The sequence below is a fragment of the Talpa europaea genome (assembly GCF_964194135.1).
Source record: "Talpa europaea genome assembly, chromosome: 8".
In the NCBI taxonomy this organism is placed as follows: Eukaryota; Metazoa; Chordata; class Mammalia; order Eulipotyphla; family Talpidae; genus Talpa; species Talpa europaea.
In genome coordinates this window covers 115,278,623-115,420,743 of record NC_140075.1, presented here as the reverse complement: position 1 = coordinate 115,420,743, position 142,121 = coordinate 115,278,623, and the positions used below count along the sequence as shown (strand labels likewise).

Genomic DNA, 142,121 nt, shown 5'->3' with positions numbered 1-142,121 from the left:
TCGTGCCATCTGTTTTTTGTTCCTTCTCCTCTCTTTTTATGCCATCTTTGGGGTTAATTGAATTTAGTATTCAATTTCATCAACCCAATAGGCTTATTAGATATACCTCTTTGATCCAATTTTATTAATTTCTTTAGAGTTTAGACTAACCTTGTTTAACCTATCACAGTCTACCTTCACAGCTAGATGGTATCATGTAACTTGACATGTAATATAAAAACCTTAAACACGGTTTTCCCACTTTCTTCCCCATATGCTCTATGCTATTGCTGTCCTATAGTTCACTCCTATATGTTGTAAATCCCATGTATACTGTTGCTATTTTTATAATCAATTGATTTGTCCTAAAAGTAAGGAAAAATCTTTCTATAAATCTATATATTTGACATTTGTGATCCTCTTTATTCTTTTCTGTAAATTTGAGTTTCCACATGCACTTCTATCTCTTTAGCCTGAAAAACTTGGTTTAACATTTATTGTAGTTAGTACAGGTCTGCTGGGGACAAATTTCTCAACATTTATGAGTCTGAAGTGTCTTTATTTCACCTTCATTTTTGCTGGATATAAAATTCTAGGTGGCTTGAGCTTTATGGGTTTTTTCTTCCTTTCAGTACATTAAAGCTGTCATTATAGTATCATCTAGCTTGCACTGTTTCTGAGAGAAACTAGAGGCCACTTTTTTTCTGTTGTCCTGTATGTGCCATGCCTTTTCCCTTCAGAAGCTTTGAGGATTTTTCTCCTTATCATTGGTTTTGATAAATTTGATTATAATGTATCATGATGTGGTTTTATTGTCTCTTGTTTGGAATTCATGATTATATGGTATCTTTTTTTATGAAATTTGGGCAAAATTTGGCAATCATTCCCAGTAACACTTTTCCTACATTTTATCCCTTCTCTTTCCTCAGATTCTGATTACACAGACTGTAGTCTATTGTGCCTAAGACATTGAAACTGTTCATTTTTCAGCATTTTATTTTCTGTTCTTCATTTTGGATATTTACTATAAAAGTACCTCCAATCTTTTTTCTGTGGTACCTAATTTTTTTAAGCAGATCCAATGATTTTCTGAATTCAAGGATGATACTGTTCAGTTCTAGAAAATCCATTTGCTGTCTCTTTAAATTTCCATTTTTCTTTTCATGTTATACTTATTTCCTTTAAATTCATTAACATATTTATAAATACTCTTAAATAGACCTTGCCAGGCAATTTCATCACCACTGTCATTTCGAATCTGTCTCTATTGATTTTTTCCCTCCAAGTTATGGATCACACTTTTTATTTTCACGTCTAGTAATTTTTTTACTAGATGCTGGGCATTGTCACTGTTACACTGCAGAGTGGCTGGATTTTGTTTTCTTTCACCAAAGAGTGCTGAGTTTTTTCTGACAGGCAGCTAATTTGTTTGCTGATCAGTAGAACCCATTGAACACATTAAAAAGCCTCCATTAAGTGGGTCTTCAGCTGATTTTGTACTATGGTTCATGTAACCCTACACATGGCCTTCTGGGGTCTCTACTGAATTTCCCAGCATTAAGAGGTCCCTCCACTTTGACCCATAAGAACATGAATGTTCACAACTCTATGTATGTTTTAATATATACTTTTATTTTTTACTTACTTCACAGTAATTTAAGCATTTTCCTTGCCAGTCTCATAGAGCCTCATTCTGTGCACATATAGATCCATATTTGATCAAAGACTAGTGGGTCTCTTGAAGATTTCTGAAGATCATTTTCTTTAGACCTACCTTTTCTCTGGTACTCTATTCCATAAATTCTAACCATTTCAGTCCCCCTGAAATTCTGATTCTTGTTGCTTTACCCCACCAGCTTTGTTTTGCTTGGCTTGACCCCCCTTTCCTGCATCAAGATCATAAAATTCCTTCAGGAAGAAAGCTGTGGTAATTAAAGATTGTTATTGTTTGTTTCACTTCTTTCAATGATCACAGCCCTGCTCTGCCTGTTGTCAAACATTTTTAAATGATGTTTTATGTGTTTTGTCTAATATTTTAGCTGTTTATTGTAGAAGAGCTAGTACAGTACCAATTAAACCTTCATGGAAAGATCAAATGATGAACCATTTGAGAACCAGCACAAGCAATGATACTAACAGATAATATCCATTAAATAAAATGAAATGCACGAGCCTTACTGTAAATTTTTAAAAATGATAAATAGGGAGAAAAGAGCTTTTCCTTAAAGTAGCATGCTAACTAACAGACATAGAAAGAATGATAGAATTAGAAAATCACCACTTGGCAACCATCATAATAATTAACTCAACCAAGAAACACCAGTAGATGATAAAACTTGCAATAAACAAATATCTGATGATGAGCAGATAGTTATATAGTTTCCACGTACCCCCCAAAAAAAATACTTGCTAATTACAAAGGAAGAAAGTGGAGCTTTACAGTGGAGAAACTGGACAGGCATCACCAGTGATAAATGTTTACAAAGCCAATAATGAGACGCTTTAAAATCATATGCCACCTAATAGGAGGTGTGACACACTGCTGGGTGAGTAATAGAGGCCAGGCAGGCAGTTAAGAGGCTATTGTGATAGTCTAGGGGACACATGTTGAAGGCGGGTGTTACAGATTGAATATTTGTGCCCCTCCAAAATATTTATACACTGAAGCCCTAGCTCCTATATTTGGAATCAGAGCCTGTAAGGAAATGATCAAAGTTAAATGAGATGATAAGGGTGGGGCCCAAAATCCATAGGGCTGGAGTTGTAAGGAGTCCTTGCTCCTTGAGAACACAGCGAGGAAGGGACCACCTACAAGCCAGAAAGTTCTACCACTGGGAACAGCAGGAGGCGGGTCCTTGGCTTTGGGCTTGAAGACTTCAGAACTGTGAGAAATGAATGGCTCCTGTTCAAGCCATTCAGTCTATGGCACTTTATTATGGTGGCCAAATAGACTAATACAATATGAAAATATCAACAAGGCCCTCATTCCCCCTTTACGCTCTCCATTCCTAATCTCAAGTACTATTCCTTTCTAAGACATTGCTAATCTTTCTGCAATATATATTATAAAATACATATTTATAACTTGGGGTGGCTGAGGATTATGGTCAAATGGGCTGTAGCGAGATGTTCTTCAATCTAATTTCCACATCCTCAGGACTCCATCGCTCAGCAGGTTTTGCGGTTAAGTCAGGACCTGATGTCTACCGCTCAACAACAGAGTGAGTGAGGTGATGTAAGGTGAGACTGCACATATGAGGGAAGGGTGTGCTGATGTTGGAGTGACAAGATGGCACCCACTCCTCGTCGTATGCTGGCGTCCCCCCAGTACTGCTTTAGGGAACCTCCTAATCACACTGTCAGCCATCTTGATAGGGCTGTCAATCAAAGCATCCTGCACTCACCTGACCAAAGCAGGACAGCTATGTAATTTATAAGCCCTCTCGTTCAAGCATTATTAAGAATTCCAACATGGGAACAGCATAAAACTATCATCAAATCAATTGTAGGCATCTTCCAAAGACGGGTCTGTAGAGACTGCCCAGGTGTGTGCTCACGCAGCCACCCAACCTAAGCCCATCAGACTCTCTCACCTCTAAATTTAAACCTTGACCACAACAGCATGGGTTTGGGAAAATCCTGGAACTAATTTTCTCTGAAGGGCACAATTGGTTTCGGCTACTTATATCTCCAGGGAATGCTTGTCTTTTCCAAATCTGATTCATTCGCTTCCTTTCAATCCTATCAGCCTCTACATCATTTCCTTCCAATTAAGACTTTGGCTTAATTTAACTCTGGTCAATTTCTGATGGTTACATCCAAGAACCCTAAATGAAAGAGTGATTCCACTTGAGTGTGCTGAACCTCAGTTTTCCATCTGCCCAACAGGAGCAACGCCTGGCTCCTGGGACTCCAATTAAAATCAGAACTAGATCAATGAACATGCAACTCCCGAGCCTACTAGGCGCCTTGTAAACAGGTTTTCTTTCGCCACCTCCAGCCCCTACCAGAAGCAATAAGATGCCAGACTCCTTGTTATTCAGACGGAAACATTATTATCTCAGACCTAGGTCTAGAAGTCATGTTTTTCAAATCCACTGGGTAAGAACCTTTCTGGGGTGGCCCAAGAAGGGGTCTGACTGGGACCCCACCATGCAGGTGGAAAGGCGGAAGAGCCAAGTGAGTGTAGGAGACCAGCGGTGTGTTGGGTTGCCCAGGATCTGGTTCCCACACCATCAGATTTCTTTGGGGGGCTCGCTCCTCCTTGGTGTTCTTCTGAAAAGACTGCAGCTCACCCTGGTCCTGGGGGAGCAGAGGGTGGACAATGGGGCCTGAGCCCCACCAGTCAAGCCTCCATGAGAGTGATATGAGGATGGAGGGTGGTGTCATGGCAGAGCAACAGCTACAGGAGTGCTCGGGGCCTGGCCTGGCCGCCCCAGCTGTGACACTGTAACTGTGCTTCCCGTGTCTTTAGTTCAGCCCATTCTCAGTCCCCTTCAGGAGCGCCTCTGTTCCCCCAACATACCAACACCCGTGACCCTTCCACCAAAGCCCCACTTGCTCAGGCTACAGAGTGCATCTCTATTTCTTGCAAGCAAGACCCTGAAATCACCAAAGGGAGTGCAAATCTATGTTCTCCAGAAGAGCCCAACTTTGGGAGCCAGAATTAGGCCGAGGCTCCATAATAATAAAGGGTAGAAAATGCAGTGGACCCAGGCTTGGCTGCTGAGGGGGGCTAGATCCGGCCCCGAGTAGAGGGAACCCACAGGCCCAACCAGGCTTGCCATGGACCCCACTGGGTGGATAGCATGACCCCCATTTTTCAGAAAAGGGAACTAGACCTCTCAGATGACATGACAGGCCAAACAGGAAAGCAGGGCTTGAACCCAAAACCCTCTAAGTTGTCATTATGACCATTTTTATAGCTGAAGCGCCCATATTTCAAAGGTAGTTCTTTTAGGTTTTTGAACCCACAGCCGAGTGCCAGTGTGCCCTGGCATGAAATCCAGTATCTCAAACTCACTTCTGTGCCAGTCGCTGGGATGTTGTTACATTCGGAAGGTACTGTTTAAACACAGGAGTATCCTGGGCCACCACCCCCTGAATAAGCTCACCTGGTTCTAAGTTCTTAGTCTCATTCTCCAAATAGGGGTGTAGCTGAGTTCCCGCCAGGCGTGTTGGAGGGGCTGGCAGTGTCACTTTGCTGCAGGATGCCTTTTATACTGAAGGATAAACAGGTCTGCACTGGGAGCTGAAAGAGATATTTGGATCCACCATAAATGCAACAATTGCTTGAAAACTTAGGCCAAGCAATAGATTCTTAGACAAGAATCTATTTCAGAAACGCGGACTTTCTCACCAACATGGTCTAGAAGTGCCAGGGCCGGGTGATCAGAAAAAGACCGCTCACTTGAGTCGGTTTTCCTTGTTTGTCTAGATGACCCGCCCCCACCGCCCCTGGTACCCCATCTCTACCCTGCACATATAGAAAGTGGGCTTTGGAGCAGCCGCGGGCACAGGAGGAGGCGGATTCGGTTCAGAGTCCTGCGCAGCCAGAGGGGACGAGCACCTGGCCAGGCGGTTGGCGGAAAGGTGTGGTCGCGCCCGACTCCCCTTCCTTCTGCCCTGGCTGCCCTGAGAGACACAAGCGGGAAGACAAAATCAGGGCCTTGCTCCGGGGCCGAGATACGCCCCCCCACCTACCCCGAGGAGCGGGTCCTGGTCTCCCCAGAAGGCGCGCTCCTTGGAAGGGGGTCGGGCTCAGAACACCGTGGGTGCAGAGCTGGGTTCCAGCCGGGCCTCTCCACGGTGTCATTCGAGGGTCCCCTAGCTGCTCCTGTGGGCACCCCGCTTCCGAGGTGGGGGGCAGATCATCCTGGGCGCAGGAGCGAGGCCGCCCACCCTGAGGCTCCCGCGTCCCGCCCACGCTGGTCCCGGGGCTTCGCACCGCGGTCTGGGGAACCGGCCGGAGTGGGGGGGGCAGGCCGCGGGGAGCACTGCCGACCACGCCGAGGGGTGTCTGGACACCAGGCGGCCCGCGCGCCAGATTGCAGGGAGCGCCGGCTGCAGGGCCCAGCGCCGCCTTGCGCGCTGTGTTTGTTTGGTTTGGGGCTTTTGTTGTTTTTTTTGTTTTGGGGGGTTTTCTCTTTTAACAAATTCAAATGTAGCTTTCTAGCTTCCCAAAGCCAGCCGATCCCTAGGAGTCAGGGCCTCGGAGGGGCGAAGCAGCGATGCTCCGGGGGGCCTTCTTCGAGCTGCGCAGTCTGGAGTGTCATCCTCGCGTTAGGTGGTCTTGGAAACAGCCCGGAGAGGCTGAGCAGCTCCCTCGGCTCACACAGCTGGCGGGAGGTGAGCCCCAGCTGGGAGCCAGATTACCTTCGCCTCCACCCTGGCTGCCCTCCTCAAAACGCAGTTTGTTTCCAGGCCTCTCTGTGACTTCCACACCACCTGGTCACTGGGGTGTAGGGCCTGCTTCCCTCCTCGTGCTGATGGAATCACCTTCCCTGTGAACCCCATAACCCGGACGCCGGGTCCTTGCAGGCAGGTCCTGGCTGCTATCTTCATTCCCTGCGACGGGGGTGCAGGGGCTGGTCACCCCACCACTCCAAGGCCCTGTTGTCCTAGGTCCAGGGAGACCCTGTAGAGCGGTGGTACCCGTGCCTAAGCCAGGCGTGCAGAGCTCCACCTGGGGGTGAACCACACCCTATGACATTGGGACGACGACCACAGCACCTCAGCATGTTTCTCAGGACAGACACTGCGGTGGCTGCAGCGTGGGTGTAATACCCGGCGCCTGGCCTGGGCTCCCTGGTCTGTAAAGCGACCGCCAGAACAGCTGCCCTTGGGGATGTGTGAGGCTTATTGTGAAGGAGAGCAGCAGCAGGTCCACCCCCTCACCCCACTGCCCCACCCCTCCCCCAGCTGCATCACCCTCCCATGCTCTGCTGGTCCTCGATACCAGAGTCCCAACGCTTGGTGGCAGATCCCCCAGGGTTAGGTTATAGACGAGGCTACCTTCTCCTCTACCACTGGGCACATAGTAGGTGTTCATGAAACCATGGTTGAAGAACAGAGTGCCCATTCCCTCTCCCTGCCCTCGGTCTCAGTTTCCCCACCTGTCCCAGGGCCCCCTGGCTCTGCAGTCCTGCCCAGCTCAGCGCCCTCTTTGGTCACCTCCTCCCTCCCTGCTGGAGCCCCCATGGCCTTGGAGCCAGACCAGGCCTGGAGGAGGCACTTTCTGCCACTCAGCGCTGGGTGCCAGGCAGGGGCCCTCCAGGGCAGCCCCCTGGGGAGGAGCGACCTATTAAGATGCGATTATCTCCCCACTGTTAAGTGGCTGCAGGAGAAACTGGGCTTGGAGAGCGGCAAGCAGGCTCCGCTGCTGGGGCACATGATAAACTCTTGCGATCAGCAGCAAGGGAACACACATCACTGTTATTATGTTCTCCGGCGCTCTGGCCCGGCGCAAGCTGCCTCCTTTCTTTAATTTTTTTTTTTTTTTTTTTTTGCAAGAAGAAAAAAAAGCTCTTTGGGAACTGAAGCAAAATAAAAATGCCAAGAATTAAAAATGCAAATTCATCCAAGATGTTTTCTGCCCAAGACGGCAATGGCCACATGGCTCGATAACATTTTAAATGTTAAAAAATGGGTAATTTTCAGTAAAAATCAAATTTGCCAGAGCCCGAGTTTAAACGAATCCCATATAGTGTTTGGGCAGCCGGCCAATATTCATGAACAACAAGTCCCTTCAGAAGCTTATGTACTATTAAAACGAGGAGAAAACACAAACTTCGCATATGTGGCGCTGGTCCTAGGAGTCCTGAAGACACCCGCCGGGTGCGGGTCCAGCCGCCTCGGCCTGGGGCAGCGACTTCCCTGCCTGTGCTTGGTTGCTGCCCGTCTACAAAATGGCCCTGAATAAAACCTACCTTTGGACTTTTATTAAAATGAGTGATAATGCTATAAAACCTCAATAAATGTTATTTTAAAAATAAACGTTGAACAAATATCTTGCCCATCAAGTATCTTGCTAAATGGAAACTTCTGAGGACTGACTCTGAGCCTGAAGGGCACTCCCCACCCTGCCCCGCACCCACACCCCCACACCCAGCTGAAGGCCCGGCTCTTCCGAAACGCTCAGCCTGCGCCTTGGCCTTGGCGGGCAGGAAGCGCTCTTGGGTGCCCACCCACACCAACCCTAGCCCTCGAGTTCAAGGAGGAACAGAGCCCCATCTGCCCAGAGGATCAGGGCTCAGCATGCTCAGAACAGAGGCGGCTTAGTCCCAGAAGTAACATCCTCCCTCACAGTGGCCGCTGCCCTAATGGGCGTTGACCCCTGCGCTGACCCAGCAGCGCCCGTGTAAACGATGGGGCACAGCACGTGCCAGGGTGCAGCCCTTTTGCTCTGCCCTGGTCAGGAGCCAGCAGGGCGCTCTGCTACTGTCCCCCACCCCGAACACACTCATCCTCTCCCTGCAAAGTCACACTGGCCTGCTCCTCCCCCTGAGAACCAGCCGTCACTCAACCCCTGGAAAACCAAACCCGCAGACCCTTGGCTTCATGGTCCTGGAGTGGCCCACCCTACAAGACATGCAGGGTCCCTCGTGTCCCTCCGGTGGCAGGGCAGAGGCGGGGTACAGCTCTTCCCGAAGATCTTTTCCCCCAAATCTCCGACTCCCCCAGCCCCCAGGCCCAGCTTGCACTCTCAATGCGAGTGGAGAGGTTTGCAAGCCCAGATCAATTTCCCTTTGAACATGAGGAGCTCTGAGCCTCGCTGGGGAGAGGGATGTCTGTTCGACCTTGATGCTTCCGTGGAAACTTCCAATTTAGCAACCTGTCACAGTTTTCTGCTGGTTGGTGTGCTTCTCTGGAAAAAAAAAATGTAGTTGATAAGAATATTTATGACATTAACAGACAGATGATGTGCCATGTTTCCCGAAGCGAGTAAAATAGGATGCTCTGGACATGTGGCTTGAACTGGAGCCCCGAAGATTCCAGCTGGTCTCCGGCTCTGAAGCCCCCCTTCCTGGGGGATCCAAGCAGCAGGTGCCACCTCACCCTCCCCCAACGCCTGCGTGGACGGAGGCCACATGGACGGCAGGCACTGCCAGGGCCCCGCCAGGCGGGGAAGACTCCGGTCTAAACAAAACCATGTACAGGTCCCATTGGCACCCTCACTTCACAGAGGGGGGCACTGGTAGTAGTATCACTACTCCTGGAGGCAGACAGACTGGCTCTGAACAAACAGTTTGGGGCCCCAGGGCCTGTGCTACCTGTCCTCGTCCACCTTTTGGCAGGGCCCCAGGACAAGAGGCCCCTGGAAGGAGATCCCTGTTTTATTACCAATGTCTCCAGGCCTGCCAGGCCCGAGAGGTCACCCCCTAGGGAGATGCTGCAGAGGACGGGGGTTGACCGGGGCCGAGCGCTGTGCTACTCCCTTTGACCCCGCTGAGGGCTCCCCACTCAGCCAGCCTCTGGGGCTCATCTGGGCCAGTCCCCGTGGGGACACAGGGGAGGACAGGGGTGGTACCGGCCTCGAGGAGCCACCACATTCTGGGCCAGCGACGCCCATTGTGGGGAAGGCCCTTACTGCCAGGACTGACGCGGCAAAGGGGAGGTCTGAGTTCCTGGGAGCTCCTGAGAGCTGGGGTTTGCCAGATGGAGAGGATGGAAAGAACCTTCCAGAAGGAAGCTGTGAGTCCAAACCTGTCCACCCACATCCCTTAAACAACAGAGGTAGGCAAACCCCCACATCTAGAGATTTAGCCTACAGTGGGCCCCCACTCCCAGGAAGTGCCCCAGCTCCACGCCACACCTGTGCTTGTTTCAATCTGAAAGCAGTGCTTGCAGTGCCTGGGGCTGGGCGTGAGGGCTGGGCTGGGCCGGCAGAGCCCCTTCTTTAGGCTAAGAGTGCAGAGCGAGGGAATGCGGAGGAATTACACGCACAGCAACAGCTCAGGGACAGGGCGTTCCACCACAGGGACAGACAAGGAGACGGGCAACGAGGAGGCGGGGGGCAGAGGGGGAGTTGGGGGGGCGGTCAGACAGAGGCTCTGCAAGTGGGTCTGGGAACCAGAGTCTGGGGTGTGGCTGGGAGGAGAAGGAAAGAGGGACACCACCAGCTGTCACGCCCAGGAAACCCTGACATCAGGATGGAGTCCCACTGCTTCTCACCCCTGTGCCCTGCCACCTCCCAGCTCTGCCTTCACTGCCAGAGGCCCTTCAGGACCTCCCCCCACTCATGCCCCTGGGCAATATCGGCTCTCACTGTGACGTGTCCCTCAGCCTCCCAGCACTTCTCAGACAGAAGTTTCACATTTCACTCTTGGGGTTTCTCAGTGGAGGTCTCCCCAACATGGTGGTACTGGCTCCTTGGCTGGCTGGTTGACTGGGTGGTTGGCTAGCTGGTGGGTGGTTGGTTGCTTGGCTGACTAGCTCGCTGGCTGAATGGTCAATTTCTCAGTTGGTAAGTTGATTAGTAAGTTGGTTGCGTGGGGGGTGTTAGGCTGGTTGGCAAACTGGTTGAACGGTTGCTTGGTTGCTAAGTTTATAGGCTCTCAGTTGGTAAGTTCGTTGGTTTTCTTTGAATCGCGCTCATTTAGCACCGTGCCAAGCACACAGTAAGCCCACAACAAGCACCTGCCGAGTCCTCTCACATGTAGATGAGCTCCTCTGATTCTTACACATCTCAGTGGGCCAGGCAGGAAGGACATGCACCCTCCACAGCAACATCTGCAGGCTGTGGTGTCGGCCAGTCCAGGCTGGGTTCAAAATCAGCAAGTCCAAGGCAGAGCCAGGCTCTGTGGAGGCCTAACTGTCTCAGGGCCCTGCCTTCTGATAAATGAGAGGAAACCCTCATAGCAATGTCAAGGAAAAAAATGAGGGGAAATAGCATGTTTGTTCCTTATTACTAATCGTGTGGCATCTGGGTTTTCTTAGTCTATAGTTTTGGTCTGCTGGTTTTACATAGGCACGTTACCCTCACACCACTCTGCAAACCCAGCCAGCCAGCCCTCTCCCTCGTCCTCACCACACACAGCTGCACCACCAAGGGCAACGGTGCTGAGCCTGTCCCCGTCGCAGGGGTGAGGACCCAGCCATTGGTCCCTCCTGCCATGAGGCGCATCCTCCACTGGCTGGCCTAGCTGCAGGCCTCCACCTTCCATGTACAGGACATAGAGCGAGGCCCAGATCCACTGACAACAGTCTCCCAGGGCCCGCAACCTGAAGGCTATGATTGTTCCCAGGCAAGATCCCACAAGAAAGGGAGATGTCCCCCCTCCCCCATGGAGGCCTCACTGGCTTTAGAGAACTTCAGTCCCTGCTCCTCCATCAACCAGCCACTGACTCCGTGATCTCTACAGGAATCTGCATGACGGGCCCTGCCCAGCCTCTGTGGACAAAGCCTGGAAGCGGCTTCACACAGAACCAGGAGCAGGGCAGCGTGAGAGCCAGCGCACATGAAGGCAGACCACCACCAGACCCTCTGCCCAGCCCTTGCCGACCAGCCGCCTCCGCCTTGTCCAGGGACACTTCCAGCACAGAGGAAACAGAGAAGCCAAATTAAGTCACTTGGCCAGGATTTCACAGCTGATGACTGAAGGGTCAGGCTGAAGTTTGTGGCCAAGGCGCCGACCCCAGAGACCCCGACCCAGCCATGTCATCACTGTGTGAGGTGTGAGCCCCGCGGGCGTGGCAGCGCCCAGCGTGCTGCTGCTGAGGGTCCGCTCCGGAGGACGCGTCCGGGCCATGTCTCCTTCAGCAGATGAGTCTCCTGGCACACCGCCTCGGAAGCACGATCGACAAATAAAAGGAAAAGAAACCTGAGCTTAGAGAATCAACCTTAAGAACACTGTTTCCCAAAGTGGAAACGATCAACAAAGACCTCAGTGATGTGTGGCCGCTGCTGGCGCTCCTGCCAAGCTCAGCCACCCAGCGAGCCAGGAACGAACAGCGGGCGCCCTGCTCCCTGCTGCGACTTGCCCTCAGCCCCCCCATGCAGGAGAGGAAGCTAATCCCTCACCCTTTCTCCCCAGCACGCGGGCTGGGAATGCCAGGGCTGCTCTAAGAGGGAGAATTTGCTGCCTTCGAGCAGAGCAGAGTCCAAGACAAACAGAAAACGCCTACCGCCCATCTCCCATGGCCGCGAAGAGGAGACAGCCTTCTTCCCATGCTGTGTGCACGCACATGTGTTCCCAGGTGTGTGTGCAAAGGTATGTGTGCATGTGTGCATTGTGTGGTGGGCACATTTGTGAGAGTGGGAGTGCATGTAAGTGTGCATTAGTATATGTGCATGAGTGTGGATATGAGTGTGCATTGGTGTACTGCATAAGTGTGGGAGTGAGTGTGCATTTGTGTACATGCGTGAGTGTGGATGTGAGTGTGATAGGCACTTTTTTGCCAAGGAGTCAGCAAAATTTAAGAAGACACTGTGGGCATCCGCCTAGGAAAGGGAGCGGGGTGTGCAGGCCCCTAGTGCCTGGGTGGGGGAAGGGCAGAGCTGATGTCCTCTGGCCTCAGGCTGCACAAGTTCATGAGTGAAAAAGCGGAAAGAAACAAAGAATATTATAACCATGTTTGAATAAGTGAGTAGCATAACAGGACCCTTTCAATTGTTATTGAAATGAATGATATAAAGAGCTTTTTTCAATTGTTATTTAAAAAAACTTGTATTTATTGTCAGTCACTGTCCAAAGCACAGAAAGTTTAAGTAACTTGCCCACAGACACACAGCAAGGGAGATGTGAGTCAATCACATGAAACTATAAAAGTACATAATACATATAAAGCAGGGGGCCTCCCTGGTGGCGCAGGGATTAAAGACAGGACTATGCAGTTGTTGCCGGCCACTGCAGCAGTCCCTCCACCTTTCTGGGCCCCATCCCCCCAGGACTGAAGGGACAGGCCTCAGAGCCTACAGAGACCACAGGTCAACATGAACTACAGGTGGAAGGACAGTCTCTGGCCTTTGGAGTCAGCAGAGGAAATTCTGACCTCAGGAGTGTCCAGTTCCACTGCACGAGGTATTAACTCTGGTGGGGGTGGGGGTCAGTCTCCCCAAAAGGGCCAGAAAGACTCTTCTCAATATGCCCGGAGCAGGCCTCTTCTCCTTGGTATAGCCCTGTGAGCCTCAGGAGTTTATTACCACTACCTAGAGAATATGGATTGTTCTGGGTTGAGAGCACTGAGGGCCCAGGTTAGGAGAAGCTTCTGTCCTTGCCTTAGAAAAAAATCTTGTCCTAAACATCTGTTCCCTCTTCCTAAGGGTCTAGAAAAATATAGCTTAGGGGTTTCATCCAGTTACAGGCTTATCCATGAACACGTCCTCTCTGTCTAAGAATCTCATCTTTATTCTCGGAGTCAGGACCAGGCCACCTTCTTGTCTGTCATGTCAACTCCCCGGACCTTGATGCCTCAAGTCCTTAAACACAGAATAAATATCCCTACTCTGCTCCATTACACTTTAGAATTTACAACCATATAAATTCTCCATATGAATGTTATTAAATTGATTTGCGTTTTTCTTTGCTAACTCATCTGATGCTGTTTTTGATCCTGGACAAAACTAAGGGGAACCCGGGGACCTCTAACTGGAAAGCAAAAAACTGATGTTGCCCATTCAGAGGATTCGTGCCCAGCCATACACATAAAAGGAACCAAACTCTACTGTGTGGAAGATTTTTAATTGGTGAAAGGAGCAGAGAGAGGGAAAAGAGAAGTAGGGGAGAGAAGGATTTCAAAATATGAACTCCCCAATGGATCTCTGAAATTAACCATCCCCTTGTGGGCATACACGAAGTCAAAGAGGTAGGGCCGGGGGCCCAAGCGCAGAGGCACCGCGGGAATCAACCCCAGACACCTCTGGTTAGGAAACAGCTGCAAGAGCCTGAGCAGGGCCCAAGGCGCTGGGAAAGAAGGCGAGAACCCAACTTCAAAATGCACCTCCCAGGCTGAATCCAACAACGGGCCAAGATGGCCGCCACCGCCCCTCCCACGGGAGAGCGCAGACTGCGCACGCGCTGTGCCTGACACCCAACATGGCCGCTCGGCTCCGGCTCTCGCCCCAGGAGGCCCTCCCCACGCGCTCAGGCAGTCAGTTCGCAGCATGCGGGGCCCCGAAGTTGTCATTCCGGGCGTCTGAGAGTTGGCGGCTCTGCGACAGGGTGGGGCGCGCGCAAGACATGGGGTGATGTTCCGAGCCCCCCTCCACCGTTGGGGCTATCTGTCCAGCCCGCGCTCACCATCCTCTGGTAACTTGAGTCCTTGTGTAATAGGACAGGGAGAGGGGCAGCCCAAACCCCGCAAACCTGCCTATTCTAAATGGGTTCTGCCATCCGCTGCATCAACACAAAACACATGAGACTTTAATGGGAAGGAACTTTAATACAACCAGGAAACAATACAGGAAAGGCAAAGAGTCTAGTTTCTAAGTGAAGCACCCAAAGTTACCCGTCCCCTCGTGGGTAAAAGTCCATCCAAATGGGATTGGCCCAGAGCAAGGCCCCAAAGCCTGCCATGAGTCTAAAGCACCTTCCAGTGGGGACCCACAGCAAAGGGTCAGAAACAATCAGACAAGCCCAGAAGGAAAAGAGCAAAATCAACATCAAGATAAAAGCTGCCATTGTCACCTCCCCACGGGTCTCACCCACATCTGTGTCACCCAGTCCACGACCAAAAGACAAGCGCAGTTTCTTCACATGTCTCTAGGCTCCATGCGCCTCCTCCAGGTCTCCTGGCTCCATCCTGCTTCCTTCCTCAGTCTCTTCTGCAGCTTCTCCTCTTCCTGCTCAGCTCCACCCTCCCTTGGGTGGGGCAGGGAACCTCCCCCTTTCCTGGGGACCACCCTGTTACACTTGTCCAGCCCCAGAGGAACCCAGAGGGAACAGGCGGAGTTCTCTTGCTCCCCGATGCCTCGGGCAGCGATCTCTTCTACCTTGAGAGGCCCCTGAACAGGACGAATTCCCTCCACCAGGAGAAGCAGGGCCCAGGGACGCTGTGTTACCCCAGGTGGTAGCAACCTCCATCTCACGCCTCCCGCCGTCTCCCCAGAGATGAAGGGGAACAGCCTGGCTGTGACTCAGACTCCCCTCTCATGCCCGTGGCAGGGCAGGGCCCCAGCACCTCTCCTATCCATGGCTCTGTAAACCCGGCTCTGAAGACTCAGGCACTCTGGGGGTCCCATGGTGGCCAGGAGACGCCTGGGACATTGTCTTCCCCCCTCCCCTGCCCTCCGTCAGAAATAAAAGTCCTTACTCAGAAATAAAAGTATCGTGAGAAAGTCGAGACAGGGAGTTACAGCTGGGAGGGGGTGGGGTTTCTTTGGGGGGGCAGGGGCCTTGAGATGTGACCCTAAGTATTTCCCTGGCTCCCTGGCTCCTCCCAAAGCAGCTCCTTGCTTGGGGAGCATCTGACTGTGATTGCGGCTCCATTTGCATGAGGAGCTCTTGGGAGGGAAGAAGAGCTTGTCACATTTCTCCCACAAGAGTGTGTTCACGCCAAGAACAAGGGAGATGCCAACCGTGGCCTTTGCCGTCCCCACAAGTGGCAGCTGAGTTGAAGAATCTCTTCCTCCGGACACGCGCCCCGTGTCCCTCTGCACGACTCTCTAGGGCAAGTGGGTCTCGCTGTCACCGGCGCGGCCACCCTGCCCGCCCGCCCGTTCATGTCCTGTCTCTGCTGCAGGCTTCCGAGGCCCTGTTTCCAGGATGACAGTCTCCTCTGGGGTGAGAACAGCAGAGCCGGGGCCAACTGTTACAAAACAGGCTTCTTGGAAGGAAGGCAACGGGGGTGGGGAGGAAGACCCACAGTCAAACTAGGACAGCGTTTCCCAAGAGGAGCCCAGCAAGACTGCACATGATCTCAGGCAGGGAAGGGCACGGCTCACGGCTGTCCACCTCCCAGCACCGCCAGAGGCAGCCAGATGTCTACCCCACGTCCGGGCGCCAGGTGCCCTGCCTCTTCCCAGGCCGGCCTCTCCTCGCCCCGGGGGCACACCTGAAATGAGCTCCAGCCCTCGCTGCTCGCCAAGGTCAGTCATCATTGCTCAGCCCAGCTCGGACATCAGTGATGAAACAGCACAGCCCGCAGCTGCTCCCGGGCGGCAGCTCCTGGGGGACGTTTCTGGGTGTTGCACAGGAAGTGGCATGGTGGCCCAGTTGGTCCTCAGTGGGGAAGTGTTTCCAGACGGAACTTCCAGCAGGAAATGGAAAGCCTCTTTCCATCAAGGCCAGGCTTTCGACGCAGCAGCCGGGCCAGGTTCTGGTGTGAAGGGGCAGGGAGCTGCAGCAGCACTCAGTCCCTCCCACTCTGGGCCAGGGGAGCCTGGGGGTGCAAACCTGAGCTCCAAGGACAGACCCAGGCCGCTGGGTCAAGGTCAAAACCTCAGAGCCAATCCCCAGAGGCCCCAGAGGTTTCTTCCCAGCCCTCGGGACAGTCGCTCCCCGGCTCTGGCAATGAGGACGGACAGGAGCCCTGGGCAGCAACCTGCTGGCGCTACAGCCCCCAAGTGGCCCCATACACTTAGGCTGGCTTGAGAGTGCTATCCACATGTACCTGGACCCAGTGGGTCCTGTTTGACTCAGGCACAGCGGGCAGCCCCCGGTGGAGAAGCCCAGCAGAAAGCATAGCCTCGGGGCGTGGCCTGGCTGTGCCCGTGCTGCTGCTGCTGCTCACAGAGGTGTGCCCGCCGCAGGGCCTTCCCCTCTGCCTCACATGGGCCACGGTGGGACGGCCCATTGAGGACCGCCTTGCCCATGCTGTCTGTACCTGGTCCAGGCAGCCTGGCTTCACTCAGGTGTGGAGTGAAGTCCAGAGATGACTCAAGTTTGGGGCAACATATAGGTTTGGCCCTTTATTGCAAATGCAAGGCAAAGTCCACTCTCTGGAAACACAAAACCTCCATCGTTTCCCACCTCCAGCTCCTCCGTCCTGGGCTGGACTGTAATCGCCCCTTTCTCCCTGGCTGCTCCCACTCTGCCTGCCATCCCTCGTCCATCAGCCCTCTACAGGGCCCATGTGGCCCCCTTTGTGTACAAAACCCACCAAGCCTCAAATTTTGAGGAGGAAGAGGCAGGAGCCAAGTGGAGCCTGGAACTTTCAGGCCAGCACCCTAGGCCTGGAGACCATGCATAGCTTCCAGAGGGGCACAGGTCCCACTTGTGCTGTGCCCACCTGCAGCTCTGGAGGGCTTGCTCCAAACGCTCGGTGTCTGGTGGCCCATAAAAGGCTAGACCCGAAGCAAAGGACAAGCAGGAGAAAGTTGGGAGTTGTTCATCCATGAGTCAGCCAGGGGTTCAGCATAACTCTGGAAGGTCTGCATAACTGGGCATACCTGGGCTCTCAAAAACTGACCCTGTGCACTTAGTCTCGGGCAAGGACAGCACACCAGGAAGTGTCAATGGCAGCCCTGCAAGAGGCACAGGGGTGCACCCAGGAAACGGCGGGCAGCCTGCTGTGATGGAGAGTGAGGAGAGGGGCTGGCAGGCCAAGAAATGGCAGGCTGCTGCTGGACCCCAGAGCTGGAGTGGCCAGCTCAGAGCCTGGCCCTCAATATGGCTTGGCGCAGGACAGTGCGGGCTCGAAGCCAGCTGGAAGCCACGCCAGTGCCCCTGTGGGCAGGGGTGCCCGACCCCATTTGGTTGATGAGAACGCTAAGGCATGGTGGGTGCAGACAGCTAGAGCAGTCCACGTGGGGTCCTGTGGCCACCTCGCAGGGGCCTCCTCTGTCCTCCAGGCACCCCGTCCTAGGGCCTGAGGGAAGCCCCTTGGGAACGCATCACTCTCAAAACCTGCTCGTCCAGCGGACTGTCGCCGCCACTCCTCACAGAGGTGGGCTTGCCTGACAGTGGACAGCGGCCCGCCCAGAGAGGAAGCTGGGTCCCTCCCTGACCCCGCTGGCCCCTCATCACCAGGGCCCCGAGGGTGGCAGGGATGCCAAGGGCCAGATGCCGTATCTCAGACCAAACCCAGGCCCCAAACCACAAGCCGGAAAATCAGTGCAGAGCCAGACAGATGAAGTCAAAGGTGGAGAGGTAGAAACCCTCTCTGAGCGCAGCCGATTTCCAGCACACAGAGGCTGGAAGCGCTGCTTTTTCCCCTCAGAAAATACAGCCCCATCAGTGACTGCAGAGTAATTACCCATTAGAGCAACAAAATGCCAGTGCCCTGCTCACCCCATGTGAAACCAGCAAACTTTTATGATTTGGAGGGAGGAATAAATTGCTTTAAGTATGACACGTACAAACAGCAGGCTCAGCCAGAATGCCCTTAAGAACCCATTTTAAATGAACACCTATAGGGTGCTTGAATGGGCTCTGAGGAAAGACCTCCTCCAAGGCATTAAAACCCAGCAGTCTGTGGGCTGCAAAGCTGCCTCTCCAGTCCCCACCCCTCCTCGCCCCGCCGCCCCCACACGGCCCACAGAGCCAGGCCTTGGAGAAGATTTTCCCTCCTTCTCTCCCACCTCGTCTCCAGGCCGGGTCTTCACGGCCCCCCCGCTGCAGGCTCCCCTTGGGTGCCAGCCTCCTCCTGGCACCCACAATGCAGTTGGCAACAAGAAAATCCAATCATTGGACTCCCAGGTCAGTCCACCCAGGCCTCCCAACTGCCTTCAAGATCAAGTGCAGGTAGCTGACCCCAGGCTGAGCATGTGGCTCTGGCCCCGCTGCTCCGGCCTCTGCCCTGAGGTCAGAGAACTGCTGCTTCTCAGTGCCTGCGGATGGTCCACAGGGCCTCGCAGTCATGTGGCCTCCTGCCCAAGCTGCCTGTTGCTCCTGCACAGTCCAGCCAGCCAGGACCCAACCAAGTGGGCACTCCAGGCCCCCCGAAGCGCCCCTGCCAGCTCTCACCCCCCATTCCCCTGCAGCCCACCTCCTCGAAAGCAGCCAGAGCAGATGCTAAGGGCAGGTTCTCAAGGTGGGAGGGGAGGGCAGCAGCATCGCCCGGCCTGGGCTGGGCTATACTCAGGCATGCGCAGATAGGGAAGCTTCCAACTGCTCTGGGCTCCTGGCCTTCTCCCTGTAGCAAAATGAGCTGATGGTTAGTCAGCATCTAAGGCTTATCTCTCTCAGGGAGCCCCATGGTCCTGCGGTGGCCGGTTGTTGGGGCTGGGCCTTTCAGGGGCTGGCTCGTGCACCTGATCAAGCAGGCCTTGGGGCACTTGTCCCACCTTGAATTTCGTCTCCTCCTCCTTCCTCCCACCCCACAACCTCCCCAGTGACGGTCATGCTCTTGATTACCCACTGCTCCCCAAGGCAACGTCAGCGGCTATTATAAATAAAACCACAAGGCTGTAATATAACTTTTATTCATAAAACTCAGAGGTTTGTCATCACAGAACCTCGCGCTCATCCAGGCAAGGGCTCCTGGTTGCCTCGGGTGCCTTTTCGAGATGGTGATTCAGAGACCGTGTTCCCTCCATCCCGAGTTTCTGCCGCCCTGGGCGCTGCTTACAGACGGAGGAAAAGAGCAGGCTCTGTTCCTGAGGGGCCCAGCTTCACCTCCAGCATCCCACCGATGGACCTGGAAGCCAGTCAAGTGGCTGCACCTGCATGCGGGGGCTCCTGGGAAATGCAGTTCTAGCATGCACTGCCTTGCCTGGACGGAAGGCCACAGGGCAGAGAGTGGGTGTGAGTTCTTTGGAGGACCGTGGCCACCTGGCCACCCTGTCTTCCCTGAGCACAAGGCCCATCCAGACCCTCCAACGAGCATAAGGGGCTCCCTGCCCAGGACTTGCTCCCACCTGCGGTCAGCCCTGTGTCCCCAGGAGGCTGAGAAGTCTTACAATGGCCTCCTCCTCGCCACACTGTGCCCTTCCCTCTGCTCTGCCAGGATGGAATCACTGACAGTGAAGAGCAGGACAGCACCCGGCCCCGCCACGCCCTGTCACAGTGGGGCACATCCAGGTTGTGGGCTGGACATTTCCACTCCTTACAAAACCAGAACCTCTGCCTGGAAGCAGACACGCTCGCCACCTCTGCTTGCCATCAGGGAACCAAAGCACAGGGTACGGGGGTTCAGTTCAGTATTCAAGTTGCACTGCGTGGTTCTGATGTGCTAGGCAGCGAGGAGGCCCTGCACCCCATATCCCTACTCCAGGGCCCCAATCCCAGGCCCTCTCACCCCAAGACCCTCTGCCACAGGTAGGTAAAATCCATCCTCCCCAACTAGCCGCCACGAGCTGGCTGGGGCCTCTCCCTCTACCTGAAATCCTGCAGGCCCAGGCTGCATCCTGAGGCCACGGGAAGGAGAGGCCTCCCATAGGTGGCCTGGGGAGAGTCAAATCAAATCAAATTCGGGAGGCCTCTTGAGGGGCTGAGGGAGAACTTTACATGAGAGCTTGAAGGACACGCAGGAATAACCCAAGGAAGGACGGGACAGGTGTTCTAAAGGGAAGGACAGGAGGAAGGCACACGGAGGGGCGGGCTGGGGGTGACAGGGTCTGAGGAGCCTGGAGCCGGGGGAAACCAGAGGGGGAGGCAGGGGAGGCACCCTCAGCCCCAGATCAGGAAGGACCTAGAGCAGGCTGCCGAGGGTCCCCTTCTCCGGCCGGCCACGGGGCTTTCGCCAGGGCACTGATGTGGTCACAAGCAAGAGAGCGCAAAAGAACAAGCGGGCGCAGCTGGCCCCAGAGCTCCCAGCCCGCCTGGCGCCGATCAAGTCCCAAACCCGGCCCCTCAGGAAGCCAGCCTGGGCTCGCCTGGAACAACCCCAAATCAATAATACATCTTAATCAAATAGTAGCAAATCTTTAATTGAAACCAATCACGGAGTTGCATTCTCCTCCCTTCCAAAGAGCTGTGCTTTTGATTAGGCAGACAGAAGACAGCATAATTTCCCACCCAGGGACTCGGGGTCCTGCCCAGACCCCCCTTCTTCGCCCCGCCGCTGCGGAAGATAAGCCCAGCGGGGAGGAGTGTGGGCTCCCAGACAGGCCCAGGGTCCCGGGCAGGCGGGGGCGCGGCTTTCCCTGTGTGGTCCCCAGAGCGTGGAAGGCTCTTGGGGGCGCCCAAGGCGGGGAGCAGCTGGACACCAGGCTGGCCACTGGGAGGCCCAGGGAGAGCCCAGAGCTCGGGGGAGGGATGGAGGAAGAACACCTGCGGGGCCCGGAGGCACGGGGAGAGCCTTGTCGCGGGTGTGGGAGGTGGGGAGCCAGGACACCAGGCTCTGGGCCTAAGGTCACTGTCCAGACACTGGCCTGTTGTCCCTCAGCCCTGGCCACCCACTTTGCCGGTCATCCTGTGAGAATAAGAAGACGTCCAGGCTGCTGCCCTTGGGAAGAGGCAGCGAGGCGGGTGGTGAGAGCCTCAGACCCCCACTCAGACAACAGCGCCCTGAGCCGGGACACCACAAGGACAGAGACACAACAGCATCCACCAAGGAACAGCGCGTTTGTTCCTTCTGGGTTCTGGGTTGGGGACCTGGGCCCTGTTCCAGTGGGGTGTGGGGCGACTCTCGGCATCTGCAGGGTGTCCAGAACTCAATTCAGCTCTGACACCACTCACCCGGCGGGTCAGAGGCAGGGGTGGGGAGGGTTCAGCACCCCCCACCGCCCTCTGTGCCAGCAGCCGGTCACAAGCCCAGGCTGTTGGGGGTTTGGACCCCCCAACTCCATCCTCAGGTTTGGTTGACTTGCTGGAAACCTGTTTACTCACTAGATCACCCATTCATTACAAAATAAATTCCCCCAAAAGACAGGAATCAATAGCCAGATGAAGGGATAACACAGGTCCCAACAGAGGGGCTCTGTCCTGCAGAGCTTGGGCCCAGAGGGAACCCCAGTCTAGAAGTTCTCTGCCTGTGGCCCTTCCTTCTGGGTTTCCGTGGAGGCCCCATTCCACAAGTATGATTGATTGACTCACAGGCCATTGCACTCAACCTCAGACTCCCCAGGGGTCTGAGAGCAGGACCGGAAGTTCCCACCCTCTAACCAAGTGGCTGGTTCCCCCAGCAATCAGCCCCCATTGTCAGGTGTCTCCCCAAAAGCCACCTCATCGAAACAAGAAACCCCTCTCGACAATTAGGAAATTCCAAGCTTTGGGGAGCAGGGAGCCGGGAGCAGTGGATAAAGGCAGATACATGTGAAAAATGGATTTCCCTGCGGTGAAGAGTAAGGACTGTTCCCTTGGCCTCTCTGTTGACTGAAATATATTGCTCGGCAGCAATGCTGCAGGTCCCATGTCAGCTTTCATGTTTTAAGAATAATAAACTTGTTTCGAGCTTAAAAACCTTTTAATGTGGTGACTCCGTCACGTCTCCACACGGTCGAGTGGGGTGAGCGCCCCGCTGTGGGGTGCCCCTCCACCCCGGGCAGCTGAGCGACTCCCCAGGAGAGAAAGTGAGTGGCGAAAGGCTGGGGGCTCCAGGGTGTGTAGAGCCGGGCAGCGCGAGGCCTCACCCCTGCTGGCTGCTGCCTCCCCACAGGCCCCGGTCTCCTCTCTTCAGGTCCCAGGAGCTGGGCCGCTTTGCCTGTCAGGGGACCACTCACCAACCTGGGGGGTTGTTTAGTTCTGCCCTCTACCCTGTGACCATCCTTCCCTCTACCTACGTGGTGGCCTCCTTCAAGGAGTTATTGGTTTCCGCCAGGTCGCAGGCCTAGGAGGCTGGCCGCCTTGTTTCAGCTCCTCAAGCCAGGGAGGAAAAGGCTGGAGCTGCAGAGTGCCCACGAGGGCCGGGCACGCTGCCAGGGCCATCTCATCCCGATGGCAGTCCCGAAGCCAGTGCCCCGGGGCCCTCTCAGGGCATGGAGGATGACGCACCCAGGCTGACCTGAATCACATGGCCTTGTCACATCATCGCAGAAGGACTCTTTTCTAAACACCCACCTCCCTCCGTGAAGCCCGAGGAGGCAGCCTTCCCTCCACAGGCTGGTTCCTGTACAAGCCGCTCCGGGTCCGCGATGCTAATGAGCCTATTTGGGAGCATGGACGAAGGGGTGCGTGGTGTTTGCAATTTCTCCCTTTTATCTTTTTATTTTTGTGTATTGCTCAGGTTTTAAAATAATGGATGTGCATCATTCATTGAACCAATAATTATTCTTAGAAGTTCACACACGCTGGGCTTTTCAGTGCATGGGAGACAGTAAGTCAGGGAAGGCCGGCCACGAGGTGTGAGCTATCACTGTGAAATCAGACTCTGGCCCAGCCCTCGGGGCTGCCCTTGTCATTGAAAGGAAGCCCATGGCATCTAGAACATTCCCTCCCACACACACATGACCTAGGCCAGGCCCACTGGGAGAGCCCCATCTGCCTGAGGGAGGGAGGGGTTCTGTGACTCCCAAGGGAAGTCCCGGGATGACCTCAGTCCCCAGGCTAAGGTCAACACCACAAAGAAGAATGTGAAGTTACAGGTGGCCACATGGGCAGAGCAGGCATTGATTAGTCATGCCTGCCTCATGGCAACAGGATGCTGGACATTTCATCAGTTTCCTGGTTCTCCAATTCAAGCCACTTAATCAAGACCTTTTTAGGTTAATTCCTTAAGATAATTAAAAGAACCTGGAAAGTTGCAGCGTGCCCTACTCCTCCCCAAGTCTCCATTTTTCCTGCTTTCTTGGGAACATCTGAAATTCAGTTGAGATATTCTTTTTGAAAAAAAATCAGTTTTAGTGAATTATAATTTATACACAGTAAAATTTATCAATTTTAAATGTACCTTAAATTCACCAATTTTAAGTTTGGTACCTTTTGACAGATGACTTCACCACCACTATATTTATGGTGGAACATTTCTGTCACCCCAAAAGTTCCCTGATTCCCCTGTAGAGATCAGTCCCCAACCCCCACCCTCTGACCTCCCATTCATTGCCTGCTTTCCCTTGCAGAAAACTGTTTTTTCCTAAAATTTTGCATAAAGGAAAACAACGCAAATTGATCCTGTGGCTTCTTTCCTTTAGCACCTTCCGGTGATGTCTCACCTGGCTGGTCCTGCTTTCTGTTCTGATGAGGTCTCATTGCCCCTTCATCAACTCAACTGCCCAGCAGTATCCCAGTGGTTTCCAGGTTTTTGGAGATTTTGTAAACCTAGGGGGAAGCCTGCGCTTTTATTTCTCTGAGTGAATGCCCGGGAATGCCACTGCCAGTTGGGACAGGCTCTCGGGAGTAAGAACTGCAGGGTGTTTCACAGCGTCCTGCGGTCCTGCCTCCCACCAGCAGCAGCGGAGCCTTCCAGCTGCCCTTCATCCTGGTCAGCACTCGTGTTATCACTTGTGTTTTAGAACATAACACTACATTACTTTAATACCAGCAATTGCAGCTAGCATGCCCTGGAATCTCATTGTGCTTTAATCTGCATTTCCCAACATCAGATGATGTGGGCATCTTTTCAGGTGCCTACTTAAAAGTCATGCATCTTCTTTGGCAGAACATTTGTTCAAATATTTCATCTATCTTTTTTTTCTCTTAATCAGGTTGCTTGTCTTTTTATTACCGAGTTGTAAGAGTTCTTTTTATATCTGCCTATCATGCTTTATAAAATATGTGCTTACAAATATTATCTCCCAATCTGCGGCTTGCCTTTTCATTTCTTTAATGGGGGTCTTTTGAAGAGTAAATGTTTCAAATTTGAAATCCACTGACTGTCTTTTTTATTTGTGTATTTTGTGTTTTATGTTTTAATATTTGCCTAATCAAAACAAGGGCACGGAGATTTCGCCTATGTTTTCTTTAGAAGTTGAATAATTTTACTCTTCTTTTTGAACATTTCATGTTGATCCATTTTCAGTTCTTTTTTTTTTAAGGTGGGAATTGGGGGTGAGGTTCATTTTTTGGCATATGGATGTTGCCTTAGGATCATAACTCAAAAGACTAGTGAATGATTCTGTTTCTGGACTCTACATTTTGCTCCAGTAATCTATAAATCTGCCTTTATGCCAATACCAACAATCTTGATTATTATAACTTTACAGTAATTCTTGAAATTAAGTCATGCGAGTTCCTCAATTTTTATTTACATTTTTTGTCTATTCCAAGGACTTTAGTTATTTCTATATAAACTTTAGAAGCAGTTTGTCAATGTCTATTTTAGAAATCTTGCTAGGATTGCAGATGGGATTGCTTTGCATGTATACAGAAATATAGGGAGACTTAATAATGAGGCTTGTGACCCATGAATACATTACCCCTCTTCCATTGCTTGAATCTTCTTTAATTTCTCTCATCAATGTTTTGCAGTGTTCAGGTTTTTTTGTTTTGTTTATCCCTTAAAATAACTTTTTGATAGGATTATAAATAGGATTGATTTTAGAAGTTAAAGGACAGCTATTCATTGATAATAATAGAAACGCAGTTGATTTTTACATAGTGACCTTAAATTTTACCTATCAACCTAATGTCCTGCAACTTGACTAAACTCATTTATCAGTTTTAGTAGGGTTTGTTTGTTTGTTTGTTTGAAAATTGTTTTCACAATTTCCTATGTAGAAGATAATGTCATATGGGAAGACAGCTTCACTTCTTCCTTTCCAACCATGCACTTTTTATGTCTCCTTCTTACCTTATGGCACTTTCCAGGACCTCACGGGTGATGGTGAATGACGGTGGTAAATGTAGACGTTACTGCTGTTTTCCTGGTCCAAGGGGAAACCATTCAGATTTTCACCATTAAATAGGATGTCAGCTATAAGCTTTTACAGGCTTAGAGAATTCCTTTCTATAATTAGTTTGCAAAGAGTTTTTAATGATTACTAGGTTTTAAATTTTGTCAAGTACATAACTTGTCTCCATGGCAGTGATCACATGTTTTCTTTTTCGTTTAAAACCATGAGATTGATATTGATATTTTAATTGATATTTTAAGTCTTAGAATACAACCCACTTGGTTATGATGTGTTATCATTTTATATATTACTAGATTCAGCTTACTAAAATTTTCTTAAGGGTTTTTATCCAAGAGGCATATTAGTCTGTATTCTTTTTTTCTTGTAAAAGCATTGTGTAGCTTGGGAATCATGCTAATTCCATGAAACAACTTGGATTACCCTCACCCCTTCCAAATACAGGTCAAATGGTATAAAATTAATAGTATTACATTTTAAATGAAAAATAAAATATACCTGTAAAGCCAGCTGAATGTGGATATTTTTGGGTTTGTTTTATTTTGTGGAAAGTGTTTAACTTTAATTACTTTAGCTGATAACTTTATCAAGTTATCTGGCCTGTTTCTTCTTGAATGAGCTTTGTATTTTGAGAGGCATGGCAATTCATGTACATTGTAAGATATATTGGTATACAGGTGTTCTTAGTATTATCTTAGTATTTTTAAATTCTGTAGGACATGTAATGATGGCTCCCTTTCATTATTTTTCCCTCTTCATTTCTTATTATTAAAATTTATATTGAGCCAAAATGGGCTTAAAACAAGTAAATTCCAAGTGATTATAATATAGGATCCACATACATCAAAACATGAAGCTGTACTCCTTCTCCGTCATCGATGTTGGCATTTTGTCTCTTCTCTTTTTCGATCTGTCCGGTTAGAGACTTACCAGTTTTACTGGTGTCTCATAGAACTTAACCTCAGCTTTATTCATTTTTGCTACAGTTTTTCTGGTTTCTATTTCAATGCTTTCTGCTGTAGTCTTTATTCTTTATTTCTGATTATTTTGTGTTTAGTTTGCTCTTTTTTTCTAGTTTCTTAATGTGGAAGATTAGAGGACTCATTTGAGAACTTCTTTTCTAATATCAACATTTAAGCACTGCTTAGCTTTATACCACAAATCTCAACATTTGTTTACATTTTCATTCAATTCAAAAATGTTCTTAATTTTCCTTGTGATTTTTTTCTTTCATGTATGAATCATTAAGAAGTGTGATATTTACTTTCCAAATATTTGGGGGATTTTCCGGATCTTTCTTGTTAGCAACTTTTTGTTATTAACTTTTTATAAGTCTGGTCTTATTGTGGTCAGAATATATTGTGAGACTTTTAACCACTTAAATTTGTCAAGAATTTATACTTATAGCTATTTATTTTTATACTGTAGCATGTCTTTTGTCTTGGCAAATGGTCCTTATGCTGTCAAAAGAAATGTGTACTTAGCTTTTGTGGATTGAAGTGTTCGATAAGAGTCAGTTAGGTCAAGTGAGTGGACTGTGTTGGTTGATAGTTATGTCTTCTACATTCTTATTCATTTTCTGTTTATTTGTTCTATCACGTATCAACACAGGAACACAGAAATCTCCAACTGTAATTGTGGATTTGTCTATTTCTTTTATACTATTTTATCAGTTTTGCTACAATAGAGCTTAAAGTCCTGTTATTAGGTACAAACACATTCAGTATTATTACATCCTCTTCATGAATTACATTGCTTATAGGTATGATGCTGCAGCTTCTCATGGTGCCTTTGATAAGTGATTATCTACTCTTTTGTCTGAGACCCACTTATGTGGAGCAAATGGTCATTATTCTACCCATCCCCATTTTCCAAAGCAATTACTAAGGAAACAAACAAACAAAATTACACCTGAAAGCTGTTCTACCAATATATTTACCAATGTGGCATGAGAAACAATTGAAAAACCACACAGATTCAAGACATTATTGATGATGCACAACAAAGTGTTTCCCCCAAAGTAAGGAAATATCAACTCTTTGCCCACATACTTGATAAAGAGGAATTTTTGCAATATTGGCAGGGATTCATACTTCCTGATAGAATGATAAAAATAAAGTCATAAGTAAATTCTACTGATGACTAAACTTAATTTATGAGAACTATATTTGGTACCTTCTAACAAGTTAATGCTAAATGGACATAAGCCATACATGGCAACAAAAATAAATGGGATGTGCACATTCACAGGCAACTGGACTCGAAGGTGCATTTCTGAACAGTCTGTGAGTGTCCAGGATTTCCTTAGGTTGCACCAAAGGACTGAGGCCCACACATTGAGAAACATGATTCCATATGAGGATTTTAAGAGGTTAGTGTGCCAGGAAACACTTTGCTTCCCCTGAGAGCTGAATATGATTCTTTCCACATTGATAACAATACTCATTTTACTCCTTTTCTCTTTGACAGCTGGGAAGCTCAGAGCCAAATTTGCAAGTTAAACTTTAGAACCCTGAGCCTTAAGTGCTTCCAGTCTCACTTCTTTACAAATCAGCATTTGCCCCAATCTTATTATTCATATTGTTTCAATTTATTAAACATATTTCTTACCGGCTTCCCCCCTGTTTTATTTTTTTCTTTCTCATGTGTATGTGGAACACGGCACTGGCATGAGTAAATAAATGCATGGCGTCTGTGGGTTGCTACAGATATTCCTGACCACAGCTTTGCACTGTTAGTACCTCCGGGCCTCTTCCAAGTGACTACAACTTAGGTCGCAAACTTACAAATCTGACTCTCTTCAGTTAGAGGAGAAACAAAGTCAGCTTCCTGCCAACCTCCCTGGTATAAGAATGCCCAGGGGTTTTGGATCCAGCCAGAGCCCCAGGGCATGAGGTGACGGAGGACTGAGCAGCCACCCTGACCACATCACCTCGCAGCAGCAGGGCGGCTGAGGGGTATTTTGTGCATGCTGCTAGAGCATTTACCAGGGGCTGAAGTCCCGAAACCTGACATTGTCATCCAGCTATGTTTTATTTATGGGGAGTGGTGGCACAGCCAGGGTGTGTTATCAAACAAAGATGATTGCTTCTGAGCCACTCTCTCGTCCTGAGGTAATTAACACAAAGTAATGCACCAGTTGGGGGATTCAAAGAGTCCACAACCTTTCCATCAGAAAATGATCTGTAACACCCAGGCCAAAAGGATGGAATCGGGAGAAACAAGGACACATTTTATCTTTGGTTAAAGATGCATCATTAAAAGGCACTGGCATAAATTATACTTCCTTTTTAAAAAATCCATATAACATTAAGAAAACTATGGCATATAAAATGTCAGGGGCAGAGATGTGTGCCTTTGTAGCTGTTAGCAAAGTGGGCCGGGGCTCCCGGTGTTGTTCAAATGGCATAAATTAAAAATATTGACTGCAACCAAAATAGCATTTGCAAGCAGCTCGGTGTTGCAATGTGTTATACAGACCATTTGCTTTTAAAAAAATTAAAATATGAATCAAACTTGGATGACAAAGAAGTTCAACTTCTCGGGAAAAATCAAATACATCATCAAAAGGTCACAATTCGTAGACAAATTGCTGTTAAAATTTATTACTTGTTTGCAAAATGTGCTGTTGATCATTGGTAACTGCTAAATGCTTGGGCGCCCCGACAAAATATATAAATAAATAAAGCACTCTGCATTCATTAAGGGAAAAAAAAAAAAAAAACATGAGAAAGTCCCAAGAATGCTACAACCTGGCTGGAGGAGTCTGGGGAAGGGCAGATGCCTGGCCAGGTGAAGCCGGTGAGGCAGGAGCCTGGAACTCAGCATCAAAAGAGAACTAAGCATCGGCAAAGCTGGCTCATTAAAGCTCCCTGAGAAGATCTGAGATGATCCATCATCTATAATGCACAAAAGTCACAACCTCTAAACATCAACCAGCAAGGTTCCTGGAGCCCAAGGGTTATGCCTGGAGAGACCGTGGAAGTGGCCAGCCATCCTGGGGGCCTGACACTGACCTTGGGGGTGAAGCTTTGGCCCTGCTAGTTTCAGGTGTTTTTCTCTACATGGCTCTGGATGCCATGGGACACCTCTGGCACCCGGCAGAGCACTAGACACTGAGTGGGACATTCTGGAAGGTTTTGGTGGTTGGCTCCCCAACCTTTTCCATCCTTCTCACATTGGACAGCAACCGTAGGTTGGAAAAGTGGGCTGTTGTGCTCCATTCCAACCCTAGGCCCTTCTGGCCAAGGAATTGATGCAAGAACAGCCACGTGGCCCATTTCAGGCCAGTGAGACATGACAGGAAGTTAGCTAGAGAGCCCCAGAAACCCAACAGCAGTCATCTGTCAGGACAAATCACACCAGCTGCTGTAACAAGCATTTGCAAAACCAGCAATATCAGGCCATCAAGGCTTATTTCTTGACCTCTGGGGTTCAGGGGGAAAGGCTGGGTGGGCATGGAAGGTGGACTAGAAGGCGGCGAAACGGGACAGGTATGTTGAGCCCAGTTGTGAAAGATCTGAGTGCCATGCTGAAGCTTCAGCAGCTTCTTCTGATGCTAGGTTGATGTTAGGTTAGGGCCATGCCTTCACTTTCTGGCCCAAGAGAAAGGGTTAAGGATGACCTTCACCACTCCCGGGTCTCAGCAGGATCCCTGTGGGTGTCCCTCCTTGTCTCCATAGCAATGGCTCATGTGGAGGCACCAGCTGAGATACTCCATCATCACTACACAGCAGAATTCTCTGCGATGATGGGATGGGCTGTCTGAGTGGGCCAAAGCGAGGGTCACCAGCCACGTGTGGCTATTGAGCACTGGCGATGTGGTCAGTGAACTGAAGAAACAAGTTCTTAATTTTTTATTGATTTTTAGAAAAAGAACTTGAATCTAGGAAGTTTCTGGCAGCTCCTGTGTTGGAACACGCAGTTCTAGACATGTTCCAACAAGATGGAAGGGGCAGAATCCTTGAATTACTTCAGAGACAGCTGCCCACATTCACTCTGTGGGCCATGACATTAGCAAGAAATAAGCCTTGATGACCTGGTATCTCCAGGGTTTTGCGCCTGCTTGTTACAGCAGCTGGTGTGACTTATCCTGACAGATGCCTGCTGCTTACTAAGTGCCGACTACAGCCCACTGAGGAGCCGGCATCCCTATCTTACATAAGCATCTCCGCAGCGGAAGGAGGCAGGTGCTATTAGCATCCACACTTCCAGGTGAGGAAAGTGAGGCACGGAATGGTCACTCATAGAGAAAGAGACTGAACAGGATCCCAAGCCAGGTAGGTCTGGCCTCGAGGGACCCAGCAGGGCTGTTCTCTTAGGCGCCTGGGTGAAGGCAGGCAGTGGCTAGACTGGAGAAGCACCCCCACAGTTTCCAAATCCAGGGGCCTCAGAGAAGGCAGGCCCCAGGGCAAAAGGGGTACCAGCCTCCCTTGTGCATCCTCAAGGCAAGTCCTTGGTTCTCTCATTTTCTGGCAAGAAATTCTTTCCTACATGCTGGTCCTCTTGTGCGAATAAGGGAACAACTGGCCTGCAGGGTCCTCACGCCCCCCAGGTAAGTGTTGCCGCCACAGCACTGCAGGATACTTCCTCCTTCCCATCATGCTAGAAGCCACAGGAGACTGCAGGGTAGGTGCACCCACAGGCGAGAAAGCACCACACACCCTGGTGGGGAAAGCCCAGGACAGGGCGCAGGATGTAACCTGAAGGGCTTGGATGGGAAGGGATGCATGTTCCTGAAGCGGGGTGAGAGTAGGGGGTGGGAGGCAAGCTGTCTGCAGCATCCCCTCCAGGTGAGGGGTGCTTAGTGGCAGATGAGGGGGACTGGGGACAATAGACATCACAAACCTCAACTCCTTGAAGCCTTTCCTCCTGTGTCACCCATCAATTCCCCCAGCCATGTTTGGGGGACAGTTCTCCGCCCAGACTGGCAGAGGAGGACACAGACTCAGAGGGCGGAGGCCTGTCCAGGGTGAGGCTGCAGGAGGGGTGTGGAGGGGAACTAGGAGGCAGAGCTGACATGCACAGACTGGAGGGAGGTGTGGGGCGGCCAGGGGGAGACAGACCCTGGGAAGGAGCTGTCATTAGACTCCCACTTGGCTTCTTGCACGTGGTCCAGAAACCCCCTGCATCAGAGTCTCCTAGGGGTTGAATTTCAAATGCATATTCCAGGTCCTGCCCCAGCCCTACTGCCTCCCCAGGGGCAATGCACTTAGGGTCCAGAGCTGGGGAGGGAGGAGCCCCAGAGAGGCTGAGCCATGCAGGAGCCTGAGGACAGACACAGAAATTGACCAGAGCACAAGTCAGAGACACACGCGGCAGGGCACACTCAGGGACAGAGACAGCACGAGACAGTGGAGCGAGTGAGACGAGACAGGGAGCAGGCAAGAGAGACTGGGAAACAGGGAGCACAATGACAGGAGCCGTGCCCATCTGCCAGGTCTCCCTCCCCCTCCCCGAAAGAGGGCAGGCCAGGCCAGATCAGCACCCCACCTCCGGAGCTGGGCCCCTCCCCACATGCCAGCCACCCCCTGCCCAGCTGCCAGGCACTCAGGGCTGTGCCAAGTGGGTGTCTCCGTGACTGCGCCAGGCAAGGCTCCCCGGAGGCGCACAAATGGTGGGGGGCGGATGGAGCGAGCCTTCGCTCAAGCCCAAGGCAGCAGCGGGCTGGAGGCAGGCTCAGGGCTGTGGGGGGTGGAGGAGGCAGGAAGGGAGGCTGGCACCGCGTGGGTGGGGTCGGGGACGACACCCGAGACCGATGGGGAAGCGAATGGAATAGTGCTGGGCACCTGCCCTGCCCTGGGTGCTGTCTGTGCCTCCCAACAGCTCCACGATGTTGATTCTTGCAGGTGAAGAAACTGAGGTGGACGGAGACAGGCCCCGGACGTGTGACGAGTAAGAGGCAGAGCAGAGATTCCTACTCAGCCTCAAGTGTGTCCAATTCGAAATTCCACCTCTAAATTACCAAGGCGTCCAAGTTCACAAGTTCATTAGAGGACAAAGAACACTACCCGTGATTTTTTAAACCAGGCAATTTAGCAAGCCAGAGCCATCATTCTGCAGCCACGACCCAGGGGCGTCTCGCACGGGGGCAGAGGTGTAACTGCAGGAGGGCAGAGGAGTGGGGCAGAGGTGCTGGATGTTTCATGGAGTGGAAGGGGTTATCGCCTCACTTAATTCTCTACACTATCTCTAAGAGCATTGAGAAAGTTACCAAAAGATCACATATATAAGAAGGTTGTCCAAATAAAAACAGTGTACAAGGAGAATTTAAAAAAAATCTTGAGCTACTACAGCTGCTTTGATTGAGCATTAAATTTAACACTGAGCTTCCTGGCAGTTGTGGCAAAAAGTGGAATGCAGCAAGTTACATGATTCAAATAAAGATGAAAAATACTTATCAAGAGAGACATTTATTTCCCAAAGCTAAGTCCAAAAAATTATAGGTAAGGCTTTCAGAGGAAAAAAGTCACCAACAGCTGCCTATCTTGTTACACACACACACACAACCACTCGTGGGACACAGATTTACACATCCTCTCTCAGCCAACTGAAGTCCCACATAAGCAGCACGAACATGCTCTAAAGGGTGATTTTCATAACCAGAATTCATCCGACTGACCTGGGGCGAGCCCATAAGAAGAGCTCATAATCTGAAATCACAGCTTCTTGAATCCTGAGAATCCTTGGGAAACAGATGCAAAAGAACTTGGAATCATGGGAGGAGCTGAGCAAGATATAAAACCGCTGGGTTCCGCTTTGTGATGCTGAGCCTGGGATAATGTAGAACTTGACAGTCAGAAAGAAGTAGATGGTTTCTTTACTGATGAATGTGGCCTCACTGGTGGGAACCTGAGCCAGGTCCTCTTTATGGAAGGGGACGGATTTTATATCCAGGTAGAGTTGCTCAGAATTTTCCAGGTGGCTTGTTCGCTGGAACCGAGGCAGATACAGATCTTCTAGGTCTTATGATGCAGCTACATCCTAATAAATCCATAGTAAGCTGAAAATACAAGTCAAACCATCGTAAGTAGGGGACCCTCTGCATCCACACACTGTTGGCCCCTCGCACCTTGTAGAGTGTCGGTTGTTTACCGCCATGATTGTGGGACTGGCTGAGAGCAGGGTTCATTCTGAGGCCCATCTCTGAGCTTGTGGGTAGCCGGGTCCACATGCAGCCTCTCCAAGTGCCCAGAGAGAGCAGGAGCCCAGCTCACAATACATAATAGACCTTTTAATGCCATACCCTGAAATGTGCTTGTTTTAAAACCAAACATTCGTCATGAACGTTACTCCAATGTCATTTCAATATAATTCTGATTGTATTGTTTTTGTGAGCTTATAAAGACACATAGGAATCAAAAAAAGCACTGGGAGGAAGTGCGTGAAAAGGATGACCATGGCTGATTCTGGATTGCATTTTAGCAGGACGCTTCCAGCTGCATGTGGAGGGCACCGTCATGCACCGGCGGTAAAGCTGGCGTTGGAGAAGGAGAGATGGTGGCTTGAACTCAATCAAAAGAGGTGGAGGTGGTGAGCAGAGGTAAGTTTCAAGATGTTTTCTGGAAATAGAGAAGAGCTCATAGGACATGCTGCTGGGCTGGGTGTGTCTGTTGCTGAGAGAGAGGCATCGAGGCGAGCAGTGAGCAACAGGGTGGCCCTCTACTGACTGAGGGGAAGGCTGGGGGTGATTGAGGGAGGTGAGGTAGGCGGAACGGGGCTCACGACCTCTCTCCTGATGCTTCTCATCTCTAGAGATGCTTCTAGTTAAGCCCGGATAATGCCTGTCTAACGAGGTTGCCATGGAGTTCAGAAATAAGTAACTGCAACTCAACAGCAAGACGTGGTGGGTCAGTCCAGGCTCTTGGATGATGCTTGTGTAATATTCTGCTTCTCAGATGTCCCAACATGCATTGAATCCCATGTTGTTAGGCACTGCTTGATTTTCACTTTCTGCTATTGCAAATACAACTACAGGGAACATCTTTGGAATCCTTGACTGAATGATAGCTTCTTTAGGATGGTTTTCTAGAAGAGAAATTATTTCAACAATTGATCCAAAAAGGAGATGGTTTCGATTGTGAGTAAGGCTAACTTATGGAATGTGGAAGCATTGTGTGTCATCCGGGGGGGGGATTCCATTCAGAGCCTGTATGTGCATTGGACCACCATTAGGTCAAATGTGAGTACCTGTCAAGCAGGTGTTGAGTATTTCCAGTTGCAAAGGAGATGGAAGGAAAGAAGAAGGGAGGGAGTGGTAAATGGGTGGATGGATAATGGCTGGCTGGCTGGCTGGCAGGATGGCTGGCTGGATGGATGGATGGGTAGATGGAGGATGGATGGATGGATGGGTGGATGGATGGATGGATGAGTAGATGGATGGATGATGGGTGATTGATAGGTGGATGGATGATGGATGGGTAGATGGATGCACACATGAATGGATGAATGAATAAGTGAAAGCATGGATGTGTCATTTTCATGTTTCAGAGAGAAGTCCTATGTTAGGTGGGTTATATTAGATAACTTTTAAGGATCCCCGCCATCTTTAAGATTCTGCTTCTCCAGGGCTTTTATGCTTTTCCAATATCCGTGCATTTTCCCATGTCATACCCTGTGCAAGACATGCCTTTTCTTCCCCATCTGTTCTTATCTTCCCAGTAAGGACCTTTCTTTCAAGGAGCAGCACCCTAATCTTCCCTCACCCCAACTTACTAGCTGCTCCCTCTTCAGGGCTCACGCCTCCTGTAGTTTCCTGTCCTAGCACGTTTCTCTCATTGAGAAAGGAACTCCCTGAGGGCAAAGACCAGGCCGGAGAACTCCTGACAGCAGCTCCATCTTTGCTTTGGGAATTAAATGGACCTGTGAGCTCAACCTGTTTTGGTTTCTTTAGAGCTTCCTGCATGGGTTATAATCAGAATCCTTGAAAATTATTGTGAGGGATTTATGCAGAACTGGCAAATTAGTGACTAAATCTTCATCTACACAGAAGAAAGTCAGAATCTTTACTCCTGGCCCCGCGGTGGTCTCTGAGCATGACTTTCTCAGAGGCGGAGGGAAGACTAGGCTGCAAGGGTGAATGGGGGGCCTCCCCGGATGTTGGCACACTTGGCCCTGGCGATCTGGGGACTGAGTCCAGGGTTTAGTCCCCAACACTAAGATGAGTCTCCCCGAATGAGCACATCCTGTGTATTCTAATCATAAAGCAACAGCATTTGGGGTTTGCTCTTTGTGCAGCTTTCTGGACAGGAAAGAAACACAAGGGCTCAGACGCCTGCTCTTTTAAGCCCGCTGAGACTTGGGGCGCGAGGCCCCAGGAGAAGAGAACTCCCCTCTAGGAGTCTTTTTCCTTAAGGTTTTAGAAGGCAGGGGAGGCCTAGCTGGTTCCCATCTACAGGTCAAATCCCACTTCCTTCACTCCAGCGATTCCACATGGTCCTGGGGCAATGGTGACTGTTGGGGTATGAAGAGGACCTGGTGGGACCGGCCTCCCTGGCCGCTGCCCTCCTGTCTGTGGGAAGACACCACAAAGCACCTGGGCTGGCATGCTTGGTGTTTCATGCTTTGCAGTCTCCTTGAGAAGGTTCTGGTGCTGCCTCACGTGGTGGCCTTCATAGGGACTTGAGTGGAATGTCCTCTGTGCCTTCAAACTCAGGCAACGGAGGCAGCGTGGTCAGGAGCCCATAGGTCCTGCACCCCTTGTCATCGGAGCTGGCCGCTGACTCATCGCATCGACAATGCCAAGGGGCCTTTGTGTCTAAGCAGCTGAAGCCCAACAGAACACGGTCACTTCTCCACCTTGTCAGTCACAGGCCCAGCACCGGGGAAAGCCAAGTGAAAGGCCACTTCCTTCTGAGGGGCCTGCTGCGCATACGAGGTCGCCTCCAAGAAACCCCCTCAAATCTGTTAACATCTAGGCCAGGATGTTATTAAAACCCACTGGTGGTCTGAGAAGTGACTTGTCCAGCGACCTCGAGGATGGGAAGTCCGGGGGACCTGACCAAGGGCACGGAGCCTCTTAGGGCCTGGGGGCAGAGTCTTCCTGACCCGTTCCCAACACCTCAGCTCACCCCACGGTGCTCACTCCGTATTCCGGAAGTGTGGGCCAAATGACACTAGACTCGAGTCTCCTGGTTCCCAGCCAAGCGCTCTTCCTGCTAAACCCCACTCTCACTCGGGGCCGGCTGTGAGGGTCTCCTGACCACTTTCACAGCACGACTGGGCTGGCCCCACCCGCAGAGATGTCCACAGGCGAGGCCAGGGGTGGAGCCTGGGCATCGAAATGACCCGAACTGGGGTTCCCGGAAACACTTCTCCCCGGGGGGGTAAAGAGAACTGGGGCCTCTCCTGCCGTTACCGCCTCTCCTCCCAGGGCTCGGCATCACGGTTTGGGTCGGAAAATGGAGAAAGACCTTCCATTCCCCCCCCCGCCCCCCGGGAAGTCAGCCGTCTGCCCCCACCCTTCAAAGACACAGAAAAGGACAAGGTGTGGAGATCAAGTTAAATGTCCAATTTATTTTTATAACTTGAAACCAGAACAAAGTTGGTTTTGAACAAGCGTACACATGAAATGGCAGACACATGCTGAACTCAACATCGCGACATGAAGGGAAAAAAGAGGCCCCGAATCTTGAGTAAAAGGAACAATAAATATTTTTACTAAGCCATATTGAAATGACCTCCTGTCATCTCAACATTTTATCCATAATAAAAAAAACGTGCCCGTTTCTTAAACAGAGCACAAATACCAAGCAATAATAAATAGTTTCAAACTTGTAGTAAAAGACAAAACCTCCAAGTAAACAACAAAAGCTCATACAATAAGTAATAGAAAAGGTAATAAAAATATTTCGCCTTGCCAGTACAAATGCGAACAACTGAATTCAATGTAACTTGGCTTTGCAGGGCTGAGAGACAGAGAGCACCAAGATGACGGAGTCGCCTATGTGCAAAACCCTCGCCTGACCGTCACTGAGGACCGGGATGAAAGGCTGATTGATGTCCTGACTTTTCACATTTTGCGTAGAGGCCTGCTCCCCACGACAGACCCCCTCTGAGGGCGAGGGGCAGGTTCCAATTTGGGGCAACTCTTGAATCAAGTTGTGGCAGTGTTGGAACCGGCCGGGGGGTTGGCGGGGTGGCCCGGCCGCCGGGCCTCTCTTGCTGGGTCATCTGCTTCGGGGTTGGCTTATGAAACATGAAAGAGAAGCAAAAAGGCTCTTCCCTGTGTGGAGAGACCAATCTTTGTGCTTGAGGATGGCTTAGTCCTGGCCTTCGGTGACTGTGAGCTGGTGAGCGCTAGCTATAGCTTTGTGGCCCGGGATGCACTGGGACCTCCAGAGGGCCTCGGGGCAGAGGCAGCCCCGGGGTCTTCGGGTCAAGCGGGTTAAGAAACCGAAATCTCAGCGGTATGGCCCATGCCTCCCCCTTTCTTTTTAACTTCGCAAAGGTAAATGGCAAGGGGGGGAAGAGGCGCCCAACAGAAAACCTCCCGAAGAAAGATTTCTGCATTTGGTAGAGAACTGCCCCCAAAGGATGCTTGGTTACACTTCCATAACCTGAAATCATGGTTTCGTATATTTCCTGAAATAAAAAATGGCTTCCTGATATAGGTACATTTTTTAATGTATTATTCCCTCATCCAAAAAACCACCACTTTATCATCTTAAAGCTACTTGGCTTTACAAAAAAAAAAAGAAAGAAAGAAAGAAAAGAAGGGGTAGGGGGACAGGGACAGAAAGGAGAAAGGAAAGAAATGAAATCAAAATGAGAGGAACAGAAGGGAACCCACAGAGGCTGGAGGATGGAGGGGAAACGCAGAGAAAGGAGAGAAAGGCACCGAATTCATCCCAGGCCCTAGGCGTCCGGAAACTGACGGCATGTAGGTTTCGGAGAGAAAAGCAGCAAAGCAGGGAAGAAAGACACCAGGCCCACGAGCCCCGAGGAACACAGATCCTGGCTGGGCTGCGCCCCTTCTTGGCAGCCCCGCAGCAGCCGGGGCGCCTGGGCCTCGCTGTCAGGCCGGGCCCGGCAGGATGCCGCGGCCTGGGGACACTCACAGAACTAAGGCCAGCTCTGGCTGCGCTTCTGGCTGCTTCTACGGGGCCGGGAGAGGTGGGGGCCGCCACGGTGGCCACCGGAGAGGCGGGAGCTGCCCTCCGGGCCTCTCTCCTCTACCCCTGACACCTTACAGACGGCCTCTTGGAGAAAGGGCGGACTGTGAAATGTTACGACATCTTTACAAAAACTGATTTTCCCACTCAACACGAATAAAGAATTTCCCATCCTGTCTGCTGTGGCCACACCAGGGAGCCTTGATGCAAGGTCCGGGGCATCCAGTGAAGCCCTGGGCCCACAGTCCTTCGTAGAGGCCAATTCGGACAAAAATATATACAACTAAGATGATTTGTGAGCCGAAGCATTTAACTACTTTTGTTTCTTTTTCCTCAAAGGTTGTCAAACAAGCCTTTTCCTCCTGTACAATAGGACTTAACATACAAATTTTTTTTTTTGCAATATTTTTATCCTGCCAAATTAAAAAAATATATTATGGCAGCCTGTTTGTTTTTGTTTTTTTTTTCTTTTTATTTCCAAATTCACTAACAAAAAGGTACATTAAATCCCTTTAAAAGGACAAGCTTACAGTTAAAAAATTACAAGCTCCAGTAAAAATACAGCAAGTGCCTACATCATATGAACCAACCAATATATCCATTCCAGAGGGAGGTGGGAAGAGAAAAATAAGTACAGGTCAGAAATGTGATTTTTTTTTTTCTGCAAAGCAATAACAATATTAAGCACTTTTTTTCTACATACTTTTTTCTACATGGTGTAGCAATCCCCTTTGAATCCCCAAATACAAGTTTCTATACATTTTTTTTTGAAATAAAAATTCAACACCCAAGGCAGAAAAAAATTTACTAAAACTCCGACTTTACAGTTACTGTGACAAGAACAAATTTATAGACCCACCATTTAAATTTTACTGCAACATTTTCAAGGAAAAGAAAAGGGTTTTTTTTTTTTTTCTTGTTTTGTAAAATGCCCAGGCATTCTCGATTATTACAAATACTGGTCCACTTTTACAGTAATCAAGAAATTTTAATATATATAATATATACTAAAACCCCGTCACCAAAAGAAAACAATATACACGCAGCCGCTGTGGCATTTCTTTATAACCTATTAAGCAAACTTTGAAAAAAAAAAAATGATCGCTCCAACACACATACACACATTTTTTTTTTTACCCTTGTATGTATCTGTATGTATCCAATACTGTAAACGTATTTTTAAGACAGAGTGCACTAAATTTAACTTTAGAAAAAAATGAGCTGTTTGTTCCTGAATTGTTTTTTGTTTTGTGTTTCATTCAACGATATCAACTCGCAACTTGTGTCACTTGAGTTTTAATTCAGCAGTGAATCACCTCCATTCCATATCTAAGCAGTATTCGCTCCCCCCAAGGAAAAGGGTCTGAGGGCAACTCAGCTAATGGATGTCCACGGTTGTGCTGGATTTATTTCTTCATTTGATTGGGTCTTATGGCATTTTCATGTCCTCTATCTTCAACCAGGATTTTTAAAAATTTATTTAAAGTAAATGTGGCTTTGTTTGTTTCTAAAGAATGTATTTTTCTTGTTTTACTTTTTTAAAAAGTCTTTTCATTTCAAGAAAAAAAAAGGTTTTGCATTTGTCTCAAGAGACTCAAATAGGAAGATCAGTTTTCAAGGCACTCGCATCAAATTGAATGGCAGTAGAAAAACTGTCCAATAAATTATTATTTTATTCTTTATAGTGCCAGTATTGTGCATGCCTCGCTTAGCAACACCGACACTCAATCCCAGGTCCCTTCCAGTTTAACCCACCTCTGGGCCAAAGAGAAGAATAGGCGGCAATTTCTTGTTTAGAAGCCATTTAATTTAAATGCAAACAAAAGCTTTAAAGTGCAGGCCAACAGAATTCAAAGGTCTAATCTTAAGAGTCCAATATTTAGTACCTTCCAACCTAACGGGACAGAAAAAAAAGTGGGAAGTAGCGCTGGGCACCTTCGGGTGGGACTCTCCCCTGCTTTAGGAAAAACAAGCTGCTTGTTCCCGAATTGTTTTTTCTTTTCTTTCTTTCTTTCTTTTTTTTTTAATCCAACGCTATCAACTGGCAGGAAAATGGAACAGAAATTTGCAAGTTCCCCCACCCCGTTCCCTGCACGCACAATGTCATCAGTGTGCAGTGAGTGAGAACACTGCGCTGCCCTCCGCTCCCCCTCAGGGCACCTGCTCCTTGAGAAATGACCAGTTATCACTGGTGGCCACAGACGTGGCGTCCCTTGGCGGGCCAGGAGAAGACTGAAAAGCCACCCCTGGTTTTCCCTCCTTTCTGAGTCCCTGCCTGCCACCACCACCACCTGCTCGCAAGTGCCCTCAGCCCATTCTGACTACAGCCAACGACGGGAGGCCCCAGGGCTGCCCCAGGCCAGGGAGCCAGCGGCGGCGGGTCTTGGACCAGGAGGGACTGCCTGGGCCTTGCCCGGTGGGCCCTCAAAAACTCGGGTTTCCCTGGCAGTGCTGAGTTTCTGGGGTGCCTCTCCCCCACCACGAAGTTTTCCCTCGTCTAATGTAAAGGTGGAAATCCACAGAAAGGCCTCTGTTCCTCAGGAAGTCATCAGAGCTACATCTCCATTTCAATTCTGAAACAAAGTGCTACAACTTTAAAGATTGTTATCCGCTGTACACCCCCCCAAAAAAAAAAACAAAAACAAAAACAAAAAAAAACCCGCATGCCACTTTTTATTTCAGGACCAAAAAAAAAAAAAAAAAAAGGACTATAAAACAACTTTAAAGTCATTTAAGTGTTGGCTTCTTCACAAGAAATTACACATGCTTAGCTTAAAATTTCAAAAAAGCAGCGCCCGCCCCCCCAAATTATAATTTAAAAGCTAGGCTGCCTCTCTGCATTGTTTCCCAGCCATCGCTCAGGCTGCTACTGGGTTTAAAAAAACAAACAAAAAAAAAAAAAATGAAGAAGGGATGGATACCCAACAAAATCTTTGAAAGGAATCTCAACAGAAAGAAGAAGAAGAAGAAGTACCTGCACATGCCCCAAAAAATGACAAAATCCAATAAATACAGAAATTATTGCACAGTTAAAAGGCTCCACAATTTCAACTGCCTCGATCAACCCTCGGGTCTCCCTAGGACTTCGCAGACTCGGGCCGGGCGGGGGGCCGCTGGCGCCGCCGGGGGGTGCCCGGGGAGGGTGCCCGGGGGGGTGCCCGGGGGGCGCCCGGGGCTCGGGGGGCGCGGGGGGCGGGGCGCGTCCTCGGGGCCGGCCGCGGTGCCGCTGTCCAGGGGGGGCCGCTCGGGGCGCGCGCTTAGCTGCGGTCGGCCTGCTCGATTTTGACGTCGTTAGTCAGCAAGTGCTCCCCGTGCCACTTCTTCATGTGTTTCTCCAGGGTGCTGTAGACGCTGAAGGGCATCTGGCAGATGTCGCAGCGGTACACCTCCTTGCCGATCTGCCCGTGCGTCTTCATGTGGCGCGTGAGCTTGCTGCTCTGCGCACACGCGTAGTTGCACAGCTCGCACTTGTAAGGCCGCTCGCCGGTGTGGCTCCGCCGGTGCACCGTCAGGTTGCTGCAGTTCTTGAACACCTTGCCGCAGTACTCGCACGTGTCGCTGCGCCGGCCCTCCTTGGAGCTCGGCCGGCCGGGCCCGGGGCCGCCCAGGTGCGGCGTGCTGCCCCCGCTGGCCGTGCCGCTGCGCCCCGACAGCCCGCCGTCGAGCAGGTCCCCGGGCGGCGTGGAGAAGCGCAGGCTGCCGTTCTCGGACGAGTGCTCCGACGACGTGGCGAAGGGCGACTGGCGCGCGTCCGTGAAGCCCAGGAACGGGTCCTTCATGAAGTGGCGCGACGCGGCGTAGCCCACGAGCCACTGCGAGTACACGTTCTCCGACGGGATGAGCGCGGCGGGCGGCAGCTCCAGGTCCTTCTCCACCTTGATGCGCTTGGCCGCGCTGTTGAGCCCGGGGCTGGGCAGCGGCGCGGGCTTGCGCGGGAACAGCCCCGGGAAGGGCTCGGCGCCCGGCGCGAAGCCCCCGCCGCGCCCGTTGACCGCGCCCCCGGGGCCCGCGTCCCCGCAGCCGCCCGCGTCCTCGTCGTCGGGCTCGCCGGCGGCCGCGCGCTTGAGGAAGGCGCCGCGCTTCTGCTTGTCGGCCAGCAGCTCGCCGTAGGGCGGCAGCGCGCCCAGCCCCGCGCTCTCCATGACCTTGCCGAGCACCAGCGCCTTCTCGTCGGCCAGCGCCTTGGCCGCGCCGCCCGCGCCCGGCCCGCCCGCGCCCCCGGGCACCCCGCCGCCGTTCTCGCGGTTGCGGCTGAGCTCCGAGTCCATGCTGAAGCTCGACTCGGGCCGGCTCTCGTTCTCCAGCAGCAGCTCCTCCTCGTCCTCCTCCTCCTCCTCGTCCTCCTCGTCGGGCTCGGGGCCCAGCGACGGGTCGCTCTCGTGGTGCCGGAACTCGCCGTCGCCCGCCTTGAGGCCCTCGCCCGCCAGCTCGCTGGTGCCCGGCTCGGGGGAGCTGGCGGCCGAGAGCCCGTCGTCGGAGCGGCCGGCCAGCGAGCCCGCCTTGTGCATGTGCGTCTTCATGTGGCGCTTGAGCTTGCTCGCCTGCGAGCACGCGTGGTCGCACAGCTGGCACTTGTAGGGCTTCTCGCCCGTGTGGCTGCGCCGGTGCACGATCAGGTTGCTCTGGAACTTGAAGGTCTTGCCGCAGAACTCGCACGACTTGCTCTTGGCGGGCGGCTGGGGCGGCGGCGTCCCGCCCGGGGGCATGGGCGGCAGCGGGGGCGTGCTCAGGAACGGGGACTTGGGGCTGGGCTGGAAGGGGTTCAGGAGCCGGTGCATAGGGTTGCCGCGGCCCGGCGACACCGGCGGCGGCGTGGAGCTGTTGCCCGCCAGCTCGCGGAGCCGCCGCGAGAAGTCCATGGCGGGGGAGTCGATGGCCATGGGGTTCAGGCGCATGACTCGGTCGAAGGCACTGGGGTGCTGGGCGACGAGCCCCATCTCCTCGGCACTGAGGCGGTGCGGGTCCAGGTGGTGGCGCGGCGGCGGGCTGAAGAGGGGCGGCGTGCCCGGCAGGCGGCCCTCCCCGAAGCCCGGGTGGTCCCGCAGGATGGGGCCCGTCATGCGCAGCAGGTTGAAGGGGTTGCTGTCGCCCAGGAAATTCATGAGCGGCGACTGGGCCACGGCCTCGGGCCCCAGCGGCGGCGGGATGGTGAGCCGCGGCGTGAGCGAGCTGCTGGCCGGGCCGGGCTCCAGGTAGATGCGGAATCCGTGCGTGTTCTGCGCGTGCTGCAGCAGGAACCACGCGCTGTTGAAGGGCTGCTTGCATGTTGTGCAAATGTAGCTGGAAGGCTCATCTTTACCTGGGGAGACACACGGACAGAAAGGCAGACAGAGCGTGAGAGGCGGGCACTGGGCACTCCCGCTGCGCCCCGACCCCGAAGCGCTTCCAAGGAAGGATCCCGACTCCGAGGCGCGGCGGGTGCGCCCCTGGGGGGCTGGCCGAGGGCTGGGTGTCCACCTGGCTGGGGCGCTGAGGAAGCAGCTCTGGGCCCGGTGGGCCTGGCCAAGCCCGGGTCAGCCCCTGGGCCTCAGCAAGTCACTGCTATCGCGCAGGCCTTTGGGGTTCCACTAAGGAAAATGAGTTCTTACTCCCCTTGTCTTGGCAACCAGCGAGATGGAGTCTGCGAGAGGGAAGGAGCCCAACGCAGGAATTACATGAAGGTGCTCGCCGACCGCACACCTTGCAGCCATCCCAGCTGAAACTGTCTAGCCAGGGCCGTGAGCCAAGGCCCTAGAGCATTTAGACCGGGATAATTCCGTGGTCGGGGTGGGAGCTACGTGGCGCTCTGTGGGATGGTGAGCCTAGCACATCCCTGCAGCTTCTATCCTCTAGAGCGCCTCCCTCAGTTAAGAGGATCAAAAATGTCTCCAAACATTGCTTTATGCCCCTGGGGGGACAAAAAAAAACGCCCCCTCCCCAAGAGTCACTGATAAGCCATTCATATGCAATCCAGGCCTCCCTGGCGGCACAAGGGGTTAAGTCTCAGCGCTATCAAGCTATCAGCAGCCACTTCAGCACGAGTTCCATCCCCAGCCAGGGAGCCACCCACATGGTGCAGCAGACCTCTCCTGACTCACCCACTGCTCCCCTCAGCAGTGGATTTCAGTGGATCCACCTGTTCTGCTTCCCACCCTATCGCTGGTGAATCCTCTCACTTCCCTGCACCTCTGACCTATACCCCAGCTCATGTATGCAAAAATAAAATAAATCTTTTAAAAAATATATGCAATCCAAGAAGTTTTCAAAATCAGAAGTCAACTGACTGTCCTGCAGTCAGTTCATACCTCTGCACCCTGTGGGATTTCAACTTTAGGAAATTCTAGGGTTTCAGACACCAGCATCCATGCACCGGCTCAAGTTTAAACACGTGGGTAGGAGCAAAAGGAATTCCACAGGTGTGGCAGCGGCCCCGGGCTCCCCAGTCCTTATACAGGGTCCTAGTCAAGCTGTGGAATCTACCCCCTTCCCCCACAGAAGGGGGACACCCACATCTGCGAAGGCCCCCACCAGAATGCTAACTGAATGAAAAAACCTGGTCCTAGCTGACGGGGGAGGTCAGCCTGACTGGTGGTGAGTGTTGATTTGTGACAAACTGCCTCTGGGGACATCAGGAGCAAAACAGCGTGGACACAGGCAGCCCGGTGCCAAATGTCACGGTCTTTGTCCCATCCCGGGGCAGTCCCAAAATGGAGGCTGCCGGTTTCATCCAGAACCTGCCTGGTGGCTACCCTCCCAGCTGGGGTGAAGCCCCCCACTTTCTCAGTTGGAGCATCTCCTTCACCTTTCTCTAAACTGGACGCCATTTAAACCAGACAGGAGCGGGCAGACCCCGCCATCATGCCCGTTCACCAGGGGATGCCAAAGGCACAGAAACTCATCCAGACCTGGCACAAGACATCACAATCACAGTCCTCAAAATCCCTTCTCTCGTTTCAGATTTTCCTGGTTCTGGAAGATTTTAACTCCCATAAAGTATGGCCATTGCTAATGCTCAGATGAAGCCCAACTTGCCAATGAACAACCGTACCCCGGGACCGGTAGGCGCGGATGGAGACGCCAGGCCTCATGGCCGCAGCTCTCCTGGGAGCGCGGACTCCGGCGATTCTGTTCAAAGTTTGTGTTTTACCCGCGGATTATGCTCCTGAAGGGCTGGACCCTGAACAGTAAAAACCAAATGACTCAGTGACCCAGTGTCCTGGCTTGGTGCCCCCAGAGTGGCAGGGTGGAGGCTCCCCAGACCTCCACCACCAGACCACAGGAACCCAGACACCAGGCCCACGTCCCATGGGGGCTGTTCATCCTCCCCTCTGATGTCATGCCTGCGTGTCTGGGGTGAAGAGACCAGTGGTAGAGGGACAGAAAGAGAAAAGAACTCTGAAGCTCAGCCCCTTGCTTTTCAAAACAGCTCAAGGTGAACTTCTGGGGCAATTTTCTTTCTCCAGAGTGCCTGGGTAATCGGCTGCTCCCAGGAGGGCTGGGCAGTCCAGGCCCCACCCTGGGGTCCCTAGGGAGAATTTTCCCCACCTGGAAAACAGCAGGAAGCCCGGGCCTCCAGTGTCCCACTGGGGGAGCTCTGAGGCATACAGACACCCCAGGCTTCTCCTCCCACACCCCCAGCTAGGACAGAAAGAGCCAGCTTCCAAGGAGCCACCTTCACCTGTCCTTGCTTATTAGCTGATGCACACAGAGCAGACCCTGGAGCTCAGACAGTCTCACGGGAGAGCTGGCCAGCAGCCACAGCGCTCCCCTCACGTTCTTTTCTTAAGCAGACATAATAAGTCAGTCACAAGAAGATACATAAAAGGCCCTCTCTGACACAGGAGCTAATAAACAAATGCAGCCCCACATCCCACCGGGTCATAGAACTTCAGATTAAAGAACACTTCTGTGCCCTGCACCTCAGTTTCAGACACCCCAAATCGTGGTTTTTTTGGGGTCCCTGTCTGATTCCTCTAAGTCGGACACTCCCTTCCCCCATTTCTTTTTTCATCATCTTTATTTCCTTGGCTATCTCCAGAGCTCTTCCAGGATCTTGTTCTCTCATGGTCACACATTTTCTAGAAAGTTCTATGGCTGTCCAGGAAGGTGGGATCAGAACAGAGTGCAGAACCCCAAGCAGGCCCGATGGACGGCTGCTCCACACCCAAAATGGCTGATGGAAGGATTTGGTAAAAAATCACAATGGCAGCTGCTGGGGAACGTGTAGCAACTTGTTCTAAAAAGCTAGAAGCTTACACTTCTTGTTTTTTTTTTTTAAAAAAAAAAGGGAGTGGGGGAGACACTTCTGAAACTCTAGCCTGGAGCCACCAGGGAGGAAGCTGCTGTGTGTATTGGCCGTCAGGTGGGGTGGGGTCTGCGTGTCCACCGGCCAGTGTCAGGGCTGCTGGCCATGTGGGGTAGCCCACTCCCCCCATACCCCCAGACTGCTCTGGATGCCAGACTTCCCTCCAGATGGCAAGTCTGGCTGCAGGCTAGGGCCTTCCCGGCGTCTGACAGCTTCCGAGGTTTGTAAGCCTCTCAGCCCTCCAAGGCCCTCCCCAGACAAATATCTTTCCACTCTCCCCAACTTTTTAATAAAATGTTCATTTCCATATCGCCACTTGGTGGTTATCTCTTGCCCAGAGTAGCCTTGAGCACTGGGCCTGCTCGCTTTTAAGAACAGAACAATGTCAGAAAGTCTTTGACTCAGAACAGTTTTCTATTTGAAACTTGCTAAATATTCTTTGCTCACCACACACGCAGTCGCAGGGGACCAGCTGTCAATGCGGCCGGAGACCCTGGGCGGGAGGCGCCTCCTGACTCCCGCCTCCGCAGGGTCACCTACCCAGGTGAGCTGGAGGCTGCAGGAGGCGGCGGGTCTGCCAGCCACCCAGCCAGCAGCCACCTCCCACCAGCGACTCACCCAGTGGCATCAGCCAGGCCTCCAGACCTAGAACGCCAGCTGCGGCTCGGTCTCTGGCTCTGCTTGGCAACTCAGCCCCAGGACCCCATCTCTGCCTGTTGCTTCTTCCTCCCCAGATATTTCTAGAATCAGTTGGCAGAAACCCCCTCTGGGTCTTCTCTGTCCTCCTGGCCCTAAAGGGGGTCCCTGATGGTCTTCCCAAATTTGAAACCCTCCCTGCGACTGCCCAGGTCGGGGTGCCCAGCTGGCGAGCAGCGCAGGGGCTTCCTCTGCTGTGACCGGCGGGTGATGTCAGCCAAGTCACGCCCTTCGAAGCCTCCACCTCCTCATCCATGGAATGACTCTGAAAGGGGCTGGGGGCCTGACTGGACCCCGTATAAATGGCGTATCATGTCAGCGGCCTTGCGTTTTGTATGTTTCATTTATCGTCCATCCCCAACACCCCAGGGACGTCTTCCTGTGTGTGACTCTGCAGGAAGAATTTTAATGCAGCCTGCCTGGTGCAGGGTGGGGCAGAAACTTGCTGACGTTGAGGGCACGTCACTCTTTACTGTGGCATTGGGCAAAGAACCCACAACTGGACTCCTGCAGGGAAATGCTATTTCCCCTCTGCTCTGAGGTCTTGTTTTGAATGAGCATTGAAGTAACTGTTCCTCCCTTTTACGCCGGTACTCGAACACCAATGAAGGCAGCGAATGTTCAGTAAAAAGCCACGCTTTGGACTGGTCATTCCCAATGAACAGGCCCTTAAAGCACAGCACCTGCTTACTGGGGCTGCCCCCGAGGCCAGGTCCTAGCAGGTGGGCGGGCAGCCCTGCCTGTGGGAGGAGGGATGCGGAGTCATCGGCCTCCTGACTCAGGCAGGGCTGGGGTCCTCCTGCAGCGGCCATCCTCCTCCAAAGCCAGAGGTGGAAACCAGAAAACTGGGGCTTGGCTTTAGTGGTGCGCTGCCGTGCCCTGCAGCCGGCCTGGCAATTTCACCTGCATTCGCTCATCTCCTTGTTCCTGGGCCGCATCTCTGCCGGCACAAGACGAAACTGAAGCAGCAGAGTAGCAGATTCCCCGGCCCGAGAGAGGCAGGCGTGACCCTCCCATCAGCCCCCGCCCCCAGGTGGGTCCCAGCCCTGGCACACAGCACCCCTGAGGGCTGCATCCGCCCTTTGCATCTGCCCAGGCCTGTTTCACAAGGAAAACAGTCCAAAGCTCTCCTGTTGCTCGGGTGTCCTCCAGGGAAGGATGCTGGCTGTCTGCCCTTTGATGGACCCCATCGGGGCCTCCCAGCCACGCCCCGGAGGGGAGGTCTCACAGTGAGTGAGCCGGCTGGGGCAACACGCCACTCAGGATGGTGACAGTCATGAGATGTCACCTGCCAAATCCAGAGACAGGAGCAGGAGGCCGAGGTCCCCTGTCACGGACCTGCCCCTCTCTGGACGCCAGGATGGCGTCACTGCCCAGTCACCCCATCACCCTCCAGAACCTCTGCCCACGATGCTGTCCTCACAGTTCCAAAATGACAATAATTATTGTCACTACCATCCCCTAGGTGTGGAGGCCCCTATTCATTTAAAAACTAAATTTTAGCTTAAAAACTAAAAACTCCCTTTTTGTGATCCCAGAAAGGGAATGTCTATTGGCCACCTCAAGGGACTTGTTCATTTTGAGCTCTGTCGTCTGTGACGTCCCCAACCAGCCTGGCTGTTCTGAACACGTGTTGTCAAATCTCAGCCTCTCCAAGCGGGGAGAGGGAGCAAAGGGAACAGGATCAACAGCAGTGACAATAAACCGTGATTCCACTCTTCCCCAGCAGGCCTGTCCTGTTAAAAGCCTGATCAGCAGAGAAAAGCGGGCAGAGCTGGGGCCCCAGGGGCATGTGCTGGGGGCAGGGCAGCTGTGCATGCCCGGGTATCTTACTGTGGTTCCAGCTGCATGCCAAGTAAATGTGGGATTTGCTGCTTTGGCTAGCATTTCAGGAACTTAGTGAAACCATGCTGATTATCTCAAGGAAAAGTACAGATGCCCTTTGGGGGTGCTGGTGTGGTGGGATGATGTGGCAACATGCCCGACCTGTACCTGTCTCCTTGGTGACAAAGTGCTGAGTCAGCGTGCCAGGCAGGTCCCAAGTCCCTTCACCAGAGCCTGTGCAGACATTACCAATCCATCCCCACACTGTCCTCCAGGTCTCGGAATCCTCCTCAACCCAGCACTCCAGACAGCAGCGGCCAGATGCAGTGTGCCTCTGCCTCTGTGCTGGGACCCCAGCTCATGGGCCCAGGAAATGGGAGAGTAGGTGACACAGCCCAGAGATGGAGGCAGCAGAGTGCTGGGAGCAGGGGCTGTGCCCACCCTGGTTCTCTGGGAAACAATCCAGAGCTGAGTGTCTTTATGCAGTAAGTCCTCTGCTGCTGGGGACACAGCCTGTGACTTGGGGAGACACAACACTGACCCTCTCGACCCACATGCAGGGAGGGCACTGGGGGAGAGAGCAAGACCGTGGCTGCCGGGGGGTTAGAGCCTGCGTGGGGCAGGCCAGCCTCTCAGCTACATCAGCTGCTTCAGTCTCCTGGTCACCCCACACCAGGGCCATTTACAGGCAATAAAGGAAGCTCAGAGGCCTGAGGTTGCTCAAGGTCAGATCACTGGCCATGACTTGTTAACTGAAAAGTCACCACCTGGGCTGGCATCCAGGGTCTCTGAGGACAGGGATCGCGCTGGCCGCCCACTGTGACGGGGGCCTTGCTAACGCACGTGGGCTTCTGAACTGCATGCTGCATTGTCTGCCTGCTCCCCCAAAGTCAGCCCACCCAGCGTCTTCACCACTGGGACACAGGGCATCTGCCTGGGCCTGGGTGAACACCTCCAGCTCAGCCTGCCACCCGGGCACCACCGCCTCCAACACTTCCAGAGCGGGACTCTGCTCAGCGTTCTCCAATCACCCCACCCGGCCCAGCCCACGCCTCTCAGCCGCCGCTTTCCAGCCACCCAGACGCCAGGTGAGTCCCGACTGAAGCCAGATGCCATCAGCATTGCAACTGCCCACCTCTGGCTGCCCTGCACCCTGGAGGGGGCACCAGGCCCTCAGCTTCAGGACTGGCTGGACACCCTGGCCACTCCTCCCAATCTCCCAGTCCACTCCTCGCGCCCATGCACTGCCCACCTCCGAGCCTTGCTGGGGCCCGCCCCCTCACCAAAGACCCTCCTTTCCTTCTCCAAAGAGCTCGCCTCCTTGGCCCCAGCTCAGGATAATCCCTGCGTCCTCCACCACGCTTGGGCAGGGCTGGCACCAAGCTCTTCGCGTATGGCCACTACTGGCCCCCGACTCCAGCGTGTTCAACTCCCCTCCATTGGCCTCCAGGACCTGGGCCAGTCAGGTGAAATCACCACCCTGCTCCCGTGGACATCCATGGCTGGCCAGAGCGGGCAAGCTGCAGGCTTTGTACAGGCAAAGCCATGCGCTGAGAATAAAGGGTACTTCCATGGTTAGAAAGCTTCGCTCAGCCTCAGCCCTCTGGGGACAGTCCGTTTGCCGTGGTCGTGTGCACACATAGGTGAGCCCGGGGTCACCTGGGGCTGGGGCTAGGCCTCCCCCCTCGCTGGAACCTCAAGGGAAAGCCCAATGTTCCCTGGACAATGGGGGCAGAAAAATGCCCCCACATCTTGCTTCAAGCAAAGGGAGACATTCCTAGAAAGTTAATGACCCCAAGAATGCTCACCTTGTCCTGCAAGCTCAGGGCCCGCCTTTCTCACCCCCTTATTTACTCGCTCCTCCGTCCAGTCACCCTGTGCCAGGAGCTGGCCTCAGAAGGCCAACCCAGAGGGATGGGCTGGGATCCCTCTCCTCCAGGAGGCTGCAGGGGGGGCCTGGGGACATGAAGCTGTGGGCATGAAGGATGCTCAGGCTGGGTGATTCGCAGCACTGGGGAGGGGGTGGGCTAGAAGCATTGCTCAGACAAGCATGCCAGCCAGGCACAGACTGATGTGCCAATCGATGCAGGAGGGAAGGCCGGCCTGTGGGCGGCACCGCAAGAGCAGGCCCAGGGGCGGATGCCTGGGCCGCACAGAACAGAAGGGCTTCTGTGGGCTGCAAAAGGGGGCAGACGGGGAGACAGAGATGCAGCTGGAGAGGCCAGTGCCCAGGCGTGGAGGCCCGAGGGCATGTGCACAAACAGTCCTTGTGCCCTCTGCAGGGCCTCTAGGGCTACACTGTCCTCACTCACCGATCAAACACGGATGTGAAGAAGAGGCCCTTGGCTGTTCTTGACCCATCCCGAGGCCGGCAAGGCCTCCCGACAGCGCCCAGTCACACGGCAGTGCCCAGGAACTGCACCCCAGGCCTGAGGGCCTCCCAGCACCCTGGATTCATCTGCTTCTCCATTCTCTCCTCTGCCAGTGCAGGAGACACCTATTGTGTGCCCAGGGATGCAGGGGGATCACCTGGCCTCAGGGAGCCCACCATCCAGCGCAGGAGGCCAAGGCACTGACTCTGAAGGCCACTGAGGCTATGTGCCTGGAGCAGGGACAGACTGGGGGACAGACCAAGGAGGGACAGACTGACAGCCTGGGAGTCAGGAGGTTTCAAGTTTAGAAATATGGTGCAGAGAAAATGGTGCAGAAAAATGGTGCAGAGAAAGGGCGTGCCTAGTGAGGAAGCTGCAGGCACAAAGGCATGGAGGTGGGACCCTAGGTTCATAGAGGGGAGACGCTACTGGTGAAGCTGAAAAGGGGCTCGAGAACCCATCCAAGGAGGCTTGAAAACATGCAAAGAAGCTGAGCTCAACATAGATCAAACTCTACTGCTGTCAGTTCCACCATAGCAAAAACTTTCATATTAAAACAAATAAATAAATAAAGGTTTTTCAGGCCCACATTCAAGGCCTGCTCAAGTCAAGAACTGTTTGGTAAAAGAAGATCTCTGGGCAGCATGAGGATAGAGATGAAGCCCATGGAGAGGGGAGTTTCGATCAGATCCTCCCTTCCCAAAGAGTGAATGGAAAGGTGGAGAGAAAACACAGTCAGCCTCAAACCCCGCCCGTGAGGACCACTAGCAGGAGAGGGGCCGCAGGCCTGTGAGCCTCCTTCAGGAACAGGCTGGTCCAGGTCCTGGGTGGGACAGGAAAGAATTAAAACAGAACTACAGCCACAAGCACCATGCGCCCCAGATACCCACCCCCGCCCCTCTCAATTTCAACTGCTCAACTGCTCTGTGGTCAGGCCAGGTGTGCAGGTTTGGCTTCAGGAAACGCCACAGGCCCCGAAGCGGAGCGACACTGCTGACCGCGGGGGCACCTGGGGCCAGGCGAGGACGGCGCTGCCGGCAGGTGGAAGAGCCGCAGGCAGGCAAGCGGGGCCACTGTGTAGGAAGCACCATGCACCTTCTCAGTGATCCCCAACACCCCTAGCCCATCCTCGTGGGCCTTTCCCAGGGGGTAAAGCTCTCCAGGCAGACGGAAAAGGTCGAGAAGTAGGGCGCCATGTCATTGCACCCCTTGAAATTTGCTCTTTGTAGATTTCTTGAAAAGGACCTAAACTTCTCCATGGACTTTGGTGGTTTTCTGCCCCCGCCCCATCCTCCAGATACGGGGTTCCCAAAAGGACCCCAGGAACTCTGGGGGCAGGAGTCTGGCAGAGAACGTGAAACCATCCTGACGGGACAGCACAGAGTGAACCAAGCAGTTGGCAGACAAGGACAGCAAGACCTGGCTGCCGGCTCCCGGTGCGGGAAGGGCCGCGTGTGCACATGTGTGTGCAGGCGTGTGCATGGCTGACAGGCATCCCGGGACGGGGCGGGCTCAGCTCCTCCCCAGCACCACGCCGGGAGCACCGTCCTCTCCACGCACACGCAGGAAGCCGCCGTGTCGGGATTCACGACTCCCTCCACAGGCCGGTCTCCAGCCTCCCTTGCCTTAAACCCACAGAAACGTCCACGTTCCACCCCAAGAAGCAGTGCAGGGCAGTAAATCTCGCGGTAATGGAAGGTGCGCTTAGCTGCGAGGAGATAATTGACGTTATGGAGAGCCTCGACGCCGCGTTATATAGGTTAGCCAATGCAGAGGGGACTCATTACCGACACACGACAAACAAGTCGTAATATATGTATATTGTTCTGAGTGGCGAGACAGCAAAGTGCCCGGGTCCGCGGGGATTGATAAAACACAAGAAAACAGCAGACATGCACTTGTAAATTTGTCTCATTTGTCTCTGAAGTTAAAGGTTATTCCCTTGTTCTGAATTTGTAATAAAAACATGCTAGCCCAAGGTTTGCGGAGAATGTTTGAATATTTAAATTGTATATAATGACAGGCAATTATAGGGTAAAAACTGGACCTTGTGGACGGGGGAGCCGTGTCTGCATCACCGAGTGTTTTCCTGCTGACGACTCATTTATCTTTAATGCACTGCGTGAGACCCGTCTCCCCCAAAGGGCTCCAAGGACCGTCACCAGGTCCACCACCACCCATGCAAGCTGGGGTCTTCTCCTCACAGTGCATCTCCCCAGCCAAGACTGAGACCAGGCCCCCAAGGGAGGCCGCTGACCAGGGCTTCCGCCTTGCAGGAGCCGGCTGGGGCTGGGCGTTGGAGGGGAGTGTGAATTTCCTCTGCCCCTCCCCCACGCGGCACCCTCTTTCCCGCTAGCAGAGCGGGGTGCTGGCAGGGAGCCCTAGCTGCGCTGTGCCGCGCCCAGGGTGGCTCACAGCTCCCCACCCAGAGCCAGGGTGCCTGCCTGCCCCGTCGCCCGTCTGCCCAGGTTAACCAACTGCAGTGTTAGAGTAACTCCAGCCAGCTTGTCACCAGCACAAAAGTCATCAGCCAGTGAATGTTCTTTTCTGCACCACAATTAAGACGAATCAATACGACGTGCCACAAATGGTATTTTACTCTCAATAAGAACTCGAGCTGAGTTTATTCAGAATATTTTAGCGCTTCCCCGGGGGATTTTGGGCCGACGCAGATGGCAAATAAAGTACTCAGCCTAAGGCTACAGCACATTATGGTAATTCTAATGTCAGATGTACTTTAATATACAGCTCTATTTAATCACCCCATTATTTCACATTTCCATATGAAAAACCTGCGGCACTTCTGCAGCTTCGCCTCTGCCACGGTGCCAGCTTCCTCCAGCCCGCGGCAGTGGGGAGATGGTCAGCCGCGTGCTCGCCAGGCACAGCTCGGCTTCGAAGCTCCCGGTGCCCGGACGCGAGGTGAGCCGCTGGCCCGATGATCGGAGGGCTTGGAGACGTACCAAGCACTGCGGGCTTATGGAAAAGCTGGTACCCATGCCCCACGCAGAGGCACATGGAATGCAGTGTGAGTGCATGCACACACTTGTGTGAGTGCACACACACACACACACACGGTGGGGGTGGGGCACCCACGTCAACAAGCAACAGCACCCAAGGTTACGGCACCACCCTCTCCCAGCCCCGGCGGCTCCAGCACGGTGGCTGGTGGCACAGTGGCTAGATCCAGCCGTGGCACCAGGCTGGGCGGGGTGTAGAGGCCAAGCCAGCTGATTCTCGGAAATGTGCAGGGGCCATGGGGGCTGTGCTGGTGACAAAGGAGATGAAAGCTCGAGGTGGCATGAAGGGTGGGGGGTAGGGAGCTGCACCCCAAACTGCCTGCACAATCTGGAGTCAGGAGGCCCGGTCAGGTGCACAGGGGACAGCTTGAAGCGGAGAAGCCCAGCACAGGGGAAGCAGCCCCGGCGCCCCGGCTGGCTTGGCCGGCCCACTGGCGAAAGAGCCCTCAGAGCCTGGGTTCGGCTGGGCCAGGACGTCACCCTGGCGGCTGTCAAGTGCACACTTGGCCACACAGCGTTCCCAGGAAGCCCTGCACAAAACCCGCTGACCACCCAATTGCAGATTTCTTGGAGACTGGCAGCGGGAAGATGAAAGGACAGTGAGCACCTGGCCCAGCTCGGTGCCCCAGGGGTGAGTGAGTCAACATTTCAAGTCACAGACCATGTTGTCAAAATGAGGGGCCTGCCTGTCCATAAGCCAAGTCCTCCGTATGCGTCCTCTCGGTGGGTGGAAACTCTAAGGCTAGGAGGGAGATGGAGAGAGGAGGAGGGGCTGAAGGAGGGAGGAGGGAAGAGGGAGGAGGGAAACCGGGAGGAGCCAGGGCAATAAAACTGAGAAAGTCCAAGCAACACACGGCCAAAACACGGGCCACAATCCCTCAAAACTGTCCACTCACCAGTAAGCTACCAGAAACTGAAACCCAGCTGCAGCAGCGGTGCCTTAGAGCTCAGCAAAGGAACTCTGAGAGGAAGGCTGCTTGACTGTTTGATGACTACACACAGACCGTCTGTCTGCCTGGCCATTGCAACCAGGACCATCCACCACCCTCTTGTCAACCACACCAGGCTCCCCCTCAAACCAGGATGCCCCCTCAAACCAGGAGACCCCCCTCAAACCATCCTGCAACTTTGTAAAATAACCTTTGGAGGTAAAATTCAACAGTGGGAATCCAGCCTCAACCCAAAGCTTCCACTTCACCCTATTATTATTGGTTATTTGTAGGCTAAAGATAGATACTAATATTCTCCAGACCTTTCTCTGGCTGGGGTGCTTGCCAGTTTGGAAAAAGAGCCTAGACCAGTGGTTCCCGACTGAGGGCTATTGTGCCCCTCTTGGGGCCTTTGGCAAAAAGTCTTAGGACATTTTTGATGGCCAGGCCTGGGCAAGGGCGTTTCAGGGATCTGCCAGGCAGCGGCAGGATGCAGCTAAATACCCCACAGAGATTCATGAGATGTCAACCTGGGTGCACAACCCAGAGCTGGACCTGCAGCTTGGGCACTGGCTCCTTTCTTGCAGGGGAACGACTGCAGGAGAAAATTCTGGAAGGGGAGAGCAGTGAGAAGGCGGGGAGGAGAGAGGAGAGAAAGCCTGGAAGATGAGAGCAGGAGGAGGGGCCACATCATTTATTTTTGGCAATAAATGAACTTGTGGAATCCCAGTCAATTTCATCATTCTAGAAATCACTTGAATTCCAAAGCAGCCTGGAGCTGTGCATCCAGGACTCCTGGGGAACCCTGTGCCTCGTAAAGGGGGTGCCATCCAAGCAGGCACGTGACATGTGCCACCCAAGCACTTGGGGACGGATGCCCCCCCTCCAGGACTCAGCGGGGCAGCAAGGCAGGGACGTCGGGGCTGCCCTAGATTCGGCTGAGAGCCTGGGACGGCGGCTGCAGATGAAAGCTGAAATATGCTTCCTGAAGTCAGAGAGATAAAAATACGGTTTCTGCTGCGGACGCCACTGTTTCCAGCTACAGCATTTCGGGGGTGGGGGGCTGGGGGGGATGACCATGCCAGCTTAAGCCATTCATTTCTCAGCCCCAATCCAGAGAGATTACATAAAAAGTACAATTAAGGACCTCTCAGAATCCCGGTGCCTTGGAGAATGTGCTGCCTCCAGAATATTTTTAGAACAATCACTGGAGTGATTCTTCGGGGTTGTAGAAACACTCCAAATCAGAAAGTCAATTTTTCCTCTTTGCAGAAGTGCGCTGGCTCTGCTGGACGGGACGCGTGTGTTTGGCTTGGCGCCTGTCCACCACCGTCTTGGCGGCCAGCCCTCGCAGCGCGCGGTGGACCTGGCGCGCGCTCCCAGTAGCACTGCCACCAGCGGCGCCCGGCCACGCTCCCCTGTGACGTCCTGGGAACGGCAGGACCCAGGGGCCCGGCCCTTTAAATGGGGACCAGAGCGGGCGAAGGTGGCCCAGGCTGCAGCAGTGACGGTGCAACGGGCTGGCGCTGTCAGTAAAGGATGTAGCTCTGGTTAAAAAGCAGAAAATGAAACAATGCCTCCCGTTCTGGGGAGCACAACCTGCTACCTTTCACCTCACTCCCCACCCGCAAGGCACATTCACACGCACAAGTGCAACTGTACATACACATGCACACACACACACATGCACGCAGGCCTACCCCCACAGTTCTCGGCCCGGCCGCTGCTCGCAGGGGCCAGGTCCCCTCCAAGCCTGCTGCCGTGTGGAGGAGAAAGACATGGGGGCTTCAGAGCCCCCTGGGGCCCACCCTGGGCCCGCCAGAGCCAGTTCTCCTGCTAATTCTTGAATGAGTGAACTAACCCAGCTTCCTTCTCCACCAGTGGGGATGATACGTGTTTCAAGGATCAAGAGTGTGTGTGTCAAGAACCCTGTGTCTGGTCAGCGCTCAACAGAGGAAGCTATTTATCAGTAAGAACATGAGTGAGTGAATGAATGAATGAGTGAGTAAATGATGGGCTGAGTGGCTGGTGGATGAGTGAATAAAAGGACAAACGACAGATTGGGGCTAGGAGGGACAGGTTGGGGGGGGCGGGCAGGACCACGCTTGAGCCCAGTCCACTCCATCACCAGACAGTAGCCATGGTGCTACCTACGCCCCCCAGCATTAGGGGAGTCATCACTCAAAACAGGGACTTCCAGGCACAATTTCCGGCCCGCCCGGGCATCACGAATGCAGTTATTCCGGCCCTAGAACTGGCTCGTCACCGCTGTCTCTGCTTCACACGTTCCTCTTTCTTTCTCTCTGTTGTTTACAAAGGTTTCATTATGTTTTCAACTAATCAGAAAGGCCCCGCTAATACACAATTAACATGTGATTATAAAAAAAAAATTAAAATAGCTTCCAGAAGAAGGAAATGTAATTAAGTAGAGAATGCTTTTCAATAAGTGCTTGCTTTACCCCGTCGTCAGAACACAGTCTGCGTTCGTCCACAATGCCTGGGACAGATGCCAAGGGCAGAATGTTAAAAGCAAGTAAAAAAAGGACATTATTTTCTGGGGGAATAATAACCATCAACTTGGCACATACGCTGGAGAACTCAGATTCCGGCTGCAGAGGGGTGACCTCCCCCCCAATCCTCTTGCCATCTTTTCTGTAAAAATGTCTCCCTTCCAAACACACTCAACGAGGAGACCCAGAGCTAAGAAAGCAGGGAAAGCAAGGGAAGAAAGGCCCGTCCGACACACACTTACAGACGCCACCGGCCAGAAGTCCCGGCCCAGGCCACGCGCAGCTGCGTGCCACCCCCTTGCCATCAAATCTCTGATCGTTTTGGTCAAATTTCAGAAGGGATCGGTCCTCAGAAATGCCAAGCTCAAAATAGGTTTTTAACTTCATGTTCTAGAAGCAAGCCGACAAGTCGAAGGATTTTACTGTTTTCCCCTTTCTGCCGGCCCGCCCGAGTCAATTCCTCACCCATGATCTGCAGTCACCAGACTGGCCCCCCAGCGTGTCCCCAGGAAAGAGGGCACTGTGGTTTCCAAGGGTTCTACTGACCATGACGGCCCCCAAGCAGGTTGCAAATTCAGTGAGTTCCCAAGGAAATGGGGGTCCTGTGAGATACGTGCATGTCCACCCCACCCCCACAAAGCACCGTGTCTTCACCGTAATTTTCCCAAACATGAGCCAAGAGAAGCAAAATCTGGAAGCTCGGGGCTGGCATCAGGGCTGTCACGCCAGGGGTCTGCCCTCCCTCCTCCAGGCTCAGCACAGGCAATGCGACCTCCCGACTGTCCCCAGGCTGTCCCCAGCAGTGGAGGTGGAGGCCAGTGACTGGCCGAAACCCGAGCTGGCCTGAGCTGGCCCAGAAGGCAGACCCAGGCCTGGTGGGACGGTCTGAGGATGAGTGGGGGCTTCTGGACAAACAGTGCATGGTAAAGCAGGGCCTCGTGGCCCCTGGCTCCTGGCCCATGGCCCGTGGCCTGCCCAGGGCCACTCAGACACCCAGCACTGCGACCTGCGCGGCAAGCAATGGAGGCCACACTCCGTACAACAGTCTTTGTCAAATGGCCTGGAGAAGAAGGCACCGTTTTGATCTGACAAGAACAAAGTGAGGCTCACGGGGACATGGGTGACCCCAGGTCCTGGGGAAGTGAAGGAGCCGAGACCCACGTCTGCACAATTTCACTCAAGAGCTGTAGCCACCCAGGAGCTGGCAGACCGCACCCCCCACCCGCCTTGGCCTTGGCAACCCCAGGAAGTACAGGGTTTCAATGCAGCCCAGGGGCCTGTCACCCACATCATGAACTAAGGGCAGGCGCAGGGGCTGGCCCTGCCCTCAGAGCCAGATGGGAAAACTGAGGCTGTGCACTGAGAACGGACATCTCGAAGTCAAGCGTGGGTGGAGGGGCCCAGCCCCGGCCTGGCCTGGCCTTCTGAGTCCCCCCAAACCCAGCATGGACACCAACACAGCCAGGTCCACTCGACCTCGGTGCTTTGTGGGAGGGGAGCTGTTGGCCCTCCACGGGGGTGGCCCCACACCCTAGTTCCACAGCTGAAGCCAGAAAAAACAGCCAGCAGCAGGCCCCCACCTGCACGTCCAGCCTAGTGTCCAGAGGCACCCACACACAGCCCCCCAATCCACGCCACACCCAGGACGTCTCCCCGGGACACAAAGCACTTGCTGAGTATCTCGCTGTGTCTCCCCAACCCGAAGGCTTGTCCCTGGGACTCCTGCTGGACACACCACACTGGGGGAAGCGACCTGCTTGTACATATTGCTGGGCCCGGGGGCCGACAGGCCCACGTGGACATCAAAACCGAAGGCCACTGCGTCTGCTTCACCCCCTCCAGGGAATGCTGGCCTCTGCAGAGTGGGCGCCTCCCCTGTGCACCCCGAGCCCCTTCTCCACGCAGCAACATCTGACATCTGAACTCCACGCAGTTCAACCGTCACCTGCTGGACTGAACTGAGCACCCCCCCACCCACCCCGGCAGCCCAGAGGAGCAGCTCGAGCCCTGCAGGCGGCGTCTGCGCGGCGCAGCAAGAACTGACAATTCTTCCCAGATAAATATCTGCAAAGAAGTTGGGAAACAATTAAAACTAGAAGCTAATAAATGATGAAGAAGCCCAGGAGCCAAGTCCTGGCCCACTTCCCAGTCTTCATTCATGCATCAAAAAAAACCCCAGCGGTCCGAGGCTTCGAGAGGGCAGCTGGGCAGTGGGGCTGTCCGGCGTAATATAAATGGGAATTAGATATGATCGAACGTACTCGTCGCATTCCCAACAGCAGACACTATCTCCTGACTCCCCCGCATCTCCCCAGCCAAGCCCCCTTCTCGGGGAACGGTGACAGATGATCTTGTAACCAGGCAACCAGGCAGAGGAGAGGTTCCCAAGTTCCTCCACAGGAACGCCGCGGCTGTGGGCTGCTTGGGTGGCTACGGGGACGCGGCACCGAGATACCTTCTTCTGTACCCTAAAAAGGGGGGCAGGGCTGCACCAGCTACCCCCCTGGCATGGAGGATGACATGCCTGACCTCCTGCCTGCCCCCGCCCCAAGTCAGCTTTGCAGGGAGGCAGTGCCATGGCCTCCCCGACCAACACCGTGGCCATCAAAGGCTCCGCGAAAGGCCCCCAGGTCCCAGCCTTTCCAGAAAGGAGCCCTCTGCCTGGCACACCCTGTGACCTTCTCCCTCTGCAGCTGCTTTAGCAAATGTGTCGAGGTCCAGGGGACCAAAACCTGGAGGGTTCAAGGGTCAGCTGCACTTTGGAGAAATATGTGCTGCTGTCAGAGGGGCCCATGTTCGTGAGGAGGCAGGTGTGGAAAGAGGATCTTGGGGCTCTTGGCAATGAGACAGAAGCTACATTGGGGCACTGTGCCCCATCCTCGGAAGAGTGAAAATGCTCGTGGGGTCATATCGGACTTCCCTGGTGTTTCTGGGAGGCGGAGTCCATGTGGAGGTGGCCCAGGGTCCCCAGGGACTAGGTGGCTGTTTTGATGACTCTGCTGCTGGTGGGGGGACTCTCTAGGCTCGGAGGTGGAGTGCGAGGAGAAGCCTCTGCCAAGAGCCTACTATGTGCTAGGAATGGCCCCAAATTTATGCACATGATTTCACGAATGCTATTTTCACATCTGGGCCCCAGTGCAGAATCAGAACCAAAGGCCCATTGCTCCCCCTCACCAGCTTGTGCCCTTTTTGGGGTTCATGACAGAGCCTCTGCTTGTGGCCGTGTCTTTTGGGGGTGCTATACAGGCTCACCCTTGGGGGCAGTGGGGAGGGGGCGAGGGAAGCAGATGGCCAGGTCCTCCAGGTGGCCGAGGAAGCCCCCCACTTCTTGCCAGCCAGGCAGTGGGTATGCAAAGCGGGGCGCAGACACTGATTCAGGGCAGGGCTGTCCCTTACTTTCTTTCTAATAACCATGGAGCTCTTGATAAAGAAAATGAGTAAAGTTGGAAAATGGAAAATTGGAAAAGAAATTTTTCTCTTCAGGAGGTGACCCTCCAAGCCGCTCCTGGGGGTCAGAGGGCGCGTGAGGGCCCACGGGGAGGAAATGAAGACCCGGTGTGTCTGGTGGGGGTGGAGCAACCCCATATCTCATAAGGCTCTCCTGAGAACGCCAGACATACATGCACACACACGCATGCATGCACACACACTCCCCACCCTCTCCTCCCAGCTGCGGAATGAGTCCTGCTCAGTCTCCACCTGCATGGAAGTGACCACAGCAGAGACTGGGCCCTCAACTCAGTGGTCGGGTTTTGGGGACCATCCTCAGCAGATATCCCCACTCTGGACCTTGCACCCCCAGGTCCAGAGGAGGAAGGAGGGTTCAGGCCCTGACTCCCAATTTGGAGCCACAAGCAGGGAAGGAAATAATGCCAATAAAAGACGAGGCCCCCATACCCCACGCCCAGGGACACCAAGCTCCCCGCGCTGGGCAAGCATCCCTGACACCATCCCTGCTACGCCGGGAAGCAGGAGGAGGAAACCCCAAGGCTGGCACAGCCCCCCCATCGGGGCCCAGCTCGAAACCTTTCTTTCCAATCCATGAAAGTCACCTCGACGTCTGAAGTCAGTGTTACCACATCTTCTGGGAATTCTTGCTTCTGGCAAAAACTTTACAGACACAGACAGAAGAAAATAGAAACCACAAACTTACTCCCATTAAAATCTGGGTGTTTCCTTTGCGCCTTCCCTGTGGACTCCAGAGATGTGTACTCACACGCGCACACATGCACACATCCCCTACCGCCCGCACACTCACTGTACACAGTAGTTTGGCCTTGTGCTTTTCTCTCTCGATGGGGTACCTTGGGAACTCCATCATTGAGCTGGACCTGGCCACCCCCCACAGCCTGGCATCTACTTCCTCCAAGCCGCCCCCACGGTGGACACACTGCAGGTGTCCCTGCAGGTCCGCTGCCCTGATCAGTCTCCAGGATGGCACCCAGAAGTCCCTCCTGCCCGAGGGCACGGAGGCTCTTGCTCTGCGTTCCCAGCTGTGCCTTGGACCCCAAACACTACCCGCTTTCCCCCTCACCCTGATGGGCACTGGAGTGTCTCTGACCCACCCCTGCACGCACTGGTCAAGAGGTTCCCACGTGAGTGACAATCTGGGGGAACCGGCCCCGCTGGGCTCCTGGTCCCCGCAGGCAGCTGGACCATCACCTGGGAACAGCTGGCCCCGCGCCCAAGCTCTCTTGCCAGCGACACACTGGGCACCGCGCTCGGCTCCCCGATGCCAGCGCCCCCCGCAGAATGGGGCCATTGTCCACAAACCATTATTTTTTGAAAAACAAACAGAAAGAGTGCATCACCGATACGTTTGCACCATACTCGTCCGCTTCCTGAAAATGCAAGATAATGAATAAAAATGTTCATTACGGAATTATTCACTTTCCTCCCTGATTCACGTCCTGGTAATTACCGTGACCAGCCTAATAAAAACTGCTACAAACCGAAGGTCAACTGGCAGTTAGAAGTGTTCATTTTCATTTCAATGTATTCATCTCTGGCTCCTAATGGCCTCATTTTCTCCCATGCTCCTTAATAAATACCACTGAATTACAGGTTAAATAGCTAAATTAAATTATTGCAATTACAGCGTGCAGAGCCCTGAATCTGGGTTTACCTTTCCCAGTTCAATTAGAGGCGACGTCTCAACAGCCACGGATTCTGACTGCTGTCGATACTCCAGATTGCTGAGAACCTGCGCGGACGCCCAGATATTTGGTGAGAGGGGTTCCCCCCACTCTTGTTTCTGAGGGACCGACTGGAGCGCTCTCGACTGACACAACATCACACGATCAAAAGTGGTTTCTGGAAAGCGACCACAAGGCGTAATTGATTCTTTTCGACTGAAAAGGGAAAAGACTTAGCAGGATTCTGGCTTAAGGCTCTGTGTGTGCGCGTGTGAGTGTGCTGTGTGTGCCCAACGAGCGTGCCAACGTGCCTGTGTGTACTGAGTCCCTGAGTATACCCGTGTGTGTGTGTGTGTGTGTGTCCACATGCGTGTGCACAAAATAAAATCCCATCGTCTGCGGGGGAAAAGCACATTTCAATAAATCCAGACTCTCCTTCGTGCCACCGGCCCACAATTATTTTACAGGTCCACATTAAAGAGCTCCCTCATTATTTAAATATATTCGAACGCTTGTTGCTATTGCCTCGCCACAGGATTAATTATCCAACATTCCTCATAAGACAGAGTGTCTTAATAATACGGAGTGCCTGGGAAGGGAAAGAAAGCCCTCGCTGGTTCTGTTTCCCCAAATCCCAAGACAGCAGCATCTATTTCTTGTGGAAGAGCTCCCCCTGACTTCTCCGTCTCTCGCTTCGAAAGGCACCAGATTCCACCACGAGGACAGGGACGCTCTTCTTTTTCCCCCGATCTTATCAGCGCACGGCAGGGTGAACAGTGAACCCCACCAGACCCACCCGGGTCTAGAAATCCACGATGTAGGGGGGCTGGAGCCGGAGAAGTGGCCGCCCACGGCCGGGGGGCCCACCCCCGCCCGGCAGACCCAGGGGGTCACTGCGCTCTGGTGGGCAGGGGAGGGCGCCGGCTGCAATCCTATTTGAAGCTTTGTCATCCCTGCTCCAAGCCCAGAGCTGAGCCCATGCCAGGCACTGAAAGGCGGCACTCACGGCCGAGCCAGGGATGCGGGCGGTGACTGAGAGCTGGGGCACATCAGAGCATGGGGTCTACCCCACACGCTCTGCTCGGGAGCCACATCTGGAAGCCCCCTGACCAAAACAGGATTCCTCTGAGGGCCCAGAAGCTTCATCTGCTCCCCCAAAAGGTGGGGAATTCCCCATCAGGCTCAGGGAAGGCAACCTGTCCGTGACACTGGGACGAGGGGCATCTGTGTCCACTTGGCTCACCTCTCGGCCAGGGTCCTGGACTGCCCTGCTAGTGCCTGCTCCAGGGCCTAGGACCCAGCAGCCAGATCACGGGGCAGGAGGCTGGCAGGAGGCTCCCGAATCAACCCAGAAGGAATCAGCCCAGCAGCGCCAGAGTGGGGGCCTCCCGAGTGCCTGTGGCCACTCACCTCCTGCATCTTCCCTAGGCCTGGCACAGAGCAGCCCTGGTCAATATTTGCTGACCCAAACTGAATTTGAACCAGCCTCCTTGCTTTCCAGGGCTGGCCGGGTGAAGCCAGACCCTCAGCCATGGCCAGCTGCCACGGGCAGCCCTGGGCCCTTTGCCTGCCAGACCACTTTGCTGACCCACAGAAGCAGGCACAACCAGGCCTGGTGGGAGACACCAGGCACTGGGAGGGTCAGAGGGCAGACACCTATCATCCCACACTTCTAGCCCCCAGCATGTTCCTGAGGGCTAGAGCAATGTCTCAGAGCACCCGCCTCCCAAGAGCAGGGCCCAGGGCCTGTGCAAATATTTATCCTGAGAAAAAGGCAACTCCAGCCAGGGCTTTGGATCCCCAGGAGCCACCAGGACTCATCTTAAAGAATGCCTGGAAAACCACATCCAACACCGGGGTGCACGTGGAGAGGCACGCACCCATCTGGAACATGGTATTAGCCTTGAAATGACCTTGAAATGATCGCCAGCATCACCCCATCCCGCTGGGCTCCCTCCAGTCCACAATGACAAAACTGAGGCTCAGAGAGATCACACAGCAGGAGCCCCCAATCTCCCCTTCCAAGACTGCCCCTGGGGAAATGGAAGGACCCCACCCCAAGACTGGCCTCTGCGCCCATACGGAACTGCAGTCAGCGAGCTCCTCCACCCTCTTTGCATCTCCACCCTAGGCACCCCAACATCGAGCCATCTCAAGCCACTCCTGGGTCCTGCACTCTCTGCACTGGCCTCCCTTGGGCTTCTCAGGGTCACCCTCCTCCGTGCCTGCTGGAGTAAGTCTCAGTCTCCTTTCTGTCCCAGCTCAGGCCCCTTCCAGGGCTCCCGCCGGCTCCTGCAGTCTCTGGTGCATCATGGTGCCAGGGACAGTGCCAGGGTGCGTGCAAAGAAACACACATGTGCACTGTCCTGGGGGGAGCCCTCGGCAGCTTCCCCCAGGTGAGCAGCCCATCACTTATTTCTTCTGAAACCTTTGTATGTGGTGGGTTCATTTCTCAGCCTCCCTGGGAGGAGGAGACTCCCCGTTGCTGTTGACCAGGCCAGTTGGTGTTCAGTGCAGAGAAGGTGCTGGGCAGTACCTGATGCTCAGCTGAAATGGAGCAGAAGAGGAGGGCAGGCCGCAGCCCCTCCTGAGCCCCTGGGGCCGCCGTGCCATGTGCCAGTCGGGCACCTTATAAACAGTAAGCTTGTTCCTCACAGTCCAGGGCTGGAAGGCCAGGGTCAAGGCAGCTGAGGCTCGTCCCGAGGCAGAAGGGGCCTTAAAAGCTCTCTGGGCACTTTTTATAAGGGCGCTAACCCTCATGACCTACTCATCCCCCCAAAGGCTCCCCAATACCAGCACCTTGGCGGTTAGGATCTACCCTGTGTGTGTGGGGATGAGGGCGTACGACATTGAGACCGTAATACCAGGTGACTGACAACTCAGGACAGAGCTAAGGACACCCAGGCTGGGAGCAACCACAGCTCCTCCCTCCTCCCAGATCCCACCAGCTATGGTGGGGCCCACACCTTTCTAGAGAGTCCTGTGCAGAGAGGAGACTCCACAGCTGGCCATGGGAGCCCTACAGGCCTCACTGGTGCTGACAGTCTGAGTCCTGGGGCACCAGTGGTTCCAGCAGGCCAGCCTGGGGCCAGCACAGCTCCAGCCTGCTGAGCAACCCGGGCAAGACCCTCCCTTCCCCGGGCCTGGGTCTGCGGTCGGGGAGCCAGGCCGGACAGTCCCAGAGCTCTACTGAGAATCCTGGGCCTCGCAGGCCAGGACTCTGGGGGAGGGTCAGTCGCTGAGAAGCTGTGTCCTGGGAGAATGACCTGGGTCCTGGGCCTGACCTCAGCAGCTCAGCCCATGGCCCCCCTGAGGGTGCCCAGTGCATGCTGGGCCCGTCCTGTCTGCAGCCACAAAGGCTTTTCAGCCAGCAGCAGGGATGGTATCTGGCCCCCTGGAGGCAGGCCCCCATTATCATATTATCACAACTAACTCCCACGCCCCAAGGGGGAAACTGAGGCTCCGAGGGTTTCCCCAGGCACAGAGCAGGAAGGCAGTGGCCACTGTACTGCTCACCATCCCCCCTCGTCCCCTGCGGACTCCACGGGCAGAAAAGCACCATGCGGAGGTCCCCTGCCTCCGCCCCCCACCCACCCCCTGCTCAGGCCTGCACCTGCGAGTCCCCAGTCTCGGCGCCACCTGCCCGCAAGGCCTTTCAAGAGCAACTCTCCCTGCACCTGGGGCAGCAGAGCTCCACGGCCACAGCTCTGCTTCTCAAAGGGGGCTCCGAGGGGCAGGACAAGGACAAGGCACAAATTGCAGGGTGAGCGTGGACAAAGCTGAAAATGGGTTCTTCGTGTGTTCATTCACTGAACAAGCATTTGTTAAGCACCTACTGTGTGCCACATGCTCTGGGGGTCCTGGCAAGGGCCCCTGCCTTCAAGGGGCTTCTTCTCCCTCCTTCACTCACCCACTCACTCTCGCATTCGCTCTCTCACTCCATTTACAGACCTTCTGTGCCATCTTCGGTGCCAGGCTCCGGGGGGGCAGGGGGGTGATGAAGGGACCCCCCACACACACACATCTGAGGCATCATTATAGCTCAGCACAGCAGGAAGCTGCTGCCTCTGCCTCTCAGCCACTAAACCCCTCCTCACACTCCCAGCCTGGCCCTTCTCACCCCCACTTCCGAGGCCCTGACACTGCAGAGAGGTCCCAGGGGCCACGTGGCACCAGTCCTCCCCCAAAGTCACTGCAGATGGGCAGCCTTCCTTATGGCCACTGCCCTGCCCAGAACGTCCAGGATGTGCCCAGCCCCCCAGCGTGGGCCCCACAGGAAGGGAGCTTGGATGGATGCCGACTTGGGCCACAGCTGAAGGGCGACGTTGCTGTCCTGGTGGCTGCTGCAGACAGCACCCACATTGTGCTGCGTGGTAGTCCCAGGTGAACTTTGGGGGCCCTGGGGGTCTGGAGTGAAGGCATCTCTCTCCCTTTCGTGGACACAGAACTGAGGCACCAGTGAGCCCCACTGACCTGGACCTGCACTCTGAGCTCTTCCCACCTACAGTAACAGAAGGTTTTTCGCCCAGCAGGGAGGGGTGCAGTTGGGGGGCTTGGCCCCAGGTGTAGGGAAACAGGTGGGGGAGCCAGAACTTGCTGCCTCTGCTCTGGATTTCACTCCAACAGTGCATAGGTCAGTGGGCCCCAGGCCACCCTCCAGGCATCGCTCCACAGCTCTCTCGTGAGGGCCACCAGTGACCCTCACCTGCTTGCCCATAGACTGTCCTGGGTGCCAGGGCCAGTGCCAGCATGAGTCAAGAACCTTCTTCCTGCACCCAAGCGGCACAGAGGCTGCAGCCCAAGCTGTGAAAGGGATGCTCAGACAATGCCCAGCTCCCAGGGCCCTGAAGGTCATCACGAAGGGCAGCCCTTGTCAACAGTGTTAAAAATCAAAAGAAACTCAAGGCCATAGGGGCCAAGAAAATCATGGAGGCCAAAGGAAGCCCACAGGCATGACAGCACGTTCACCTGAGCCAGGGTACCCGGGACAGGACAGGCCCACCCCAGCTGTGAGCAGGTTCAGAGCACAGGCCTCCATTAAGTTACTTTGAAAGGGGGGAGGGGGCCTCCCCGGTGGTGCAGGGGTTAAGTTTCAGCGCTGCCACACTAGCCTCAGCCACTGCAGTCTGAGTTCGATCCCTAGCCAGGGAGCTACCCACATGGTGCAGCAGACCTCTCCTGCCTCCCCGCTGCTCCCCTCAGCAGTGGATCTCAGTAGATCCGCCTGTTCTGCTCCCCACTCTGTCTCTGGTGAGTCTGCTCACTCCCGCAGCTCTGCCCTGCACCCCAGCTCTTGTACACATAAATAAATAAATAAAAATGAATCTTTAAAAAAAAAAAAAGAAAGGGAGGAAAGAGGGTTTAAAGCCACCATCCTTCACAGCGGGGTCAGGGGTGGGGAATTCAAATAAAGCAGGGGCCGCAGGAGGACAGAGATGGCTGGAACTGGTAGCAACAGTGCCTCCATCCTTGGCTTCTTCACAGTGCTGTGGCCAGGGCGCCTGACCAGTGAGTTGCAGCCTGGCTCCCGTCCGCTCTGGGCGCCCCCGCCCATTTTGTACAGTTTGCAAAGAGCATGGGTGCCCCCAGAGACTGCCTGCTCCCACCTGTTAGCTGAGTGCAGGGATCCTGGCCACTCCAGGAGAAGACACCAAGTCTGGGCGCCCGGGGCAGGGCCTCCCTGGGCAATGGGAGAAGCTGTTTTCTAGAGAAGAAGAAGAGCAAATGCACCTCTCGACTCCCCTCAGCGCCTCCCCAAACTCTGTGGAGGTCCTGAGCAGAGCTCCCAGAAGCTTCTACTGCACACATCGTCACTGACAGTTACAGGAAACACCAGAGCATCTCATTCTGAACCTCTCTGGAGCCATAAAGCGGGACACCATCTCCCCTCAAACCATTTCCTTTGCAGAAGCAAGTAGTGAGCAGAAGGTCTAGGTGAACCCCAAAGGGGCGGCCCGACAGAAGGAGGGGTCTCGCAGGAAGGGGTCTTGCAGGAAGGGGGTTGCTGGGCCAGCACAGTTGCCCCACCTGAAGGCAGAGGCTGGAGGAGACATGCAAGACAGCAGATTCACCCAGGCCAAGGTGAAGGTCAGGCCCCTTGGCCAGGCTCCCTCGCCTACTAGGGACAAAGAGGCAGAATGAGGCCTTGGGGTGTAGAGCAAGAAGACCAGGCCCCCACTTTCATGTTTTCTGCCCCTTTCTCCCAGAGAAATACAGGAAGCTTCAGGCAGACATCATAGGACCTGCCCTGTGAGATTCACTGTTCCGCATCCTGGAGATCCACAAACTGCAGGCCATGGGCTGGCCCCGCTTTCTATAAATAAAGTTTTACTGAAACAACAGCCACACACATTCGCTAAGTAATGCCACGGATGCTCTTGGCACAACGGCAGAGTAGAGCACTTACAACAGAAATGGTTTGGTCCTCAGGGTCTACGACACTGTCTGGAACTTCATCTTAGATAACAGCCCTGCCTTATTTAATAAAACCATGGGGGGAAGTCTCCAGGTTTGAGGTCGGTGCAAAGGCCTCTCTATCCTGAGCCATGAATTCTTTCTTTCACAAGCAAATCAGAACTCACCATGTTCCCTTTTTGCTTAGGCTGCCTGGGAGCTCAGAGCTACATTCTATGCTCTGCTGCAGGACAGGTTGCTGGAACAGCCTTCCCCATCCCTCGATGGCATGGCCCCTATTCTGCTGTGCTCTGTCACTGTGAGAGACGTCATACCCCTTCATTATGAAGCTGTAATAGTATAAATAATAAAGAGAAAAAGACCATGAGGACAGGATGCAATTGTAGCTTACAAGTCCCACGGGATCATAGCCTTAGAGGTGTCACTCTCGGCATTTACTGTTAAAACTCCCTCCCACTGAGTCCTCTGGACTAGGGATTCCTGCAGGCAGCTGGGTGACCTTTGGTTACATCCACTGCTGACCTGCTCCTGGTGGGCAAGAAGGCTCCAGACACCCCTCACTCACCCAGGCCCTCCAAGGCACCAAGGCCTGAACTGGGAGCTGAGACAGCCATGGAAAGCGCCCTGCCTGCCTGGAGGCCTTCCCGGTTCACCAAGGAGATGCGTGAGCAGGCGGCCCTGAAGTGCAGACCGGCGGGGGGCTGCCACCTACAGGGCAGAAGAGCGGCTCTAGGAGCAAACGGATCCTGGCTGCCCAGAGGGATGAGGGTCCGGCTGGGCGGAGTCAGCCAGACCTCAGAGCAGAGGAGCCCAGGGCCCTGCAGGAGCCAGAGCCAACCGGCACCAGTACTGGACGGTGGGTTCCAGCAGAGCAGCATCCCAAGCTCCTCCTGGGAATAAGCTGCATACGGGCTGGGGGGGGCTCCAAGCGAGCTATAGTCTCCCCAAGTCTCGCTCTCCTCCTACCAACATCTAGACAGCTGCCTAGGAGGCCTTGAGAAAACGGGCATCAGATCCCGCACAGAGAGCACTCATCCCCATTCGATAAAGGGACGCTGTAGCCGGCAGTCCAACTCGGGGTGGCGCAGAGGGCAGCACAGGGATGACTCCAGAATCCCAGGGTCTTGAATGCCGCCAGGAGGAGTTCGCTTCCCGTGCAGTCCCTGAAAGCCCAGACCTGGGCGAGGCTGAGGGTCTGGGCCATGTCCACCTGAGCTGGCCATCCCTGCCCCCCTGGAGAAAGCCGGGGCATCATCGCAGGCCACCGCCAAGCCCTGGCTGCAGGTGTGGACACGGGACCCGCGGGGGCCGGCATCTCCCGGGCGGCCGTCTGCTAATCACCGCACTATTTACTTGGAGTTTATTAGGCAGTTGCTGCCACTGGCTGTTGGCAGGCTCCACTATTTACACCTAGCTTTCTCCAGGTCTCCCGACGTGCTGAGGCAATAAAAGGGCCCTTCCTCCGCGCCGCAGATGGGCGACCAACTGAAGCAGCACCACGGCGGGGTGCCTCACACGGGGCGGGGGGCTCTCAGATTCCTTTGCTCGGGATGGCAGGACTCCGCAGGGCAGCGTGCCCTGCAACCCCCATCCTGGCCAGGGCAGGTGGGGACAGTGCCCTGTTGGAGGCAACCCCGGCCAAGGCACCACAGGCTCACTAGAAGAATCACGTGGATACCACCCGCCCATTCACAGACTCCATCAGGCCCCTGGGGACAGGGAAGCGGGCAGGTGCTCATATCGGGGGCAGAGAGGTGGTCCCTGGCTCAGCCAAGGTCCGGTTTGGAGCGGGCAGCCAGGCATGCAGATGGCAGCCGGGGCAAATCCAGTAAGGACACAGAAGTGGGGCCCCACGAGGAGGGGTGGCGGCTCATCGGGGTGGACACAGAGCGTAGTGACGAGCTCTCTGGAGGAGACAGGAGGGCCGGGGTGCAGCCCCACCCGTTCACAGTGGAGCGCCCCTCCAGGCTACCTCGACTTCTCTGAGACTCAGTTCCCCCTCTGTAAGATGGGGGTGGCCAGCCCACCTCAGGGAGCTGCGATGAGGCCTCATGAGGGGAAGGCCGGAACAGCGGGAGGAGGCCAAGCACCCCGATCACTCCGCCCGCATTCCTACTGGACCCCAAACTCCACTTCTTGTTGATCAAAACAGCCTTCACTGACATCAGAGGGGAATTCTCAGGCGAGCAGAGAGCAGGCCACGGCCCTGGGGTGGAAACCCGCGGAGACCAGGGAGCCACGTGACGGAACAAGCCCAGTCCCTGGCCAGCTCGGGGTCAGTGCCGAGCCTTTCCGCCCAGGGCAGGGGCCACCACAGAGCAGTCTGGGCACCTGGGACGTGCAGGGAAGAGAAGTAGGCAGCCTCATCCCTCTCCAGCCAGCGGTCTGAAGGTCCAGAGAACACACGTCCCCAAAGGGCCTCTGCCGCGGCCAGGCCCACCCTACCAGGCAGGGAAGCCGGGGCAGCGGGGCTAGGGCAGGACCCGGAGAGCACTGCTCGAATGTGGCCAGGGCCCCTGGTGAACGGGCCAGGGGACCAGCCCCTCGGCTTCCTTCTAGGTCTGCGACCTCAGGCCGGAGCTTCACCTACATGCACAGCAACAGCAGGACTATGCATGTGTGTCTGCCCAGAGCATCACCCAGCACGGACTGGCCCTCAGCAGGGCAGCCATCAAACTTACCACCTCGACCAAGGCCTCCCAACTAGTGTCCCACCGTGGGCCCAGGACCAGGAGAGACTGCATGCTGCTCAACTTGAGACTTGTCTTCCAACACTTACTGAGGAGAGTCATGCCACAGTGGAAGTGCAATCTGACCCACTAGGCCCACTGGCTAGTAGTGGCTGCCCCGCCCTCCCACTTGGGCTGTCCCAGAGAATGGTGCTGTGATCGACTTGTGATGTCTGTGCAGGCACAGGAAGGGACAATGGAGGCACACGTGCCACACACACACACACACTGACCCCACCACCTCTCTGGATGCCCCCTTCAGCAAGAAACAAACTGACAGAACATGGATTGTCCAAAACAGGACAGCTGCGAGAGCTGGTCCAAAAGAAAGGTCAGACCCAGGCAGAAGAGCTGCCTGGAATTTCTACCAATCTGTGGCCTTTCTTAGCAACAGTGAAAGCAAGGCCACGGGCTTTCCAGGCCATCTCGACTGCACAGGTGTTTACTGAGGAGGTTTCCTCCAGGGAGAAATAACTGAGAATAGCTCTCTCACTCAGCTATCCACCTCCTGGGCTCCAGCCCCTGTGTTCTGGGTCTGGGACAGGCTCCCACAGGAAACCAAACAGCTCAGGCCCCAGGACCAAGACACAGTCTCCTGAGGTCTGTGCCCATGGCATGGCATGGCATGGAAGGCAAGCCACTGGAGGAGAGAGGGCACTGGCCCAGAACAGGGGCTCTAGATGGGCCAGGAGACGCAGCAAAGGGCAGGGATCCCCACCAGGGACAAGATATCTCTGAGCTGACACAGGAAAACCCCACAGCCCCACAGGGAAGCCCACACTGCTCTCTCAGGGGGACAGCACCCCCACGTTGGGGTCTCTATCTAGGACAGGAGGACACCAAGGATGGTGTTCAGTCTTTGCCACCTGCCCCTCAGCTCAGCCACGTGCGGCGCTGCAGACTCGGGGTTCCCGTAGAGACGATGCCTCCCCTTCACCTACAGTGTGACAAGTACAGGAAAATCAATGCTGGCTCCTTGCTGGCCTGTCCCAGACAGGCCCCATTCCAAGCGCCAAGCCGGGGCCTTGTCCCTCCACCTCCCTTCAGTGAGCACAGAAGCCAGGCTCCAAGATGAAGGGGACGTGAAAAAGGGGCAGCGCCAGCCTGGGTGAGCTCCCTGCACACACAGCTCTGCCTCTGACAGCACCTTGGGGCCACCCAAGGTCACACCGTGGTGTCTTCCGGCACTAGACTCCCCGCCCCTGTCCCGCACACCTCCTGCTGCCCCAGGACATCACAGAGCAGCTGGCCACAGGACGCGTCCATTCTGCACATGCATGCACACACATGCACATATGCAGCACGGCACACGTGCCTGCACACATGGGCGCACATACACGTGTGTGCTTGCACACCCACGGATACACACATGTGTATACCTGATCTTCTGACACTCAAGTCCATGGCCTCACTCCCCATGGACTGATCTCCTTCACGTGAACAGATGAGCTCATTGTGGATCCCAGGGCTCTGACACGCCACCTCCCATGCGAGGTTCTCCTCAGACTCCCCCCGAGCCCCTAGTCCCGGTGCTGGTTCCCAGTTTCTAAGCCTTGCTTATTTTACAGAAAATTTAATGACTGAACTAACCAATCTTTCAGTCCGTCTACATGGGCGGCTTCTTACTCATAAAAAGTTCATAGAAATGAGAGGGAATCTGTCCAACCTCACTCCCCCACTACAGAGGCCCCAAAGATAGGTAATTCCAAACTAAGAAACCGCACTTTGCATCTGATTCCAAACCCAGAACCTTCTCCCATCCTGGATGTCGACGTCCACTCTCGGGCCCCCACCCCATCCCCACCGTCTCTGCAGGCCAGGCGCGGCCGTGCAGTGGGCAGGCTCAAGCACTTGCTGAAAGGAGAAGCCAAAGCAAAACATACCCCCACCCCAAGGCTCTATTTCCACAACTCAAGTGACATGCCCACAGCCAAGAGAGGCACTGGGGTGGTCTGCCAGCCTCCAGCTCACATTTACGAAACACACAAACCTCAGCCCCCCGACCCATAGAGCTGGGACTTCCCAGAGGAGATTCTCAACACCCACCCCCATATTTGCCCCCTGCAAGCTGCATCTGGGGCTAAAGGTCAGCTCCCCTTGGAACCAGGCCCTGCAGGGCCCATGATGAGAGGTGAAGGGCGACCACAGTCTCATGTGCCTCCTGTCTCCCACCTCCTGGCTGTTTTCCCCCAAAGCAGGAGGCTGAGCCTTTAGATGAGTTTCTGGTCTGCTCCATGCCCACCCTCCTGTCCCCTGCAGCTTCCAGAAAGGAGATGGCAACATCAACCCTGCAGCTCAGCTTCTTTAGGGGACAAAAGCTAACCTATCTGTACCCTCCCCTGAATGGGGAATGCCCCAGGGAGAAGCACCCCCGATTCTGTGCCAGGGCCAAGCACTCTCAACTGCTCCCAGTGCCCAAGAGCCACCGGCAAGGAGCTTTCCAGCTGGACATTAATCATTCGCTGCAATTAGATACCCAAGACCTTGAGAGGGAACCCCGCAGCCCCAGAGAGAGCCCCAGGGCCGCAAGCGGGGCGCACAGCCCAGGCATGCGGAGCTGGCTGGGCAGCAGGCCCTGGGCACTCCCGCTCAGGTGCTGTACGCAGAGCCCCGACTGTAATCGAATCGCAAAGGCCGCGATGCAAAACGCCTGGCGGATTATTCAGCAATAAGGTATAATTGAAAGGATTAACATGAATGCGACGTTTCCCTTCCAAAAATTCGAGGAACGCCAAAACGACTCTCATCTGGGCTGGTATGACTCATGTTTTTAATAGAGGAACTTAATTTTCACTTCTGAGGAATTTGGGCTCGGGGAAGCATTGTCTAAGAAACAGTCAAGTCGCTCCCCCGACAGCCAGGAGTACGACCACCCCAAAAGTGAAAAATAAAGTTCCCCAGGCTGCCCCTCATCTTCCAGAATCCACGGTCAGCCCCGGGGCTGGGCCAGCCTGGCCGGACAGAGCGCAGGGCAGGGGCTCACTCGGTCCGGGGGCCGGGGCAGCCCCCAGCACAAACAGCAGAAGCGTGCAGCGGGGCCAGCACCTCCTGCTGCTCCCCCAGGCCCCACATGACGCAGCGCCCGGCGGAGAAGGACGGCCTCAGCCTTCCCAACCTCGTGGCATCCTCCTCCTGGCAGGGCTGGTGCCCAGGAGACACAGCCCCGGGACACTGGCTCCTCCCTCCGCGAGGACCAATCCGCACCTGCCGGGGACCCGCGGAACCAAAACGCAGAGGTCAGACCTACCTGTCGCCACTTTCCAGCTGACTACAAGGCGGGGCTGCCCCATTCGGCCGCCTCCCTCGTGAGCCAGCACAGAAGCTCCAGCGACACCTGTGCCTCCCCCGAGCCCCACCCCTGCACAGCCTGGATGCCCACGTCCACCCCTGAGTCCCAGAGAGCCTGCCTCCAGGACTTCTCAGCCCATCTCATGCCACCCCGGATTTTGAACAGGGCCGAGTTTGACAAAAACTTAACTGGGGTGACCCCCCCCCCCCCACTGGCTCAGACTCTGCATGACGCTATCTGTTGCTTCACCTTCCCAGCCGATTTACTGACAGGGCCCCGGCAGGTCCCCTGGGCCCACGTGCTTCTCCTCAAAGGGAGGAGCGTGGGTGAGACCTGCCAGTGGAGCATGCCGGGATGGAGGCTGCTCAGGGATGCCAGCACCGCATGCCGGTAGCTGTCACCTGGCGGGTAGTTGAGTGGTACGAGCCAGTCACCAAAGCTTCCGCAGGACCCTATGGTGCCCTGGAAGGGGCCCACCTCCCCAGCACCCCTGCAATAAAGAACAGATATCCGGTCCCCTCCCCAGTCTCAGCGACCCCCGCGACGGCCCAGGGAGAGACGTCCACTTCTAAGTGGCAGGTAATGTCACCCACCATTCATCCGAATGTGTCACTAACATCCCATTAGACTGTAATTATTTTTTAATTAAAACTAAGAAAACTGGCATGCCTGTGCCGACTTTATGCATCTGTTATGGGTTAAAATAGCTTTTAAAAAATGTTTCGGAGACCACAGTCTATTGTGGCCGCGGCCCCTGCCAAAGAAAACGCAAGCTTGCTTATTTTCTCCACGGGGCGCAGCAGCGCCTGTGTGCCGGAACAGAATCGGCTGGCCGTGAAAAGAATTCTAAATAAAACACAAACATGGAATTTGGCAACGCCACAGAAGCAAGCTTAAGACTAATTCCAGCATGCGGACGGCTCTCACATAGTAAGCCTGGCTCCAGCATAAATGAAACCAGGCTCTGTAAAATACCAGGCAAGTGAGAGTCTCAACTTAAAGGGACAGAACGCCGGTTCCAGGTACAAAAGCTGATTAAGCCGGCTCGCCCTGGCTCCATAAATCCATAGGTTATTAGCTGTTTGCTTTCAGCCAATCCCTCCTTAAAGAGATGCATGTTAAGCGAGAGAGAAAGAGAGCAACAAATGAAAACCATCACTTTGCACTTGACTTTTAGTGCAGTGGTCTGGAAATACTGTGTTCATTATCTCAATTAGAGGAGAAACACTGAGACCTCAAAGACACACAAGCTGGGGGGGGGGGGGCATCCCACCAGGAGACAGACACGGCCAGGCACCCAGAGGTGCCAGGAGAACGCCGCGTCGCCGGCTGCCTCCACCCAGGGCCACGGGGCTGATAATGACCGTGACGGTGATGATCACAGTTAAGACAATAATAGGAGCAGCACCGTATGTGCCGCCATTCGCCTTCCCACGCGGCGGCCTAAAGTCATGGGAAATGGCTGAGGGCTCTCAGGGCAGACGGCCTCGCTTTCCTCATCTGTGAAACGGGGACCCGATAAGGTCTTCCTCGGAGTCCAGGCGAGGGATGCTGGGGGTGAAGCCCACCAGAAATATTTCCCACAGTGCCCCGTTATCACTGCCCATCCCACTGAGTGGCTGCCTCCTCATTTTATAGGTGAGGAAACAGGGGTTCCTAAATTTAGGTGAGGTCACTGCCAAGGTCGAAGAGCTGGTAAAGGTCAAAACCGGGATTTGAACATGCCAGCCTGTGGTCTCCAAAGCCTGTGCTCTTAGCACGCCCTCCCGGTGGGTCTCCTGCGGGGCTGGCCATGCTGTCCAGGACTGGGAGCTGCTGGCTCCCCCCAGAAGGTAACAAGAAGGAGAGTTTATCCCCAGGAAAGACTTGGCCTCCACGGCCTCAGTGCTGGAACACGACCACACACGGCATCCAGGGAGGGAGGAAAAATAATCAAAAATCCCTCCACCATAAACACCTGGCTCAGGCAGCCGGGAAGGAGCTGGCGGTGCCGACAGTCGCCCCACATGACCACTCACATGAGTGCACAGGTGAGCACTCACTGTGTGCACATGCACATGCCCTCACACATGGACACACACGCATTCCCTGTGCACACATGCAGACATGCAAGCACATGCTCCCCAACACACTCAAGTATGCACATATACACAAATACACACTCAAACACCCACACAAAAGCACATGCATACACACTTTTGCAAACACACATTCATGTGCACACTGCCTATACACACAGACACATACACTCCCAAGCACTTATGCATACCCATGCACACACGTGAATACTCAAACACACACTCCTATTCACACATATGCACTTACACTCACGTATATACACACGCGCATTGTGCATTCCCTTACACGCAGACATGCACACACGCACACTCACACATGTGCAGACACAAGTACACACACTCGCAAGCTTGCAAACACACATATAAACACACAGCGCCTCTTATTACAAGGTCGGTGCCAGGCCCAAGGACCCTGGCAGAGGCAAAGGGAAAAACCAGGGAGAGAATGACGTGAGGCAATGTTTGGCTCCAAGAGAGAAGTCAGGGAATGTTCCCCCTCCAGGCTTGGTCTTTCTCTGCAGGTCTGCTCCATCGTCCTGAGAGAGGGCACCCCGCCTTGTCCAAGGGAAATGCCGACCCTCCTGGCCCCTGGGTGGGGCCGCTGCAGCATTCCCTAATTTAGTGACCACCCGCCCAGGTGTGGCTGGACCCCCTGGGCCACCAGCACCCCAGGCCACAGCCAGGCCACTCAGGGACTAGCCCCTCATCAAGTGCTTGCTCAGGAAATGGGGCCCCGATGGGGCTCCCGGCCCTCCCCGCCCGGCACCCCCGCCCGGCCTCTCGGCCTGGTTGGGTGACATCACGCCTGAGGAGTGGGCCCTTAGCTTCTTCCTGAAAAGATGCGCATCTTGGAAGATACACACTAAAAATACCCCTGGTCTCTCAGAGCCAACTCACAAAAATAATTACATTTTCTTAAAAAAAAAATAGATTACAGGCAAGTATGTGTCCAGCTATTTTTAGTTCCTATTCAGCTGTTAATTTTTTCTCATAATAATCATTGCAGACATTTATGTCAAAGTCACCACCCTCCGGGTTAATCATTGTGTTCTGCCTTGGCACAGGGCGGGGGTGGGGGTCAGGGGGTGGAGGTGACCAGCACCCTCCCTAAAACACGGGGGCCTGAGAGCGGCGCACAGTGGGGGGAAGGAGCCCACGGCCGCCCCACTGGGAACGGCCCCGCTGAGCCAGCAGACAGGCCCGTGCCAAACCTCAGGAGTTCACAGAGGGGCCGGGGGCGGGGGGGTGGTCCCTGGTCTTGGGGGGCCCACGGCTGAGCAAAGCATATGTCGTGGCTGAGATGAACTGTCCACAGGCAAAGGCCTAGACTCTGTGCCTGTGACCTCGCCAGGAGTGAAGGTCACTGCATAGACCACCAAGTCCAGGACCTGCGCCCAGAGGACCCCAGAGTGACCGGAGGGCATAGAGGCCCACGCACGACAGCTGTGCAGAGGAGGAGAGTATGGACTCCCGGGGGGGGGGGGGGCAGGGCGCAGAGGAAGGGCCCAGAGAAGTGGCCGCGATCCAGGAGCACCTCCTGCCCAGGAACCTGCAGGGAGCACGGCCCTGCCAGTGCCTGGGGTTTGGACCCGTGGCCTCCGCAACTGCGAGCTAACAAATCTCTATTGCTTGCAGCCCCCACGCTGGAGCCACTGGCTGCCTCAGCCCTCGGAAAGAGAAAAGTCACAGCAGAGTCCCAAATAAAACTCCTCACGGAGGCCCCAGAAGCCGGGCCTCATGTACAAAGGCCCCGGATTAGGAGCAGCTGACCCAGGAAGTCCCCTACAGTCCGACCTAGGATGCCCCCGAGCTCCAATGCCCCCAGCCCAGGCGGGGAAGAGTGGCATGATGACACCTGGGGACGGGGCGACCCAAGAGGCTTGGAGAGGGGCGAGGTCCCCAAGACACCCAGCCAGCTTTACTGGCACCCAGGTACTGCGACTTCAAACACAGCTCTGCTGACGGAACCCAAACCAAGGCCCAGAGGACACAGCGCAAAAGCCGGTGAGACTTGTCCACTGGCAGAATTTTCTTCTCCAAACTCTCAAATAGCAAAATGACCGCTGAAAACCCGCCAAGCTGGGAGGCAGGGCCGCTGGGCAAGCACCCGAGACCCGGCTGGAGACCCCCAGTGCAGGGTCCTGTGCGATGGCCCACAGCAGCGGCTCCAGGAGCCGCCTGGGGACCTGCGGGAGCCGGGCCCTTCCGGGTCACTAACCACATGGTGGGGGCCTGGCTCCTTAACTGTAAAATCCAACAGTCAGGTGAAGATGCGGAGAAAACAGGGACCCTTGAACACTGCTGGTGGGGGTGTAAACTGGTGTATAAGATTCAGCAACTAGGCCTCCCCAGTGACACAGCAGTTGAGCGCTGGGTTGCGAAGCTGCCCGCAGCCTCTGCAGCGCCGGTTCGATCCCCGGTCACCGGGCAAGGGTCCCACATGGCGCACTGACTTCTCCTGCCGCCCGCTGCTCCCCTCAGCAGTGTACTTCATCAGTCTGCCTGCTCTGCTCCCCGCTCTGGCTCTGGTGAATTCTCTCACCCTCCTGCGCTTCTGACAACAAAAAAAGATTCAGAAACTCTTGTTCTGGGGCCATCCCAACTGGAGCCAGAAGAAGGAGGGGCATCTGGGAGCTCAGAGCATTATTCACAGCAGCCAAAGGCGGGCAGAGCCCAGGCCATCTACTCACCCAACGAGTGCACAGACAAACCACGTGGAATATTACTCTGTCTTAAAAAGGGGGGCGATTCGGACACCTGTGCCAGCAGGGATGAACCTTGAGGACATGACACCCAGTGGAATGAGACAGTTGCAGAGGTCAAATATTGTAGGGTTCCACACAGATGAGGAGCCAGGGGTAGAAGGGTGGTGTGGGCTGGGGGCGGAGGAACAGGAAGTTATTGTTTAATGGGACAGTTTCGGGTAAGGAGTGATGAGAAAGTTCTGGAGACGACAGTGGCAATGTTTGTATGATGTAAGCACCTGATGCCACCAACATGCACAGCCCAAACTGGTTAACATGGTGCAGTTCACCTCAATAAGAGCTCAGTTCCAAGGGCCACAGCCTCTCACCTTTGTGGGAAAGAATCAACAGAAATGACGTGTGTCACACCATGGCGCACAGTGGGTGCTCAAGCTCAGGGTCCTTTTACTAGTAAATCAAGAATAAAACAAGGTAACCACTGTGCTTGTTCAAATGCACAGTGGGTGGCCTGAGGCAGAGGGGCCAGTTAAGGGCCAAGCACCGACCCAGAGGGCCACCAGCCTCACCTCTTAATAACAAAGGCAATAATTAAAAACGTCCAGTTTTATGAAGAGATTCCAGTGTCTGGGGCTCTGTTGGGCGACTCTGTTTGTGCATAAACCTCCTTTGAGCAGCCCCGAGCCCTCTCATCCCTTCCGCTGAAACCATAAAACATGGGCCACTGACTCCGGAGAGCATGGCCAGCCTCGTGGCAGCTCCGGGATTCACTCACTCACCCTCACCTCGGCGGTCCCTGCTCATACCGGCTGGGTGGGAGCAGTGGGAGGGCAGTCTGGAGTCAGAAAGGGAGAGAAGCAGGCCGAGGGCCCCAGACTCAGGCAGCCTGGGTTCAAGTCCACCTGTGCCACCTATCAGCTGCGCAATTTCACACAGGTCACATCACCTCTCTCTGGCTTTACCATACAAGAGGTTACCTTCCTAAGAGAGCAGACGCTGGCAGGCTGAAGTTCTGGAAAGACACCAGCAGAGACTGACACACAGTGGGGATGCAGAAATGGTGGCCTGACTGCCACACAGTGGTCCCCACCACCAGGTGTATAAAAGACCCCACTGGAAAGAAATCTCAGTCAACGCTTCCCCAACACGCCACAGTCACACGCCACCCCGGGCTCTTGGTTATTACTAAATAAAATCCAAGGAGGGGCTGACGGTTGGTTACTTTCAGGGGCGGCCCCGGTTATGCACCCCACACAGGGGGACCCCTGCCCTTTGCTTTTTGGATGAAATGGGCCAAAAAATGATTATGTTTGCTTCAACTTTATTTCATGGTTTAGACTATGTGGATTGGATGGTGAGGTAGGCACAGCACGCAGCCCCTCCGTCCGGCCTGGCCCTTGGGTTTGAAAAGTCAAGTGCATGTTGCTCCCCCCACCCAAAAAAAATATCAACCAAGGTCCCCTTGACTCTAAGGAGGGTGAAAGTGGGTCTCTCAGGAGGGAAGAGGGCTGGCTCCCGGGTCTGTGCATGGAAGGAGACCAGCCCTACCTCCTCCTTCTCTCGCAGATGTGGTCGTGACCTCCTCTGGGTCTTCATCGTCTGCCGGTGTCTCCGGGGCCCCCACGGGGTCCCGTATGCCCGGGGCTGAACTACTGAGAAGGGACAGGTGTCCACCTGGTACAAGCAGGGGCATAGGGCTTGCAGACCCTGGGAATCCAGTTTGAGGGCGACAGCAATGCCTTCCCCTCCAGGCCTCTTCTGTAACATCAAAACTCCTCTCTAGGGACTCTGTGTCCCCTGAAGTCACTGATGCCTCCAGGGCCAGCCAGGCAGGAGGCAGTGCATGGGGAGCAGGACTCTGCCCACTGACACCCCTCACTGCCCCACCCCTGGAAGCAGCAGCTCCCCACCTTTCCCTCATTTTCCCCATTGGGGAGACTCCAGCAGATCTTGGAGTCCAGTCTGATTTTTTCAAGTAGCGAAAGGCATGTCGGGTAGCATTTCATGTCCACTGTGCACCCCACCTTGGGCTCCTCTTGGGCAAAGAGACCCCTGCCCGTGGTTTCTGGAGCCCTGCTTTGTCCGGCCCGGGGTCAGGTCCAGCAGGTCAGTGGAGGGAGGAAGGCCTGGCACTCGCCTGGGACCACAGCCCCCTCCAGCAAGCTGGGTCTCTGCTGCCCCTCTCTGGGCGGCCACTGCAGCCTCTCCCCTCAGAGGGGAAGGTCATGAGCACAACTTAGGTCAGCCAGGCCTGCGCCCACATCTCAGCTCTCCAACTCTTGAGCTGTGTGATGCCAGGTGTGACACCGGGTCTTTCTGAGCCCCAGTATCCTCCTGAGAAAAGGGGGGACCTCTTCCTAGGGATGTTAGTAGGATGGGACACTTGTGCAAAGTATGTGACATACCCAGGACAGTGCTGGCACACAGTAGGTTCTTTAGAATACAGCAGCAAGGCACAGGAGCTGTGTTGGCAGAAGGTCTCCCCCCTTCACCACACTAGGAAACTCTCCCAGGCGGGAGACTTCCAAAGAGATGGCAGCCAAGTCACCCTGAGTCTTGGGGTCCCCACAGCTTCTCAACAGCTCCCTCTTCCCTGACCCCTCATTTCCCTCTGCTTCTGCTTCCCCGAGGCCTGGTGATCAGCTTCAGGTGCCCCCAAGACGGTGACACTGCATTGGAGGGGGACTCTCCATTGGGGGATGGTAAGCAGGCACATCGAGTGTCCCCATTTTACAGATGAGAACACCAAGGTGGACAGTGAAGATAGGGCCAGCCCAGGTCACAAATTCACTAGCACCCCTGCATCCTGAGCACATGAACCCCATCTCAGGAGCTCCCCACCGGGCCTGCCGCTCCTCAGCCAAGCACCGTCCATCAGGACACTTAACTTCAAACACGCATTTGTGCACAGGGCCCGAGAAGAGCGGTGCACCTGGCAAGCTGAGCAGCCAGGAATGTCTCAGGCCCAGGAAGGATGGCAGAGGCATGCTCGGGGGCTGGTGGCAAGACCAAGGCTCCAGGAGGCTAAAGGCCAGACTCGCGCAAAACCTCTGTCTGCAGCCTGAGCTGACAGCCCTTCACCTGCCTCCTGCCAACGTCGTGTCTCCCAGCTCTCACCCAGACGCCACGGCGGTGCAGGTGGTGGGCAGAGCCCAGGGACACAGACAGCCCGAGGCTGCACTGCCACTCACAGCTCACTGCCTCAGTTTCCCCATCTAGATAACAAAGGGCCTGGAGGGGATGATCTCTCGGGACTCCGCCATCCAGGGACTCCCCCATCGCAGATCGTCAAGCTCCAGCCTCCGCCACTCGCCCTGCATGGAGGGCCCCGGCCGCCGTGTCACTTTCGGATTCCCTTTAAAGCCGCGGAATGAGCCGCTGCTCCGGAGCTCTGATGTCGGTGGCCAGTGCCGGGGCTTCACATCCACTAACTGCTTGAAAGCGCTGCATCCAGCGCTGCATTAAAAATTAATTACACATGCTATTTTATTGCCAGTGCATAATGTAATGAGCACCAGCTGTGCTAAACAGCCAAACTCCTTTTTAAGACAGCTATAAAAAAAAAAAAAGAAAGAAAGAAAGAAACTGCACTTCCAAATGCCTCTCCTGTCAGAGCAGAAAAACAGCAACATCTTGGACGGATTTGAACAGAATTCTTTGATTTAGCGCAGCCCTCAGAAGGTCTGAAGGGCCGGCCTGGAGAATGAAATGGAATCCGGCGTGGCTGTAGCGGTCTCTGCCCCGCGACGCTGCTGGGACGCTTTTATCTCAGGACAGTCGGACGGGTAGGCACCCCAGTCCCCCCCCCCTCAAAGAGCAGTGCTCCCTCTCTCTGGCCCCGCTTCCCGGCGCCGTCCGCCCCGTTGGTGCTGGAGCACGCTCTCCTGGAGTCCACCCAGGTCCTGCCACACTCTCCACCTCCACAGCCTCCACAGCCCGCAGAGCCGACTTCCTCCACCCTGGAAGCCTCACAGCTTCTCCGGGCACTCCCCTGAATGCCGCAGGAGGCTGGTGCTGGAGGCAGGCAGTCCCCAGCAGTCTCTGCCTGGGGGGGAGGGGTCCCAGAGAAACAGGCGCCGCAGGATTGCCGTGGAGCTGGCAGGCAGGGTCGCGGGTGGGTGTGAATGCTGCCCACAAGCCCCTCGGTGATGGAGACATCGCGAGACGGACGACTCTTTAAATGTTTAATAACTCCCGCGAGGGCCCCACTGAGCCAACCCCTTTCCACGGGGCCCTGCTCAGCCCAGGAGACCCTAGAAAACACTCGACCTTGCCAGAGCCTTCTAAGCTGCCCGGATGAAGTGATTCTGTCCTCACTCGCTCCTTTTCTTCTTCACCCCCGTACTCACCCCCCTCCAGCCTCCATAGGGCTCTCATGCCCTGTGGGGGCACCTCTGCACCCCGCGCACCAGGATCCAGGCGCTGCGTCAGCAGGGGCCCCGCGAGCGAGGCCATTTGGTCCGAATCGCCCTTGGCTGGCCACGGATCCTGCGGTGTTAATCAGACCCAGTCCAGAATGCAACTCCGGCTTGCTTCTTGTTCTGGCATGAAATGTGCAAAGCACAGACCATATCATTAACATAAAACTTCCAGAAATAAGGCCACTTTCCAGACAGACTGTATTAATTGCATCAAGCTTCCACAGCGAGGGTGGTCTAATCCACGGCGTCCCATTGGACAGCTCCAGTTATAAAAACCAACACAAAGTAAGCAGTGGGATATAATTGAAGGAGGAGAAGACGACAGATTCTACTGTTAGACCCTGCTATTTACGTACAGGTATTCTTTTATCTTTATTGTCCCTTTAACCCATGCCAAGAAACCCCAGACTAGTTAAATAACACAGCAAGCACAATTTCAGTAGAAAAGTAAATTGAATTTAACTTTACAAGATTGCCCTGCGATTTCAGCATATACTAATGACTGCAACTGACTCCCTCTATTAAACCCAACACTTCAGCTTCCCCGAGCTGGGATCCTGTGTGTTCTCGCGTGAGACCTTGAACTTCACCAAGCACGTGTATTCATCACCGCGGGTGATGACCATTTGCAGCTTTTAAATATGCAGTGACGTGTCTCCGTTCCTCCCCACCTCCTGATGCGGCGCACGACCTGAGACAGGCCAAGGCTAAGTGCTTTGAAGAATAGACACTGGAGCCCCAGCGAAGATGTAGCCGGTGCCGGACACTAAGAACGTGATGTGTGATCCCCCCAGTTGACAGGGCTCGCTCAGCACCCGGCGTATCCAACCTCACTCAATCCTCAGAGCTACCCTCCCAAGCAGGTGCAAGCAGCGCCCCCCCACCCCAGCATCAGGGACACCGAGGAAGAGGAGGGGGTGCTGACTTCAGGCCACACAGGACACGTCCGCCTTCCCGGGACAATCTGACACTCGGGTGACGACCCGCCAACCGTGAGAGCCTCAACATGAGGAAGGATTTGGGGGACAAAGCCAAAGAGCTGCACATTCTCTCTGAACACCCACCTCAGCCCTGGGAGCCCTAGTTGAGCACCAGCCCAGGGGCCCCAGCAGCTCAGCCGTCAAGATCGATGGGCTCCTTTTCAGGAGTCAATAGGAAGAGCCTCGTCTTTAAATGATACATATATGTGGGTTTGTGTGTGTGTGTGTGTGTGTTATTATTTTACAGCAGGGAAACCGAGACCCAGAGAGGCCCAGACACTCATTCAAAGCCACCAAGGTCACCGGCCAGATGTGGGCCAAGGTCAACGCCGCCAAGCCCACAGCCCGACCCTTTCACCTCCACAGGCACCTCGGAGCAGAAATTCCACATACATACAGGAAAAAAACTTCCATTTCCAGAAACACCGGGACTCACAGCCCCCCATTATTTCAGCAGAGTCAAAAACCAGAGACCCCAGCCTCTGCCCAGATGGTGACCTTCAGGCGGAGGTGGGGTGGCCTGGGAGGTGGGGTTGTTGGGGACGTGACCCGCACGCACACAAATACACAGCATTGCGTGGTTTCTGCCCCCCATAAAGTCATGAACCTATAAATAACTGCGAGCCTGTTCCCGGGTACACAATTAACCCGCGTGGAGCACGTTTACACTGGGGTTTTCCGTATTAATTTGAAGAGAGAGGTTCAATGCATCCTGATCCAAAGGAGGGCAGAACAGAGTGAGAGCGGCGGCCCTGCTCCGTCTTTGCTGAGGACAGAGTCCTCCTAACGGGTTACTAGGGATTTAATGACTCCATTCCAACTACTAATTAAACAGGCACTAGAAACACTTTAGCAAACAGTCCAGTGGCAGGGACAGAAACCACAAAGGGACAGAAACCGCCTGAATAGGTTATTTTCTAGTATTGAAATTGATCAGAAAACATGGGGCACCCCCAGTGCAGGGTCATGAATGGGGGCCCAACAACAGAGGGAGCTGGACTAGCAGGGGTGTTCAGGCGCTCAACCCCCAGCCCCGACCCCAAGAACAGCAACACCCCACCTCACACCCCACCTGGGCACCCCAGCAAGTTTGGGGGCACCCACAGCCCATAGCATCAAGCAGGGTTCTCAGCCAGATGACCAGCACCAAGGTGGGAAGGCTGCTCCCCAGCTGCCTTCAAAGCATCCTTCAAGTCCTGCTCTGCACCTTGTGCCCACCACCCAAGAGCCGCAGGAGGGCAGGCGCTGCCCGGCCTGACCTACATGGTTTGCACAGTGCCTCCAACAAGGCGCCCGGGAAAGGCATTTAGTGGAAGAACGAATGAATGAATGAATGCAAGTAAATGAATGAATGAATGTGAGTCCTCAACGTGCCTGGGCCTCATTTTGTCTCTATAAAGTGGGAGTGAAGGAACCTGCTAAGGCTGCCGCGAGGACTAAATTAACTTAGCGGCACAGGCCCTCCCCACCGCAGGCCCGTCTCTGCTGGCCTGGAGCTGAGAGCCCGAGGGAGGACACACAGCTGCAGACCCACAGCGGCAGGGACCTTCCTGAATGTCGGCAGGGGCACATGGCTCAGCAGGAAAGGGGGGCCTGTGGGGAGGCATCCTGAGGATGTACCCCAGTTCTGCACCCACTCACCCCTCCATGCCTTCACTTCCTCATCTGCAAAATGGGGGTGGGCACAGCTGCCGCTCAGCACCGGGCCTTCCAGGCAGAGCCAGAGCCAAGAGAGGGTTAAGCGAAGTCCCAGGCGCCCCTCCGCCAAGGAGCTCATGTTTCTGCACCGCAGAACTTGACCGAGTCCAGTCATAAACACTCAGGCTAATCTGCGCTCGCACGGCCCCCCGAGCGGCTGCAGGGGCTGCAGCGCTAATTACAGGAAGCCATGAGAGGAGGGCAGCCTCCCAGACAGAGCGGGCACCTCGCGCCAGCCAGCACTGCAGCGCGGGCCCAGGAGCCACCCGGAGCTCCAGTACCCGTGGGCGAGGCGGCCACGGGGGCCAGGCTCCTTGTCAGCAGCCCGACTCCTTCCCGGCCCCGTGATTCCCTCTTCGCACTCACGGCATGTCCAGGTCTTAGGACTCACCACCATCAGGGCAGGGCTCCTGAAGGCGGAGGCCACTCCTAGATGGAGGGCCCAGGGAGCTGGTGACCTAGAGCTGGGTCCAGCCCTGAGGGGCTAGGGGTCCAACCAGGACCGGCCCTTGGAGCAGCTACAGTCGAAAGCAAAAAGAGTTTTTCTCTCATAACCCAAACCAAGAGCCAGTCTCCAGTGCGCTGGTGACAAAGCAGGGACCACTGTGCCTGCCCTGGCCCCTGTGTGGGAGCCAGACCCGGGGTGCTCATACACCTGTCTGCTGACACCCCGCCCCCGTGGCCTCAGGGAGTCCCCCACCAGACCCCTCTGAGAGGCAGGGTCTGCAAACCCTCCAGCCCCAAAGTCCAGGGACTCCGGGCCAGAATGGGAGCCTGGGGGCAGGTCAGAGGAGGTGGGGTGGGTGCTGCCCCGAGGGGGCAGGGGAGGAGTCTGTAGTCAAGTCAGTCTAGCATGCACATAACAGGCTCAGTCCCGGGCCCAGCAGGCACACAGTAGGCTCAGCCCCAGGCCCAACAGGCACACAGTAGGCTCACCTCCAGTCCAGGCCCAGCAGGCACACAGTAGGCTCAGCCCCTGGCCCAGCAGGCACATAGTAGGCTCAACCCCAGACCCAACAGGCACACATTAAGCTCAGTCCCAGGCCCAGCAGGCACACAGTAGGCTCAGCCCCAGGCCCAGCAGGCACACAGTAGGCTCAGCCCCAGGCCCAGCAGGCACACAGTAGGCTCAGCCCCAGGCCCAGCAGGCACACAGTAGGCTCAGCTCCGGCCACACCCTCCACACCCCAGACATTTCCCTCCCTCCCCTGGCCGCAGCTACAAAGCCCATTAGTGACCCTCCTCCTCAGAGCTACCAGGCGGCACCCCAAAGAGAAACTCAGCGTTTGGACGTTTGGACGACGACATACACAGACAAGCAGGGAGTCCCCTCCAGCCGTGTCTGGGTAGGGGAGAGCCTGGGGCAATGGGGTGGCAGTGTTGAGGGCAGAGACAATCTCAGATGTTAAGTGTTATCCAATTACGCTTTAACTAAACAGCCCAAAGAGATGAAATTTGGAGGCCGGGGAAATGCATCCTGGGAGCGGGGCTCACACAGGCAGAGGGGAGGGGACCTCCCTACCACGGGGCTGGGGGGCGGGCCGCCCGCTCTGGACCGCCTTCACCATTTCCCCCTGTGCCCCCCATGTGTCTTTTGGGGTGGGGGTGGCACGCCCCCTGGGCCCCACCTTGCCCAGCCCACCTGGAGAGGCAGCCGCCAGCTCTGCCCGGGGCGCACCCGCCGTCCCCGGGAGCCCGCCCCCCACCGCGGCGTCTGTTACCTGACAACTGACACTGGCATCCAAAGGGAGCCTCCGTCTGACCCTCACCCTGAGTCCCGTCACCCGAGACAGGGCGCGCGCTGCAGCACGGCAGGGGGAAGCAGGGCGGGAGAGCGCCCAGGGCGCGCAGAGGTGAAGTGATCACGGATGTGTGAGGGTGGGAGGAGGAGGCAGCTATGGGGGCCATCGCTGGCAGCTGGGCAGGCCTGCACGGCCCTGGAGAGAAAACAATAGAAAAGACTGGTCAGTGGGGCCCTGGACTACACAAGGGGCTCGAGGTGCAGAACGGGGCCCGGGGCCAAGGGCTGTAGGCTGCCCTTGGAGGGTGGACACCCGGGGGCTCAGGCTCGGCAGGGCTGGCAAGGGGCGCAGGGGCAGGGTGGTGGGCAGGGGGTGCTGCCTGCACAGCTGTGGGGTTGGGCTGTCCTGGGGCCGGACTCCCATCCCTGGGGACCTAAGGCAGAGTGGGGCACAGGGGGACAGTCAGGGCCCCTACTCCCGGCATGGCCCCCCCATGTGGGGACTTGTGGGGCATTCTGGAGCAGGCTCCATTTGAGGATTTTTTTCCCCAAAGTCTGGAACCCCTGGAAGGTGGAGATGCTCCCCACAGCTAGGTTGGGCTGTTGTGCAGGCCCCGGCCCTGCCAGTCCACCTCCAGTGCCCGGGCATGGTTCACCTCTGCTGGCGGGCGGCCAGCCAGTGCCTCTCTCCAGCCCGCAGTCCTCATCGGCAACCGGGCACCGAGCACACGACACCCAAAACCCAAGGCCTTGCAGAAGGCTTTGAAGCCCCCTCCCAGAAAGCCCGACCTAGCCAGGCCCCCGAATGCCGCACCCTGTGACAGCCACGACGCAGGGCCGGGGGCCACCTCGCCTCCACCCAGCCCTACTGCTCGCGCTGGCTCCCCGGCAAGGCCTGCGTTTGATTTGGCCGTTTATCTTAAATGGCTAAGAGACCACCAGGGCAAAACATTTGTGTGAAGCCCTTGCCAAAACCACAAGTGAAGAAGCCCAAATTCCCTGGGTAAATAATTGAGCGGGGAAGCATCAGAGAGACAAAAAAGAAAACATCAACAAGATGAGGGCAGCTGGGCCCTGGCCGGCTCTGCCAGGGAGGCCACCCGGCTGTCCCCGCCCCGCACAGGTCTGCAGGGGGCCCTGCCCACACCACGGGCCGCCACGTGGGATTCCCCGAGCCTGCCAAAGACCCTACAGGCCCACGGAAGCTGGGGCCTGTCCATCTTGACCTGAGCAGGCGCCCCCACACCCTCTGGGCCCAGATTGAGGGACCCATTGCCCTAGGCAGGAAACTGATAATGGGAGTGCAGGCGCCAGCAGGGCCCAAACCCAGCTGCCTGGCTGCAGGACCAGGCTCTGTGTGCCCCTGCATCCCCCAACATCTGTAATCCAGAATGGGGGTTCGGGACATTCGCAGAGACCTGAAAATGTCTTGCGATGAGGCCAAAGCCAACACCACCACCACTTGGGCCTCCTGGACCAATGGAGACCTCCTACTGGCCCAGAGTCCAGTGCAGCACTGAGCCCAGCCCCAGACGGGATAGCCAGGGGCCCTGTGAGTGCTTTCTCCCATGCTGAGCAGAAGACCATGCCCCATTTGGGTGCAGCCCCCAGGGAAGGTTGGCACCTGACACCTGCCTCCTTTGGAAAGACTGCCCTGGCCAGCCCTGGTCTGAAACCCCTAGCACCGGACACTCCAGCACTGCACACTGCATATCTGACCCTGGTCTCCAACCCTACGCCAGCCCTGCCTGCAGGACGTGGACAACTCAGATAAATCGCCACCGTGACTGGGACCATGACTTTGGGCTGGGTGCCTACCTCAAGGAGCAGGTGTGGTTTATGGCACTCATCAGCAAGTAACACCCACCCCCTTCATAGAGGGGAAACTGAGGCTCAGGGGGACCTGGGACTTGAACACAGCTGCGTCTCCCAAGCCAGGGTATGCCCTGCATCCCCCTGGGGCTGCAGCTGGGCTACAGGAACTGGTGCACTAGGGAGAAGGGGTGTGGGCTGGAGGCTGCAAGAGACCAAGTCCTGACCCTGTGTTTGGGGTGAGGCCACAACACCCTCAGCAGCTCCAGGGCTGAGAAAACCCACAGGATCCCTCACCCCAAGCACCAGGGCAGCAGGACCTGTGTCTGCAAAGAGCAGGCCCGGCCTAGGAAGACGACAGCCCAGATGACAAAGGCAGAGGCACCCCCAGATCGGGTTGGGAGCTGCCTGGCTTGGAAAAGCTCCTGACACCCCGAAGCCTACCTTCCCAGAGCTGGGAAGTGAAGACAGGGCAGGGGGCCATGGCGAGGGGCTTCCAGGCCCAAGCTGCCTGCAAAGGACCCTGAGGACGCTCTCAGAGGTTCCCCCTGGACTGGGGAGGTTCCCCACCCCTCACCCCAGAGCTGCTCTAATCCGGAACTCAGCCCAAAGGTGGAACCCCAGAAATGGGCTAGTCCAGACGCTGCAGGAGAGGAAAGAAGCCCCATATTGTGGGCCTCCTTGTGCAGAAAGGCCCGGAACAGGCAAGCGCAGAGACAACACTGGATTCCTAGTCATGAGGGGCTGGGGCAGGGAGTGAGGCCAGGGCACGGGGTCCGGGGGGTGACAAGGACAGGGCAGTGGACCTTGTGAAGGCAGCACACGGGTGTGCGCCACACGATGGGCAGCTCACGCTGAAGTGACTAAAAGGTGCATCTGAAGGTACGTGACTGACTCGGCTCGTTTTCTTCAGCCAAAGGTGAGGATGGTCTCAGGCCTCAGCCCCCACCCAGGTCACCTCCCAGACGCGCCCTTCCATAAGGACAGGTGTCTGCCTGGGGGCGCAGCCAGGAACCCCCTGCGCGGGAGCAGAGTGTGGGGACCCAGAGGAGCCCGGTGACCAGGGGCTGGAGGTGTCCATCCCCCCTAGGCCGGGGCCAGGGACGGCAGCGGCGCTGTCAGACCCTCGCTGTGACCGGAGGCCGGAGGGCCTGGCCTGGCGTCCAGGAGACACCACCCCAGGCTCCGTCCACACCCCAGGCTCCGTCCACCTCGGCTCGGGAACTGCCCTGTGCCCTCCGACCCTCCCGCAGCCCGACCACGTCTGCGAGGGCCGAGCTCAGAAAGCCACGTGGCTGCGAAATTAAAAAGCAAAACGCGCTTTCCTCGGGGCCAGGCGGGTTCCCTCCGGAACACACACGTGCTCCAGGTATGCAGCCGCCGGACACCCCGACGCCGCGGCGGCTTCAGGCGCATCCAGGGGGCTTAGGACTAAAGCCCGGGCTGGCGCGCCTACTCTCTCGGGCGCTGGGGCGCTGGCTCTGGCGGGGAAGCCATCACCCCCGAGCATCCCGGGGAGGCCGCCGCGTCCTCCGAGGCGGCATCGGGGCCTCCTGCGCCGGGAGACGAGGCCGCCGAGGCTGGACACGCGGGCCGCGGCCTCGGGGGTCAGCGCCGCGCGCGCGCACCGCGCACCGCGCGCAAAGGCGCCCGAGCAGAAGTCCGACAGCAAGACCCCGGGCGCGCCGGGGGCACCGGGACGCACAGGCCCGCGGGGCTGCGGGTCCCCCCGCCCAGGAGGGTCCCCCCGCCCAGGAGGGTCCCCCCGCCCGGCCCGCACATGCGCGCTGGCCCCGGAGCGCGCAGACACGCGGCGCTGGAGCAGCCCCCGCGCCCCGGGGACGCGCCGCCGGCACCTTCCCCCGCCCCGGCCCCCGCCCCGGCCCCGGCCCCAGGGGCGGGTCGGCTCCCGGCCCTCAGAGGCTGCTGGCAGAGGCCGTGCAGGACGTGTATATTTTTCTCCCGACCGGTGCCTTTCAGTGGATACATTTTGGAAGCCAAGAACTCCTACTGATAGTGCAGAAATGAGTCATAGATTCAGGAGGGAGACAGACAGGGAGCCGCGCGAGTGAGTGAGGGCCACTGGCAAGGAAAGCTGACAATCCCCGCGCCCCCTCCCCCCCATGCCAAGACATTAATTCTCACAAGTCGGAGAAAATTACTATGCATGAATGCAAAAAGCATGATCAGGAGTAATTAACATGGCTTCATATGCAAATTTTATTAATGCAGAAGTACAAAGTCATTATGCAAATGAAACTTACGTCAACTCTCTTGACAAATATTCATCTCTGAGGCTCAAGTTTCTCCCTTTTTATTTATTTATTTAATTTTTCCCTCTCCCCCCACCCCGCTTTCTTTCCTGGGTTGGTTTTTTGTGGGTTTGCTATTTTGCAGGGGGGGCAGGTAGCCGGGTGGCCCGGGCAGCCCACCAGGACCGCTTGACAAGTTTGCAAAGTTGTTTTTCAACTGGAGAAATTTATTCTTGCATTGTCGACTTTTTTTTTGGGTGGGGGGAGGGGGGTGGAGAGTTGTTGGCAGGTAGGAGACAGCTCATAGGAGAAGAGGAAAAATAAAAAAATAAAAATAAAAAAACTCTGGGCAGCAGGCAGCCAATCAAAACACCAGGCCTGTAATGAGGGCGATTGATGGCTGTTTGGCTCCCACTGCAGGGTAATGAACTAGAATCCAGTCTGAGGAGGGGGGAAAATATGAATATTCATGAGACTGTGCTCCTGCCTTTGATGATTAAAGAAATTTTTAATATTCAAATAAGCGCTTGCCAAGTGATTAACAAAGAACAAGCACGCAGAAATATGGAAATGTGGCCGGGAAGATTTGAGAGGCGAACAGACTGCAGGAAAGGCAGCCCCAAATTTCATAAACAAGATAGGCAGATAACCCAATTCGCACGCGGGAAAATAAAAACATTTCTTGTGGATCACTTAAATATTTTGCCAGCTACTTTGTCTTAAGGATGATAAAAATGCTATATATTAAGGCGGGGAGGGGGTGGTGGTGCAAGGGGGAGAGAAATCGCACGAAGCCAAATGCTTTCCTCAAGTTGAGGAATCATTATCCTGAACCCAGCCCACCTCCCCCCACCCCGTCGACGGGAAATCAGGGCTCTTTCCGGTTTGCTGGAGAGAAGATGGAGGGAAGCCAGCTCAGGCTGGAAAGCCCGGTGCTGTCTGGGCACCGCGGGGCGGAATCCAGCCAGGATCAGCCCGTGCCCGTCACTTTGCTTCTAGGCTGGTCCAGAGGTCCAGAGACTGGCCAGAGGGGTGGAGTAGGGGGGGTAGTGACGTCTGGAGGGGGAGGGGCTGTGTTTCTTGGGGTCCCCCATCTGGAGAGCTCAGGGCATCCTCTGGACTCAGGCCCTGTTCCGAAGGCATGGAGAAGGCGGTTCTAGGAAAAATGCAGGGGGCATCCTGGGGAGCTGAAAAGGCTCAGCCTTCGGCCTGGGCCAGCGGTGGCATCTTCAGGGCCAATGGCTCCGATGAGCTGCCACCGGGGAAAGAGCCACCACCATCCCGCAGGCTCCATTAGCTGTCTGCGAGGCCGCACGCTCATATTTTAGCAGCTCCACCGCGGGCTCACGGTGAAGCACATAATAACAGTATTAGCTGGTAAAATGATCCTGCAGTTAAAATACATCTAATTAGCAGCCGATGACATCCATTTTGGCAATTTCCTATTCGAAAGAAGTGGAGTGCTACCTTAAATGAGACAGGCAGTGGGTACTCACCCCGAAAGACCCAGCATTCCCATCATTTGTCTCTTTCTCCCTCTCCCTTTTTTTTGAGGGGAAGAGGATGGAGAGGGGGGAGTGGCTGAGATGGCAGGAACAGAGGAGGATTCCGAGGGGTCTGCGTTGTTGTTATTATTGTCAGAGTCGCAGGGGGCTTGGGGTGGGGGGAGAAACCGAAAACTAAATTCCTTCACTCCACAGGTATTCTTTCTTGTGCTTGGATTTTATTTACCAAGATCTGGGAACCAGCACAGACAGAAACTTGCTTTTCATTTCATTGTAAACACACAGAATCATACTAACAACTAAACACAGAAAGGGCATCTGAGCCCTGAAGTCACAGTGGAAACCTGGAAGGGCCACCTGGAAGGACACCCAAGGGTGGGTGGGAGGGTGGCAGCGTGGCTCAGCTCACCCACCAGGGTGGCTGGCGGGGACCTAGAAATCCTGCAGAGGAAACTGAGGCTCCCCAAGCCTGCATGCTGCTTCTGGGGTCTCACGCTCTCGGTCATGCAGGGCTGGGCCCTGGGAGGGCATCAGGAGCCTCTGCAATGGGTTGGGGTTGGGGGGTGCAGGTGTGAGTTTTCTTTGAAAGAACAACAAAAAGGGAAAGTGAGGTCTCACAAGGATCAGCACAACCTTGTTGAAAGGCTTCCTTTCGGGGTGATTTAGAGGGGACATGAAAAGGTGGCTCTGACCCACGGTTTTTTCTCAGGCTGAAACAGCAGCCGCTTGGGTAACTGGGAGGGCAGATCCCAGTGGGGAGGAGCCTGCGTGGCCTCCCTCAGCCCCACCTGGGCCAGGCCTCGGGAAGGGTTGGCAGAGGAATGGAGGGCGGTGAACAGTGGGCCGGCAGGAGCCTCCAAGAGCATCCCCACTGCTGCTCCCCATGATGATGCACAGCCTCCCCACCTGCCACCCCACCCCCACGAGACCTCGGGGCATTCTCAGACACCCTCAGACAGCCTCAGGAAGCTGGGCCACCGCTCTCGAGAAGGCACGCAGCGGCCCTTCCGGCACCCTGCGCCAGGCCCCCCTCCCTGCAGGCACCCTGAGATCTGTCACAGTGAATCACCGCTCCGACTATTTTTGCTCCCCAGCACGCTGCACATTTAATGCATCCCAGAAAAGGGAGAGGCCCAGGAACAACCGTGCCCCTGACACCAGGACCAAAGCCAGCTTGCCCCCTCCCGCCAGGGCTGGGCGGGGCGGCTCTCTGGCAGCTGGTGTGGAAATCAGAAGCAGGCAGGCAGGCACGCAGGCACCCCTTCGCCAGGCCCACCAGCACCTGTTCCAGGGGCTACCAACCCCAATTTCCTCAAGATGCCAGCAGTCAAAACACTCCAGGGCAGCGGGACCCCCCTGGGCACCCTGAGTCTAACGCCCCTGAGGTCACATCACAAAACAAAACCTAAGACACCTCCGAAGTCCCCCTGAGGTGGCAGAGGAAATTTCCAGTGCTCTGGAGACAAAGGATGTCTGACCCCTCTGCAGACAACCCTTCAGGGGGCTGGCTACCCCATCCCCGCACACATCTAGGGGGGTAAAACACCTCTTCTGCTGTCTTTCGGGGAAATCCCTGGAGCTCTCTGAATTGTTGAAATGCCAATAACACGCTTGTCCTCAATGAGGCCTATGCACTCGAGGGTGCAGGAAGCCAAACCTGAGTCCTCTGGGTGCCCTCAGCAGGCAGGACCCACCAAATTAGGAGCTCCGGTGCCAACGGTGGGCCTGGGGACAGCGGAAGGTGGAACTTCGGGCTTCACTAGTTGAAAACGTGTGCGTGTGCATCCCCACAGCACACGCAGGCACACAATCACGTGCACGCCAACATGGGCCACTTGGGCATGTCGGGTGCCTGCACGTGTCCCCCAAAATCTGCAGAGGCTAAGGACAAACTGGGGTCGACACTCTGCCTCACACCAGCAGAAACAGCTGGCCAATCCTGCCAGAGGAATTTCTCTTTTGCCCGGTTCAAGTCTTCTGATCAGTGGCTGGGGGGCTTGGGGGGCTGCTTCAATCCTTTCTATCTTAAAACACAATTTTTCCAAGACCCTTCAGGGGTTCTCTTGGGCTGCACCGAGAACAGGGGACGACATACACAGGCTGGGCTTCGAGAAGCGGCCCTGGACTAAGGAGGCAGTGTGGAAAGCCAAGCAAAAAGCTGGAGACAGCATCTGATTCCAAGCATGAGGAACCTGGGACTTGGGACAGGACCCTGAGGCCCTTGCTTGCATAGGACTTAGTGGCCAAAGAGCAGCCTGGCCCAGGATCCCAAACTCCCTCCCGCTCGCCCATCAGTTTAAAGCTGGGGGTGGGCACCCATCGTCAAGCCCAAGTGACATACCCCCAGAGGGAAGTGTGCAGGTGAGCTGCCAGAGCTGGTGCCCACTTGGGCTGACACTGAGGTCACCGTCGGTGCCCAGTCAGGCTATGCCTGACATCTGAGAAGCGCCCTGGCCACACTGGACACTGACACGTGTCAGAAACCTGGTCCTCTCCAGGCCACTGTGAGTCCAGGAAGTTGTGGGTCACAGGTCCCAGGCACCCCACCATCTTGGGCTCCACCGCCATGCACAGAAAGCACATCAGAATCAAGAAGTGGGGGTGGCCTGCGGAGCAAGGACCCCGGAGATTGAACAGAAAAAGAACACAGCATGGCCAATAAACAGAACCTCAGGACCGTGAAATGTCCAGCAAGGTGGGGACTGGGGATCCTCCACTCACCCCAGGAGCAGCCAGGAAAGGGAAGGGTAATCCAGGTGCAGATGGAGCTGTGGATTTGAGGGGTGTGGACTCACCCACCTGTGTTAAGATCAGACCACAAAATTCAACCCGGGCAGCAGGGGGGCCGCCACCACGAGGGCGGGGGGGGGGCTCTAGTTTTAGATGGAAATGCCACTGAGTAGTGGAAGGTTAAAAAAAATAAATGGAATCGTCAAAAGGAGACCTCGCTAGGGCTGAACGCCTTCTTGGTTTTGGTTGCATTTGCCCAAGTTACACGCACTTCATCTCGACCGCTGACCACTGCGGTGACTGCCCAGCTCCGCCTGGGCTTGACTATCAATTAAGGTTTTATTCCCCTTTTTCATTTCTTTTCACCTGCTACTAATGGACAAGCAGAATACTGAGGCTCAAAGCCTTGTATCACATCTGAGCAGAATCTCTCTAAAGCCTCTTAATGTTTCTGAGTCTGCAGCGTCCCTGCCACGGCACCGAAGGGCCTGTCATTACTTTCAGCAAAGTACTTCCTTGAACTGAGTTTTCGTGCGTGGTCGGCACTTATTAGACACGGTGTGAGCCTGCCTCTCAGCCCAGGTCGCAGCTGACGCAAAAGTCCCAAATTCTCTCCCAGGGCAGGGTCTGACAGTCACCTTCTTTTCTGACGCCAGATCCATTTTCATCCCCCTCACGCACCGACGGTGACGTACAGCGTATGCACAACAAAATTTGTAAAAATTAACACTTGGTGGGATTAATTTAATAAACATCGCTAGCCCATTAGCACCAGCAACACCGCTCCTGCCGATCCCACGCAGCCGGCTCCCGAACGCTGTAGCAGAGGCTGGCGTTCGCTGAGGTTTAGACCGCTATTTAATGTAATTAAAGAAACCGGTCGCTCAGTCCTCCGTGGAAGTATCATTTCTATTGCAGAGTATTCCCACTAGAAATTGGGGAAAATCATAGCACGCTGACTTTGATTTTGTTGTATTTTTTTTTTTTTTGCCCCGGCTGTCTTTGAAACGGAGCTGGTGTCCTGGACCTCAGACTGAATTCACGGCAGCAGCCTCGCCCAGATGCCCCGATAAGACAAGCCCGGCCTCCTGGCAGGGGTGCCCTGTATGCATTTGTCATTTATTTGCTTTTGAAACTGTTAAAAAAATTTTCTTTTGCACTCTGCAGTTCAGGGTGAGCTGCCATTCTGTGCCCAGCCAACAGCAGCCCTGGCCTCGAAGGGCGTTGCAGTTACAACCAGACAACGGCGTCGTGGGTAAGAACGCAGAGGAAGGGAAGCCGCCCCAGCTGCTCATTTATCTAAGGCCACAATGACAGTGGAGCCAGGACCCCAATCAGCTCTCCACCAGGATCAGGCCTAGAGTCCTCTTCAGAGGAAGAGGGAGGCACGCAGAGCTCACGAGACCTCAGAAACCAAACAGACAGGAACCAACCAGAAAAAAGGAAAAGGAAAAAAAAAAAATAAAATCTTTGCATCACATCATCCAAAATGGCAGAGAAATCAAGTCTCGGGGCCGAAGGGAACCTGAGTCAGCTCCCGGCCGGGCCAGCCTCTCCTCCGCCGGCGCTGGCTGCCTTGTGGGCTTGGAGGCCTGAGCGCAAACAAAACGAGACCTCTCCAGACCTGCCAGCGCTGTCCCCGTGCCACGGGGTGACTGCCGGTTTTTCTTCTTCCCTAACTGCATTTTAATGCCCTAATTCTACATCCTAATTTGTTGGGGGAAAGAAAAAAAACATCAGTGTCACTAAAAAAACGTCACTCTGTTTTGCAAAATCCAGCAGCTTCCTTGGCAGCGAGAAAGGCTGGCTGGCACTGTCCCCTCATTTGACAAAACTACTATTTCTGGGCATGTGCTCAAAAACAGGTAGGAAGCAAATGCCGAGAAATAAGGAAGTAAAAACAGCCAACAGATTTTTCACTAGCAAGAACGCCAAGCGTAAACATGATTTATTTAGCTGTGTTTAACGTGTCTGTCCTCCACGCAACAAGGAGCCCACTGGGGTTGGAGGGAGGGTGGGGGAGGAGGGGACAGGAAGGGGGGAGCAGGGACAACATCGGGGACAGGAGAAGAGGCGGCGGCTCTGCTCGAGGACTTCCTGAACCGCTCCGTGCAGACTTTTAGGAGAACAAGAATCTTCTGCCCCAAAATACATGCGTGTGTCAAAAGAAAGCAGCACTAATCTGCTGGCTAATTAGCGAGCTGCCACTAACAAAAGATGGAAGATCCAGTTCAGACAAACAATATTTACATGGGCGTTGCGTGATCTCCTCGCCCACTTCCCTTCCCTTTTTGCAAACCGTGTGGGCTGGGTGCGGGGACAGGCTGGGGACAGGCGCGGAGGGCCCTCAGGTTGGAGGTTCCTCGCTCCAAGCCCAGACGGGGGAGGCAGGGGCCATACCACCGCCTCCCTGCCCGTCCTCGCATGCCCACGTGGAATTGTCTGAGATCTGTATTCAATTAAGGGGCACCAGACAGCTTCTGGCTCCATGCCTGCACCGAGGCAGGCTGCGGGTATCTGCCGTGCCCCCTCCGTGGCGGCTCAGATGCCAGGGAACAAGAGCTCTATCAAGTCCCCCGTGGAGAAGGCAGAGCGCCACCGTTCCCCACCCCCACGCCCAAACTCAAGCCCCAGGTCTTGGCCCTGCCGGGTGAGCGCAGCTGCATTTTCTAACCAGCAAAACTACGCCGGCGGTCTGGGCCCTGCCAGGGGTTGCTCCTATTAAAAATCTAATTCAAGGAGCACCAGCACTCGCAGGAGAAGAGAAACCAAGCCTCTTCGAAAGAGATCAACCAGGGAAAAGTAAAATGGAGCCCCAGCCAGCACCAGAGGCCTCCCGGCTCCCCAGGAAGGTAGCGGTTCTGAGTTGCCGGCTGGGTGCTCTGTGGGCAGAAATGCCGAAATGCCAGTTTCTATTTACTCTGAGGAGGTGGCACAGGGAGTGAGCACGTCCTCACCAAGCAAGCATGCAGCTCCTTCCTGGTCTGCACCTCGCAAGACTGTGCGCTTAAAGTCCACCTGCTGTATGCTCTCCTGTCCAAACCAAATCTGCACGCCTTCTGCCTGAGCCTCTCTTTCTGGGGCCAGAAGCCAAGCCTCAGGAAAGACACCTTTCACGGTGTATGCAGGTCAAAGGCAACAGCAACCATTCTGTTAGGATTCTGAACTGTGACAGTCCCCAAAGCAAGCAGGGGCTGGGGGAGGCGGCAACAGTCTTCTAAAATGAATGGGAGTGGGGGAGGGTGTTCCCTGTGGGCATCAGGTTACTGAATTGAAAATTCAAGTCCTCCTCTTCACATTCCCCCCAAGTGCCCTCCTTCTTGCCCCTTGCGTTGAAAATTACATGCTTACAGGAATGGCTGGTTCCTGTCCCTTTTGCAAATGAGTCACCTGCCCCCAGTGCCCCAGCAGACTGGACAAGAGCAGTATACACTCTTAGGGTGTCTTAAAAATCAGCAATGACTTCACTCCTCGGGGATGGCTTCTGTTCCTGCCTGGATGGTGGTAGGAAAGTAAACCATTGGATGCCCCCATTTTAGAGAAGAAGAAATTCAGAGATGAGCTGGCTTGCCCTGCCCATCTGGGGGGCCAGCATCTCCGAGGCATCCACCCTAGGCTGGCCCCCACCCCCAGCGGCAAATGCAGACCCAAATCTAAACAGGAGCCAGGTGCTGCTGCGGGAAGCCATGCTTCTAGAAAATCCTGTAAGAAAATCCAGATTCCTCAAAGCAATAAAATTGAAGATGCATAAACAGCGCTTTCGAAAGAGGCTTCCCGGGGATCCCTTTGGCTGCAGATTCCACTGGTATTTCAACATGATCCAGCGAACAAAACCCCCCATATTCCCAAAGCAAATCTCCCACACAGGGCTCCTGAGCACATCACCTGTACCCCCACCTCATCCAGGGGCCAGAACAGCACACTGCAAGGCAGTCCCCTGCCATCTGGCTCAGGTAGGTGGGTGCCCTCCAGAAGGGTCCAGAACACCCCTTGGGGGTCCACAGCCTCTCTTCAAATAGGATCCAGAATAATAACCTTCCCCAAGCCTCAGCCTAAACCCAGAGTGAGAAATCACCTGTAATTTTTATCCCTGGAGAGTGCACGGAACCGAGAGAACAGGGATAGTGGCCTCAGGGAAAGCAGCAGGAGCCCACCCCGGTAAGGGAAACAGTCACCTGTGACACACCTTTGTCTCCAAAAAGCCTAAAGTGTGCACGCAGAGACTGACACGGGCCACACACACACACACACACACACACACACACACACAGTGTTTCATCTTTCTTTCTGTAAAAGAATTCAGTAACATAAATATTAATCAAACACGAGAATCTGCCTTTCAGTCTTGGGCCATTCTGAGTGCCGGATTGTGATCTTTACCCATATTTACAGATAGTCAAAGGCAGATTCTATCTTGTTGGAACAGTTATAAATGGACGTCTGAGAAATCGACCAGCAAGCCCAGGCAGATAGGAAGCCCTTCCTGCCCAGGTCTGGCGGCAGCCTTCAGTTCCAAGTGTTGAGTTTGTTACCTTTTCCCTCTTTGCACAGGCCTTTCAAAAATAAATAAATTGACAAATGCCTTCAGAGTCCTCCAGCAGAAAAGCTGGCTCTCAAAGTTCAGGTGAGTTAAATCTGAGATTTTTTGAAGATCAAGTCTTACTGAAAATGCCATGAAAGGTATTGTTTCCAAAATCCTTTAGCCTCTGTAAGCACAGAAATTGCCAGATGCTGTGAAGATGTGGGTCAGCCCAAATTATAAATATATATCTACGTGCATGTGTCTCTCCCTATATATAATTACATATATATACGTGTGTGTGTGTATAAAATTACCTTGACTTGTCACAGCAAATATATTCTGTGTGGTTCAGGCCTATTTCTGAATAATGGAAAATAGAGATGTGGTTCCAACTGTAGCCTAGAAAAGCTGTCACAGTTAAGGTAAACTTTTAATCTTCTATAGGCAAACAGCATACATTTTTATTTCCGGAGTAACAGCTTTGGGAAAATGTTTGAACATTTCCTTAAGAGCTTTGTGGTAAATACACTGGGCATCCAAGCACGGTTTTTCTGGGTCTTTAAAGGCCTGCTGGACCGCTTTAAACAATTGGAGGCCAATTTTTAAGAAACAAAAATAGACAGCTAGCGAAGTGGCCGCTTGCATACAAATTCTCCTGGGGGCGGGGTGACCGCGCGCGCGGTCGGGTGGAGGAAGGACGGACATTAATTCCCTGTCCATCCCCAAGCCCCCAGCCCCCCCTCCGGTGGGGGGTTCCGTTCCCACACAATTGAGAACCCTTCTGTCCTTGAGTGTTTTAAAATCCCAGCCCTAATTCCCTCCAGAAATGCAAGCGCCTTCTCTTCCTTAAGGAAAAGAAAATCACTTTGGGGGCCGGCTGGGTGGACACACCACGCACAAGGGAAGTCTTGGGGGCTCCCGGGTGGGGCCTCACCTGGCTCCCAGGGCCCAGGTGGGCTTCGGGGGGCCCCGCCCCTCCACGCCTGGGCCTCCGGGTGGGGGTCACCGACAGGCGCTCCAGGGGCCCAGAAATCCCACCCTCGAGTCCGGGGAGGGCTCCAGCCCCGGCGCGCGCCCGAGGCCAGGGAGGGGGCGGCGCTGGGGAACGCGAGGCCCGGCGCGCACAAAGGGGCCGGGGCCGGCGGGCTCCCCGCCCTTGACCTTGGGTCTCCGCCTCCATCCATCTCCGCCGCCGCCGGCAGGGGCCTGGCCCCCAGCCAGGGGCGCGCCAGCGGGCGGCAGCGGGGCCGGGGGCCGCCGGGGGCCGCCGGGGGCGGAGGGGGAAGGGGCTCGGAAGAAGAAGACTCGGGGGCCGCGGGGGCTCCGACGAAGCTGCTCTCCAGCTCCCCAGGTCCTGCGGGAGCCGGGCCGGACGGCTCGGATTCCCTGCCCGCCTCCCGCCCCCTGCAGCACAAGTTGCGAGGCGGCCCGAAGAAAACCCCTCCCCGGGCTCCCCCGGGGCCCCCCGCCCCCCGCCTCCTCGCACCCGGGCCGGAGGGGGAGGGGAGCTGTCACCCGAGGAAGAAAGGAGGGCGCCTTCCCGGCGAGGCCAGCGCGGCGGGGTCAGCTGCGCCCCCGCGCCTGCCCTCGCCGCCCCGCCGGGCAGCTGGCCCATTAAGCCCCCGAATTATGCATGGGCCGAGGGACCCCCCCGCCCGCCCGCCGCCCCGGGAAGGCACAATCCGCGCGCGGGCGGGGCGGGCCGGGAGAGCCGCGGGAGGCTGCGGACCGTCCCGGAGCCGCGCGCCCTGGGCGCAGGGAGGCGAGGCCGCGGGAAGACCGCGAGGCGGGCGGCCCAGCGGGGGCCGGGGGGGCCCAGGCCATCGGGAGTGGAGCCCACGCGGGGAGGCTGCACCACCCACCTCAGAAAAAAGGCCACTGTGTGGATGTGGCTGGGAAGGGAGGCTGAGGCACCCCACCTTGGCGCCCGGAGAGGCCGGGCCCCTCCCAGCTGGACAGTCTGTCCCTGCCCCTCCTGAAGAGAAGGGAGTGAGGTGCTGGTAGTGGACACTGCGGTGGGGAACATGGGGGAGCCCCGAGGACACAGGGGGTGCTGGAGATCCCCAGAGAGGCCTAGGGGCGTGTGGCGGGTCACAAAGTCCCTGCACAGGGAAATGAGAGGCAGGTGGGGCCAGGTGTCCCAGAGCTAGAGAAGACATGCTGTAGCAAAGTTGGGGGGTTTCTATATCCACCCCACCCCCAGCTAGTCTTAGAAGGTGCCAAGGACTTGGCATGCCCCCATGGACTGGGGGCCACATAGCCCACCCCACAAGTGTTGATGGGGGAGGGGGGCCTGCACTGCCCCAGGTACGCCTCACTGTGGCCCTTGCTTGCTGCCTCGGACCTGGACTGTTTCTGGAAATGAAAGGACTCTTTCCCTTCTCTCCAAAGCAAAGGCCTGGTCAGGAAAATTACACACTGCTTTTTCCCAGGGAATAAAGTGGCCTCTTCGCAGGGAAAGTTTTACAAGCCAGTGATGTCAATGATGCAGGCAAAGGCCACACTGTTTAGGTTTCTTAATTGGCTGGCTTTGAACCCCTGGTGGGACGGGAAGGAATCCACTCTGGCTCCCTCGGAGAGCTTCATTTTGTGGGGTTTACCGACCTCAACCATTTTACCCAGTTGCTGGGGGCTGGGAAGGGGTCACCAAAGGTTTGTCTGGGGTTCTGAGAGGCTCTAGATCCACGATGCCACACTGAACCCAGGACAGGCAGCCACTGACCCCCAATCCCAAGGAAGGAGCCCTGGAGGCCACTAGGGGACTACTCTCTCCAGAAGACATGCTGTGTCCCTCTCACACACACCAAGCTTGGAAACAAAGCGAGTGTCATCTCTGGCACTTCCACGGGGCCCTTTGGTGCCTGAAATAAGGAGAATGGGCTTTCTGGACGCTGCCTCATGGGCCTGAAACCCCAGTCACGCACCATGGCAGACGGGCACAGGGGCTGCAGTGAGGGGCTGCAGTGGGGGCTGACCCAAGCACCTGTCAGCCTGTACCTGAATCTGGATTTATCTGCCCACCTGCAAGGCTCTGCCCACACTTGTAACCCGACCCAAAGGCGGTGGACACTGCCAGGACTCTGCCCAATGAACCGAGAGCCATGTCAGGCCCTGCCATGGCTTGGAGGAGGAGGGATCTCCTGCTAGGGGGTGCATGGCCTATCTTGGCTGGGGCCTCCTCTCTCCACCTCCGCAGGGTCTGACTCCTCACCTCCAAAGAAAGCTCATTTTCTTGCTATTTTTCCACCCAAAGAAGCCCAGGGTCCCAGATCCCCTGTTGTCTGAGCAGCAGCAGGCAGCCCACCCTTCAGCCCCACCCCCTCCCACAAGCCCTACCCCCGCCTGCCACAGCCCAGCCTTCCTGAGCCACTCCCAGCCCCTCCAGATCAAAACCAGCAGACCAGCCTGAGGGTCCTAAGGAAACCCACTTAAAGACAAAATATAAAGGAAGTGCACCAGGTCTCGGCTTCTCCAGAAAGCCCCTCTCTCTGGCTCCACTCGGGGCCTCCAAGACCCCCTCAAGCCCAACCATCTGGAGCCCCAGCTCAGTCCCATCAGGGCCACACTCCTGCCCCTTAGCCACTGGCCACCTCACCCCGCCTGGGCGACACTGGGCCCAGACCTTGGGAGGGCTGAGGTTTATATATTTCAGGGGCCCTCCGAACAGGAAAGCAAGCCCCAACCCCCCTCTATATCACCAGGGTCAGGGCCAGGTACCCCAGGTACCCTGCCCCTAAATTCCACCAACTTCCAGTGAGGAACCAAACTTATTGGTCTGGAAGATCCTTGCAGCTTGAAGCAGAGAGACCCTGGGTATCACTGTCAGCTACTTTCTTTCTCCAAAGGAAAGTTACTTCCTAGGCTGGCCCAGACGGCAGGTGGGAAGCACAGTCTACCCTTGCCTGAGCCGCCCACCCCCACGTGCTTGCCAGGCTCTTGCAGCTGTTGGAAACCGCTGGGAGGGCCTCTTCATATCTGGGCCAAGGCCCAGAGAGGGAGAGGACCTGCTCCAGGTCACACAACAAGTCAGCCCCAGGTCTTAGGCCAGGCTCCACCACCCGTGCCCTCCCCTCCTACATGCAGTAGGCCCCAGCTCAGACCTAACCGAGTTGGGGTCAGCACCTAACAAGACGGGCTCTGCAAGGCAGCACCGACAGCAATGCCCAGGCACATGGCAGACAAGTGGGGTCCCCCAGTGCCGACACTGGGCCCCATCAGCCTCCCTCACCTCGGGGTACCTTCACCACCAAGCCAGGAGTAGCAAGGGCCTCTGGGAGCCACCATCAAAGTCACAGCACTCCAGAGAGCATGGCAAAGAGAACCCAGGAAGACCCGAGGCCACCCTGGCAGGTCCCCAGCGAGAGAAGCCAGGATGCAGTGCGTGTATGAGGGGCTCAGCCTCTCCCCAGTGCAGCCCCACAACTCAGTCACATGCTGTACCTCCTTCCTGGGTGGAGGCAGGGGATGGAGCAGAGGTGAACTCTGACCCCAGCGTGCACCTGGCTCAGCTGAGAGCACCACCGCCAGGTTTACACCCTGGGCACTCCTCACAGGCTGTGTGGCCTTGGGCAGGTGACTTAACGTCTCTGTGTCCATTAACTGGCACATTTTTGTGGCTTCAGTAAAAAGATGAACCCCAGGGGTGAGAGCCAGAGTGCCTTCTTTCTAGAGGGTGCAGACACAGAGCCCGCCCCTGGCAGACTCTGGCGCCCTGCTTATGCCTCAGTCAGGCATGAAAACTGGAAAGAAAAACCCAACAACTGTCACATGCCTACTACCAAACTTAAGCCGCCACTAACTATTTACTGTCAAATAAAAACTTACTACTAGCAGCCATGACGAGGCTGAGTGGCTTGGTCTCCACTTGGGAGCTGCACTGTCTTTCTCCTCCCTGACGCCTCTTCCTTTTTTCTGAATCGCTACTTGAACCACCTGTATGAATCCAACAAGGCCCAAACCTAATTCCATAAAACTTTCACCACCACTCAGTGGACAGCAGTTTGCAAGCAGCCAGTGCTCACGCTGTTGGCAGTTTACACAATCCCTCCGGCTGCCATCTCCCAGGAGTCCAGCAGCAGGGTGGGCTGGCCCCCAAGAACAGGTGAGGGAGGGGGACTCTGCCAGAGGAAATGGCCTGCCTCAGGCCACCAGCCGTGGCAGCAGGTCACCCGTCCTGGCTCAGATCCCTGGGGTCTGGACTCCGACCTGCAGTAACCAGCCACGAAAGCACAGACAAGTCCCTTCCCAGGTAAGAACAGGAGGGCTGGCGATGAGGACCCAGGAGACCGGGACCCCGGTCCAGATTCCGGATTCCATGGGTGGCTCCCGGTTCCTGACAATCGCTGAACCCCCTGGGGAACCTCGGAGCAGAGACCAAGCCTGAAAGATAAGAAAGCGTATCTCCACTGCATAGGCCACCAGACATGGAGAGCGAACACCGGCCTAAGGTCATACAGAGCCGGAACCCCGGTCCCTCTGATTTCATGTTTTATTGCTTTCTTTCCTGCCACTACCTCTCACCAAGAAAACCTCACCAGGAAGTCCAGGCAACCCTATGGAGATGCCACAGGCTGGGGGTCAAGATCTTTGGGGACCTAGGGGGCCCTGACCATCACCCAAGGTCACGCCTGGGGTTTCAAAGGTGGCCTTGGAGGGTAGTGCCTATCGCCCATGGCTCCCCCAACAGGGAAGAGTTTGAGTACCTCTCCCCAAAAGCATCCAGGCCCCATGCTAGGTAAGGAAACCAGGCAGACCGGGGGTGACGCCTCTTGGCTGCGTCATCTTGGGTAAGTCTCTTAACCTCTCTGAGACCAGCTCAAAATGAGGTCAGAAATAACTGTTACAGAGTGGGGTGAGAGGCTTTGTACTTCAGAGCAGACATCAATTTCAAGGTGAGCTAAGCCAAAACCAACACCTAGCACCCTAGATTACCAGGTAGACCCCTTCTTTCCCACCCCCTGCCAGTCCTGACCAAATCTGGGGTGGGCCCTGCAATGCCCAGCACGCCAATCTGAGCCCAGGGTCCTGTCACTCAGACAGAACGCGCCACTATTCCTCGACGCAGACAGAACTAATAATTAGCTGTCACGAGTTAATAATAAAAAAAAAATAATAATCCATGCCACAACACACATGGATTTAAACTAATCTTAATTTGGAGGGAAAATAACAACTCACACAAATATATCACATGCAAGCCGTTTAAGACAACCTGCAAGGGGGTTTATCTCCAGGTTCCAGCTCAAGCAAGTTACTTCATTTCTCCCACCGGCCAAGCTAATATTCTTTTTTTCCATATTTATTTTATTTATTCTGGAAAGTCTGAAATGGACATTCTCAAAGCAGCACACAAACCCTCCAGCTGATCAGAAGTCCTTTTCTCCCGCCCATTTCACCAAGCCATGGGTCACTAGGCCCCGACACCAAGCCCCCTCGGAGACCTGGCTGCTGGCAGATACCCTGCCGGGGCTGGGCAGGCCTGGCACTTCCCGGGGTGCGGGTGAAGATCTGTCCCATGGCGGGGCCCTTGCAGGGAGCTGCCTGCCCCCTCCAAGCCTGGGGGACGCCCCCGCTGCCACCTCCTGCATCCTCCAGAAGCTGACATTTGGGGTTTGGGGGAGGAGGAAAGAGAGGCAAAAGGGCCCCCTCTGGCTGACAGCTAATGGCTACTGCCTGGGGTTCCTGCTTCATTGGGTTACGGAGGGGGTGACCACAGGCCAGACGCAGCCCCCGTGATCGCACCCCCTCTACCCCCCCCATCCCCCGCACAGCGGCTGTGAGAGGCAAACCCTAGGGCGGAATCTGGGGGCATGGCTGACAGCTGTCCCAGGGAGGGTCCAGGGTTCCGACTGAGAAAAGCAAGTGCTTCCTCCACCTCCTGGTCCCCCCGCCATGGGACCCCAACTGGGGAACCACAGCCCTTGTTTCCTTCAACCCCCCACGTATCACAGAGAAGCAGGTGAAGCTCGGTAGGTGAACTGACTTGCTGGGTGGACCTAGAATTCAGTCCTGCCCCCCTGCAGGCCCCTCCCCAGGGCGACCCCCATCACACCTGTCACAGAGGGACATGGTAGGGGGGCAGGGAACCACTCAACCTGGTAAGAGCTTCTCACGAGCCCAATTCTCAAAAGCAATGGCAGTCTCTCCACTCCCCAGGAGCCATGCACCTGCTGCTCTACCACAGGGGGTGGGGGGGGGTTGAGGGGGGGACAGGGCCCCCGCGAGGGACAGGGCAAGGACATATTTGTAACACCACGTGCGAGGCACATGTCAGTCAAATGGCATCATTGTTCACAGGGACATTGACAGAGGAGGAGACTGAAGCTCAGACGGTCAAGTGCAGCTGCCCCGGCTGCAGCAGAAGGGCGGGCACAGACCCAGGCTGGTGCCCCCACCAGGCAGCTATGGCCTCTGGGATGCAGGCCCCAAGCCCCCAAGGCCCCTTCTCCAGAGGCCCAACCCAAACAACACTCAGACGCTCTCGCTCCCTGCACACCCTGAGTCCCTCGCTGCCTCGCCTCCCCCAGGGCTGCAGGCCATCTGTGCTTCGCGAGGGCCCCCAGCTCCTAGCACCCCAACAGAGGCGGCGAACACACCTTGCGATCTTAAGAAGCATGAAAAAGTCCCACGTCAGGGGACATATTTCAGGGACAACACCTGTTCCTACGCCAGCCCCACCTCTGACCAACGCTACCCTCTGGGCCTTGGAAGTAAGCGCCACCGACTCGTGTGCTCCAGATGCCAGGGACGTGTGAAGCGAGGCCTGCCCTCCTCCAGGCCCTCCTGTCCCGGGCGCCCCCACGCTCCCACGCCCGGGGGGGTGGGGATGGGGGTTCTGTCACCTGCCAGGCCATGTGGGAATGGCCAGCGTGGGGCAGGGCAATGCCAGGTGCATGAATGAATGAGACCAAGCTTCAGGAACATCCTCTTTCTACACCCCTACTTCTCCATCATTACAAAAGAAAAAGAACAACAACCACTCCTTTTAAATCCATGTCCAGAATGCCATCCCCACGGAAGGCCAATCTGGGGTCCAGCCCTGGTACCCGGACCGGACCGGCAGTGTCCAAGTCCTTTCTCACATGGGGACGCCCTGGACAGTGGAAGGGCCCACCCTTCTCTGGAGCACCTCCAGAAGCACCTGGCATCAGGGAGGGGGATACGCAGGCTGCAGGTCCAGGTGAGCCTCAGGGCCCCCAGGGGTGCACGCCTCGGACCACCAAGCCACAGGCCGGGTCCCAGGAACCCACAGCAACCTGCCCGCCAGCTCCCCGCCAGGGCCAGCTCTGGGAACAGCAGCCGGGCACAAGGGCTGGGAAGCAGGACAGGAGAGGCCTGGCGAGGCCAGCGGTGCCCGGGGCAGGCAGCAGCTGTGCGGATTTCCGGAAGCCCGGGCAGAGAAGCGCCTGTGATTCCTAGTTCCCCTCTTAAAATATAAAGACTCAATTATCTTTGAGCAGCTTGCTTTACACATGAATTGACACATTTATTTTACAATAAATAACTGAAAGTTATCTGTGTTTCCTTTACTGTTAATCTACACAGAGAAATAATAAACAGAGCTTGTCTACAAAAATGCAACTACTGCAGTCCTCAGAATTCAATTAAGCTAAAATAATTAATGCTCCCACCATATTAAATTACTTTATACATTTGAGCCACTGAAGTTTTATTCTTTAATCTTTCCTTTTTATTAAATAAAAGGAAAGAAAAGTTAGTGCCCAAGTAGGGGAGGGGAAAAAAGACAAGGAGGCCAGGAAGAACCAGGCTGGTGTTAAAATGGAATGGCCGTCTTCGGCTGACACAGCATGGAGACTGTTTTGTGCCTTTGATTAAAATAACATTTTAAATGCTTTGAACAAACATATCTCTTTAGACTTCCAAGGGATTATTTTACATATTTCTTCCAGAACGAAGAAATCCATTCGCCCTGTCGCTGAACAGAAAAGGCCAGGAATATCTTTCGTCACACATAAAATAAATAGACTGTAGGCTGCTGTAGCATTAGAGGCCCCCCAAAAGGAGGGGGTGGGAGGATGAGGACAAAGCTGCCATGGAGATTAACCTTGCCTTTCCTGAAATCACATCGAGGCGCTTTCTTAAGCCAACCTACCCACGAAGATCCTTAGCCTCTCCTTGGGAAACACCTCCAACGTGGAATGCTGGTTTGCAGGGTTTGTGGGGGAAGCTGAGAGCCCTTCCATTGAAACTTAAATAGAGGCAGAAGCCATCCCTGAAAGGCCAGCCCCATTCTGCTGAAAACGATTCCTCCAGTGCAGGGCAAAGAAAAGAAAAGGGTGAGGACCCTGAGGACAGGGAGGCGCCAGCCCTCACACCTGAGCCACCTCACACCTGCGAGGTATCAGAGGTGCTGGGGCTTCCGACGGCGGCCTGGACGCAGGGCACTTGTCTGCAGGCCCATGGACATTATGACGGGTCCCAGGCTGGGGCCCCCCGGCCAGTCTGGCACCAAGGGATCCCCCAGACTAGCTTGGTCAAGCACGAGCCCACATCTCTCCACGTTCTCTGCATGCGAGAGAGATCTCATTAGTCCCATTTGACAGATGGGCAAAGTGAGGCCGAGTCTGTGGGGCTGACAACACCTGAGTCCCGCTGCGTGCCTGCTTCTTCTGTGACCAGGCAAGTGGAGGCGGAGGCACCCGTTTCCCCAGCAGGCTAGCTCCTTACAGGCTGCAGCGCCACAGCAAATTTCCACTGGCATAGCATTTATGGAGCGCTGTTCATTTCACCTCACACCAGTCCTGCCATTATTATTCCCTTTTGACACACAGGGAAACCAAGGCATGGACCCAGGAAGCAGCTTGTCCCAAGTCAACCAACAGGACTCGAACTCCAGTCTCGCAGCCAGACAGGCTGCCGCTTCTAGGGAACACAGGCCAACCAGGGCCCACCCTTCCGAGCTCCAAAGAACGAAGCAGAAGCTGTCAGCTCAGTCTGCAGAGAGCGGGCTCCCCAGAGGAGGCTCCGGACCCCAGTCTCGGCCCGCGGAGAGGGACTTGAGGCAAACTCAGGTGGTGAGCAGACCTAGCTGGAGAACACACGTCCAGGCCTGGGGCAGAGGGCCCTGCCTGCGGGTGGAAAGCACCAGCTGCCCAGGACACGGGCTGGGTGGGCATGCCACCGGGCACTGCCATCTCCCCGATGGGCACCACACGCACCAAGTCCCCACAAGTCCCATCCCAGACCTACCAGGAGGCTCGGCAATGTCAGACAGGGCCTCTGGGGTCGGGGTCCTCACCCTCCTTTCACAGATGGGACCCTGAGGCTAGAGAGGGAGCTGGGGTCCCTGAGCACCTGCCAGCACGGTCCACACACAGCCTCTCCCACAGCCTCACAGACAGGTTTCCAGAGCTCCATTCACAGAGGGGGAAACTGACCAGTTGGGCCAAGGCGAAGCACAGATTCCAGCCCAAGACGCTCTGCCCCAAGTCAGCGACACCAGGGAGGGCCGAGCGGACTTCCGAGTTTCACCCTGAACCCGGCGCCAGCAGGTTAGGCCCTGAGACAGCGTTCTGCTGAGTGGAGCAACAGCGGGCCGCACAGGCCTCCTCAGAGCCGCCTGGACACTAGGCCCGGCTGGCAGCCCCTGGCCCTCCCAGCACCATCACCCTCGGATGGAGGGCAGGCCCCGGGCGGTGGCCTCACAGCGGCCAGCGTGAGCAGAGGACCATACCTGCAGTGTTCTCCTGCTTGGGGCAGATGCCTTTCGTGGGCGACAGCAGGTGGTCGTCTTCGTCGGGGGTGACCTGGATCCCGATCTCCACGGGCTCGGACACTTTCCTGAGCTCGGAGCGCGAGGAGGGCGGCGGACTGCCCTTGTCCAGGCCTTTGTCATAGCAGGCACCCAAGCTGCCGCCACACTGCTTCTTCTTGTGCTCTATGAAAACCAGGATGTCCCCCAGGGGGAAGTTCATCTGACACTGTCCACAGGTGAGCAGGTCAGGGTCGGGGCCACCCACCATCAGCCCCAGGCCGCTGGGCTCCTCTATCTCCAGCCCCTCATCTTCCTCGAGGATGGCGGCCTCCACGGGGTCAGCCTCTGCTGGAGAGAGAAAGGACAAGGGGGGCAGAGAAGACAGAGGTGGGCTTAGGCAGTCACAAGCACCCACGGTTCCTTCCAACCCTTCCCCACCAAGAGGCAGGCCCCGCCACTGTGGGGGGCCAGTCACCGAGTCCTGCCCGGGGTGCCCAGAGGCGCGGGTTCACCTCCCTGGCGGGTAAACTGAGGCTCAGGAAGCCACGTCGAGGCTCCCTGGGGGTGGCTCCCGCAGGGCGGATTTCTGCTTTCTAGCTTATTTCCTGCCAGTGCCTCCCCAGCCGAGCTGCACACGCATGTCCACATGTGCCGGCCTCACAGGAGACACTGTCCTGAGACTCCAGACGGCCTCACGTCTCTCAAGCTTTGCCACGTCTGAGAACCAGCTGGGAGCGCTGGGCAGCCCCTCCGCGGCCCACGCTGAGCAACCCGGGAGCCATATCAGGCCACATCAGGCCGCTGCTACTGCTGCTGCTGCTGCTGCGCTGTGCGAAGACCCCAGCGGGCAGAGGAGCCTGCAGTGGGAGGCAGAGCCAGAGCCAGAGCCAGAGCCAGAGCCAGAGCACTCACCCAGCCCAGGCCGGGCTCTCCTCCCTTCCCTTTCACCTTCCAGTCACAGCCTCGGCTCATGCCCTCCTCCCTCATCCTCCACCTGAGGCCTGGGGCACCACAGGAGAAAACAGAAACCCAGAGGCTAAGGGTCCTGCCCCGCAGAGGGCGTCCTGGGGAGAAGGGAGCCCAGAGGCTGGTAAAGCAACGTGAGGGTGGGCCCAGGAGCAGGCGGGGCAGGCCAGGGTGCGGGGCAGGCCAGGGTGCGGGGCTGGGTGGAAAGGGGCTGCCTTCCTGCTACCCCCGCGCTGGTCCCACTGCCCTTCTCTGCAGAGTCCCCCACTGCCCTGTCTGGTGGTTGATTTTATGTTCACTCCAGAAAGAGGAAAGGAAAGAATTCTTTTGAGTCCCCAAGCACCGGCAGCTGACACCGCATTCCCGGGGGCCGCGCGCTTATACTCCTGCAGCAGCCACAGATCGCCCTCACTTGTTTATAGTATTTATTTTGGGGTAAAGGGCACAGGATACAAATATTTTGAAGCCCATAAATGCCTTAAAAAGCAGGGACCCCCTCAGGAAAGACTGGGAGACCGGGCAGGGGAAGTGTGATGACTAGGGGACTGCACGGTGGCGGCGACGTCTTGTTCCCTCGGCCGCAGCAAGCCAGGGTAGAATGTTTGCAGAGCAAAGGTCCGCCCTGGAGAGAGGGCCCGTAGCAGGGCCTTCCCCAGGCGAGGGGCAGCCAAGGACCGGACACCCGAGCAGGCAGGTACATTTTTCAGCTGTGTGGTATTTAGCAAAGGGCTGTGAAAACCACAGAAGAGCCGAGAAGCAACGGAGGAGGAAGCACATTCCGTGGCAGTGAAGTTATTGACGGGCTGGAGCCAAAGAACAGATAATTTAAGGAAAAAATTCTGTGGCAACTTCCATCCGACACACAAATCACTGTCATTTCTGAACACAAGTTCCTCCAGGGCCTGAGTCGTGTGAGAGCCCAGTGTGGACACAGAACAGGTCTGAGGGGTGCCTGTGCAGGGCGGGGTGCCCGCAGGGCTTGCTGGGAAGGGGGTGGGCCGCCCGACATCCATCCGTGCACAAGGGGAGAGGGGGGCCCCCCACAAGTCAGGAGTAGACGCGCCCCAGCCGTGGCCAAAGACCCTGCAGAGGAGGAAGCCAAGCCTGGCCTCTGCATCCCTCTCACAAAGCAAAATCCTATAAGGTACGGGAAACCGTTCTCACAAAACCAGCCCCAGAAACCATTAATTACACTTTAAAAAGAAATCGAGTTTACTTAAAAAGGAGTTTTGAAGACAATGCTCCATAATTAATTTACCAATTTATTTTATGAAAAGATGCTTTGCTATGGTTAAAATGTAATCACAACCCTCATGCCCAACGGTGTGTGTGTGTGTGGGGGGGGGTGCCTGTGAATGGCTTGTCAGAATGTAAAAGGTAATTATTCGGTGCCTCTTTTCCCTTTAATGATCTAACATTGAGCAATACTGTTTATATTGAAAAGCTCGCACCTTTAATTACCAATTACATATACATAATTCCAGAGCCAAAGGAGAGGGCTGTGAAAACAGTTCTTTAGAAATATAACTATGTATTGTGCACCATTTCTAGAAAAGGAACACTAATAAATAGGAGGAAGATGTCAAAATATTGTTTTGTTGAGAGAGAGAGAGAGAGAGAGAGAGAGAGAGAGAGAGAGAGAAAGGAAATGAACTGAAAAGTTAAAAAAAAAAAAAAGGGTGGGGGCAAAATGAAATGGAGAATTCAAAGGCCGCAGGGCGAGCTCTGGCAGGAGGGTGGCGGGCCCCGGTGCCAGGGAGGTGCCACCCTGGGCAGGCCTGGCAGCCATTGCCTCTCTGGGTGCAAAGCAAACAGCAGCAAACCCACCCAGCTCCCAACAGGACCCCCCCCCCCACCCAGGGCGGGGGCTGTGTCTGTCCTTCAACATCCTCCTGTTTCCTTCTGCTCTTTCATTCACTCCCTCGCGGCTCCTGGGCAGGAGTTCCAGGAAGCAAGCTCATCTCCCTCTGCTAGCAGGTCTGGGGCTACATCATTTCAAATTCACTTTCAAACTCAAAAGAAACACAGACTAATTTAAAAATTAGCAAAGGTCACAGATGCCTGTGAGAGGCCCCCACCCTTCCATCTCTGCGGAGGATTCAGGAACAGCACTTTTTTGCCTTTTTTTTTTTTTTTTTGGTAACATCTGGTATTCTTTCCTTTATTTGGCAACCTCTGCCTTTTCACTTTCCTCCTGCCCTTGTTGTGAGCGCCAGTAATTGAGTTTGAAAGTATCCCAGGCGGTTCACTGGGCTGCAATTCTGAGTTCTGCCTCCAGGCCCTCACAGCCAAGGTCCTGGGCAGCCAGGCCCTCTGGAGCCCCCAGAAAGCCCCCCACCAGGCTCTCCACCTCCCTGACCCAGGCCCCAACTTGCTGACTCTTGAGGGAGGCAGGGAGGGTGAGAAGCAAACAAAACTCTCCTCCCCTCCCACTGTCAGTGTTGAAAGTAAAACTCCTTAAGATGACTGGGGGTGGGGGGGTTCACCCAACTCCAAAGAGGAGGGTTTCCTCTCCCCACCCCCTGGGTGTGGGGCTCTGGGCTTGGGCTTGGGCCTGCTGCCCACGACACTTCCCAGGAAGGCGGTCACGTCACCCCCAACGTTCAGGCAGCCGAGTCACCCCAAACCCCAAAACTGTCAAATTTTTGGGTCAAAGCGAGCAGGTGGCCCCAGGCAGCTTGCTGAGTCTGAGAGCTCACGCTTGAGGCCCTTGGAGACACCCCCAAAGACGGGCTGTGGTTTCATTTCCGCTGGCAGGCGGATACCGACTGGGGCGTGTGGGGTACGTGTGTGTGTCCCTTCTTAGAACTGTATCGATGATGGAAGAAATAAAAGAAAGCGCCACTTTGCCCAGCTCAGACCAGGGCACCTCGGTACCTGGCCCTCTGGGTACCGAAGGACTGTCCTGGGCCGGTCCTTCGGCCTCGGCCACCCAGAGCCTCCCTGCTGTGCACAGCCGGGGACCAGGCTGGGAGACGCAACCTCAGCTGTAAGAGCAGACAGGTCCCAACTGCCTCCCAGAGACAAGAGAACCCCCAGGAAGGAGCCGCGACACAAAAAAACAAAACAGTCCTTCCTCCACCACCAGGCCCACCCCAGCCTGGACGCGCTCCGCAGGCTCGGGCCTTCAGCACAGACAAAGGTGTGTGTCTCCTCTGAGACCATCTGCTTTCGCAAAAGGCTCCCCAAGGGTCCGGTGGCCCTGAACACAGCGCGACTCCCACTCTCATCAGCCGAGGAAAGTGGAGAGCGTGCTGACATGCCTGCTCCTCAGGAGAAAATGAATGGGCGAGCAGGGAACTTGCTCAAATGTCAGCTCTCGGAGGATCGGGTTGGGCCCTGAAATGTTACAGCCTCAAGTGCATGGTCAAATATATATTTACACACACACACACTCACTCACACACACACACAGAGTTCATTTTCTTTTACAACAAAACCACATTTTATGTACAAGCCTGGGCCTCCTCCCAGCTGGTAAACCCATTTAGAAGCAATGAAACCAGGGCTCACAAATAATAATGGACATTGTTGTTAAGTAGCCGGGAAGCACTTGATCTGAAGACAAACTCCCCCGTGCCTCAGCATGCTGGGAAGGAATTTGGGGCAGAAGACAGAAATGAAAAGACCTTGTTAACACTGGGTCAGCCAGGCAGCCGGGTGCCCCCAGCAGCTGCAAAGGCTTAGAGGACCGTACCTGGTCGGTGACCCTCCCCCGCCAGCCTCCAGGGGCCCGGCCGCCTGGGCATCCCCGCACAAGGGTGCCCACGCACCTGCCCTGCGGGAACACCAGCCCCAGGCGGCTGCCTGTGTCCCAGAGCATGTCCGGCACACAGGCCTTGCCCCCCCACCCGCGCCGCCCCCAGCCATCCAAATCTCTGTCTTTAATGGCTAAGCCGGGAAAACAGGCACAGAACTCTTGTTTCAGTGATGAAGGGGGAGGGGAAGGGGAGGGGCGCCAGGCGCTTAAAATCCTGTGCCACCAACGCCCCAGTCGCTGGCAGGACGCACAGGCGCATCTGCAGGAAGGACCTGCATCCATCCGCCCGGGTCTGCAGCCCACAGTAGCTTTGACACCTGCTTCCTACGAAGAAGACCGCGCCTCGCAGCGAGCCGCTTCCCAGCAGGCTTCCCTGGGATCTTCTGCTCTCCTCCTGGGAGCGTCCAGGGAGGGGCTGGGACTCGCCTCCGACACGCGGCGAGGGAGCACTGCACTTTCTGAGCTGCCATCAATTTTTAATTTATTGGATCCAAGAGAAAATAACAACCGTGGGAGGGGGGAGGGAGAGGGGTGGATGGGAAAGGGAAGGAATCAATTCTTGGTGGAGAAAATAATCTATGTCTAGATGACGCTTAAAGGCACGACAAGAGGTTTTATGAAGTTCTCCGAACAGAGGGAATAATGAAGTGCCGGGCAGAGGAGTCGGAGATAAGAGGGAACGTCAGCCAGCCGTGTGCCAGGAGGGATGTCCTCACCGGCCCCGCAGGCGGAGGACGCCTCCAGGTCCCGGCCCCTTACCCACCCAACCCGCAAGGCTGGGGCCCGTGGCTGGGAAGGAGCGTGGGCCGGGACCCAAGTGGATCCCATCCCCGGGGAACCCCCTGCCAGAACCCCTGCCCTCTGCGGGGGGCTTCAGCAGGGCTCAGCCTCTTCCAGACGTCGCAGCCCAGCTGCCCAAGCCCTGCACCCCGTGAGAGTCCTCAAGTCGGCCGGAGGGATGGGCACACACGGAGCCGCCACCCCACTAGGCCTGCCGGCCCCACGCCAAGCAGCGCAAGCCTCAAAATGAAATTTCAAGATTTCTGACATCTGGCGCAGATGAGAAAAGGCTGCCTGCGCACAACCTTGGCTGCGACGCGGGCTCCCCCCGTGGAAACGACTGGAGCCGGGTCACCTTCTGGGCCGTCGGGGAAGGCCTGGGCCCGGCCTGCCCTCCAGGACGGTGGGCGTCCTGAGCCAGGGAGTGCCTCAACCACACACACCCACCAGGAGACTCCAAATGGGCACGTCAAAGGTGTGAGGAGGGCCCTGGCTGCACACCCTGTGGCCCTGTGACCCACACCCGCAGCCTGGCTTCGGGATACATGGACATGTTGGAAACAGCTCCAAAAACACACTAACGTGTGCTCCAGATTTACTCCAGCCTCCCCGCCTTCCCCACCTTCGGGGGGCCAGGCCGCACACATCCGAAAGCAGGAAAAAAAAGACCAAATGAGGAGGCCCGTGTTCAAGGGCAGGCACAGACCCTGCCTGTCCAGGGGTGGAAAGTCACTCATAAAAAGTCAAGCCCGTGGCCCGAGAACACAGGGACCTATGCTGGATAAATAGAATACTGCTGTTAAAGGGAGGGGGGAAAAGGCCACCACTCCACAAAGCCTTCCAAACACATCTAGAAGATCCTATAAAACTGCAAATACTTTCGATCTTCGGAGCCACAACAGCGCTCCTGATGCTGTGACAGAAAACCATTTTTGAGACCAAATGAAGAGACCTATCTCCATGGACGCTGTGCCTCCTCCCGGACAGCCCCCACAAAGGAAGGGGACCCTCCACCCGGGGCGTGGGACAGAAGCTGCGGCGGGGCCTGCCCGGGGCTGATGGCAGAGGGGGAGCCCAGCAGCCCCACGTCTCGCTTCCAAGGTAGAATTCAAACACGACCCCGTTTTGATTTTTTTAAATTCTCAGCAGCCATCCGCTTCTGAGGCACGTGTTAATCCCAGCAACATCAGCGTTCGACTTTCTTGAGTCATATTCTGCGTGTGTTTCAGCGGAGACGCATCAGAACATTTCAGCAGCGTGTTTGCACCGCCGCACTTCAGTGGAAGGGGGTCGTAAAAAAGTTATGGAAAACAGGATCTTTTTTCTTTTGACTTTGAAGTTACTTCATTTTGTGTGGTCTGGGATTTCATTCTAGTAAAATAGCTCGGGCTGGCTAATTCCACACCCCACAGATGATCAGCCTCGGAAGAAGAAAGAACGAACTTCTCGAATTTCAGCAACTCTACGGAAGACCTGCGCAGAGATGTCAGAACGCCGGACTAGGTCCCGTGCGGCCAGCACCATTTATCAAACCTCCATCTGGTGTGGCTTTTGCCAGGAAAGCGATGCTGTTACACACGCACACACGCACACACACACACACTCACTCACTCACTCACACACACACACCACTCCTGCCGAAGACGAGAGAAGCTTGTCCCTCGGCCCTGAGTGTCTCCAAATAGCCGCCAGCTGCACCCGACTGCCTGGGGAAGCCACCGCTCAGGGAGGCGGCAGGAGGGGTGGAGAAGCAGGAGGGAAGGGAGTGTGAGCAGACCTCAGGGTCTCAGTGGTAAAGGAAGGAAGATTTGTGGGCACAGGGAGCCGGGGGAGAGGGACAGAACCCACAGACGTCCAGGCCGATGGTGTGAGCAAATCGGGATTGCCGCGCAGTGACAAAGCCACCCTCGGAGCTGCCGGGTGACACCATGGCTCTGGTCTCCTGGACCCCTCCCCGTGACAAACACACATATGTGCTGCCAGCTGAGGCCACCTCCAGTGGATGCTGGTGGCCGGCGGCACAGGGCACTTCTATCCCTCGTCCTCCCAGAGGCCACCCGCCGTGGAAGCACCAAGTCAGGGTCCTCTGCGAGGTCCAGCGGAGGTGGGACCTCCGTGGACGGCCAAGGGCCCTTGCTGAAGGGCCTGAAGCCACGGGAGACGCAGGGAGGTGCCCCAGGGAGCCTTCTGCACCCTCCCCCCCACACAGCTATAATTCCATGCATTGTGCTGTCTGTGGTCTGCGTTTACTTACAGCTTGGGAAACTCCTCCAACTTCCAAGGCAGAAAGGCCTGGGGATTTCTAAAGTGAATTGTATGAATGGCTGTCACAGGCCAGAGGCCACTGCCCAGCCCAGGGCTTGGAGGTGACATGGCCGCTTCGGCCCTGAGACATCAGATCAGCTCGCTGCCCGAACACGCTCACAACCGGCCTGACTCCAACATTAAATGAAGTAGAGAAATCATCAGATAAATTGGCGGCCCCTCTGTCCTGGAGAGTGAAGGCTTTCTCCAGCCGATGACAGCCGAGGCTTTTGTCTGACCTAATTTACTTCTCTTTCAGGTTAGAATAAAGCACTCCTCCCTGGCACAGAGAAACCTCTTCTGCCCATATATTGAGCTCAAGCGTCAGACTCAGGGTTCACTCTGCTGTCTACAGATGCCTTGAACTTGGAAATGAAGACGTTACAGATCCAGAAATTCTGCCATCAACAACACCCATATTCCCCAGCACTAAATTCCACGCTGCAGGGAGAAATGGTCCTATTAAAAGCCCTCCACGAAGGAGTCTGTTTGGGGTGAGAAGTATCAGCAACGCTGCTTCTAGCAAATGCATACTCCCTCCCGAAAAAGTTTTGCACATTTATTTGAATTGGCATTTTATATCTTTGGGGAATAGTGCTATTTCCCTAGTACAGTGGGAACATTACCTAATAAATGGAATTGAGAACAGAAATTGGAGCTGAAGGGATTTCCATCCACGAGCGGATTTAGGTACAAGACTCCCCCCACACACACACACCCCAGCCAGTGATTCCCTGGGTAGGGGGAAAGCCACACAGCCCCCAAGACAAACACCGCAGGCTCCGGGACCCCCAACCCATCACCAATGTCTTAAGCGCCCGATGGAATTTTCAGAAAGTCAAACCCTCAGACTAAAGGGGTAAAACACACCCATTCAAAACTAACAATTTTAATTGTTTCAAAAACAAATGCCCTCATCTGCCAAGCGAGGGCTTGTAAATCAATGCCCATCACTTGAAAATAGATTTCTCAAACTTATATTCTCATTTTGTCCTGCTCGAATCTCTGCAGGAAAATCAATATTACAACTTCACACTTAAGACATTTTGCAGCAACGTCAGCGGCAGCAGCGGCGGGTGCAGGCGGTGCTCGCGCGGCGGAACCGGGCGCCCATGCCACGGGCAGCGAGCTCCCCCTAGCTGCCTAGCGGCGCCAGGCCAGGCTGGCGGTGCAGGCGACCAGCCTCCCAAAGCCAATTCAACTCAAAGTTTATTTTGGAAAGTATTTTATCACAACAAGCAAGAGAGAATGCAAAGCGATGGAGCGGGGAGATGAAAAATGAAAAAGGGAATGCTGGTGCAAGTCGTGTGCTAAATGGTAGGACAGTGCCAAGAGCTCGGCTCCCAGAAGGCGGCAGGGAGGGCTGTGCTGCGCAGGGAAAAAATGCTCCTGAAAACCCACCGGCTTGCATGCTTCCACCTCACCTGAGACATCATCCCCATCCCTGCGCCCCAATGCCAGGCCCGCCTGCCCTCCGGTCAGCAGCAAGCCCCAGCGGGCCGGTGGCTGGTGAGAGGCAAAGCATCACACCCAAGCCTCTGACCCCGGCCTCCCTCCAACATTAGGCCGGTTTCACCAAAGCAACTGCCTTCACTCGGGCACTTGAGAAATGACTCGTCCTCTGTTACGAAATATTCCGAAGACCAGGCAAAAAAATCACCAAGGCCGCTGCATGGGCAGAGAGCGGCCTCCACCCTCAGAACAGAAATATGCACATGTACATAATAATGCTCGAGGAGGGACTGAATACCCTTTAAAAAATATTAGGGGTTGTTAAAATATGCTCCCGGCTGTTTTTCTCTCAGGTGTGAATTACAAATGAATAAAATCAGCCTGGCATAACACCTTTGATGAACACATTTTTATTCTCCTGTGGAATCAGAGCAGCTGACTTATATCACACTTCTAATGGTATGGGGTTCCCTTCTGTGCAAAGGGAGACAAACTTCACCACCCCCACCAACCACCAAAAAAAACAAAAAAAAAAAAAAGGAGGAAAAGGAGAGAGGGTGGGGTGGGGGCCCACATCTTATGAAATTTATCTTTCCAATTTGGAAAGAGATGTGAACAACTGGAGGTAAACTATACCCCGGAGAGTGACGATAATTGTGAGCACAGCCGCCTTGAAAACACACAGCAGCAGCAAGACCTAATGGCAGGGCGAGCCTGGAAGGAACACGCTCTCACTTCCGAGTCCAATCTCGGGTCCCTGGTTGTTTTGCAAAATCAGAAATCATACGGATGATCACCGATCTTCCAAGGAAACCTGTTGATGTGTTGCTGAAAAAACCACCTTCGCTGGGGCCGTGTCACTGGCCACGGACATCTTATTTGCTTCCGGAAGTCTCAGACTCCTCCTTGGACTGGCGATCCTGTCCCTCTATTCTGAGCTAGCCTGCTCCCCCGGGCTCCTGGCCCTTGCTTCTGCCTGGCCAGTCCCCTCTTCAGCACTGTCACTGTGTTGTTTTGTTTTTTATTAATCGCTCTGTCTGTCCTCTGGTTTGAAAAGCCATATCCATCTGGGTCAAACATTTTGAGACAAACCAGAAGCCTAGGTTTTCATCCCCAGCTGCCTCCCACATCTTCTGCACCTCCTCAGTCCCCTTCGGGCTGGCCCTGCCTGTAAATTTAACTAGCTTATTATGGTGCCCTTTCTCCACTGCCCCCCAAGATTCTCCACGCTATTTGTGTGCTCTTCGTGGTCCCCAGACCATCAGTTATCCTAAGTTGCATCATCCCGACAGAACCTGAGGCTGCTCCCCAGGCCGGCCGGCTGCCACCCAGCTGAAGATGCGCCGGCATGAGGTGATTTCTCTCACATTTAAAATCTAAAATGTGAGCCTGGGGGGGGGGGGCAGCTGTGACAGCACCCAGCCGGCTCACCAGGGCTCCCGAGCACCCTGCACCCACGACCCCAGTGTCATTGTGGAAGGCACCGCCACAGGCCACGCAGCCTAAACTGCATCCAATTCTTGCCTTCCCTGCCTGCACTCCACCTCCTGGGTGACACAGGACAGACAGCAACGCCAGCTGCTTTTTGATAATAAATCGCCTTGTCTGAAAACTGGTCAGACCGCTCTCCCCGCTCAGAGCCAGGGATGTGCCCTGGGCTGCTGGGCCCTGGAGGGCAGGCGGGATAGCCTCTGCCCCCTGGTCTCCTCGGCGCCTCTCCCCGGCTCTCTCCTCCTCTACCTCTCTCTTTCGCTCCAGCCGCTGCTCAGCGTCATCCAGCTTCCCCAGCCCTGAGCGAGACCGACAGAGAGATGAACAAATGAAGGATGCAAGGACACGGCACCAGGCACCCCTGGCCCCCCACGCCCAGCTGCCACCAGAGCTTCCGGCCAGGGCTGTGTCCTGCTGTCCCAGGAATGCCAGAAGAGAAGCGAGCAAAATAAATGCAAACCTACCTGCCTCTTCCCCCTTACACACAACTGCAAACACTCCTGCCTCCTTTTGCTGCTGCCAGCTTGGCAATGCACCCCGACAACTCCCCCTTCTCCCCATCCCCCCAACTTCCCCCTCCTCAAAAACAACCCTTGCAAAATTTTACACAGGCTCTGCGGGGCAAATTGTCTCCTGGAGAATGAGATGTGCGCCAACACAGACGGTGGAACAGCCACTCCACCATCCGAAGCGGGGGGGGGGGGGGGGGGGGGGGGGGGGGGGGGGGGCTCCGACCGCAGGATCAGCGGCCTCTGCAGTTAGCAAAGGGCGAAATGTCAAGGGCTGAAAAGGACCTTGATCAAACCAGGCTCAAATCTGGCCGCTCCACATTTTGTTTTAAATGCAACCAGTGAGTCTTCTCTGATGTTACCGTGGTGGGGGGCGGGTGGGGGAGACAAAAAGGAGAAGTCCTCTTACCTCCCTCCAAAAAAGACATTCCTCTCCCAAGGCGAACCCCACTTTAATATCTACTTCCCTGCCCCCCCAAAATAATAATAAATCCACAAATTCTTACTAATGTCTCTGCTGTAACAAAGGACAGGTGGCAGCAGCAAAGGCTCCGAGCAGATGGCTCCTGAGCTCGGCTTTCAGGGGAGGGGAGAGGCCCTTTATATATTTATTTATTTATTTAAATTTTTTAAAATATAACATAAATATGCGGCTCTCGGCCGCCGCGTAGCCAGTCCCCGGCCGCCGCGGGCGCGCAGCCCGCTCCGGCTCCAGCTCCAGCTCCAGCTCCGCGCGGGCGGTGCGGCCGCGGCCGGCCGAGGCGCTCGGAGACCCGCGGAGACGCGACCTGCCCGCGGTCTCGGCGGCACCCGGAGGATGTTTTATTTCGACTGCAATTAAAAAAAAAAAAAAAAAAAGGCAGCGGCGGCCCGGGCACGGCGAGGCGGAGGCCGGCGGCGGCGGGCAGAGGCGAGAGGCTCGCGCGCGGCGAAGCGGCGGCCCCGGCCGGGGAGGCGCCTTCCGCGCGGCCGAGGGGCGCCGGGCGAGGTCCCCGCGAGCCCCGCACCTGGCCGGCCCGCGCCCCGCGGCCCGCGCGGAGCCCCCCGGGCGCTGGGGCCGCCGCGCCCCGAGCCCCGCGCGCCTCCGCCCGCCCCGCCGCCCCGCCGCCCGCGGGGAGCCCGCGCGGCGCAGCCCGGCGCCCCGGAGCTCGGCGGCCGGGCCGGGAGGACGCGGAGGCCGGGCCGGGCAGCCGGCGCGGGGCGCGCAGGCAGGTCTCGCCCGGCGCTTTCCTCGCCTTTTTCAAAAAACTCTCTTGCAGCGCGCCCCTCGCCGCGCGCCCGGCTGACAGCCCCTGCTCCCCGCGCGGGGACCTTGCTCCAGCCCCGACCCCCGCCGTCCCCGTCCTCGCAGCGGGGGGAGACGGCGCGACCCTCCCCGGGGACGGGCGGGGCGCGGAGGGGGCTGCCCCGGGTGCCCGGCCGGCGGGGAGAGCCGGGGGAGAGAGCGGCGGCCCGAGGCCGGGGCCGGCGTGGCGCGCGCCCTGCCCGGCCGGGCGCGGCGAGCGGGACCCGGCGGGGCCGCCGCCCCTCGCCGCGGGCCTCCCCCGGCCCCGCGCGCGCCCCGCTCGCCTCCGCCCGCGCCGTCAGCGCGGACCCACGCGCTCGCCAACTTTTCCCCACTTCCCGCTCCCCTCCCCCTCCGCTCCCCCGGCCCCCTCCCCCGCCCCTCCAAACCCCGCCACCAGCGCCGCCGCCGCCACACACGCCGCTCGGAGGGGCGAGCGTCCGGCGGCTCCGCGCGCTCACACGCCGCCGCCCGCGCGCCCCTCCCGGCCGGGGCCCGCGCCGCCGGCCCCCGACCCCGGGCGCGCCCGCCGGCCGAGCGCGCGGACCGCCCTGCCCGGCCCGGGCGCGGGGAAACTTTCCCGGCGCGCCCGCCCCCCGCCCGCCGCCCGCCCGCCCGCCGGTGCCAGGCCGCGGGCCGCCCCGGCGCCCGGCCCCGCTGCGCCCGGCTCGGCGCCCCGGCCCCGGAGCCCGTCCTCGGCCCGCGCGCGCCGCGGACACTTACGGGTGATGAGCTCCCTCTGGGACAAGTGCTGCGGGTTGCCCTGTTTGCGGCGGGACATTGCCCCGGCATCTATTCTGGCATCGCCCGGAGAGCTGCTCGGATGGGGGGCGCCGGGGGAGGGGGTGCAGCCGCCGCCGCGCCGCTGCCGCGCCTGCTGCTCTGCCCCGGCTGGCGCGGAGCTGGGTGTTTTTTTTCCCCCTTCCTCTCTTGCCCGCTCTTCCTCCTCCTCTTCTTCTTTATTTTGGTGTTTCTTCTAGGCTGCTTTTTGTTTTGTTTGCAAAAAGAAAAGGAAGAGAAAGAGAAAAGCCTCTCGAGCTAAAATCGGAGAAAGAGGCAAAAAAAATCTGCTGCTGCTGCTGCTGGCCGCCGACTGGCTGGTTTCTTTAAAAATATATTCTTTTGAAGGAAAAAAAGCGCTTGCACTTCTTCGGGCTGCTCGGCCTCCTGGACTTCCCAATGTCTTCTTGAACTTAAACTGGATTTTGCACCGGCTCCTGACACTTTCTTTCGGGGTCTGGTAAGGTGGAGCGCGCACTTCGATCAGGAGAGGGGGGTGGGCAGGAAAAAATGCAAACAAATAAAAAAATAAAAAGAAAAAAAAAAGCAAAGAAAACTTGGGGACTAGTCTCGTACCCCCTTCACCCCGCCCCCTCAAAAAACCCAAAGCAATGGAAAACTGCCCCGGTTCGGTTGTTTCTGGGTTTTCTGCGGGCTGCCTGCTTTTTCCTCGGAGACTGACCCTGCCGAGGCTCTGGGGGGACTCCAGGAGCGGCTGCTTCCCAGTTCACCTGGCAGGCTGGCGCCGGCCGCAGGGCAGCCGGGTCCCCGCGAGCGCTCCCCAGCGCTCCCCTGGCGCCGCGGGCCCGGGGGGAGCTGGGCCGAGGGGCGGCTCGCCCAGTGCGCCTGGGTCGGTGCGGACGCGGACGGGAGCTATAGATTGCAACGTGAAGATGGCGGAGTCCGGGTTCTCTGGGAGCTCTCGGTCTCTCTATGGCTGGGGCTGCCTCTGTACAATGGGATAAAATTCAAGTTCAAGTGCGGACGTGACGTTTAATCTGCACTAGAGACAAAAAGACCCAGAGAGTCGGAGCACTGGGGGCGACTAGCGGTGGCTTTTTAACATTGTACCCTGGAAGAGAACAAGAAAGCACACACAGAGAGACACCCTCGCGCGCGCGCGCACACTCACACACACACACACACACACACACACTCGCCCGTGCGCACACCCGCAGTCCGGCCGGACACACGTGCAAGCAGCGTTTTTGTGCGCTCCGGTTCCCAAGCGCTGGCCACGCCGGGGAGGGGAGGTGGGGGGAGAGGAGGTGGGCAGGGTATTTTTAAATAAAAGAAAATGCTCTCCATCCCTCCTCCCCTCCTGGGAGCAGGACCCCTGGAGAGGTGGGGGAGGGAAGTAAGTTGAACCAGGCAAGTCCCCACCCACCCACTGGAGAGCTCTGGGGGTGTGGGGGGCGCGCAGGGGCCTGTGGAAAGGGGATGGGGTCCGCGTGGGTCTAGGCAAAGGCCAATTAATTCAGCTCCCTGGAAAAGTAGCCTGGTTGCTTTTATTTTTGTTTGATGGGGGCCAGGAGGGATTGGAGTTAAACTTCCAAAAAGTGTCTCCATGTAAATCCTGATATTACAAACTCCGGGAAAGCCAAGCAGAAAACATTTGACATACTAAGAGAAGTGAGAATTAGCAACAGTTCGGGTGGAAGGGGAACGGGAGACCTTGTTTGAGTCCCATCCCGGTGCACCCAAATCTGTGGCTCCTTCCAGCTCGCCCCCCCTGAGCGCCTCAGGATCAGACATGGCCCACCCCCTTACTCCAGGGCCCCCCGGAGGCTGAGGGTAGGGACCAGGCCAGCGCCACGTGGGAGAGGCTCCCTGACCAGCGGTCGGCATGGTCAGCTCTCTGGAGACACACGTGTGGGTGACCCTGTCAGGTCCCCCAGTTCCTGCCCTCCCCCGGCAATGACTGCACCCTGGAAGTAGCGCCTGCCACCCCCACACCCCCCAGGGCTCCTCCGCTCTGGGCAGGACTTGAAACGGCTCGTCAGACAGGGAAGGACACAGCTGCCTTGTCAGCGGGCGAGGACAGAGGAGTTGTGGGGACCTGTCCGTGGCCCCGGGACAAGGCCAGGCCGAGGTTCGCGTGGACAGCCCCCCACTTCCCTTGCCTTCGCCAAACTGGCCTATTTTTGATGACCTGGTCCCCGGGATGGGCGCGCCACGCCACGGACCCTCTTCCTTCTCGAGGTTTCTCTGGTCTGGGTCGGAGGCGGCCAGGGCGGGTCGGGGCCTGGCTGCGGGCCGGGCTTCGCCGCTGCGCCCGGCTGCGCCCAACCCACCCCGCCCCCAGGCCCGGCTCTGGCGGCTGCGCCCAGCAGTGGCTGAGCCGAGCCGCCTCCGGGCGGGCGCGCCGCCTCCCTAGGAGCCTTTTCCTTGGGGGGCACGCGGGGCTTTTGTTCGCCCCCAAGGTCTTGGGTGGGGCGATGGCACCAACAACTTAACAGTGCTCTGCGCCCAGGAGCTAGCAGAGAAAGAGCTCCGGGCCCACCTCACCCCCCCCCCCCAAATAACAATAAAATGCGCCCCAGCATGCCGTCTTGCGGACTGTGGGCTGCAGGGTCGGGCTCGCCGGGGGAGACCCAGGAGGGCGGGGGGCGGGAGTTGGCACCTTCCCGTCCCCACCGGACGGCGCGCAACTGCCCACTCCCCGCCCACACCCCACCTCCACGTGGTCCGAAGTCTGGAAGCGCCGCCTCCCTCTCTCCAGCCTTCCCGCCCCACCGCGAAAATCCTTCCAGGAAAGTGGTCTAAATTAAAAAAAAAAAAAAAAAAAACCCACACGCACCTTTGATAAACTTAAGAAAACCAAAAACACGTCGTTCTAACTGGCCCGGCCTCTGAAGTTGGCAGGACAGCGCGCCCTCTTCCGAGCGCTGTGCCGGGAGAAGCCCAGAGAGGGTCAGCGTCCCGCCCAAGGTCACACAGCGCGCGGGCGGGTCTGCGCTCGCATCGCCACCAGCGCCCGCCGCCCGGCGCCGCCTGCGCTCTGGCCCCCAAATCCCGACGCTGGACCCTCCCGGGATTGGCGGCCACGATGGGGGTCAAGGCCTGCCGCGGGGCGGGGGCGGGGGCGGGGGGACTGAGCCGCCCCCCTTCCAGAAAGGCGGCCCCCTCGGAGCGCTCGGCACACCGGGGCCCCAGCTGCAGCTGCCAAGCCGCGAGCGCAGGGCGGCGGGGTCTGAAAGGGGGCACCCCGCCACCCCGCCACCCCGCCACCCCGCCCCACCCCGGCAGGAAGTCGCGGGCAGCGGGCGGGGGGCCGCCGCTGACCCGGGGCGCACTTCCTCATTGGCCCCGCGCTGCCCCGACGGCGGGAAGAGGGGCGCGCGGGCGCGCGGGCGCAGGGCCGGACACGCCGCCGCCCGCCGGCGCGCTCCACCTCGCGGCGGCCGGGGAGAGGCCGCCCTGCCCTGCCCAGCCCTGCGCTGGCCCCTGCGCCCTCCTGCTCCTCCTCCTCCACCTCCCGCCGGGCGCAGGCCGCGAGCGATCCCAGCTGCCGCTCCAGTCTCCTCTTTTTCCCTCTGCCCGTCTGGCACGGGCATCATTAGCGCTGAAAGCTGTTAATGTCTGGTCTCACAGCTCCCCCTTTAGTCTTGCTGCGCTCCCTGTCTCGCGTTCCAAGCCGGATCAATAGCTGCCTCTCCGCGGCCTTGACCTCGCCCTGGACCGGTCGGGTGGGGCGGCGGGCCCACGCCGGTCTCCACTCTCTCCAGGCCCAGACAACGGGCTGCGGTGGGTGGGGGGGCCGAGTTTGGGTCATGGCCCTGTCCCCATCCCTTCCTCAGGACCCCTGAATGACATGGTACCCAGTACCCTAAGGAGGTCACTGCACACGCCCCCCTCCATGGGCTTGATCCACCAAGCCTTTGCTCAGAATTGAAGTGACTCTAGTCCCCCAAAGATGGAAGGTGCTCCCCAAAAAGGTGTGTAGGGTTGATGCTTAACATGCTAAACTCTAAAAGGGACAATGATAGTGCTGAAACCTTGGTTGGGTGCTTTAGACTCCTGTCACCAGCACTCGCTGCAGACCTACTGTGTGCTGCATCCAGGACTGGAGCTTTATGCAGCCTGGAATCAGATGGAACAAATGCCACATTTCTGCACATCCTTCAGGGGGAAAAAGCAGATGTCAAAAGTTTTTTTGAACTTACAAATATTTCTCTGTTCCTCTTTGTCTAGCTTCCCAGACCTCCCCAGCAGATCCCCATCTTCTGGCTGTAAATTTCTTTATAGAGGAATAGTTCGGAAAGTATATCAGCTCATCAAATCAGAGGCATTTGCACTAACCTTGTGTGGGGCTCTGATTCCCTGTGTGCTGCATGAGACACACCCAGGGGAGCAGGAGGAGGGCTGACTAAACAGACACATGACCCTCTCCCCCTCTTTAAGATACCTTGCACCTCTCTCAGTGCTTGGCTCTTAGCAGAGGGGGCGCTCTATTTGAGATTCTGCAATGTTATCTTTGCCCTCTGAGCTGTTATATTTTATATCTTTGCAAAAATCTGGAAAGAATGGAGATAAGTAGAGTGAGTAGAAATGGCAACGCCCATTGTTTCTGCAGAAAGAAAATCATTTCATTTGTAGGTGTTGCTTTAACATGGCTCCAAAATGTAGTCAAATAACTTTGTAGCAAAGTTATTTGCTACAAAACTCAACAACACCTCTTATCAGACTACTTGGGCTTCATTTCTGGTGCCTACAGGAAAAAAAAATCTGTGCAAAGAGAAAGTGAATCTTTTCATATTCACAGGCGAAGGGCAAATTCCAAGGCAATTTGTGTGTGCTAATTTCTAGTCCTCAGGATCTGTAAAAGCTGTTGACTGAAGATGAGGATAAATAAAATGCACCAATCTGACCTGTGGATGAGCTTAGCTTTCAAGTAAACCCAACGAAGGTCTACACAATTGCATGCATGCACATATTAATAAGGCTCCCACCTCCTTCCACACAGTTCTAGAATCTCTAGTCAAATCCAGAAGCATAAGAGACAAATAAGGCCTTTTGGGCTTACTGACATGTCCTCCAGAATTACTGTATATCATTTCTGAAAATTACATCAACTTTCTATGTCTCACGAGCACTCAATAAAGGCTTTGCTGGATTTGGAGGCGGGCTGCAGGGTCGCCTGAGAGCAAAAGCAGGAGCCGAAAACTTGCCTTCCCGAGTGGCTGGGTCGATTCTTTCCAAGGCCTGAACTCAGCAGCACTGCTTTTGCTGAAAGTGCCTTCAATTGCACCTGGTTTGTTTCTACAAGGTGGACTTGGACTTGACAGACTCGTGGATTTCCTACTCTTGCTCCTAACTACAGGGGGCATAGTAGACTCCAGGGTGGACAAGAGGTACCATAGCCTGCTGCCTTGATAGCTGCAGCCTGCAAGGGGTTAAACCAAATCCGCTGTTCCTGATTCATGTATTATTTTCCCTAAAAATTACTTACCCAGCTCCCCGTATATGAAAGAGACTCACACCCACATTGAATGTTCCTAGCTCTGTCCCTGTCATCAGAAATGATATTGAATGGCTCAGTACTAGGGGATCTGGAACTATTTCTACAGCTTTCTCACCTCATTTGGAATTTTCTTGCCTTACTAATTTTAATTCTTTAGTTGAGTCATCAATTCAAATTTGGTAGGGACTGGCAACACCCAGTCATGGACTTGGGAGAAATATTGTTCATGGAGATGATCAGATTCCATCAAATCCCACCCCTAGACCCACGTAGACAGAGATCAGAGTGGCTGTGTGTGCGTGCGTGTGTGTGTGTGTGCTGTACAGAAAGGGTTTCTCTGCTGCTTTCCCTCTTGTCACTGACTCTCCAAATTGTGTAACTGAAAGAGCAAAATGCACACATACAGCCCAGCTTGATTCAGGTCTAGTGCCGTCCAATCTAACCTATTTAGAGCATAGACAAGGGAGAGAATGAGAATCAAATGCTCAGATGGGGAGAGCTGGGACTCACTCAGAAGAGGGTGCTCAGTAGGGACCTTGGCTGTGGGCGGCTGTCCTGGAGACCTGGGGCTACCAGGAGGTATCTGGTGGTAGGAAACCAGGAGGGCCCGGGGTGGCGCCAGTAACGACCCGCTTCCTAACAAGGGTTTTATGAGACTGTGAGGATGAATTAGTTTCCATCCCTAAGCAGTCAGTCTGGGAAAGGGGATGACTCAGTGAATGCTCAAGCTGGAGTTATAGAGGAGCCTGACTCAGTTGCCAGCACTACCCCCTACCCCAGTCCCAGGTTCTGAACACCCAGCCTGTGCTATGATGCCAGCACCACAAAGGACATGGTGGACAGGGGAGTGAGAGGAAGACCCAGGAAGGAGAGTGCAAGGTGTGTGTCAGGCTCGCAGCCTCCAGGGACTAATGAGAAGCCTGCAGAGGGATGCTTACTGAAAAAATAAAAATAAAGACCAGCCAACACCTTGCTGCGGAGATGCTTCCAGCGCTGGAAAGGAAAAAGGTTCTGGGAGATCTCATCTGTTGTTTTGTAGTTTCAGAAACAGCCTCGCCTGCTTTCGAGTGAATTCAACACAGGTAGTTTATATCCTAGAAAACATGCCAGTGGCTTTTGTGGTAGTTCACAGGACAGGGGGAAGGTTGCAAGGCCACCAGCAGCCACCACAAAGTTGGAAGGCACCTTATTAGGGATCGAATAATATGGCTCCAGGGCACGGAAGTTACTGAAGTTGCTCCACCGTGCACAGATTAAAACGTCGCATCTGCTTGAAGACACACTTTTGCCTTAGTGTACAAGGCAGACAATTTGCTACAACAAAAGATAATTAATGCCGCCTGGGGAAAACTGAGGTGCAGGATTGCTGTGCATTCTGGTGTTGGTTTAATCTGGATCCTTAAAAAAATGATTTCACTGTGATTTTTGAAGCCTTTGGTATGGCTGAAAGAACAATGTCTTCTAAAATATGAATGTGGCAATAACATTTCCCATCTGAACCTTCGACAAAGACTTTCTCTCCCCACTCCTTGCCTCCCCCTCCCCCACCCCCAACACACATCACATCCTGAAATGGAATCCTGGATAGGAGCCAAGACCCCCATCTCTGACCCATCCCCAGGCCACCTCAACAGCCTGCAGACTAAACAGGGCAGATTTACACTCCGTTTTTTTAAAATCTGAATTTGGACCTCCACATTCAGATGGGTAGATCCGTCAGCTGTTGGGATTTAGCACAGGCATCTGTAGTTTCGTTATTTGTATCTGCTTAACAGGAACAATTAGAGAGCTGAGGAGTGAGGGGCCCGTTTGGGGACCGTTTCGGTATTGTACCCAGACCGCACATTCCGGCTGGGAAGGAACAGAGTAATGTATAAAGCATTAGTGGATTTAACACTCTGCGTTGTGTTCGGGGAATCGAATTGTCAATGTTTCTGGCAAGAACTCATACTCCAATTGAAATCTATCAAACACCTTAATTAGCTCCGGGTACCTAAATGCGGGGGGCCACAGCAAGTTGGAAAGCGTGAGAAGGAAGAAGCAGGAGCTCCCAGAGGCTGCAGGGGTCCCTCTGGCCCCACAGTGTCCTGGGGCCTCTGTCTCGAGACGGGGACTCCTGGGCCCTGGCGCTGGACAAGTCCTGACTCTCCAGCAGCAGCCACCGGGGTGACGGAGGGCTGGAGACTGGTTTCCCAAGTGTTGGCTAACAGGATGGGAAGAGCCCACCGTGACACAGAGCTGTTGCCGACAGTAGCTGGAGCCTTTTCCTGAGCCAACCGTTCCACCTGGACCTCAGTACAAATTATTGTTTTCAATTACCACCTGTGTATTCCTTCCCATGCAACTTATTGATGTAAAATTACAGCTACACCGGTATAAATAAGTTATGCTGCAGTTGTAAAATGGAAGAAATTTTGTTGTAGCAATTATGTTCAGCAAGATGACAAAATAAATTTCCAGAGCTGTGCCTGCAGTAACCTGGGGAATTTAAACCTCATAATTTCCATTCATTTCAGATAATTTGGAGTAATTTCTATATGTAATAACTTTGTAATGAAAAACACAGCAGTACTGAAGTGATTTCACTCCCTTTTTTTCTGCTATGGTATACATGGCACAAAATAAATGATAAAAATAATATTTCCTTTTTATATGTGTGTGTGTTGAGTAATTCCTTCAGCAAAAATCATAAACTAATACCCGGACTAAATCTCTGTCCACAAAATGAAAAATAAATTGAGTTAAAGAAAGTGAAAAAGGATGAGAGCCTTTGGACGTTTTATTGGGAGTTTATTGAATTGTCTGATTCCCCTGCTCCTACTCGTCTCTAAGGGTTACAGTTCCCAAGTAAGGGGCAAAGGCAGGCGAGCTCCCAGACACCCAGATGGGGCTTTGGGGAGACCCCCAAACTGAACCGCCCGTACCAGGTGGCAATTTCTCCCCAGAAACCAATAGGAAACCCAGTCTCTTCCCAAGCCGAGCAGGTGGCCCCGAGATGCTGCTTCCCACCCCAGTCTTGCAGCGCAACTTTCACCACGCCTGGAAATGCCTCTCCGCCTGGGATATGGCCATGTAGCGCCGCCTTGTCTGGGTAGCAATGAGGATACTTTCCTGCAGTGTTCCTAGAGTGGGCCAGTCTCTGCACAGAGTTGGTGCTTTATCCGTGTAAGTCCACTTTGTTCACAAATGAAACAAGGTGCCGCACACTGGATGTGAATGCCCCTTGAGCCCAGCACAGGCCTACATGCCAAGACCAGGTGAGGTGGCCCGCCTTGCCGGGTGCATGGGCAGTGCCCAACCGCCGATGGTGGGTGACACCTGCCCCTGACGTGTGCATCCCCGGAGGCCCCTCACGGGCCAGCAAAGTGCCCATGAGCCATCAGAAGAGAGCACAGAGCAGTCTCAGCCCTCCCAGGGCCCAGCAGGGGTTTCCCTGAAGAACAATGGAACTTGGAGGAAGCTGCCCTCCCGCCCCCACCAAACCTGCCTGCCAGGGACCCGAGACCATGGCCAGACCAAGGGTCTCCTCCCTACCAGCCATGAGGGCTGCCTGCTGCCTCCATCCAGAGCACCCCATTTGCCCTGCAAAAATCCCATCACTGCAGGAAGCCAAGGCCACAGACCTGGGGCTCAGGCTGTGTCGAAGCTCCCACTGCTGGGTGGTCTGGGTGTGTGTTTACTTTAGGTCTGACTCACTCTCTCAACAACACACCCAGATGGGGGCCCACGTTTGTGTCCAGCACAAGGTGTGGTGCCGCGGCCCAAGATGGTGGTGTGGCCTGGTGGTTAGCACGCAGGTTCCTAGTTCAGACAAACCTGAATTTAATACGTCGCCCCTGCCCCAAGGAACATTCAAGGTCAAGTAGAAGCCAGTGACACTAATTTTATGGTGATAGGGCACTCAGGTGTTTTGGCCATGTGTCCTGCTGGTCTGGGGACCAAGGAGAAGGGGCAGGGCCTGGTCACACATGACAGGGCTCCTGAGGCCTTCAGGGCCTCTGGGTCTCAGAGGCGGCCTAACAATGAGGTCAGGTGGTTCCTTTCCTCAAATCCTGGGGCGAGAAGACCCTTTGTTCCAGGAGGCCCAAGCCAGGCGCTGAGCGCCAGGGTCAGAACCCCCCCAGGCCCATCTGCTCGCAGCTGTATCCCAGGCTCTGCCAGGGCCACATCATCCTCCGGCAGCACGTGCAGCTGGAGATGCCACCAGGGTTGGGGTTACAAGGGCAAAGGCAAGGTCAGGATCAAGACCCAGAGGAAGAAAGAGCAAATAAGAGGAGCAGCAAGGCCTAATATGGGGATAGTGGAAGAGACTTTTTTATTCTGGAGACAGAAAATTCCAGGAAAAGTTTACTTGGCCCTGACACCAAATGACGGGGACAGGAGGTGTCACAGGGCCCTGCAGCAGTGATGGGCTCCAAGTGCAGCCAGAGGAGAGGGGAGCCCCTCGGGCCTGCTGGTTTAATTCCAGAATAACTAAGAGACTGAGGGTGTCACAGAGGTGTCACAGAGTGTACCTCCCCACTTGAGTTTATCCTCCAGCAGCCTTGGGGGGGGGGGGGGCTACGGGAGGCAGGAGCTGATGCACGCCAGCCAGAATCAAGGTTCAAGGACCCCAGGCCTGCTGTAAGCAGGGTCCCTCCCGCCCCCCCCCCACCCCACCCCGTTACTCCTGAAAGCCCACGCACAGGACCTGGCACATGGCAGGCATTTCATACATTACAGGTATTGGCATGTAGGCCTGTGCTGGGCTCAAGAGGACGTTCACATCCAGCGTGTGTCACCTCACTTCAAGCTAGAACAAAGTGGATTCACACAGATAAAACACCTACTCTGTGCAGAGGCTGGCCCACTCCGGGAACTCTGCAGGAAATCATCCTAGTTGCTACCGGTAGGCTCTGAGCTCCTCAAAGCCCAGGCCAAGCCCGCCCTTTCTTCTCTGCCTGTGGGCGCGCTGGGAGGTGATGGGAGGACGAGCCAGCAGGAGCTAACGGGTGACGTGATACACCTGCCGGGGGCGGGGGACACTGGGTGGGGGGGGCGCCGAACAAAGCAGGGCGGGTGTCCCAGGCAGCATCTCAGACCCAGGGCCACTGTTCCTGGTTTCCTTCTCTAGGGCTCCCAGTTCCTCCTTCCGGCATTGATGCCTTTTCTCATCAACCCCCACCCTCAAAATGACAAATTAAAAGTTGTGGCGACTGTCCTCAAAGGGGAGGACTAGAAACAGACCGGATGTGGAAAAAAGACTGGAAGGAAACAGAGAGGGCGGCCCCTGTTGTGTAAGGCCGATGCGAGGAGAGGGGCTTTTAAAAGACCTTTCATTTCCCTGCCTCCACCCCACGTTTTTATACGGTTTTGTCAAGAGTCAGGGGAGCCATCGCCTAGGAGCCTGGGAGCAGGGCAGCCGCAGGGTGAGGTTGTGGGGACCTTGTAAGAGGCGGCCTGGTTCCCCCCCACCCCCCCGCTGGGTGGCTTCCACCACCTGACTCGCTGGCCTGGGCGCCACCGCCAGGCCGCAGGGCTGTCTCTGAAGCCAGGGCTCCCCGGGGCGGTGGCGGCCACGGGCTCCGTGCGGGGGACTTTCAGACGCTCACAATGAAGAATGTCCTCTTGGTACTTCCCCCTCCTTCCCACCTTCTGTCATCCGGGGAGATAATTCATTTATGCAGCTTTCACAGAAGACTGACATTTTCGACTTTTTTAGCAGAATAAATTTATAAGGTAAATTAGGGGGTGGGAGCCCTAGTGTCCTAGGCAGATTCAAACTGGTAATTACAGAGGGCCTAATTACGTATTCACCACGGAGCCTTCTGGAACAGGGAGGCTACAGGATGCCTCTTATTCTTCCTGCAGAGGACAAACTCCCCTGGAATCCTCACGACAGCCTTGGAGACACTTTACTCACGGCCCTGAGGCTTGGCCATGGCGTGGGGTGGGGGTGGGGGTGCGGGGGTACGGGGGTGGGGGGGTGCATCCTCATCCGTGGCTCTCACACCCCGATGTTCAAAAACACAACCCTGACCCTTCTCAAGGTCCCCAACTTTCCCCACACACATGAGGGCAAATTTTTATTCCCATCGGGGTCCAACTTAGAGAAAATAATTTTTTTTAAATTAAAGCAGTTTTGGGCCTCCCTTGTGGGACCTCTCCTGACTCGCCCGCTGCTCCCCTCAGCAGTGAATTTCAGTAGATCTGCCTGTTCTGCTCCCCATTCTGTCTCCAGTGAATCCTCTCACCCCCCGCACCTCTGGCCTGTGCCCCAGCTCTTGCATGCATAAATAAATAAATCTTAAAAAAAAATTAAAGCAGTTTTTTTTTTTCAATCTGGCTTTGCCACGTCTTCCCCAAATTCCTCCTAGACGTCTAGATCTCCATCAACCAGCCTATGATGTCAAAGCTATCCTGTTCCTGGGCCTCCCACAGCCTGACTGGGAGCTCCTGTGGGCAGCCACCATCTCACTGGACTCAGTATGGGGTCTGGCCTGAAGGTAGGAAGGGAGGGAGGGCAAGGAGGGCAGGGAGGGCAGGGAGAAGGGAGGGAAAGGGAAGGAAGAAGGAAGGGCCATTAAAAGGGCACAGAAGACAGAGACCCTGGCCCGGGCAGCGGGGGTGGGTGAGAAGCAGGCCCTCCTCATGCGTCACAGTGCCCCAGATGTTTGGATGTGGGCCACACATTTGGAATGCAAGACCCCCACCCCGTGGCCCAGCCTCCCTCGTTTTCCAATGTCCTCTCTGCTCCCCAAACATCTGGATTGCACTCTGAGGTGGGCTGGGCTATGTCCCCCAAAACATGTTGAGATCCAAACCAGCGTCCCCACAAAGGTGACCCTGTTGGGGACAGGGTCTCTGCAGGTGTAACCAATCGAACCGGCTTATACTAGTCAAGGGTGGCATGTCATCCAACGTGACGCAGTGCTAACAAGAAAAGGACACACACAGAGAAGCAGGCCTCGTGTCCAGGGGTTCGGAGATGGAGGGATGCCACTGCGATGACCACCAGGACGCCCCAGCAGGAAGGCTCCTCCCCAGGCCGACAGGCAGAGCTCAGCCAGAGGACTCTGGGTTCCCGGATTGTGAGGGCAGAAATGTCTCTTGTGTGAAGCCACTTGCATGGCGGGGCTTCGCGCCAGCAGCTGAGGAGATGATTCGCGTTCCTGCCTCTGTCCGGCCCAGGCGAGGACCCTGGCCTGGGGGCTCTTGTGCACAGGCCTTTCCCGAGGCTGCGAAATGAGCAAAAATTTCCCACGAATCTTGTCTTTGCAAAGCAAAGGTTGACAGCAGCCAGGCCCTGCAGTCAGCCTCCCGGAGGAGCAGTAGTGACCGGACTCTGGTTCCTCAGGGACAAGGAGACGGCAGGTCGGTCCTTCCATCCTGGATCCCTTATCTTCCCATGTCGCCTCCCGCCCTCCTGTCCGAGCTCAGCCCCCTGTGCCCCTTCCAGGCCCAGGGCACAGCCAACACTAGAGCGGCGGGAATATCGGGGGCGGGGGCTCCTCCAGCGGCCTCCCAGCCAGCATGGGTGTCAGGTTGACTCAGGTGTCAGACGTGAGCTGTCAGCCTGGGGTAGAAATGGGTTTCGTTTTCACTTGTGTGTTTAAAATCAAAGAGGGAAAGACCAGAGACAGGGGGAGCCGACTGCTCATAGCTGTCTCCCCAGAAAGGACCGCACCGTGCCAAGGAAGGGGTCCGGAGGAAGGACAGGACTCAGGTTTTTACCGAAGGCCGTTTGGGAAAATTGAATGAAAAAGCCCTGCTCTCTCTGCCGCCCCCCAAATACACACCCCTGAAATCATTTGGGCAAATAAACCCGGCCCTGGTCCTAAACGCAGAAGATCAGAAGAATCCCCTTCACCTGCCTCCCCAGGAGGCCCCTGGCCCGGGGTGGGCAGGGCTTGGCTACTGGCCTCTGTGTTCCTGCTCTGCGAGCAGCCTGGGAGCGGCCCGCCGGTGGGGTTCACACTCTGAGGTGCTGGGTTCACGCCCGGACACAGGCGTCTGTCACTTTGACCAGCACTGATGTCACTGAGCTAAGAGGGGACTGTCTCCCCTAATGTGAGCCTCCAGGGGGTCAGGGCCAGGTGCCAGTCTGCGCTCCTACTATGTGCCAGGCCCATCTGCTCTTCGGTCTCAGGTGCCACTCACAGGAGGGAAGTGTTACCCCTCCCCTTGCAACTGGCCACCAGGAGCAAAGCAGCCCCTTCAGGGCCAAGGGCTCTCAGGAGACCTGCTGATCCAGAAATGTGTCCATTCGACATACCAGTGAAAGAGACTTTTGAACTCTGGAAGGTGTGAGGTAGGTGTGTGGGATAATGTAAAACACCCAGGCTTCACCGCGAAGCCCTCAAAATAGTGTTTGATGGATGGATTTAGAACAGAGAACTTTGAAGCTGGGAGGAAGTGAGAGCTGACGCTGTCCACCTACCTCAGGAGGAGCCTGAGGCCCAGTGGGGGGGGGGTGCACAGGCCCAGAGCGGGTGCCAGGCCCCATAACCCCTGCCCGACTGCTGGGCCCGGGGCCTCCCGCCATCCGTTTCCTTCTCGGCCTGTTAGTCAACAAATAGGTGGCCCTAGGGCTTTGTCTCCAGCAACACAGAGGGGTCCCTAGTCCCGGGCACAAGGACCCCACACCTGCTCTCCCCCCGCCAGTGACACGCACACCTAAGCAAGGCTGCAGAGGCCAGCCTTACCTGGGAAGGCCTCCAGGCTCTTCCTCAGGAGGGAGGCTTGGGTGGTTAAAAGCCCCGTGCCATCTACAGGGTGGGCGTGGGAGCCCAGCCAGGGAGGCCGCAGGCCACCCAGCCACGTCTCACGGCTCCGCTGTGTCCTTGGGGTTGTGACGCCGGCACCCTGCCCAGCACAGGGAAGCAAGACACCCACAGGGCCCAGACGCAGCATCCACGCGTCAGAATGGACGCCACCCCTAGTGGGCGCTCAGAGGTGCGGGACTCCTGGGACGGCGCATTAGGCCTTGATGGATACAGATGGCAGCTGTTGCCCAGGAAAGGTTCTCAGAGTCCAGCCCCACCAGCAGGCCAGCTCCTCCTCTCCACACCGGCCACCACATGCTGGGCTAGCATGGCCTCCATCCTCACGTGGGCCTGAGGGGTTCTGACCAGTTCTGCAGCAGATGACAAGTCCATGTCAGGCACCTGCACCCTGTGTCCTGCTCCAGCCACAGGCCCCAGCTCCTTGGTCACCCTCTGTCCATTGCCTGGGCCCTGAGCGCGGCAAGCAGAGACCACGGCTCACTCCCCGGTGTGAATTTAGCCTCCCCCAGGAGGCTCCCGGACGAATGCATGGACCAGCCAGCGGATGGTGTGGACGCAGGAAGAAGGAGGAGGCAGGGTGTGCAATAGATGGCGGAGAACGGGCCCCAGGATCCGATGAGTGGCCACGTCTGTGCAGACACAGGGTGTCAGGGGCGGGGGTCAGGGTGGCCTGCCTCAGACGGACCACGCCTGCTCCCTTACCAGGCGAGAAGGCAGGATACAAGCTGGATATACGGCAGGATCTCCGAGAAAGTAATGTATAAAGAAAAGATCCCTTGGTGTTCTATTAAAGGGAAAAGAAATGAAAGGAACAGAAATAGAGAGAGAAGGAGAGAAGAATTAAAAGGCAGGAAGAAGAGGGAAAAAAAATGAGAAAACAGGAAGGAAGAAAAGGGAGGAGAGGCTCGAGGGGGAGGGGAGGGCAGAAGAGGAGGGGTGAGTAGGGAGGAGACGTGGAGTGAGGAAGACAAAGACAGCCTGGAAGGCGGTGTGCCGGCACGCCGGCATTGAACGTGACCCCGCATACTCCTGAGGGTTCCAGGCAGAGGCGGGCACAGAAGGATTTGGCACCCGAAGTGCCTCCGGAGTCAGTAGAACGGTGGGATTGAGACCAGAGCTGAGAGGTCCACGAGGGGGCTCTGAAACCCACCCAGAGCAGGGCGGGAGCAGCAGCGAGGCAGCAGGAGGGGCAGGATCCTCCCGCACAGAGCGCAAGGCAAGGGCTTCAGAGCCCTCTCCCAAAGGAAGGCTGCCCCCCAGGAGACGCCATAGCTCCTGCGGCCAGGAATCAGCCAAGCAGCCCCCTTCACCACGGTTCAACAGGGAGGCCAACACCCCTCTGAGCTGTTCCTGTGCTCCCGGCCAGGAGACAACCTCTGCCTCTGGTCTCTGCAAAAATCAAACCTCACTTCGTTTTTATGTCATCTCAAAAAACATGGGTCCTTGCTCTAGGCAAAGGCCCCTGGGATGGAGAATGAGAGTTCCTGAGCAGAGACCAAACCCAATTCAAATCAGGGCTCTGATACTTCCTCACAGAGTGACCTGCGGAAAGAACGTCACCCCACCCC

The 142,121-nt window shown here is 55.6% G+C and overlaps 1 protein-coding gene across 5 annotated transcripts; it reads right to left on the bottom strand.

Moving 5' to 3' along the window:
* Positions 1-41,897: 41,897 nt before the first annotated feature.
* BCL11B (BCL11 transcription factor B) lies at positions 41,898-126,325 on the bottom strand (the record flags this gene model as incomplete). Of its 5 annotated transcripts, none has more annotated exons than XM_084239594.1 (4): positions 41,898-43,939; positions 89,443-89,658; positions 112,977-113,345; positions 126,268-126,325. In XM_084239594.1, the coding sequence occupies 4 exons, from the start codon at positions 126,323-126,325 to the stop codon at positions 41,898-41,900; spliced, it is 2,685 nt and encodes an 894-aa protein (XP_084095720.1). The 5 variants fall into 5 exon arrangements, with proteins under 5 accessions (XP_084095720.1, XP_084095721.1, XP_084095722.1 ...); XM_084239595.1 differs by having other exon boundaries at positions 112,977-113,342; XM_084239596.1 differs by lacking the exon at positions 89,443-89,658.
* Positions 126,326-142,121: the final 15,796 nt, after the last annotated feature.